We start from the raw sequence: 135,177 nt of genomic DNA, 5'->3' as shown, positions 1-135,177 counted from the left end.
CGGGGTATTCGCCCGCCGCGCACTGCAACATGACACTGCATTGTGATTGGCCAAAGCAATGTACCTGACCGTAGGTCAGGTGCAATGCTTTCGCCAATCACAGTGCATGGTGATGTCACAAGAGGGTGGGGTGTCCCCAGAGGGTGGGGTGACCCCACCCCCTTGTGACATCATCACACTATTTAAAAACTGTCATCGAGGCGCAACTCTCAGAGTCAATTTTTTTTTCTTTTTTCGGGGCGGCGGCGGCCATCGTGATTGACGTCGGATCTACTTCGTGGGACATTTTTTTAAATTTTTTTTTATTTTTAATAAAGGACTTTTTTTTTTTTTTTTGTGAATGGATAGCGGCCCCATGTACACCATATTCATTCACATGGGGGGGGCGGGATCTGGGGGCCCCCTTGTTAAAATCGGTTTCCAGATTCCAATAAGCCCCCCGCCCGCAGACCCCCACAACCACCGGCCAGGGTTTTTCCCCATCCACATGGGGACAAGGTGCTTTTAGTGGGGGGAACCCTCCCTGCCTCAAAGCACCCCCAATGTTGAGGGCATGTAGGCTGGTATGGTTCAGGAGGGGGCGTCCCCCTCTTTCCTGACCTGCTGCATGCCTGGATAAGGGTCTGGTATGGATTTTGTGGGGGACCCCGTACCCCTCAAAATCCATACCAGACCCGAAGCAGAAACATGAATGAACGTCTCACTACTAAAATCCCGCGTGACTTCATCATAGAACTCCCGCCGGATTGTAGTCACTGAGCGGGATCGCACCACACACTCAGATGCTGGAAGATACCGCGCAGTAAACTGTCCGCTCTGTTCGACGTTCGCGGCCGAACTTTTGTTAGGTGCGAATGTTCGACCGCAAAACGAACAGGGGGGGGGGGGGGGTCGGCCCATCAGTACTGTTGACAGATCATACGTCTCATAATCCTGTCAAATGGATCACATCTATTGCCTCGGCTGACCAATACATCGTTCGATCTGCAATCTGCAGCCATCATACAATCGGATCAAACCAACTGCAGAGCACAGCGATCTTATGATCCGATTGCACAGTGTATGGGGGCTCGTCGTATTCAGAGGTGACGTTATATCTGCAGACACGTGTGCCGGGCGCTGCCTGCCGGTGGAATGTGGGTGAGGGGTGATCTGCATGGACTTTTACCCCGTGCTGTGTGACTGACGGGCTGTATCTGCCTCCCGGGGGGTCACTGACCGCACAAGGTCACAGGAGGGTTGTGGCCCCACACAGGACAATATGAGGGACATCAGATCTCCGCATCTCATCGATAAAGCAGAACGAACAGTGAAGTATAATCTGATGTCTGCTTACAATTCTCATTGTAGTGTATGAGCAGGATCCAATCAACGTCTTTCCTCCACCTCTGCCGCATGTCTTCTCTCCACCTCCGCCGCATGTCTTCTCTCCACCTCCACCGCATGTCTTCCCTCCGCCGCATGTCTTTCCTCCACCTCCGCCGCATGTCTTCTCTCCACCTCCGCCGCATGTCTTCCCTCCGCCGCATGTCTTCCCTCCACCGCATGTCTTCCCTCCACCTCCGCCGCATGTCTTCCCTCCACCTCCGCCTCATGTCTTCCGCTCACCTCTGCTGCATGTCTTCTCTCCACCTCCGCCGCATGTCTTCTCTCCACCTCCGCCGCATGTCTTCCCTCCACCGCATGTCTTCCCTCCACCGCATGTCTTCCCTCCACCTCCGCCGCATGTCTTCCCTCCACCTCCGCCGCATGTCTTCGCTCCACCTCCGCCGCATGTCTTCCCTCCACCTCTGCCGCATGTCTTCCCTCCACCTCCGCCGCATGTCTTCCCTCCACCTCATGTCTTCCCTCCACCTCCGCCGCATGTCTTCCCTCCACCTCCGCCGCATGTCTTCCCTCCACCTCTGCCGCATGTCTTCCCTCCACCTCCGCCGCACGTCTTCCCTCCACCTCCGCCACCTGTCTTCCCTCCACCTCCGCCGCATGTCTTCCTTCCACCTCCGCCGCATGTCTTCCCTCCACCTCCGCCGCATGTCTTCCCTCCACCTCCGCCGCATGTCTTCCCTCCACCTCATGTCTTCCCTCCACCTCCGCCACCTGTCTTCCCTCCACCTCCGCCGCATGTCTTCCCTCCACCTCCGCCGCATGTCTTCCCTCCACCTCCGCCGCATGTCTTCCCTCCACCTCCGCCGCATGTCTTCCCTACACCGCATGTCTTCCCTCCACCTCCGCCACATGTCTTCCCTCCGCCTCATGTCTTCCCTCCCCCTCTGCCGCATGTCTTCCCTCCACCTCCGCCGCATGTCTTCCCTCCACCTCCGCCGCATGTCTTCCCTCCACCTCTGCCGCATGTCTTCCTTCCACCGCATGTCTTCCTTCCACCTCTGCCTCCCTTCCACCTCCGCCGCATGTCTTCCTCCCACCGCATGTCTTCCCTCCACCTCCGCCGCATGTCTTCCTTCCACTGCATGTCTTCCCTCCACCTCCGCCTCATGTTTTCCCTCCACCTGCACCGCATGTCTTCCCTCCGCCTCATGTCTTTTCTCCGTCGCATGTCTTCCCTCCACCTCCGCCTCATGTCTTCCCTCCACCTATGCCACATGTTTTCCTTCCACTGCACGTCTTCCCTCCACCTCCGCCGCATGTCTTCCCTCCACCTCATGTCTTCCCTCCACCTCCGCCGCATGTCTTCCCTCCGCCGCATGTCTTCCCTCCACCTTCGCTGCATGTCTTCTCTCCACCTCCGCCGCATGTCTTCCCTCCACCTCTGCCGCATGTCTTCCCTCCACCTCCGCCACATGTCTTCCCTCCACCTCCGCCGCATGTCTTCCCTCCACCTCCGCCGCATGTCTTCCCTCCACCTCATGTCTTCCCTCCTCCTCCTCCGCATGTCTTTCCTCCACCTCCGCTGCACGTCTTCCCTCCACCTCCGTCACGTCTTCCCTTCACCTCCGCCACATGTCTTCCCTCCACCTCCGCCGCATGTCTTCCTTCCACCTCCGCAACCTGTCTTCTCTCAGCTGCATGTCTTCCCTCCATCTCTGCCTCATGTCTTCCCTCCACCTCTGCCACATGTCTGTCTTCCCTCCACCTCCACCGCATGTCTTCCCTCCACCTTTGCCGCATGTCTTTCCTCCACGTCCGCCGCACGTCTTCCCTCCACCTCCGCCGCATGTCTTCCCTCCACCTCCGCTGCACGTCTTCCCTCCACCTCCGCCGCATGTCTTCCCTCCACCTCCGCCGCATGTCTTCCCTCCACCTCCGCCGCATGTCTTCCCTCCACCTTCGCCGCATGTCTTCCCTCCACCTTCGCCGCATGTCTTCCCTCCACCTCATATCTTCACTCCACCTCATGTCTTCCCTCCACCTCCGCCGCACGTCTTCCCTCCACCTCCGCCACCTCCGCCGCATGTCTTCCCTCCACCTCCGCCGCACGTCTTCCCTCCACCTCCGCCACCTCCGCCGCATGTCTTCCCTCCACCTCCGTCGCATGTCTTCCCTCCACCTCCGTCTCATGTCTTCCCTCCACCTCCGCCTCATGTCTTCCCTCCACCTCCGCCGCATGTCTTCCCTCCACCTCCGCCACATGTCTTCCCTCCACCTCCGCCGCATGTCTTCCCTCCACCTCCGCCGCATGTCTTCCCTCCACCTCCGCCGCATGTCTTCCCTCCACCTCCGCTGCATGTCTTCCCTCCGCCTCATGTTTTCCCTCCACCTCCGCCACGTCTTCCCTCCACCTCCGCCGCATGTCTTCCCTCCACCTCCGCAACCTGTCTTCTCTCAGCTGCATGTCTTCCCTCCATCTCTGCCTCATGTCTTCCCTCCACCTCCGCCGCATGTCTTTCCTCCACCTCCGCCGCATGTCTTCCCTCCACCTCTGCCGCATGTCTTCCCTCCACCTCCGCCGCATGTCTTCCCTCCACCTCCGCCGCACGTCTTCCCTCCACCTCCGCCACCTCCGCCGCATGTCTTCCCTCCACCTCCGCCGCATGTCTTCCCTCCACCTTCACCGCATGTCTTCCCTCCACCTCCGCCACATGTCTTCCCTCCACCTTCACCGCATGTCTTCCCTCCACCTCCGCCGCATGTCTTCCCTCCACCTTCGCCGCATGTCTTCCCTCCACCTCATATCTTCACTGCACCTCATGTCTTCCCTCCACCTCCGCCGCACGTCTTCCCTCCACCTCCGCCACCTCCGCCGCATGTCTTCCCTCCACCTCCGCCACCTCCGCCGCATGTCTTCCCTCCACCTCCGCCGCATGTCTTCCCTCCACCTCCGCCGCACGTCTTCCCTCCACCTCCGCCGCATGTCTTCCCTCCACCTCCGTCGCATGTCTTCCCTCCACCTCCGCCTCATGTCTTCCCTCCACCTCCGCCTCATGTCTTCCCTCCACCTATGCCACATGTTTTCCTTCCACTGCATGTCTTCCCTCCACCTCCGCCGCATGTCTTCCCTCCGCCGCATGTCTTCCCTCCACCTCCGCCGCATGTCTTCCCTCCACCTCCGCCACATGTCTTCCCTCCACCTCCGCCGCATGTCTTCCCTCCACCTCCGCCACATGTCTTCCCTCCACCTCCGCCGCATGTCTTCCCTCCACCTCCGCTGCATGTCTTCCCTCCGCCTCATGTTTTCCCTCCACCTCCGCCGCATGTCTTCCCTCCACCTCCGCAACCTGTCTTCTCTCAGCTGCATGTCTTCCCTCCATCTCTGCCTCATGTCTTCCCTCCACCTCCGCCGCACGTCTTCCCTCCACCTCCGCCGCATGTCTTCCCTCCACCTCCGCCGCATGTCTTCCCTCCACCTTCGCCGCATGTCTTCCCTCCACCTTCGCCGCATGTCTTCCCTCCACCTTCGCCGCATGTCTTCCCTCCACCTTCGCCGCATGTCTTCCCTCCACCTTCGCCGCATGTCTTCCCTCCACCTCTGCCGCATGTCTTCATGGTGATCCTGCCAGAAATGCCGTGTCCTTGTCACTTCCTGGGAGCTGAACTGAGAACACAAACAATGTTATCTGCCTTCCAAGATACCTTCTGTACAATACAAATCACCCCATACCAATCCCTCACCCCCATACCGATCCTTCACCCCCATACCGATCCTTCACCCCCATACCGATCCCCCACCCCCATACCGATCCCTCACCCCCATACCAATCCCTCACCCCCATACCGATCCTTCACCTCCATACCGATCCCCCACCCCCATACCGATCCCTCACCCCCATACCGATCCTTCATCCCCATACCGATCCCTCACCCCCATACCGATCCCTCACCCCCATACCGATCCTTCACCCCCATACCGATCCCCCATACTGATCCCTCACCCCCATACCGATCCTTCACCCCCATACCGATCCCCCACCCCATACCGATCCCCCACCCCCATACCGATCCTTCACCCCCATACCGATCCTTCACCCCCATACCAATCCCTCACCCCCATACCGATCCTTCACCCCCATACCAATCCCTCACCCCCATACCGATCCCTCACCCCCATACCGATCCCTCACCCCCATACCGATCCCTCACCCCCATACCGATCCCCCACCCCCATACCGATCCCTCACCCCCATACCGATCCCCCACCCCCATACCGATCCCTCACCCCCATACCGATCCCCCACCCCCATACCGATCCCTCACCCCCATACCGATCCCCCACCCTTATACCGATCCCCCACCCCCATACTGATCTCCTACCCCCATACTGATCTCCCACCCCCATACCGATCCCTCACCCTTATACCGATACCCCCACCCCCATACTGATCCCTCACCCCCACACCAATCCCCCCACCCCATACTGATCCCTCACCCCCACACCAATCCCCGCACCCCCATACCGATCCCCCACCCCCATACTGATCCCTCACCCCCACACCGATCCCCGCACCCTCATACCGATCCCTCACCCCCATACCGATCCCCCACCCCCATACTGTTTCCTCACCCCCATACCGATCCCTCACCCCCATACCGATCCCCCACCCCCATACTGATCCCTCACCCCCCACCAATCCCCGCAACCTCATACCGATCCCTCACCCCCATACCGATCCCTCACCCTTATACCGATCCCCCCACCCCCATACTGATCCCTCACCCCCACACCAATCCCCCCACCCCCATACCGATCCCTCACCCTTATACCGATCCCCCCACCCCCACACCAATCCCCCCACCCCCATACCGATCCCTCACCCCCATACCGATCCCCCACCCCCATACCGATCCCTCACTCTCATACCGATCCCCCACCCCCATTCCAATCCACCACCCCGATACTGATCCCCTAATCCCATACCAATCCCCCACCTACATACAAATCCCCCTACCCCCATACTGATCTCCCACCTACATACAAATACCCCCACCCCCCTACAGATACCTCATACATATCCCCACCCCCATATCAATCCACCACCTATATACAAATACCCCCACTCCCATACCGATCTCCCACCTACATACAAATACCCCCACCCCCATACAAATCCCCATACCCCATACAGATCTTCCACCCCCATACTAATCACCCTACTCCCATACCGATCCCCCACCTACATACAAATCCCTGCACCCCATACTGATCCCTCCACCCCCATACAATTCCCCCACCCTCATAAAGATACCCCATACATATCCCCCACTCCCATACCCATCCCCCACTCCTATATAGATCCCAGACCCCCATACCAATCATCTTACTCCAATACAAATCCTGCACCCCCATAAAGATCCACCACCCCTCATACCAATCATCTCACCCCCATACAAATCTCCCCTACCCATACTGGACCCCCACCCCCATATAGATCCCCCACCTACATACAAATCCCCACACCCCATACTGATCCCCCATACAGATCTATAACCCCCATACAGATCCCTCACTCACATACCGATCCCGCACCTACATACAAATCCCTGCACCCCATACAGATCCCCCCATACAGATCCCCCACCCCTATACCAATCCCACACTCCTATATAGATCCCCCACCCTCATACCAATCATCCCACCCCCATACAGATCCCCCACCCTCATACAAATCTCCCACCCTTATACAAATGCCCCACCCCCATACAGATCCCCCCACCCCCATACAAATCCCATTGCTCCCCTACAGATATCCCCAACCCTACAGTCCCCCCCCATACCCCTACAAATCCTCCATACCAATCGTCCTGACCCCCTAAAAATTATTCTGAACCATACAAATCCCTCTGTCCCTCCACAAATCTTCCCAACCCCCCCATACAAGTCCCCCACCTCCCATACAAATCCTCCTGCTACCATACAAATCTCCCCACCCTCCATAAAAATCCTCTGTCCCCATACAAATCTTTTCACCTGCTACCCCCCTCCCCTAGAACAACTCTTTCTGCCACCCCCCTACAAATCCCCTCACCCCCATACAAATCCTCCTGCCCCTTACAAATCACCCATCCCCCTGCATCCAATACAAATCCCCCCACCCCCATACAAATCCTCCTGCCCCTAACAAATCACCAATCCCCCTGCATCCCATATGAATCCCCCCACTCCCATACAAATCCTCCTGCCCCTTACAAATCACCAATCCCCCTGCATCCCATATGAATCCCCCCACCCCCATACAAATCCTCCTGCCCCTTACAAACCACCAATCCCCCTGCATCCCATATGAATCCCCCCACTCCCATACAAATCCTCCTGCCCCTTACAAATCACCAATCCCCCTGCATCCCATATGAATCCCCCCACCCCCATACAAATCCTCCTGCTCCTTACAAATCCTCCTGCCCCTTACAAATCACCAATCCCCCTGCATCCCATATGAATCCCCCCACCCCCATACAAATCCTCCTGCCCCTTACAAATCACCAATCCCCCTGTATCCCATACAAATCCCCCCACCCCCATACAAATCCTCCTGCCCCTTACAAATCACCAATCCCCCTGCATCCCATATGAATCCCCCCACCCCCATACAAATCCTCCTGCCCATAACAAATCCTCCTGCCCCTTACAAATCACCAATCCCCCTGCATCCCATATGAATCCCCCCACTCCCATACAAATCCTCCTGACCCTTACAAATCACCAATCCCCCTGCATCCCATATGAATCCCCCCACCCCCATACAAATCCTCCTGCCCATAACAAATCCTCCTGCCCCTTACAAACCACCAATCCCCCTGCATCCCATATGAATCCCCCCACTCCCATACAAATCCTCCTGCCCCTTACAAATCACCAATCCCCCTGTATCCCATACAAATCCCCCCACCCCCATACAAATCCTCCTGCTAAATTCCCTGTCCCCATACAAATCCTTTCGTCTGTCACCCCTCCCCCCCAGAACAACTCCTTCTGCCACCCCCATAGAAATCTTCCTGCTCCTTACAAATCACCTATCCCCCTGCATCCCATACAAATTCCCCCACCCCCATACAAATCTCCCCACCCTCCACATAAATTCCCTGTCCCCATACAAATCCTTTCGCCTGCCACCCCCCCTCCCCCAGAACAACTCCTTCCACCCCCTACAAATCCCCCAAACCCCATACCAATTATCCTGCCTCTTACAAATCACCCATCCCCCTGTATCCCATACAAATCTCCCACCCCCATACAAATACTCCTGCCTCCATACAAATCCCATTGCTCCCCTACAAATCTCACGCATACTAATGCCCCCCCCCATACAGATCCCCTTCCCCTACCCAATACATATCCTCCTGCCCCTAAAATTCCCCTGCCCCCAATAGAAATCTCAATGCTCCCCTACAAATGTATAATACTCCTTACCCCATGTACAAATCCCCCCATCCTCCTGCCCCTCCCAAAGAGGGAAAAGGTATAAGGGGTGTAGGAGGAGGGGTATGGAGCAGTATGAGGGGTGTAGGAGGAGGGGTATGGAGCAGTATGAGGGGTGTAGGAGTAGGGGTATGAAAGTGTATGAAGGGTGTAGGAGGAGGGGTATGAGGGGTGTAGGAGGAGGGGTAAGAAGGGGTATGAAGGGTGTAGGAGGAGGGGTATGAGGGGTGTAGGAGGAGGAGTACGAAGGGGTATGAGGGGTGTAGGAGGAGGAGTATGAGGGGTGTAGGAGTAGGGGTATGAAGGGGTATGAGGGGTGTAGGAGGAGGGGAATGAAGAGTGGAGGAGGAGGGGTATGAAGGGGTATATGAGGAAGGGTGTGAAGGGGTATGAGGGGTGTAGGAGGAGGAGTATAAAGGGGTATGAGGGGTGTGAAGGGGTTTGAGGGGTGTAGGAGGAGGGCTATGAGGGGTGTAGGAGGAGGGGTGTGAAGGGGTGTAGGAGGAGGGGTAAGAAGGGGTTTGAGCGGTGTAGGAGGGGAGCTATGAGGGGTGTAGGAGGAGGGGTATTAAGGGGTATAAGGGGTGTAGGAGGAGGGGTATTAAGAGGTATGAGGGGTGTAGAAAGAGCGGTATGAGGGGTGTAGGAGGAGGGGTATGAAGGGGTATGAGGGGTGTAGGAGGAGGGGTATGAAGGGGTATGAGTGGTGTAGGAGGAGGGGTATGAGGGGTGTAGGAGGAGGGGTATGAGGGATGTAGGAGGAGGGGTATGAGGGGTGTAGGAGGAGGGGTATGAAGGGGTATGGGGTGTGTAGGAGGAGGGGTATGAAGGGGTATAAGGGGTGTAGGAGGAGGGGTATGAGGGGTGTAGGAGGAGGGGTATGAGGGCTGTGGGAGGAGGGGTATGAGGGGTGTAGGAGGAGGGGTATGAAGGGTGTAGGAGGAGGAGTACGAAGGGGTATGAGGGGTGTAGGAGGAGGGGTATGAGGGGTGTAGGAGGAGGAGTACGAAGGGGTATGAGGGGTGTAGGAGGAGGGGTATGAGGGGTGCAGGAGAAGGAGTACGAAGGGGTATGAGGGGTGTAGGAGGAGGGGTATGAGGGGTGTAGAAGGAGGGGTATGAAGGGGTATGAGGGGTGTAGGAGGAGGGGTATGAGGGGTGTAGAAGGAGGGGTATGAAGGGGTATGAGGGGTGTAGGAGGAGGGGTATGAGGGGTGTAGGAGGAGGGGTATGAAGGGGTATGAGGGGTGTAGGAGGAGGGGTATGAAGGGGTATAAGGGGTGTAGGAGGAGGGGTATGAGGGGTGTAGGAGGAGGGGTATGAAGGGGTATGAGGGCTGTGGGAGGAGGGGTATGAGGGGTGTAGGAGGAGGGGTATGAAGGGTGTAGGAGGAGGGGTATGAAGGGATATGAGGGGTGTAGGAGGAGGGGTATGAGGGGTGTAGGAGGAGGGGTATGAGGGGTGTAGGAGGAGGAGTACGAAGGGGTATGAGGGGTGTAGGAGGAGGGGTATGAGGGGTGCAGGAGAAGGAGTACGAAGGGGTATGAGGGCTGTAGGAGGAGGGGTATGAGGGATGTAGGAGGAGGGGTATGAGGGGTGTAGGAGGAGGGGTATGAAGGGGTATGAGGGGTGTAGGAGGAGGGGTATGAGGGATGTAGGAGGAGGGGTATGAGGGGTGTAGGAGGAGGGGTATGAAGGGGTATGAGGGTGTAGGAGGAGGGGTATGAGGGGTATGAAGGTGTATGAGGGGTGTAGGAGGAGGGGTATGAGGGGTGTAGAAGGAGGGGTTTGAGGGGTGTAGGAGGAGGGGTATGAAGGGGTATGAGGGGTGTAGGAGGAGGGGTATGAGGGGTGTAGGAGGAGGGGTATGAAGGGGTATGAGGGGTGTAGGAGGAGGGGTATTTAGGGGTATGAGGGGTGTAAGAGGAGGGGTATGAGTGGTGTAGAACGGGGGGTATGAGGGTGTAGGAGGAGGGGTATGAAGGGGTATGAGGGTGTAGGAGGAGGGGTATGAGGGGTAAGAGGGGTGTAGGAGGGGGAGTATGAGGGGTGTAGGAGGAGAGGTATGAAGGTGTATGAGGAGGGGTATGAAGGTGTATGAGGGGTGTAGGAGGAGGGGTATGAAGGGGTATGAGGGGTGTAGGAGGAGGGGTATGAAGGGGTATGAGGGGTGTAGGAGGAGGGGTATGAAGGGGTGTAGGAGGAGGGGTATGAAGGTGTATGAGGGGTGTAGGAGGAGGGGTATGAGGGGTGTAGGAGGAGGGGTATGAAGGGGTATGAGGGGTGTAGGAGGTGGGGTATGAAGGGATATGAGGGGTGTAGGAGGAGGGGTATGAGGGGTTTAGGAAGAGGGGTATGAGGGGTGTAGGAGGAGGGGTATGAAGGGGTATGAGGGGTGTAGGAGGAGGGGTATGAGGGGTGTAGGAGGAGGGGTATGAAGGGGTATGAGGGGTGTAGGAGGAGGGGTATGAGGGGTGTAGGAGGAGGGGTATGAGGGGTGTAGGAGGAGGGGCATGAGGGGTGTAGGAGGAGGGGTATGAGGGGTGTAGGAGGAGGGGTATGAGGGGTTTAGGAGGAGGGGTATGAGGGGTGTAGGAGGAGGGGTATGAGGGGTGTAGGAGGAGGGGTATGAAGGTGTATGAGGGGTGTAGGAGGAGGGGTATGAGGGGTGTAGGAGGAGGGGTATGAAGGGGTATGAGGGGTGTAGGAGGTGGGGTATGAAGGGATATGAGGGGTGTAGGAGGAGGAGTATGAGGGGTGTAGGAGGAGGGGTATGAGGGGTTTAGGAGGAGGGGTATGAAGGGGTATGAGGGGTGTAGGAGGAGGGGTATGAGGGGTGTAGGAGGAGGGGTATGAAGGGGTATGAGGGGTGTAGGAGGAGGGGTATGAGGGGTGTAGGAGGAGGGGTATGAAGGGGTGTAGGAGGAGGGGTATGAGGGGTGTAGGAGGAGGGGTATGAGGGGTGTAGGAGGAGGGGTATGAAGGGGTATGAGGGGTGTAGGAGGAGGGGTATGAGGGGTGTAGGAGGAGGGGTATGAGGGGTGTAGGAGGAGGGGTATGAAGGGGTATGAGGGGTGTAGGAGGAGGAGTATGAGGGGTGTAGGAGGAGGGGTATGAGGGGTTTAGGAGGAGGGGTAAGAGGGGTGTAGGAGGGGGAGTATGAATGGGGTATAAGGGGTGTTGGAGGAAGAGTATGAGGGGTGTAGGAGGAGAGGTATGAAGGTGTATGAGGGGTGTAGGAGGAGGGGTATGAAGGGGTATGAGGGGTGTAGGAGGAGGGGTATGAAGGGGTGTAGGAGGAGGGGTATGAAGGTGTATGAGGGGTGTAGGAGGAGGGGTATGAAGGTGTATGAGGAGGGGTATGAAGGTGTATGAGGGGTGTAGGAGGAGGGGTATGAAGGTGTATGAGGAGGGGTATGAAGGTGTATGAGGGGTGTAGGAGGAGGGGTATGAAGGTGTATGAGGGGTGTAGGAGGAGGGGTATGAAGGGGTATGAGGGGTGTAGGAGGAGGGGTATGAAGGTGTATGAGGAGGGGTATGAAGGTGTATGAGGGGTGTAGGAGGAGGGGTATGAAGGGGTATGAGGGGTGTAGGAGGAGGGGTATGAAGGGGTGTAGGAGGAGGGGTATGAAGGTGTATGAGGGGTGTAGGAGGAGGGGTATGAGGGGTGTAGGAGGAGGGGTATGAAGGGGTATGAGGGGTGTAGGAGGTGGGGTATGAAGGGATATGAGGGGTGTAGGAGGAGGAGTATGAGGGGTGTAGGAGGGGTATGAAGGGGTATGAGGGGTGTAGGAGGAGGGGTATGAGGGGTTTAGGAGGAGGGGTATGAAGGGGTATGAGGGGTGTAGGAGGAGGGGTATGAGGGGTGTAGGAGGAGGGGTATGAAGGGGTATGAGGGGTGTAGGAGGAGGGGTATGAGGGGTGTAGGAGGAGGGGTATGAGGGGTGTAGGAGGAGGGGCATGAGGGGTGTAGGAGGAGGGGTATGAGGGGTGTAGGAGGAGGGGTATGAGGGGTTTAGGAGGAGGGGTATGAGGGGTGTAGGAGGAGGGGTATGAAGGGGTATGAGGGGTGTAGGAGGAGGGGTATGAGGGGTTTAGGAGGAGGGGTATGAGGGGTGTAGGAGGAGGGGTATGAAGGGGTATGAGGGGTGTAGGAGGAGGGGTATGAAGGGATATGAGGGGTGTAGGAGGAGGGGTATGAGGGGTGTAGGAGGAGGGGTATGAAGGGGTATGAGGGGTGTAGGAGGTGGGGTATGAAGGGATATGAGGGGTGTAGGAGGAGGAGTATGAGGGGTGTAGGAGGAGGGGTATGAGGGGTTTAGGAGGAGGGGTATGAGGGGTGTAGGAGGAGGGGTATGAAGGGGTATGAGGGGTGTAGGAGGAGGGGTATGAGGGGTTTAGGAGGAGGGGTATGAGGGGTGTAGGAGGAGGGGTATGAAGGGGTGTAGGAGGAGGGGTATGAAGGTGTATGAGGGGTGTAGGAGGAGGGGTATGAGGGATGTAGGAGGAGGGGTATGAGGGGTGTAGGAGGAGGGGTATGAAGGGGTATGAGGGGTGTAGGAGGAGGAGTATGAGGGGTGTAGGAGGAGGGGTATGAGGGGTTTAGGAGGAGGGGTATGAGGGGTGTAGGAGGAGTGGTATGAAGGGGTATGAGGGGTGTAGGAGGAGGGGTATGAGGGGTGTAGGAGGAGGGGTATGAGGGGTTTAGGAGGAGGGGTATGAGGGGTGTAGGAGGAGGGGTATGAAGGGGTATGAGGGGTGTAGGAGTAGGGGTATGAGGGGTGTAGGAGGAGGGGCATGAGGGGTGTAGGAGGAGGGGTATGAGGGGTGTAGGAGGAGGGGTATGAGGGGTGTAGAAGGAGGGGTATGAAGGGGTATGAGGGGTGTAGGAGGAGGGGTATGAGGGGTGTAGGTGTAGGGGTATGAGGGGTGTAGGAGGAGGGGCATGAGGGGTGTAGGAGGAGGGGTATGAGGGGTGTAGGTGTAGGGGTATGAGGGGTGTAGGAGGAGGGGCATGAGGGGTGTAGGAGGAGGGGTATGAGGGGTGTAGGAGGAGGGGTATGAAGGGGTATGAGGGGTGTAGGAGGAGGGGTATGAAGGGGTATGAGGGGTGTAGGAGGAGGGGTATGAGGGGTGTAGGAGGAGGGGTATGAGGGGTGTAGGAGGAGGGGTATGAAGGGGTATGAGGGGTGTAGGAGGAGGGGTATGAGGGGTGTAGGAGGAGGGGTATGAGGGGTTTAGGAGGAGGGGTATGAGGGGTGTAGGGGGAGGGGTATGAAGGGGTATGAGGGGTGTAGGAGGAGGGGTATGAGGGGTGTAGGAGGAGGGGTATGAGGGGTGTAGGAGGGGTATGAGGGGTTTAGGAGGAGGGGTATGAGGGGTGTAGGAGGAGGAGTACGAAGGGGTATGAGGGGTGTAGGAGGAGGGGTATGAGGGGTGTAGGAGGAGGGGTATGAAGGGGTATGAGGGGTGTAGGAGGAGGGGTATGAGGGGTGTAGGGGGAGGGGTATGAAGGGGTATGAGGGGTGTAGGAGGAGGGGTATGAAGGGGTGTAGGAGGAGGGGTATGAGGGGTGTAGGGGGAGGGGTATGAAGGGGTATGAGGGGGATGTATTGGGGAGAGTAGGGGGGTTGGGGAAGTGGAGATCAGGGGGATGATAGATGTGATGGGGGAGGGGGTGCACCGACGAGGGATATGAAGGGCGGAGTTGATCCTCCCCCTGGGGGGGCAATTAGGAAGAAGGGTGTGTGTAGGGTGGGGTGGCTCCTCCCCCTTTGGGGCCGGTGAAAGTATATATACCTAGGCCCCACCCCCGAGGATTCAGTCTCTATTTTCTATGTACACTGTTATGGGGGCCCTCAGCCCTGGACATCTATTCTGGGGTTTCGGGAAATGTGGCCCTCGAAGTGGAGTTACCCTTTAAGGTGGGACAATTAGAGCGACACGTTAGGTGGGGCTGAGCGTGACTCCTCCCCCTCACACGGGGCCAGGTAGGTGGGATCAGCCTCTGTCAGTGTTTGTCCGCCCTGACTCGTTATGAATAAAGTTTTTTTAGATGGGGCTGTACGGTCTTTGAAGTAGCAAGATGGTCGGCGCGCCACTTCCGGTGACCTCACAGCCATTGGCAGCGAATAGAGACGTGGGAGTGGCAAGATGGCCGGCTTCCGGTGGCGCTCCCGGCGCGTCCCCGGCGCCCTTTCTGCTCTGCTCGTGCCCGCGCCCGCGCGCCCGCCGGAAGGAAGGAGCCGCCATTACAGGAGGAGACTCCCGAGTCACCCGGATACACCCGGAAACCGCGGCCCAGGGCTCCCCGACACCCGAGTCACCCAGATTCAGGCCCAGGCCGGTGACCCGACCACACCCGGGTGAGATATGGCGAAGGGAGGGGCGGCACACCCGATCTGCGGGCTCACATGTTAGGGCGGTGGGGGGGCATTGTATGTGTATAGAGGGGGGAGACCGGCGTGTGGGGGATGGGTGCACCCCAAACCTTCCCATCCCCCAATAGGGACTGTTCACCCCTCCCCCACAACAAAAGTATTCTCCCCACAATGTGTGTTCCCCACATATCCCCTCCCCCATCCTATATACTGTGTACCCCCAAATATCCCCTCCCCCATCCTATATACTGTGTGTACCCCCACATATCCCCTCCCCCATCCTATATACTGTGTGTACCCCCAAATATCCCCTCCCCCATCCTATATACTGTGTGTACCCCCACATATCCCCTCCCCCATCCTAAATACTGTGTGTACCCCCAAATATTCCCTCCCCCATCCTATATACTGTGAGTACCCCCAAATATCCCCTCCCCCCATCCTATATATTGTGTACCCTCAAATATCCCCTCCCCATCCTATATACGGTGTGTACCCCCAAATATCCCCTCTCTCATCCTATATACTGTGAACCCCCAAACCTCTTCTCCCCCCATCCTATATACTGCGTACCCCCAAATATTCCCTCCTCCATCCTATATACTGTGTGAACCCCCAAATATCTCCTACCCCTTCCTATATATCGTGTGTGCCCCCAAATATCTCCTCCCCCTTCCTATATATCGTGTGTGCCCCCAAAACCTCCCCTCTCCCATCCTATATACTTTGTGTACCCCAAAACCTCTCCTCCATCCTATATACTGTGTACCCCAAAACCTCTCCTCCATTCTATATACTGTGCACCCGTAAAATATCCCCTCCCCCAACTTATATACTGTGTACCCCCAAACCTCCCCCATCCTGTATACGGTGTACCCCAAAACCTCTCCATCCTATATACTGTGTACCCCAAAACCTCCCCTCCCCCATCCTATATACTGTGTACCTCCTAATATCCCCTCCTATATACTCTGTACCCCAATACCTCCCCTCCCAAAGTCCTGTATACTGTGTACCACAAAACCTCCCCCATCCTATATACTGTGTGTACCCCCAAAATATCCCCTCCCCCAATCCTATATACTGTGTGTACCCCCAAAATATCCCCTCCCCCATCCTATATACTGTGTGTACCCCCAAAATATCCCCTCCCCCATCCTATATTCTGTGTGTACCCCCAAATATCCCCTCCCCCATCCTATATACTGTGTGTACCTCCAAATATCCCCTCCCCCATCCTATATACTGTGTGTACCCCCAAAATATCCCCTCCCCCATCCTATATTCTGTGTTTATTCCCAACTATCCCCTCCCCCATCCTATATACTGTGTACCCCAATCTCTTCATACCCCTTCTATGTACCCCAAAATATTTACCCCCACAAGGTACTCACTCCCTATATACCGTGTGTACCCAAAAATATCTCCTCTAGTCTCCTCCGGCCCCCTTCCTGTGGGCTCCTGCGGCCCCCTTCCTGTGGGCTCCTGCGGCCCCCTTCCTGTGGGCTCCTGCGGCCCCCTTCCTGTGGGCTCCTGCGGCCCCCTTCCTGTGGGCTCCTGCGGCCCCCTTCCTGTGGGCGCCTGCGGCCCCCTTCCTGTGGGCGCCTGAGGCCCCCTTCCTGTGGGCTCCTGCGGCCCCCTTCCTGTACGCACCGCGTGTTGTCTGTACAAAGGTGAGGTGTACGCTCTCTGCACTCTCCCCGGCTGATTGTACAGAATACACTCCTCACAGTCACATGGTGTATATACACGCCCTCCCCGACTCTGTACACCGCCACGGCGTACTGCACCGCTCACAGTCACACGGTGTATATACACGCCCTCCCCGACTCTGTACACCGCCACGGCGTACTGCACCGCTCACAGTCACACGGTGTATATACACGCCCTCCCCGACTCTGTACACCGCCACGGCGCACTGCACCGCTCACAGTCACACGGTGTATATACACGTCCTCCCCGACTCTGTACACCGCCACGGCGTACTGCACCGCTCACAGTCATCACATGGTGTATATACACGCCCTCCCCGACTCTGTACACCACCACGGCGTACTGCACCGCTCACAGTCACATGGTGTATATACACGCCCTCCCCGACTCTGTACACCGCCACGGCGTACTGCACCGCTCAGTCATCACACGGTGTATATACACGCCCTCCCCGACTCTGTACACCGCCACGGCGTACTGCACCGCTCACAGTCACATGGTGTATATACACGCCCTCCCCGACTCTGTACACCGCCACGGCGTACTGCACCGCTCACAGTCACATGGTGTATATACACGCCCTCCCCGACTCTGTACACCGCCACGGCGTACTGCACCGCTCGCTCTGTCACCAGGTGGATCTTCGATTGATTCTGTTCTCAGATTCCCCCATAGATCACTATAGAAGGTTCTGATCCGGGAAAGACATTCCCTGAGCACGGGGACTTCCTGTCAGGGTGACAACACCGAGCCGACTCCGTATCACCTGGAAACACAACGAGGGGATTTCAATGGACGAGTTGTGTCCGGTCCACCCTGCCCTCTGGTTGGTTGCAGATCCAGGCCCCGCCCCTCCTATTTTTTTGAAGGTCTCCTTATAAGACACATAACACATAGGGGATTGCTGTGTCAGCCAATCAGATTGCAGTGAGGTTCTGACAATGGGCTGTGATTGGTGGAGATGGATTGGCAGATCTGATGTAGAATGTTGGTAATTCATTTTTCGGGCGCTTTATAGCTCCGCCCTGGTCAGGCTCGGCACTTATCGCCCCTCGGGTGGGAGGAGCCCAGTTGGGGTGCGGAGATGTTCCCAGGATCGATCTCCGGATTTAGTCCTTCGTCCCGGAGAAGGACGCGTCCTCCAAGTGGAGACTTTCTGGGGTTTTCACATCTTTTGCTCCGTCCAACTCTCACCGTTTTCTGTTATTTCACCTTTTAGTGTCACAACTTTCTCTGCCGAGCTTTTATAGATCGAACTAAAGCAGGCGGTAGAGGGGGGCGATGGCGTCACCCATCTGTATGGACAGGCCGGAGGGGTGATGCTATATGAAGGTGACGAGATTTAGGTGCCGTGTCCCCACACCAGGGATTGTGGCTAGTGGTGGGTGTGGGGAGGCTGGCTGGAGCTGGTGGGTGTTGTGGGTGCAGGTGTCCGGCCCCGGGGATGGTCACTGGAAATGGTGAGTGTCAGGGAGACTGGCTGGAGGTGGTGGGTATCAGTGGAATGGGTAGGTGGTGACTGGTGTTGGGAAGGATGGCAGGAGGTGGTGGGGAGGATGGATGGAGGTTGTGGTTCATGGGGTGGTGGGTGATGGGGGGGTTGGCTGGAGGTGGTGGGTTTGGGGGAAGGCTTGCTGGAGGTGGTGGGTGGCGGAGAGGCTGGATGGAGGTTGTGGTTGCAGGGGTGGTGGGTGATGGGGAAGCTGGCTGGAGATGGTGGTGGTTCCTGGAGAGGCTGGCTGAAGGAGGTGGTGGTTCCTGGGGAGGCTGGCTGAAGGAGGTGGTGGTTCCTGGGGAGGCTGGCTGAAGGAGGTGGTGGTTCCTGGGGAGGCTGGCTGAAGGAGGTGGTGGTTCCTGGGGAGGCTGGCTGAAGGAGGTGGTGGTTCCTGGGGAGGCTGGCTGAAGGAGGTGGTGGTTCCTGGGGAGGCTGGCTGAAGGAGGTGGTGGTTCCTGGGGAGGCTGGCTGAAGGAGGTGGTGGTTCCTGGGGAGGCTGGCTGAAGGAGGTGGTGGTTCCTGGGGAGGCTGGCTGAAGGAGGTGGTGGTTCCTGGGGAGGCTGGCTGAAGGAGGTGGTGGTTCCTGGGGAGGCTGGCTGAAGGAGGTGGTGGTTCCTGGGAAGGCTGGCTGAAGGAGGTGGTGGTTCCTGGGGAGGCTGGCTGAAGGAGGTGGTGGTTCCTGGGGAGGCTGGCTGAAGGAGGTGGTGGTTCCTGGGGAGGCTGGCTGGAGGTGGTGCGTGGTGGGGAAGCTGGCTGAAGGAGGTGGTGGTTCCTGGGGAGGCTGGCTGAAGGAGGTGGTGGTTCCTGGGGAGGCTGGCTGAAGGAGGTGGTGGTTCCTGGGGAGGCTGGCTGAAGGAGGTGGTGGTTCCTGGGGAGGCTGGCTGAAGGAGGTGGTGGTTCCTGGGGAGGCTGGCTGAAGGAGGTGGTGGTTCCTGGGGAGGCTGGCTGAAGGAGGTGGTGGTTCCTGGGGAGGCTGGCTGAAGGAGGTGGTGGTTCCTGGGGAGGCTGGCTGGAGGTGGTGAATGGTGGGGAAGCTGGCTGAAGGAGGTGGTTCCTGGGGAGGCTGGCCGGAGGTGGTGGTTCCTGGGGAAGCTGGCTGAAGGAGGTGGTTCCTGGGGAAGCTGGCTGAAGGAGGTGGTTCCTGGGGAAGCTGGCTGAAGGAGGTGGTTCCTGGGGAAGCTGGCTGAAGGAGGTGGTTCCTGGGGAAGCTGGCTGAAGGAGGTGGTTCCTGGGGAGGCTGGCTGAAGGAGGAGGTGGTTCCTGGGGAGGCTGGCTGAAGGAGGTGGTGGTTCCTGGGGAGGCTGGCTGAAGGAGGTGGTGGTTCCTGGGGAGGCTGGCTGGAGGTGGTGGTTCCTGGGGAGGCTGGCCGGAGGTGGTGCGTGGTGGGGAAGCCTGGTTTCACATTGTTGGGACCTGGTTGGCCGTCTCCCATAGAGTACCAGGAAGCCGTGCCGTAGATTTGACCTTTGGGGTGTGTTGCTGTGGCAGGTTGGATGAGTGTGAAGTCGCAGGAACAGGTATGTGACCATTGCTCAGGTCCGGTCCCCTGGGGGCCCATTCAGGATCAGGTTGGTTTCTGCTCAGGGCCGCTGTTTGCAGTCAGTGTAGTACTCCTTGTGGCCGCTCAGGGATGTCCGGTGCCCCCAGGGCAGCAGCGTCTCGGCCTGTTACATGGTGACGGTCAGGGTTGGTTGTGGGTGTGGTGATGGGTGCCAGGCTGCTGGGTGTGGTTGCTGGAGGTGGGGCTTAGGTTGAGGTTCTGGGCCTCATGTCTGTATGAAATGGGTGGACGTCCTGAACATGGCGTCAGCCGCAGGAATTCTCCATCCACCACCCCTCACTCATCGCTGACACCACGCAGGAGATGTGGCTTCATGTTTGGTAGATGTTCTCCTGGTTTTTCTGACCCAGAAGTCATTGCTGGTGGCTCCTCCCGTATTGGTCTGTGTGTATGTCGGGTCATTCTGTGGTTGGACAGTTCTCAGGCTCCAATCACAGAGCCGCCATATTGGCGTTGTATGGAGGAACTGTCTCGTTTCTTGAGGTGGACCTCATGTGCACATCACTAGAAGTGACACCTGCTATCACCTGAGACTCCGCCTGCCTGTCTGCGGTGACCCCACCTACTGGTCTGAGACTCCGCCCTTCCGAAATATGGGCCGCCATTCGATTCCTTTTCAAAATGCCGCAAGTATAGAAGAATCCCTGGTGACCCGCCAGAAATCCGGTGAGCCCCTAACTTCCTCTATTCACCTAACAAGGCTGCCTCTGCTGCACTGAAAGCCAAAGCAGTATTGTCAGCTCCGCCTGCTAGACTACAGAACACCTCCCTCATTGTTAAAATGGGGAGGTGCTGAGAATGTATAGAGGGGGAGGTGGTGAGAATATAAACAAGGCGGAGTTGTATAGAGGGGGAGGTGGTGAGAATGTAATCAAGGAGGAGATATGGAGAGAGGGGGTGGGGCTACACATCTAAACAAGGAGGGGCTGTAGAGAGGGGGAGGTGTTGAGAATATAAACAAGCAGGAGATATGGAGAGGGGGTGGGGCTACACATCTAAACAAGGAGGGGCTGTGGAGAGGGGGAGGTGCTGAGAATGTTAAAGAGGAGATATGGAGAGAGGGGGTGGTGCTACACATCTAAACAAGGAGGGGCTGTGGAGAGGGGGAGGTGCTGAGAATGTAAAAGAGGAGATCTGGAGAGAGGGGGTGGTGTTACACATCTTAACAAGGAGGGGCTGTAGAGAGGGGGAGGTGCTGAGAATGTAAAAGAGGAGATATGGAGAGAGGGGGTGGTGTTACACATCTTAACAAGGAGGGGCTGTAGAGAGGGGGAGGTGCTGAGAATGTAATCAAGGAGGAGATCTGGAGAGAGGGGGTGGTGTTACACATCTAAACAAGGAGGGGCTGTGGAGAGGGGGAGGTGCTGAGAATGTAAAAGAGGAGATCTGGAGAGAGGGGGTGGTGTTACACATCTAAACAAGGAGGGGCTGTAGAGAGGGGGAGGTGCTGAGAATGTAATCAAGGAGGAGATATGGAAAGAGGGGGTGGTGCTACATATCTAAAGGAGGGGCTGTAGAGAGGGGGAGGTGCTGAGAATGTAAACAAGAAGTCCTTGAAAGAGGTGCTCAGAATGAATACCGGAAGGGGTTACAGAAAGTGGGAATGTGCTCAAAATGCAAACAGGGAGGAGTTATGGAGAGGGGGAGGTGCTGAGCATGTAAACAAGGGATGGTTATGAGGGCAGGAGGTCAACATCTAAAGTAGGAGTTAAGAGGGCGGAGCTACTGAAAATGTAAACAGAGGGTGTTATGGAGAGAGGAAGGTGCTAAAAAAGGTTTAAAAAGAGGAGGCGGTTCTGATATAAACAAGGAGGAGTAGTGAGGAGGGGAGGTGCTGAAAATCAAAACGAGGGTATAGAAAGGGGAGGTGCCAAGAATGTAAACCAGAAGCATTATGGGGGGGGCTGGAGTTCTAAAGGAGTTAAAAAAAAAATACAGATACTGAGAGTGTAAACAGGGAGGAGTTATGGAAAGGGGAAAATGATAGATATCTAGAGGAGGAGGAGTCATATAGAGGGGGTGTTGGTGAGAATGTAAACAAGGTGGAGTCATATAGAGGGGGTGTTGGTGAGAATGTAAACAACACGGAGTTATATAGAGGGGGTGATGGTGAGAATGTAAACAAGGCGGAGTTATATAGAGGGGGTGATGGTGAGAATGTAAACAAGGCGGAGTTATATAGAGGCGGTGGTAGTGAGAATGTAAACAAGGCGGAGTTATATAGAGGGGTGGTAGTGAGAATGTAAACAAGGCGGAGTTATATAGAGGTGTGGGTGAGAATGTAAACAAGGCGGAGTTATATAGAGGGGTGTTGGTGAGAATGTAAACAAGGTGGAGTCATATAGAGGGGGTGATGGTGAGAATGTAAACAACACGGAGTTATATAGAGGGGGTGATGGTGAGAATGTAAACAAGGCGGAGTTATATAGAGGGGGTGGTGAGAATAGAAACAAGGCGGAGTTATATAGAGGCAGTGGTAGTGAGAATGTAAACAAGGCGGAGTTATATAGAGGGGTGGTGGTGAGAATGTAAACAAGGCGGAGTTATATAGAGGGGGTGGTGGTGAGAATGTAAACAAGGCGGAGTTATATAGAGGGGGTGGTGGTGAGAATGTAAACAAGGCGGAGTTATATAGAGGGGGTGGTGGTGAGAATGTAAACAAGGCGGAGTTATATAGAGGAGGTGTGGGTGAGAATGTAAACAAGGCGGAGTTATATAGAGGAGGTGTGGGTGAGAATGTAAACAAGGCGGAGTTATATAGAGGGGGGTGGTGAGAATATAAACAAGGCGGAGTTATATAGAGGGGGTGGTGGTGAGAATATAAACAAGGCGGAGTTATGTAGAAGGCATGGTGGTAAGACTGTAAACAAGGCGGAGTTATATATAGGGGGTGGTGGTGAGAATGTAAACAAGGCGGAGTTATATATAGGGGTGGTGGTGAGAATGTAAACAAGGCGGAGTTATATAGAGGGGGTGTGGGTGAGAATGTAAACAAGGCGGAGTTATATAGAGGGGTTGTGAGAATATAAACAAGGCGGAGTTATATAGAGGGGGTGGTGGTGAGAATATAAACAAGGCGGAGTTATGTAGAAGGCATGGTGGTAAGACTGTAAACAAGGCGGAGTTATATATAGGGGGTGGTGGTGAGAATGTAAACAAGGCGGAGTTATATAGAGGGGGTGGTGGTGAGAATGTAAACAAGGCGGAGTTATATAGAGGGGGTGGTTGATGAGAATGTAAACAAGGCGGAGTTATATAGAGGGGGTGGTTGATGAGAATGTAAACAAGGCGGAGTTATATAGAGGGGGTGTTGATGAGAATGTAAGCAAGACGAAGTTATGAAGGTGGGGGTTGTGGAGAAGTTATGAAGGGGGGTTATGGAGGAGAGTTATGAATGGGGGGGTTGTGGAGGAGGAGTTATGAATGGGGGGGTTGTGGAGGAGGAGTTATGAATGGGGGGGTTGTGGAGGAGGAGTTATGAATGGGGGTTGTTGTGGAGGAGGAGTTATTAAGGTGTGTGTGTGTGTAGCCCGGTGTAGATTGGAGGAGATGTTATGAGGGGGAGGGGGTGTGGAGGAGGTGTTCTGTAGGCCGTGGAGGAGGTGTTCTGTAGGCCTGTGGAGGAGGTGTTCTGTAGCCCTGTGGAAGAGGTGTTCTGTAGCCCTGTGGAGGGAGGTGTTCTGTAGCCCTGTGGAGGAGGTGTTCTGTAGGCCGGTTGAGGAGGTGTTCTGTAGCCCTGTGGAGGAGGTGTTCTGTAGCCCGGTGTAGAGTTGGACATTTTTGCCCGGTTGGTCTTTAGTAGGAGAATAGATTGTCAGCTCTGTGGATCACAGCTGATGGCGTCCTCTTTCACCTGCCGCGTGTTGCGAATTCCTCGGCGGTGAATGCTGAGAATCTGCTGCATCACCTGCTGTGGATGGACATGGCTGGACATGTCTGGGGCCCCGGGGGGGGAGCCGTGTCAGTCGGGGTATGTGCCGGGACGGCTCCCGGTATGTCAGTGGCCCTCAGCTCCCTCTGTATTGATCTCTTGGTGAGACGTTGATGACACCTCCAACCTTTGTCCCTGTCGCCGGGGAGTGACCACGTTGCTGATTTTGTGTCGGGAAATGTGGCCCCACAAATCCCGGGGTCCCCTATGTACAGGGCCAACCTATAATCCAGGCCGACCGTTCTCATAGGCGGGTGTTATAGATGGGCAGATGTAAAGGGGGCGCTGTGATGTGCACTGGATATAAAAAGTCTTCACACCCCCCGGGTAAAATGTCAGGTTCCTGTGATGTAATAAAATGAGACAAATCAATCATTTCAGAACTTTCCCACCTTTACCATCTCCTGTCCGGCCCAGGTTTATAAACGGCCTCCCCGCCCCCTGCTTGTGCGCCCCGCAGCACCGTGATCCGGTGCCGCTGTGTCCTCCGGACCCAGTGCAACACCGATCGTCAGATGGGACCTCTGTGCGAGGTCCCGATCATGTGATCACTGGTTGGCCAATCAGTGATCACATGCAGAGTAGTAAGCAAGATGTCCCTTCTGACATCATTGCTTACTACGTGTGAAATCTGTGAATGATCACAGAGATCACATGGTACAGGGCCATTCACAACAGCCTTGTACCATGTGACAAGCTGTGACCAATCACAGCTCACACAGTATTTCTCAATGGCTGCAGGAATGCAGCCAGAGAGCAGAAATGATTCCTCTTACAGCCTTTATGGGTGTAAAAGCAATCAGTGTAAAAAAAAAAATTTTCATCACCCCCCCCCCCCCCCCCAAGTAGTGTCACCATGGAGACACTGTACTGCTGGGGTGACAGTATGGGAAAAAAAACAAATATAAAAAAATAAATAAAAATGTAAATTTTTTTTTAATTTTATAATTTTTGGTTATAAACTAATTTGAGTTATTTTTTTTTTTTTTTTACTAAAAATATAACGGAATAAATTTTGGCCGAGATTTATGATGAAATATTATTTATTTTCAAATTTTATAAGAAAAACACTTTTTTTCAACATTTTTGTACTTTTTCATTTATATAGCAAAAAAAATAAAAATCCCAGCGGTGAATAAATACCACCAAAATAAAGCTTTATCTGCCTCAAAAAAATGCTAAAAAACTCATATGGGTCCAGTGTTTGCATGACCGCGCAATTGTCATTCAAAGTGTGATAGCGCTGAAAGCTGAAAATTGGCGGGGGGGGGGGGAAGGGGTTAATGTGACCTATAAACTGTACAACAAACTGAAATCTTTTAGGTGGAGGGAGGTAAAAATAAAAAACTAAATAATCTGGTTGCATAAGTGTTCACACCCTTACACTGATCCTTTGGTGAAGCCCCTTTTGATGTGATTCCGGCACTCAGTCTTTGTGGGGAGGAGTCTATCCGCACGGCACATCCTGACTCGGCAATATTCGCCCGCCCTTCCAAATCGGTCGGATGGGGAGGGCGTCTCCTGCGCACAGCCCTCTTCAGAACCCCCCCCAGACTGTCCATCGGGTTCAGGTCTGGACTCCACAACTTCCCTCTTCTGGTGAAGCCGTTCCTTTGTGGATTTGGATGGATGCTTTGGGTGGTTGCCATGCTGGAAGGTGAAGTTCCTCTTCATGAAGCCTGAAGGTTTGGTGCCGATATTGACCGGTATTTGGGACTGTTCATCATTCCCTCTACCTGGACGAAGACCCCAGTTCCAGCTGAAGAAAACGGCCCCAAAGCATGATGCTGCCACCACCATGCTTCACGGTGGGTATGGTGTTCTTTTGGTGATGGGCGGTGTTGGTTTTGCGCCAAACATATCTTTTGGAATTATGGCCAAAAAAGTCCACCCTTGGGGTCATCAGACCAGAACACATTTCCCTCATGCTTCTGGGAGACTTCAGATGGGTTTTTGTAAATTTTTAGCCGGGCTTGGATGTTTTTCTTGGTAAGGAAAGTCTTCCATCTTACCCCTCTACCCCATCGCCCAACATATGAAGAACACGGGAGATTGGTGTCACATGGACCTCACAGCCAGGACTTGCCAGATATTCCAGCAGCTCCTTTCATGTTGCTGAAGGCCTCTTTGCCGCCTCCCAGACCAGTTTTCTTTTTGTCTTTTCATTTCGAAAGGGACGTCCAGTTCTTGGTGATGCCCCTGTGGGTGATGTCATGGTTGGTGATGCCCCTGTCGGTGATGTCATGGTTGGTGATGCCCCTGTCGGTGATGTCATGGTTGGTGATGCCCCCGTTGGTGATGCCCCTGTCGGTGATGTCATCGTTGGTGGTGCTCATGGTTGGTGATGCCCCTGTCGGTGATGTCATCATTGGTGATGCCCCTGTCGCTGATGCCCCTGTCGCTGATGTCATGGTTAGTGATGCTCCTGTGGGTGATGCCCCTGTTGGGGATGTTATGGTTGGTGTTGCCCCTGTCGCTGATGTCATGGTTAGTGATGCTCCTGTGGGTGATGTTATGGTTGGTGTTGCCCCTGTCGGTGATGTCATGGTTGGTGTTGCCCCTGTCGGTGATGTCATGGTTGGTGACGCCCCTGTGGGTGATGCCCCTGTGGGTGACGTCATGGTTGGTGACGTCAATGTGGGTGATGCCCCTGTGGGTGATGCCCCTGTGGGTGATGCCCCTGTTGAAGTCATGGTTGGTGACGCCCCAGTCGGTAATACCCCTGTCAGTGATGTCATGGTTGGTGTTGCCCCTGTCGGAGATGCCCTTGTTGGTGATGCCCCGGTTGGTGACGCCCCTGTCGGTGATGTCATGGTTGGTGTTGCCCCTGTCGGAGATGCCCTTGTTGGTGATGCCCCGGTTGGTGACGCCCCTGTCGGTGATGTCATGGTTGGTGACGCCCCTGTCGGTGATGTCATGGTTGGTAATGCCCTTGTCGGTGACGTCATGGTTGGTGACGCCCCTGTCGGTGATGCCCCTATCAGTGACGTCATGGTTGGTGTTGCCCCTGTCGGTGATGTCATGGTTGGTGGCGCCCCTGTGGGTGATGTCATGGTCGGTGACTCCCCGGTCGGTGATGTCACTGTTGCGCCATATTCTCTCCACTTGATGATGACGGCCTTCACTGTGTTCCGTGGGATATCTAATACAGGGGTGTCAAACTGGCGGCCCTCCAGCTATAGCGAAACTACAAGTCCCATCATGCCTCTGCCTTCGGGAGTCATGCTTGTAACTGTCCGTCTTGCAAGGCCTCATGGGACTTGTAGTTTTGCAGCAGCTGGAGGGCCGGCAGTTTGACCCCCCTGTGATCTAATGCCTTGGAAATTCTTTGTCCCCTTCTGATACCTTATAACAGCGAGATCCTTCTGATGCGTTGGACCTCTCTGCGGACCGTGGCTTTTGCTGTAGGATGCGACTAATGCAGGCCATACACGGGTTGAATTCCGAACGATTTTTCAAAAACGTTCGCTCGGTAATCCGAAGGCGCCATCAATGATTTCGAAAATCGGCCGACCGAGTCATAAAGTTCCCCCCATATAACAGGCGAGACTTCTGCTCCTTCCAGGTCGCGGCTCGTGGCGCGTATTCTTCTCGGAAAAACGATCGTACGATTGGACCATCATTGAGTCGAAAATCGGTTGTTTTTCACGAATTTTCCAACATGCCCGATCACCGAAAAGGGGAGGAGCCATGAAAATCGTCCGGTGCCATTCACCCCACTAACAGAGCGAAAATCGGCAGATTATTCTTAGGTCCAATTTTTGGACAAAAAAAAATCCTATGAATGTGATCCCTTCATTCTGAACACAGCGACAGCCCCAGTTATAGGAGGGTGTGAACACTTATGCAACCACATTGGTTTAGTTTTTTATGTTTACTTCCCCCCTAAAGATTGCAGTTTGTTCGGCTTTGTGCAGTTAATCGGTCACATTAGAGGTGGGAGAAGTTCTGAAATGATTGATCTTTGTCGCATGTCTTTACATCACAGAAACCTGACGTTTTACCCGGGGGGGGGGGGGTGAAGACTTTATATATTCACTGTATTGGGGGGGGTGCGATGGACTGTAATGTAAAGGGAGGGGTGCTGTGATGTAAAAGGAGGGCACTGGGTTGTAAAGGGGGCTGTGATGCGACAAGGGAGAGGGGGTTCTGATATGAAGGGGGGCACTGGGTTGTAAAGGGGGGTTGCTTTTAAAAGGGGTGGGGGGGCTGAGATGTGACGGGGCGACTGTGATGGACTGCAATGTAAAGGGGGCGCTGTGATTTAAAGGGGGGGGGGGCTGCGATGGACTGTAAAGAGAGGGCACTGGGTTGTAAGGGGGGCTGCTTTGTAAAGGGGGACTGTGATGAACTGTAATGTAAAGGGGGTGGGGGCACTGGGTCATGGGGGCGGGGCTGTGATGTGGAGGGGGGGGGAATGTGATATAAAGGGGGGCTGCTTTGTAAAAGGGGGGGGGCTGTGATGAACTGTAATGTGAAGGGGGTGGGGGCACTGGGTCGTGGGGGTGGGGCTGTGATGTGGAGGGGGGACTGTGATAAACTGTAATGTAAAGGGGGTGTGGGCACTGGGTCATGGGGGCGGGGCTGTGATGCGACCTGGGGGGGGGACTGATGGACTGTAATAAAGGGGGTGGGGGCACTGGGTCATGGGGGCGGGGCTGTGATGCGACCGGGGGGGGGGGGACTGTGATGGACTGTAATAAAGGGGGTGGGGGCACTGGGTCTTCAGATTACCCCAATTCCTGCACCTCCTCCATGCCTGCTCCGCCCCCCCATCCCGTGTGCCTCCTCTGCCCCCCTGTGTGCCGCCTCCGCCCCCCCTTGTACCTCCTCCCTCCCCGTGTAACCCCTCCCTGCCTCCTCCCCCCCCTGTACCCCCTCCGTGCCTTCTCCGCCCCCCCCCTGTACCCCCTCCGTGCCTCCTCCGCCCCCCCTGTACCCCCTCCGTGCCTCCTCCGCCCCCCCTGTACCCCCTCCGTGCCTCCTCCGCCCCCCTGTACCCCCTCCGTGCCTCCTCCGCCCCCCCTGTACCCCCTCCGTGCCTCCTCCGCCCCCCCGTACCCCCTCCGTGCCTCCTCCGCCCCCCCTGTACCCCCTCCGTGCCTCCTCCCCCCCCCGTACCCCCTCCGTGCCTCCTCCGCCCCCCCCCGTACCCCCTCCGTGCCTCCTCCGCCCCCCCCTGTACCCCCTCCCTGCCTCCTCCGCCCCCCCTGTACCCCCTCCCTGCCTCCTCCGCCACCTTGTACCCCTTCTCTGCCTCCTCTGCCTCCCGTGTACCTCCTCCCTTCCTCCTCTGCCCCCCGTGTACCTCCTCCCTTCCTCCTCTGCCCCCCGTGTACCTCCTCCCTTCCTCCTCTGCCCCCCGTGTACCTCCTCCCTTCCTCCTCTGCCCCCCCGTGTACCTCCTCCCTTCCTCCTCCGCCCCCCGTGTACCTCCTCCCTTCCTCCTCCGCCCCCCACTGTTCCCCCTCCCTTCCTCCGCCCCCCCCGTACCCCCTACCTGGCTCCGCCCGCCCCCCCCCGTACCCCCTACCTGCCTCCGCCCCCCACTGTTCCCCGCCCCCCACTGTTCCCCCCGTGCCTCCGCCCCCCCCACCCCCTCCCTGCCTCCGCCCCCCCCCCCCTGTACCCCCTCCCTGCCTCCGCCCTCCCTGTACCCCCGCCCTGCCTCAGCCCCCCCCTGTACCCACTCTCTGCCTCCTTTGCCCCCCCTGTACCCCCTCCCTGCCTCCTCCGCCCCCCTGTACCCCCTCCCTGCCTCCTCCGCCCTCCGTGTACCCCCTCCTTGCCTCCTTCGCCCTCCGTGTACCCCTCCCTGCCTCCTCCGCCCTCCGTGTACCCCCTCCCTGCCTCCTCCGCCCTCCGTGTACCCCCTCCCTGCCTCCTCCGCCCTCCGTGTACCCCCTCCCTGCCTCCTCCGCCCTCCGTGTACCCCTTCCCTGCCTCCTCCGCCCTCCGTGTACCCCCTCCCTGCCTCCTCCGCCCTCCCCGTGTACCTCCCTCGGTCCGGGGGTGTCCTCGCCACCGCTCACTTACCCTTCCCTCGGTCCGGCGGTGTCCTCACCACGGCTGGTTTCGCCAGCCGTCTTCTCTCCCTGGTGCCGCCATCTTTAGTGTGGGCACCCGGCTGTGACAGTTTGCAGCTTGTGGGTGCCCACTGCACATGTGCGAGAAGCACCGTACTTTGTGAATGGCCCCTGTAGTCTTCATGTGTCCCAGAAGACTACGGGGAGGGAGGGGGGAGGACAGCTTTCGCTTCCGATCGCCTAGTGGGTACCCCCCAAGGTGCCAATCCCTAATGGGGAGCTTGGGACAAAGGCTTCATGAGGAACGTCCCCTGTTGGGTGGAGCTCCGCTTTGTGTGTTTTTATTTAACCTTTGCGGTAATATCGTGAGACATAAACTGGGACCTCCACTATTCTCCCGGGGTCTCGGCTTTCAGAAAGGATCTCGTGTTTGGGGGGGTTTTATGTCCTCTTCAGGCCGAAAATGTTTTTTTTAAACAGAAAGGGCCCTTGCAGCCAACAGGCACAAAGACAAGCCGGACACTCCCCTTTCCTGACGAGCAGCCAATCGGTGGTCGTTACACTGCAAGGTCTCTTCCCTCCCTGCTAGTCCTCGGGGGCGGACTGGAGACATTCCTAAAAGCCCCTCAGATTTTATTACGGTTTTGGTTAAAATTTTATTTTTTTCATCATGATATAGTCCCGGGACAGGTAGACTGGGACCCCGATATAGTCCCGGGACAGGTAGACTGGGACCCGATATAGTCCCGGGACAGGTAGACTGGGACCCCGATATAGTCCCGGGACAGGTAGACTGGGACCCCGATATAGTCCCGGGACAGGTAGACTGGGACCCCGATATAGTCCCGGGACAGGTAGACTGGGACCCCGATATAGTCCCGGGACAGGTAGACTGGGACCCCGATATAGTCCCGGGACAGGTAGACTGGGACCCCGATATAGTCCCGGGACAGGTAGACTGGGACCCCGATATAGTCCGGGACAGGTAGACTGGGACCCCGATATAGTCCCGGGACAGGTAGACTGGGACCCCGATATAGTCCCGGGACAGGTAGACTGGGACCCCGATATAGTCCCGGGACAGGTAGACTGGGACCCCGATATAGTCCCGGGACAGGTAGACTGGGACCCCGATATAGTCCCGGGACAGGTAGACTGGGACCCCGATATAGTCCCGGGACAGGTAGACTGGGACCCCGATATAGTCCCGGGACAGGTAGACTGGGACCCCGATATAGTCCCGGGACAGGTAGACTGGGACCCCGATATAGTCCCGGGACAGGTAGACTGGGACCCCGATATAGTCCCGGGACAGGTAGACTGGGACCCCGATATAGTCCCGGGACAGGTAGACTGGGACCCCGATATAGTCCCGGGACAGGTAGACTGGGACCCCGATATAGTCCCGGGACAGGTAGACTGGGACCCCGATATAGTCCCGGGACAGGTAGACTGGGACCCCGATATAGTCCCGGGACAGGTAGACTGGGACCCCGATATAGTCCCGGGACAGGTAGACTGGGACCCCGATATAGTCCCGGGACAGGTAGACTGGGACCCCGATATAGTCCCGGGACAGGTAGACTGGGACCCCGATATAGTCCCGGGACAGGTAGACTGGGACCCCGATATAGTCCCGGGACAGGTAGACTGGGGACCCCGATATAGTCCCGGGACAGGTAGACTGGGACCCCGATATAGTCCCGGGACAGGTAGGACTGGGACCCCGATATAGTCCCGGGACAGGTAGACTGGGACCCCGATATAGTCCCGGGACAGGTAGACTGGGACCCCGATATAGTCCCGGGACAGGTAGACTGGGACCCCGATATAGTCCCGGGACAGGTAGACTGGGACCCCGATATAGTCCCGGGACAGGTAGACTGGGACCCCGATATAGTCCCGGGACAGGTAGACTGGGACCCCGATATAGTCCCGGGACAGGTAGACTGGGACCCCGATATAGTCCCGGGACAGGTAGACTGGGACCCCGATATAGTCCCGGGACAGGTAGACTGGGACCCCGATATAGTCCCGGGACAGGTAGACTGGGACCCCGATATAGTCCCGGGACAGGTAGACTGGGACCCCGATATAGTCCCGGGACAGGTAGACTGGGACCCCGATATAGTCCCGGGACAGGTAGACTGGGACCCCGATATAGTCCCGGGACAGGTAGACTGGGACCCCCGATATAGTCCCGGGACAGGTAGACTGGGACCCCGATATAGTCCCGGGACAGGTAGACTGGGACCCCGATATAGTCCCGGGACAGGTAGACTGGGACCCCGATATAGTCCCGGGACAGGTAGACTGGGACCCCGATATAGTCCCGGGACAGGTAGACTGGGACCCCGATATAGTCCCGGGACAGGTAGACTGGGACCCCGATATGGTCCCGGGACAGGTAGACTGGGACCCCGATTTGGTCCCGGGACAGGTAGACTGGGACCCCGATATAGTCCCGGGACAGGTAGACTGGGACCCCGATATAGTCCCGGGACAGGTAGACTGGGACCCCGATATAGTCCCGGGACAGGTAGACTGGGACCCCGATATAGTCCCGGGACAGGTAGACTGGGACCCCGATTTGGTCCCGGGACAGGTAGACTGGGACCCCGATTTGGTCCCGGGACAGGTAGACTGGGACCCCGATTTGGTCCCGGGACAGGTAGACTGGGACCCCGATTTAGTCCCGGGACAGGTAGACTGGGACCCCGATTTAGTCCCGGGACAAGTAGACTGAAACCCCGATATAGTCCCGGGACAAGTAGACTGAAACCCCGATATAGTCCCGGGACAAGTAGACTGAAACCCCGATTTAGTCCCGGGACAAGTAGACTGAAACCCCGATTTAGTCCCGGGACAAGTAGACTGGAACCCCGATTTAGTCCCGGGACAAGTAGACTGGAACCCCGATTTAGTCCCGGGACAAGTAGACTGGAACCCCGATTTAGTCCCGGGACAAGTAGACTGGGACCCCGATTTAGTCCCGGGACAAGTAGACTGGGACCCCGATTTAGTCCCTACTAGTCTCGGGACTAAATCGGGGTCCCAGTCTACTAGACTGGGGCCCCGATTTAGCACCTAGAGAAGGAGTTTTTTTAAAAAAATTTCCACACCCCCTGTTGCTACCCTGAAAGAGGAAATAGATGCAGCCGCCACATCTAAGGACTGTTGGGTGGTTGGTGGGGTTCCATCTTTCTTCTCGGGTTTGGATATACTTTGTTTATTGATTTGTGACGTATTCTCTCCCACGTTGGTCCTAATGCCATCTTTTCTTTCCCTCCGTAGATTGTCCCCGAGAACCATGCCCGCGGTGTATGGCCTGCGCCCAGAGAACAGCGAATCAAGGAGCCCAAGTCCCTTCTGGTAACCTGCAGCGCCCGCCCCCCTGAGTGACGTCTGTGCATGGGGAAGATTCCGACCCTGGCTGTCAGGTCCCGGCCCGTCTTGCCCTCTCGAGGAGTCTGTGCATGGGGCGGCATTGCCAAGCCTCACCTCAGCAGCTGTTGATGTGGGCAGGATGAGTGCTGCGCCATGATGATGGCACGGAAACAAGATGTGCGCGTGCCCACCTACAGCATCAGCGTGGTGGGCCTCTCCGGCACAGAAAAGGAGAAAGGCCAGTGTGGCATCGGGAAGTCCTGCTTGTGCAACCGCTTTGTGCGCCCCAGCGCAGACGACTTCCATTTGGACCACACCTCCGTCCTGAGCACTAGTGACTTTGGGGGCCGCGTCGTGAACAATGACCACTTCCTGTACTGGGGGGAGGTCACCCGTCAGCTGGAGGACTGTGTGGACTGCAAGGTGCACGTGGTGGAACAGACAGAGTTCATAGACGATCAGACATTCCAACCTCATCGCAGCACGGCCCTGCAGCCTTACATCAAACGGGCCGCCTCCACCAAACTGGCCTCGGCCGAGAAGCTGATGTACTTCTGCACGGACCAGCTGGGCCTGGAGCAGGACTTTGAGCAGAAACAAATGCCCGAGGGCAAGCTGCAGATAGATGGCTTCCTTCTGTGCGTAGATGTGAGCCGCGGGATGAACAGGAACTTCGACGACCAGCTAAAGTTTGTCTCCAACTTGTACACCCAGCTGGCCAAGACCAAGAAGCCCATTGTGCTGGTCCTCACGAAGTGCGACGAAGGCGTGGAACGCTACATCCGCGACGCTCACGCCTTTGCACTCAATAAAAAGAACTTGCAGGTGGTGGAGACTTCCGCCCGATCAAACGTCAACGTGGACTTGGCTTACACGGCTCTCATCCAGCTCATTGACAAAAGCCGCGGCAAGTCCAAGATCATTCCGTACTTCGAGGCTTTAAAGCAGCAGAGCCAGCAGATCGCCGCGGCAAAGGACAAATACGAATGGCTTGTGGGCCGGGTGGTGAAATCTCACAACGAGACTTGGCTCAGTGTTAGTCGGCGCATGCAGAGCAGCAACGAATATCAGGATTATGTGTACCTGGAGGGCACGGATAAAGCCAAGAAACTGTTCCAGCAGCACATCCAACGGCTCCGGCAGGACCACATCGAGCGCCGTCGCAAGGTCTACTTATCTGTTCTACCACGTGCTTTAGATACCCTCGTGCCTGACCTGGACGAAATAGACCACCTTAGCTGGCCCAAAGTAGCCAGCTTGCTGGAGACAAAGCCTGCCTTCTCCCAGTGGTTTGTGGTCCTTGAGGACATCCCTTGGGACCTTACAAGCCACATAGATAACATGGAAGATGACCGTATACCTTATGATATGTTGGAGACTCCGCCTGCCGCAGAGGTGTATTACACACACCTGGAGAAACTGAGGAACGCTAGAAAGAAGGAAGAAATGAAAAAAGCCTTCAAAGAAAACTTGTGTTTATCTCCGTTTATCACGCCAGGCAAACCCTGGGAGGAGGCCCGAAGCTTCATTATGAGCGAGGAGTTCTATCAGTGGCTGGAGGAGCCGGTATACATGGACATTTATAGCAAGCACCAGAAGGAGATCATCGACAAAGCCAAGGAAGAGTTCCAGGAATTATTGCTAGAATATTCCGAGTTGTTTTACGAATTAGAGTTAGATGCCAAACCAAGCAAAGAGAAAATGGGGGTGATCCAGGACGTGCTAGGAGAAGAACAGAGGTTCAAAGCCCTGCAAAAACTGCAAGCCGAAAGAGATGCCCTCATCCTCAAACACATTCACTTTGTCTATCACCCCACCAAGGACACTTGTCCCAGCAACCCCTTTTGTGTAGACACTAAAATCGAGCAGCTCCTCAGCTACAGGTGCACTTACCCCTACGACCGCCTTTTTAAAGATCCCAACGTGGATCGAATCAATTTGGTCATCCTCGGTAAAGATGGACTGGCGAGGGAACTGGCCAACGAGATCCGTGCCCTGTGCACAAACGACGACAAATACGTGGTCGACGGGAAGATGTACGAGTTGTCTTTGCGTCCCATCGAAGGCAACGTGCGACTCCCCGTCAACTCCTTCCAGACCTCAACCTTCATGCCCCACGGATGCCTCTGCCTTTACAACTCCAAAGAGTCCCTCTCCTACGTGGTAGAAAGTATCGAGAAGAGCCGGGAGTCCAGTTTAGGAAGAAAGGACAACCACCTAGTTAACTTATATCTAACGTTAATCCTAGTCAACCGGAGAGGAGACATGAGCGGAGAGACCGCGCAGAGCCTCATTCAGCAGGGCAAAGAGATTGCCGCCAGGCTGCAGTGTGAACTCCTAGACGCAGCGTCCACCGGGTTGGGCTACGGCCGCAACATCAACGAGAAACAGATTACCAAGATCCTTCGTGATCTTCTGGAATCCAAACGGAATCAGAACCTGGTGACCACCACGCCAAGCATCAAGGATCTTGTGGATTGCGATCTGCGGATCGTAATATGTCTCATGTGCGGAGATCTCTTTACCATGGAGGATGTGCTGAACGCCCTCAAGCCTCACACTTACCGCCCTTCGCAGTTCGGCGTCGGGCTCTCAGCGTTGCTCGACTTGCACATAGGTAGTCAGAAGCGCCGCCTGGAGTTGCTCATCTTGTCCTATCACGCCTCCTTCAACATCCGCAAGACACGACTGGTACACGGCTACATGGTTTTCTATGCAGCCAAGCGCCGTGCCTCACTGGCCATGTTGCGTGCCTTTCTGTGTGAAGTGCAGGACATTGTCCCCGTCCAGCTGGTGGCTTTGACCGAGGGCTCGCTAACGGTCCTGGACAACGTAACCAGAGACCAGCTGGTGGAAGGAGAGGAGATCGCACAGGACATCGAGGGCAAATTCCTGATGTTACCCTGCGGCCCGGGGCAAGCCAAGATGGACATGTTCTACCCTTTCTTCAAGGATGTGATGGAGAAGAAGGTGATCATTGAAGCTTCACACATGTATGACAACACAGCAGAAGCATGTAGCACTACAGAAGAGGTCTTTAGCTCACCTCGTGCAGGGTCTCCTCTCTGCAATTCCCACTTGCCTGATTCTGAGGATGACTTGGACCCGTCTCCTCAGCACATTCTACCTAGGGAGGACCTGAGCATTGCTGCACCTACTAGAGACCATTCTAAACTGGCCAGAGAACTGGAGGACAGCGAGAGCCTTCCCTTTGTCTCTGTCGTGAGCACCTTAGAGAGTAGACTCAACAACAAGGTACCTCCACCCCTCAAACCAAAGCCCCCCATCCCGTTCGATATCGCCAAGCCAGACCTGTCCTACCTAGATCCGGGCTCCCGCGACGGTCACAGGAGGTCCTTAACATCCATCACCTGGCCCCCGTCAGAAGCCTTCGATCCTTCGGATTATGCCGAGCCCATGGATTCTGTGGTGAAGCCAAGGAACCAGGAGGAAAACATCTATTCTGTGCCTCACGACAGCACGCAAGGTAAAATCATCACCATCCGTAACACCAACAAGCCGCAGTCCAACGGCAGCGGCAACGGTTCTGACAGTGACATGGACACAAACTCTTTGGAGAGAGCGCGGAAAGCATCCATAGTGACCAAACCAGTCCTCTACCGGACCAAGTGTGCCAAACTCGGCAAGTTCTCCAGCTATCGCAGCAGCCTGAGCGTGGGCAGCGATGATGAGCTCGGGCCAATCAGGAGGAAGGAGGACGAGACTGGAACCCAAGGGCCAAAGGACAACACTACTAATTCCTATGAGGCTGATGGCGAGGATCCACGGAAGAGGAACATCCTGCGCAGCCTTCGGAGGACCACTAAGGTAGGACTTTTGACCGCTAAGGTAGGACTTTTTTTTTTACTAATATACAGTATATATTTTTGGTGTGAGAGATTTAATTTTATGCTTTGGGGTGACGCCTAAAACTGTTGTAGCTTCACCTCGGTGGTGATCCTCAGACTTGTGTGGGAGCTCCAACTGTCACAAAGTGTACTTCAGGTCTTTTACGTCGTCGTTATTCACAGTTGATGATGAGGTTGTAAAGGCTGAAGGTAAAGCTCCCCTTCCCCCCGCACCTAATACTTACCTGAGACCCCTCTCTCTCAGTCCAGCACTGTGTACAGGAGCCTCAGCTGTCCCGGTTCTGTCTTCTCATTGGCTGCCATGGCAGCAGGAGCCATTGGCTCCCACTGCTATCAATCACAGTGCATGGGGCGGGCCGAACCACGGCTCTATGTGCCTTATGGACTCGGGAGCGAGCACGCACCAGTGGCCCCATAGCAAGCGGCTTGCTATTGGGGGGGAACTGGTCAAGGGGGAGGAGCCAGGAGCGCCAGCGGGGGACCTGGGAAGAGGTTTCGGGCTGCTCTGTGCAAAACCATTACACAGCAGGTAAGTAAAAAAAAATTGAACCCTTAATATCACTTTAACCTGTTGCCTACCTGCCGCAGTGTATATACTGCGTCAGGGCGGCACCGCTGTGCTAGAGCACGTAATAAAACGGCGTGTAGCAAAACAGGTAGGGGGCGCGCCCGCCCGCCATATCTGCGCCGCCGATCGCGGCAGCGGGTGTCCATCCAGGCGGGTCACTGACAGAGAGCACTGCTGCACCTCAGCTCCCTGTCAGCTCCTAACACACTGTCAGGGGGAGCAGAGATTAGCTTTCCGGGACAGTGTGTTCCTGTGAAGTACACCCCTCCCCCCCCAACTAGTAAAACACTCCCCTCACACAGTTAACCCTTTCATTGAATAAAAAAAAGTTAACCCCTCCCTCCCCAGTGCCATTAGTACAGTGTCAGTGTTTTTTTTTTCACTGATCATTGTATTGGTGTCACTGGGGATGTCAGTGACCCCAAGTCAGTCCCCCCCCCCCCCCCGTGTCAAAATGTCCACCCCAGTCCCGCCGTAAGTCGCTAATCACGGTCATAAATCGCTGATCACCGCCATAAGTCGCTGATTGCCGCAATTATTATTATTAAAAAAAAACAAAAACCCGGTATTTGTAAACGCTGTAACTTTCACATAAACCAATTCATTTACACGTATCGGGATTTTTTTTTAGCGAAGACACGGAGCAGAATACATTTCGGCTGAAATTTATGACAAAATTTGATTTTTAAATTTTTTTACTGGACATGTTTTATAGCAAAAAGTCCAAAATATTGTTTTTTTTTCTCAAAATTGTCAGCCTTTTTTTTTTTATAGCGCAAAAAATAAAAAACGCACAGGCGATCAAATACCACCGAAAGAAAGCTCAATTTGTGGGAAAAAAAAGGATGTAAATTTAATTTTGGTGCAGTGTTGCATGATCGCGCAATTGTCAAAGTAACGCAGTGACGTAACACAAACCTCTTCTGTAACCGCTTCCTGACTGCCCTACAGCAGAAATACTTCTACAGGGCGGCATGGGTACACAAAATCATATATATATACATGTGATTCGCGCTCCCGTGGTTTTCACGCCCCTCCCAGATAGCGTCAGATTGCCCGTCAGTACACCAGTCATCACATTTAACCCCTTGATTGCCAGGAGCACGCTCATGTACAATAAACCTCCATTGCTAGTATAGTGTCTGAACGGTTCAATATCTTTGATCAGATCAGCACTATACCAGCGTTCACCTTAGTATAGCGTCCCCAAAAACGCAGCGTTAGCGGGATCAGCCCCGGCACCTGCCAACACCTGCGTTTAGCCCCTACGCTTACCCCCCCCCCTTCTCCCCCAGCAAGTGCAGTGTCAGTAGGTCACTGTCACATTGCACACAAAACCGCAGTGTTGGCAGAATGAGGACTGATCTCTGCTAGCACTTGCAGGTAAATTTTGATGACTCTCATATGCAGCAGAGTGCCAGTACTAGTGCCACGCTACCTTTTGGTGAACTGGCAAGCACCAGCGGTCTAATACATCCTGGTCTTTCACATACCTCCTTGATTTTTGGAGCTGTTTTTCACGGAATATCTGTATGCGTTGATTGTGGATCAAAGCAGTTTATATGCTCAACAATTTATCGCCGCCAACCCAAATTCAAACCTTGCCAGACCATTCGCATAGAAACTCATTACGGTTTCCGAATTTACATTTTTTGGGGCCTAACCCTCAACATGGGCATTACTAAAAGAAATGAATTGGGGTTGTATTGGTCCGCAGACCCCATTCATCATATGCCGTGTTCTCTGCTGCCATGGCCAGGCATAGATATGAGAGGATAATGTGTTTTATGCATTTCAATGACAATACACTCTGTCATCCTTGGGGTGACCCTGAACTTCAGTGACAATACACTCTGTCATCCTTGGGGTGACCCTGAAGTTCAGTGACAATACACTCTGTCATCCTTGGGGTGACCCTGAACTTCAGTGACAATACACTCTGTCATCCTCGGGGTGACCCTGAACTTCAGTGACAATACACTCTGTCATCCTCGGGGTGACCCTGAATTTGACGGCTCCACAAAATTCAGCCCCTCGCAAATCACCTTAACCTAAAATTTGCAGATGTCTATATGTCTATACTCCCCAGCAAAACATCTGCGTTGATGAGTCCCTCATTCATTTTTCTGGCCGCCTTGCATTCACACAATTTCTCCCCAGCAAGCGTGCCAGATATGGGGTCAAGATGTAGAAGACCTGTGAGAGGGCAACAGGCTATACTTATAAGTTTCAGATTTATGAGGGAAAAGATAGTCACGTGGAGCCCCCTGGATGCCCATACTACATGGGGAGCAGTGACATGATAGTCAGGTGGAGCCCCCCGGATGCCCAGACTACATGGGGAGCAGTGACATGATAGTCACGTGGAGCCCCCTGGATGCCCATACTACATGGGGAGCAGTGACATGATAGTCAGGTGGAGGCCCCTGGATGCCCAGACTACATGGGGAGCAGTGACATGATAGTCAGGTGGAGCCCCCTGGATGCCCAGACTACATGGGGAGCAGTGACATGATAGTCACGTGGAGCCCCCTGGATGCCCAGACTACATGGGGAGCAGTGACATGATAGTCACGTGGAGCCCCCTGGATGCCCAGACTACATGGGGAGCAGTGACATGATAGTCAGGTGGTGCCCCTCGGATGCCCAGACTACATGGGGAGCAGTGACATGATAGTCAGGTGGTGCCCCTCGGATGCCCAGACTACATGGGGAGCAGTGACATGATAGTCAGGTGGAGCCCCCCGTATGCCCAGACTACATGGGGAGCAGTGACATGATAGTCAGGTGGAGCCCCCTGGATGCCCAGACTACATGGGGAGCAGTGACATGATAGTCACGTGGAGCCCCCTGGATGCCCAGACTACATGGGGAGCAGTGACATGATAGTCACGTGGAGCCCCCTGGATGCCCAGACTACATGGGGAGCAGTGACATGATAGTCAGGTGGTGCCCCTCGGATGCCCAGACTACATGGGGAGCAGTGACATGATAGTCAGGTGGTGCCCCTCGGATGCCCAGACTACATGGGGAGCAGTGACAAGATAGTCAGGTGGAGCCCCTCAGATGCCCAGACTACATGGGGAGCAGTGACATGATAGTCACATGGAGCCCCCTGGATGCCCAGACTACATGGGGAGCATTGACATGATAGTCACGTGGTGCCCCTCGGATGCCCAGACTACATGGGGAGCAGTGACATGATAGTCACGTGGAGCCCCCTGGATGCCCAGACTACATGGGGAGCAGTGACATGATAGTCACGTGGAGCCCCCTGGATGCCCAGACTACATGGGGAGCAGTGACATGATAGTCACGTGGAGCCCCCTGGATGCCCAGACTACATGGGGAGCAGTGACATGATAGTCACGTGGAGCCCCCTGGATGCCCAGACTACATGGGGAGCAGTGACATGATAGTCACGTGGAGCCCCCTGGATGCCCAGACTACATGGGGAGCAGTGACATGATAGTCACGTGGAGCCCCCTGGATGCCCAGACTACATGGGGAGCAGTGACATGATAGTCACGTGGAGCCCCCTGGATGCCCAGACTACATGGGGAGCAGTGACATGATAGTCACGTGGAGCCCCCTGGATGCCCAGACTACATGGGGAGCAGTGACATGATAGTCACGTGGAGCCCCCTGGATGCCCAGACTACATGGGGAGCAGTGACATGATAGTCACGTGGAGCCCCCTGGATGCCCAGACTACATGGGGAGCAGTGACATGATAGTCACGTGGAGCCCCCTGGATGCCCAGACTACATGGGGAGCAGTGACATGATAGTCACGTGGAGCCCCCTGGATGCCCAGACTACATGGGGAGCAGTGACAAGATAGTTTGGGACTTGGTGTCATCATTTCTCCATATGGGGTACCACTTATACGTGGACAAGTTTTATTCAAGCGTGCCACTATTTAGACATTTGTACAATCTTGGAATTGGCTCATGTGGCACCGCGCGACCTAATGTGTGCCCACCATTAGAAGTGGGTGGATGCAGGCGGTATATTCTAATGGTGGGCATACCACACACACTTTCTGGCAGAGATTTCTTCTCATTTTTGTCATTCAGTCCACAGGCTGCATACAAAAAAAAAAGAACATAACATATATACCCAACAAGGACCAACGATGTACTGGGACATCACTGGGCTTGAATGGTTATACCAGGATGATGCTACAGCTGCAGGCATCATCCTGGTGTCGTCTTTTTTAGCCGGTGATCGGCTTTCATGTAAAAGCAATCCTAGTGGCTAATTAGCTGCAGGATATGATAATTCCCCCCCCCCCCCCCCCCCGCCCCGCCTTCCACAGCCTTCTCGGGCAGTCTCGTGCCATCAGGGGAACCTGAGAATGCAGCCGGTGTTTCTGCCAGCTGACCATAGAGCTGATGGGAGGCCAGAATGGTGCCGATCATCTCTATAGTCTAAGAATTCGGAAGCTACGAGCATTTCATCACTTCATTTTCGCAGGATATAAACAGCGCCATTTGTAAATTGGGAAAGCATCTGATCACCGATCTTGGTGAGATGAGATAATATAAGGGCAGAGGAGAGATCCAGAGTCTGATAGACCCCAGATCTCTCAAAAAAGAATCTATGACAATGCCCATTGGAGTTATCGGGGATATTTGCATTCCCTGTGATAGCATTAAAAGTAATCAATAAAAAAAAAATAAAAAATAAAAGGTACAATGTAAAAATAATTAAAAAAATCAAAATAACTTGAAAAAAGAAAAAAGTACCCTCGCCCCCTGCGCATGCGCGCACCTGCTTTCATGAGCATTGACCCTGTGCCAGAATGTAAACAGCGGTTGCACCATGCAAGTGAGGTATCACCACGAACGTCAGATGAAGGGCAGTAATTCTAACACCCGACCCCCTCTGTAGATCTAAAATGTTGGCTTGTAAAGGCTTTTAAACATTGCCTATGGATATTAAAAACGTGTGTCGCCATTGCACGGGGCATGCGCAGTTTTAAAGCATGTCATGTTTGGTATCTATTTACTCGGCAGACCATCATTTTTTATATTTTACCAAATAATTGGCCAATATATTGTGTTTTTGTGCATTAAAAGTAAAAAATTGTATTTGAAAAATCGCTGCGCGAGTACTATGTGAGATAAAAAATTGCAGCACCCACCCTTTTATTCACTAGGGCGTCTGCTTTAAAAAAATATATAATGTTTGGGGGTTTAAATTTAATTTCCCAGCAAAAAATACTGATTTTTTTTCATGCGAACAAAAAGTGTCAGAAAAGGCGTGGCCTTCAGGTGGTTAGAAGAGTGAGTGATGTGCGGCATAAACTTCTAATGCTGGGCATAAAACGCCCCCACCCCCCAAAATGACCCCTTTTTGGAAAGTAGACACCCCAAACTATTTGCTGAGGGGCACGTTGAATCAATAGAAGAATTTTTTTTTTTTACCACAAGTTTTTGGAAAATGACACAAAAAATTTTTTTTTTTTTTTTACACAAAATTGTCACTTAAATGATTTATTGCTCACACAAGCCATGGATATATGTGGAATGACACCCCAAAATACATTCTGCTACTTCTCCCGAGTACGGGGGTACCACGTGTGAGACACGTTTTGGCAGTCTAGCCAAGTACAGGACCCCAAAATCCAATAAGCACCTTCAGGCTTTTAACCACTTGAGCACCTGAGGATTTACCCCCCTTAATGACCACGCCTTTTTTTGCGGTTTGGCGCTGCACTAATTCAAATGATAATTGCGCGGTCATGCAACGCTGCACCCAAACAAAATTTACGTCCTTTTTTTGAGCTGCTGCATTTTTGGAAACGGTCGGGGACTTTTTTTTTTTTTTTTTTTGGAGACGCAAAACATTGCATTTTTGGTTCAACAGACTTCAATGGAGACGCTGTAGGAGAGCATGTGGTGCGCTTTTGACGCATTTTAATCTGTCCGCCAAGAAGATGGGAAAATGAATGAATTAAAATAAATAAATCATTTTAACCCCTCACCCCCCCCCCCTGAGGATTTACCCCCCTTAATGACCACGCCTCTTTTAGCTACTCGGCGCTGCACTAATTCAACTGACAATTGCGCGGTCATGCAACGCTGCACCCAAACAAAATTTACGTCCTTTTTTTCACACAAATAGAGCTTTCTTTTGGTGGTATTTTATCACTTGTGCGCTTTTTATTTTTTGCGCTATAAACAAAAAAAAAACACAAAAATTTTGAAAAAAAACAATATTATCTACTTTCAGCTATAAAAAATATATCGTAAACTCAAAGTTAGTCATAAATTTAAGCCAAAATGTATTCTGCTCCATGTTTTTGGTAAAAAAAATCCTGTGCATTAGCGGGCAAACTGGCGCTATCTAGGAGGGGCGCTAACACTATCGGAAGTCACCAGCGACACTGATACAGTGATCAGTAAAAATCTGTTCACTGTAATCAATGACACTGGTGACAGGGCAGTGAAGGGGTTAACTGGGGGGGGCGATCAAGGGGTTAAATGGGATTTCTGGTGCACTAGCGGGCAAACTGGCGCTATCTGGGAGGGGCGCTAACACTATCGGAAGTCGCCAGTGACACTGATACAGTGATCAGTAAAAATCGGTTCACTGATCAATGACACTGGTGACAGGGCAGTGAAGGGGTCAACTCAGGGGGGGGGGGGAGGGGGGCGATCAGGGGGTTAGACGGGATTATTGGTGTATTAGCGGGCAATCTGGCGCTATCTGGGAGGGGCGCTAACACTATCGGAAGTCCCCGGCGACACTGATACAGTGATCAGTAAAAATCGCTTCACTGATCAGTGACACTGGTGACAGGGCAGTGAAGGGGTTAACTGGGGGGGGGAGGGGGGGGGGGCGATCAGGGGGTTAAATGTGTCCTCTAGAGTGTTCTAACTGTGGGTATGTGCTGTTTTACTCACTGTTTGTATGTCTTCTTCTCTGTCTGGAACGGAATGTGTCCAGGCAGAGAAGAATGACATCATATCCTGTCCTGTGTAAATGTCAACACAGGACAGGGACCGATCATCTGATTTCAGCCAGACATCACTGGCTGAAATCTAATGATTGATTCCTCCTGGATCGAATCGTGTCACCCACGGGTCGGCGGGAGCGCGCGCGCCCGCCCCCTACCCGCGAAAGTGTCGGGAGCGCGGAGCCCGTTTTAAAACGTGCTTTTGCGCTCCACTGCCGCCCTGCACACGTATATACACAGTGGCAGGGCGGCAAGTGGTTAAAGGGCTTTATTTCTTCATTACACTTCCTGACTACCTATCACAGTTTCCGAGACCCTGACATGCCAGGATAGCACCAACCCCCCCAAATGACCCCTTTTTAGAAAGTAGACACCCCAAGGAATTTGATAAGAGGCATGGTAAGTATTTTGCAGATCTCGTTTGTTGCCACAAGTTTTTGGCAAATGAAAAAAAACCCAAAAAAGATATTTTTTCTATTCTTTTTTTATATTTCAAAACCTTGTGAGAAAAAATGAAATCTGCAAAACACTCACCATGTCTCTTTTTAAATTCCTTGGGGTGTCTACTTTCCAGAAAGGGGTCATTTTGGGGGGGTTTGGTGCTATCCTGGCATGTCAGGGCCTTCAAAACTGTGATAGGTATTGAGGAAGTGAAATGAGGAAGTTACGCACCTTCAGGCTTTCAAAGTGCTCATTGGATTTCAGGCTCCTGTATGTGGCTAGGCTCCCAAAAAGTCTCACACGTGGTACCCCCATACTCAGGAGAAGTAGCAGAATGTATTTTGGGTGTAATTCCACATATACCCATGGCTTGTGCCAGAAATATATAATTTAAATGACAACTTTGTGTAAAAAAAAAAAACTGTGTTTGTCATTTTCCAGAAACTTGTGGAAAGAAAATAAATCTTCCATGGACTCAATATGCCTTTCAGCAGATAGCTTAGGGTGTCTACTTTCCGAAAAAAGATCATTTGAGGGTGTTTGTACTGTCCTGGTATTTGGGGGTGTTTGTACTGTCCTGGTATTTGGGGGTGTTTGTACTGTCCTGGTATTTGGGGGTGTTTATACTGTCCTGGTATTTTAGCCCCCCAGAAATGTGATGGGCAGTCAGAAAGTAAAAGTAAATTCCATGATCTCTCCCATAGTTTGTAGACGCTATAACTTTCACACAAAGCAATCAATATACACTTATTGGGATTTTTTTAACCAAAAACATGGAGCAGAATACATTTTGGCCTAAATTTATGATGAAATTTTTGGTTTTTTTGGATATTTTTTATGACCGAAATGAGAAAATATTTTTTTTTTCAAAACTTTTTCTGGTTATAGCGCCAAAAATAAAACGCGCACAAGTGATCAAATACCACCAAAATAAAGCTCTATTTGTGAGAAAAAAAATGATAATTTCATATGGGTACAGTGTTGCATGACCGCGTAATTGTCAATCAAAGTGCGACAGCGCTGAAAGCTGGAAATTGGCCTGGGCAGGAAGGGGGTAGAAGTGCCCGGTGGGCAGGAAGGGGGTAGCAGTGCCCGGTAGGCAGGAAGGGGGTAGAAGTGCCCGGTGGGCAGGAAGGGGGTAGAAGTGCCCGGCGGGCAGGAAGGGGGTAGAAGTGTCCGGCAGGCAGGAAGGGGGTAGAAGTGTCCGGTGGGCAGGAAGGGGGTAGAAGTGTCCGGTGGGCAGGAAGGGGGTAGAAGTGTCCGGTGGGCAGGAAGGGGGTAGAAGTGCCCGGTGGGCAGGAAGGGGGTAGAAGTGCCCGGTGGGCAGGAAGGGGGTAGAAGTGCCCGGTAGGCAGGAAAGGGGTAGAAGTGTCCGGCGGGCGAGGGGCAGGAAGGGGGTAGAAGTGTCCGGCGGGCGAGGGGCAGGAAGGGGGTAGAAGTGCCCGGTGGGCAGGAAGGGGGTAGAAGTGCCCGGTGGGCAGGAAGGGGGTAGAAGTGCCCGGTGGGCAGGAAGGGGGTAGAAGTGCCCGGTGGGCAGGAAGGGGGTAGAAGTGCCCGGTGGGCAGGAAGGGGGTGACAGTGCCCGGTGGGCAGGGGAGGGGCAGGAAGGGGGTGACAGTGCCCGCCAGGGGAGGGGCAGGAAGGCGGGACAGTGCCCGCCAGGGGAGGGGCAGGAAGGCGGGACAGTGCCCGCCAGGGGAGGGGCAGGAAGGCGGGACAGTGCCCGCCAGGGGAGGGGCAGGGAGGGGGGACAGTGCCCGGCAGGGGAGGGGCAGGGAGGGGGGACAGTGCCCGGCAGGCGAGGGGCAGGAAGGGGGTGACAGTGCCCGGCAGGCGATGGGCAGGAAGGGGGGGACAGTGCCCGGCAGGCGAGGGGCAGGAAGGGGGTGACAGTGCCCGGCAGGCGAGGGGCAGGAAGGGGGTGACAGTGCCCGGCAGGCGAGGGGCAGGAAGGGGGTGACAGTGCCCGGCAGGCGAGGGGCAGGAATGGGGGGACAGTGCCCGGCAAGCGAGGGGCAGGAATGGGGGGACAGTGCCCGGCAGGCGAGGGGCAGGGAGGGGGGACAGTGCCCGGCAGGCGAGGGGCAGGGAGGGGGTGACAGTGCACGGCAGGCGAGGGGCAGGAAGGGAGTGACAGTGCCCGGCAGGCGAGGGGCAGGAAGGGGGTGACAGTGCCCGGCAGGCGAGGGGCAGGAAGGGGGTGACAGTGCCCGGCAGGCGAGGGGCAGGAAGGGGGTGACAGTGCCCGGCAGGCGAGGGGCAGGAAGGGGGTGACAGTGCCCGGCAGGCGAGGGGCAGGAAGGGGGTGACAGTGCCCGGCAGGCGAGGGGCAGGAAGGGGGTGACAGTGCCCGGCAGGCGAGGGGCAGGAAGGGGGTGACAGTGCCCGGCAGGCGAGGGGCAGGAAGGGGGTGACAGTGCCCGGCAGGCGAGGGGCAGGAAGGGGGGGACAGTGCCCGGCAGGCGAGGGGCAGGAAGGGGGGGACAGTGCCCGGCAGGCGAGGGGCAGGAAGGGGGGGACAGTGCCCGGCAGGCGAGGGGCAGGAAGGGGGGACAGTGCCCGGCAGGCGAGGGGCAGGAAGGTGGGGACAGTGCCCGGCAGGCGAGGGTTACATGAGGGTTTCTGTTACATGAAAAACGCAACGTTTTGCGTTTAAAAAAATAAAAGTGCCCGCCCCTCTCCTAAAGCGGCTCAAAAAGCATGTTTATTTTTTCCTTGGCCAACTTGTTGCTGGGCAGATTAAAAATGCAAAATGCATTCAGAAACGCAACACGTGATGATGCGTTTCCAATGCCTTTCAGGCCCGGTTCACACCAGTGCAGTTTGCAATTTGTCCATTTTGCATTTTTTTGCATTCGCATTTTTGTCGAGATTTTTTTATGCGTTTGGCCATAAACAAAAAAAAAATTAAAAAAACACTAAACACATAAAAAAATCTCGACAAAAATGCGAATGCAAAAAAATGCAAAATGGACAAATTGCAAACTGCACTGGTGTGAACCGGGCCTGAAAGGCATTGGAAACGCATCATCACGTCGCGTTTTTGAAAGCAACTTTTTTTTTTTCCAATCTGCCCAGCAACAAGTTGGCAAAAAAAAAAAAAAAACATGCTTTTTCGAGGCGCTGCGCTTTAGGAAAGGGTCGGGCACTTTTTTTTTTTTTTTTAAACGCAAAACGTTGCGTTTTTCGTGTAACAGACTTTGAGACGCTGCAGAAAATGCATGTAGTGCTGCGTTTATGATGTATTTTCACGCGTTTGCTGTGTTTTTGATGCATTTTTTCATTTTTTAATCCTGCCAGCAACAAGTTGGCCATAAACAAAAAAAATTCAAAAAACAACACAAAAAAAATCTCGCCAAAAACACGCAAAATGGACAAAATGCAAACTGCACTGTTGTGAACCGGGCCTGAAACGCACTGGAAACGCATCAACACGTGTTGCGTTTTTTAATGCGTTTTGCATTTTTAATCTGCCCAGCAACAAGTTGACCAAGAAAAAAAAAAAACCTACTTTTTCGAGGCGCTGTGCCTTAGGAGAGGGTCGGGCACTTTTTTTTTTTTTTTTAACGCAAATCGTTGCGTTTTTGATATAATAGATTTTTATTGAGATGCTGTAGAAAATGCATGTGGTGCGTTTTTGACGTGTTTTCACACATTTGCTGTGTTTTTGATGCGTTTTCAATCCAAGCTGGCCATAACCAACAAAAAAAATTCAAATACCAGCTTGGCTTGAAAACGCACAACGCATCAAAAACACAGCAAATGTGTGAAAACACGTCAAAAACGCACCACATGCATTTTCTACAGCATCTCAAAAAAAAATCTATTATATCAAAAACGCAATGTTTTGCGTTAAAAATAAAAAAAAAAAGTGCCCGACCCTCTCCAAAAACGGCTCAAAAAAGCATTTTTTTTTTTTTTTTTTGAAGCCAACTTGTTGCTGGGCAGATTAAAAATGCAAAACGCATTCAGAAACGCAACACGTGTGTTTACCGGGCCGGAATGGGAGGTGCGTTTTTCTTTTCTCACTAAATATACAAGAAGACACACATTGAATTTAAAGGGATGCCTTTTTCTTGCGCTTTTTTTCTTTTTTAAAACGCAAAAGCCGCTCAGTGTGAAAGCATCCGATTGGCCGAAAAGTTGCTGAAAATAAATTCATATTTGTTTACATTCATAATATTCCTTAAAAAGTCGAATATAATACAATTTATATTAAAAACGTTTTTTTTCCCGTTTTCGGCGCACCGCTGCTTTCAATATCGCCTTCATGGCTTCCGGCTGCCATGTGCAGCTCCGCTCTGTCTTGGTGACCCGGGAACCCTGGCCTGTAGAGCGGGGAGGTATTCCCGGACACGCCCCCTGCAGGCTCTCATGTAAAGGATGCCACCCAGTGATTGGATACACAGTTGCGGAGGAAGCTCCCATATGATTGGTGGTAGAGGAAGTAGGTGGAGCTGAGATGGAAGAAGCAGACCCTCCCCCAGCACACATGTGGATTCTGGCTGCAGCAGATCCGACTTTATCGCAGCTGCGGCGTTTGCTGGAGAATATTCCCCGATTGTTGTCACTTCCCGCCTCTGCCGTGTTTGTCTTTTCTTTTCAGTTGTGGGGGGAGGGGGGAGACCCCCTGTCAGGTTTTTATTGCTGTGTCCCCCCTCAATAGGGAGACCCCCTCCCTCTCTGTTTGTCCTGATTACCATCATCACTGAGAATGAAAGAAAATCCAAATTTTTGGTTGTAACCAGAACAGGAAGAGAGGAGAAATCTTCCATTGGGGACACTAGTTCAGGGATTGCCTCACTTGGGAAGGATTTCCTCTCACTTCCTGTTGTGTCTGTGGGACAGGAAGTGAAGGGAAATCTCCCCCAATGTGGACACTAGTTCAGGTATTGCCGCACTTGGGAAGGATTTCCTCTCACTTCCTGTTGTGTCTGTGGGACAGGAAGTGAAGGGAAATCTCCCCCAATGGGGACACTAGTTCAGGGATTGCCTCACTTGGGAAGGATTTCCTCTCACTTCCTGTTGTGTCTGTGGGACAGGAAATGAAGAGAAATCTCCCCCAATGGGGTCACTAGTTCTGGGATTGCCCCACTTGGGGATGGATTTCCTCTCACTTCCTGTTGTGGCTATGGGACAGGAAGTGAAGGGAAATCTCCCCCAACGGGAACACAGATGGGAGAAAAAAAGGACAGGGGCTATAACCCACCATTACTCCATCCAAAATGGAAAAAAAAAGTTTTTTTGGAGAGGGATGAGAGCCCCTGTCAGGTTTTTATTGCTGTCTGTGTCCCCGATAGGAAGATTCCCCCTCTCTCTGTGTCCTGGAGGCTGTTATCTCCAAAACGGAAAGAAAATCCCAAATGTTGGGTTGTCACCGGAGCAGGAGATGAGTGGAAATCCTCCAATGGGGACACTAGTTCTGGGATTTCCTCACCTTAGGATTTCCTCTCACTTCCTGTTGTGGATATGGGGCAGGAAGTGAAGGGAAATCTCCCCAATGGGGGACACCATTGGGATACAGGGGAGGACATTACATGGAGATAACATACATGGATGGGAAACGGGGGAGGACATTACATGGAGATAACATACATGGATGGGACACTGGGGAGGACATTACATGGAGATAACATACATGGATGGGATACGGGGGAGGACATTACATGGAGATAACATACATGGATGGGACACGGGAGGACATTACTTGGGATAACATACATGGATGGGATACGGGGGAGGACATTACATGGAGATAACATACATGGATGGGATACAGGGGAGGACATTACATGGAGATAACATACATGGATGGGACACGGGGGAGGACATTACATGGAGATAACATACATGGATGGGACATGGGGGAGGACATTACATGGAGATAACATACATGGATGGGATACAGGGGAGGACATTACATGGAGATAACATACATGGATGGGACACGGGGGAGGACATTACTTGGGATAACATACATGGATGGGATACAGGGGAGGACATTACATGGAGATAACATACATGGATGGGACACGGGGGAGGACATTACATGGAGATAACATACATGGATGGGATACAGGGGAGGACATTACTTGGGATAACATACATGGATGGGATACAGAGGAGGACATTACATGGAGATAACATACATGGATGGGATACAGGGGAGGACATTACATGCAGGGAACATACATGGAGTTAACATACATGACATCTACATGTCATCTTCTGGAAAGATTGCTGGTGAAATGAACGGTCTGATGACAGGGTCTCTTTACAAATGGAAATGTTGAGGGAGGGGCTTGGAAAGTGGGGCGTGTCTGACTTCTGGGCCGTGGAGAATGGGGGGGGTATATATTGGGGTATATGGAGATGTATATGGCGGGGGTGGGGGGTGGTAATTGTTTTTGCCTTGTGGAGGGTAATTGTGGGAACATTGACTGTACAATGCCGTGTGTGGGGGGGGAGGAGCCTGTGGGGGGGGGGGAGCCTGTGTATTGACACTCTGGGGGGGGGGGTGTCACGGCCGTTTCTGATAATTTTCCCTTTTTTTTTTCCTCCCGTAGAAAAGAGCCCCCAAACTTCGACCTTCTCTGACCAAGCAGACGTGGGAGAGCAACTATTTCGGGGTGCCGCTGGTCAGTGTGGTGACCCCCGAGAGACCCATCCCCGTGTTCATTGAGAAGTGCGTGGAGTACATTGAGACCACGGGTGAGTGCGTGCGTGTACAGTCACAACGGGTTGTCATGTAGTCAGTGACCAGCCCTGGGGTGGGGGGGGGCCTGGCTCCGCCCTCCTTGTGTCATGTGACCATATGGCAGGGCCCTTGTAGTCACAGTCTGGATCCCATGTCCGGGGCGGGTCCCCTATACACAGCACACCGTGCTTGCCTGCTTGTGCCCTGGAGGTGCTGAGCTGGGCTCTCCATACACTCGCTGGGGGGCTTCACTACTCAGGCTGATCCATTAAATAGCTGAAAATTGGAATTTGTACGAAAAGTAAACTTCTCATCCCTGATTGTTGGTGTGAAAGACCCCCGACAGGCAGAGGTGACAACCACCTCGAGGACCTAATGTTACCAGATCTTCAATGTGGCGGCTGCATTCGTTTTCTTTTTTCCCCCTTTATGATCGTTTGCTGATCCAGCCAGTAACACACTTCCTGTCCCAGGGTGACAACACTCACTGCACCGTACAGACAGGTCCATAAATATTGGGACATGGACACAATTCTAACATTTTTGGCTCTATACACCACAATGGATTTGAAATGAAACGAACAAGATGTGCTTTAACTGCAGACTGACAGCTTTAATTTGAGGGTATTTACATCCAAATCAGGTGAACGGTGTAGGAATGACAACAGTTTGTATATGTGCCTCCCACTTGTTAAGGGACCAAAAGTAATGGGACGATTGGCTTCTCAGCTGTTCCATGGCCAGGTGTGTGTTATTCCCTCATTATCCCAATTACAATGAGCAGATAAAAGGTCCAGAGTTCATTTCAAGTGTGTTATTTACATTTGGAATCTGTTGCTGTCAACTCTCAAGATGAGACCCAAAGAGCTGTCACTATCAGTGAAGCCATCATTAGGCTGAAACAACAAAACAAACCCATCAGAGAGATAGCAAAAACATTAGGCGTGGCCAAAACAACTGTTTGGAACATTCTTAAAAAGAAGGAACGCTCCGGTGAGCTCAGCAACACCAAAAGACCCGGAAGACCACGGAAAACAACTGTGGTGGATGAGCGAAGAATTCTTTCCCTGGTGAAGAAAACACCCTTCACAACAGTTGGCCAGATCAAGAACACCCTCCAGGAGGTAGGTGTATGTGTGTCAAAGTCACCAATCAGGAGAAGACTTCACCAGAGTGAATACAGAGGGTTCACCACAAGATGGAAACCATTGGTGAGCCTCAAACACAGGAAGGCCAGATTAGAGTTTGCCAAACGACATGTAAAAAAGCCTTCACAGTTCTGGAACAACATCCTATGGACAGATGAGACCCGACATCAACTTGTACCAGAGTGATGGGAAGAGAAGAGTATGGAGAAGGAACTGCTCATGGTCCTCAGCATACCACCTCATCAGTGATCATGGTGGTGGTAGTGTCATGGCGTGGGCAAGTATGGCTGCCAATGGAACTGCTTCTCTTGTATTTATTGATGATGTGACGGCTGACAGAAGCAGCCGGATGAATTGTGAAGTGTTTCGGGAATATTATCGGCTCATATTCAGCCAAATGCTTCACAACTCATTGGACGCTTCACAGTGCAGATGGACAATGACCCAAAGCAGACTGCAAAAGACACCAAAGAAGTGGAATGTTCTGCAATGGCCAATCACCTGACCTGAATCCGATTGAGCATTTCACTTGCTGAAGACAAAACTGAAGGGAAAATGCCCCAAGAACAAGCAGGAACTGAAGACAGTTGCAGTAGAGGCCTGGCAGAGCATCACCAGGGATGACACCCAGCGTCTGGGGATGTCTATGCGTTCCACACTTCAGGCTGTCATTGACTGCAAAGGATCTGCAACCAAGTATTAAAAAGTGAAAGTTTGATTTATGATTATTATTCTGTCCCATTACTTTTGGTCCCTTAACAAGTGGGAGGCACATATGCAAACTGTTGTCATTCCTACACCGTTCACCTAATTTGTATGTAAATACCCTCAAATAAAAGCTGACAGTCTGCAGTTAAAGCACATCTTGTTTGTTTCATTTCAAATCCATTGTGGTGTATAGAGCCAAAAATGTTAGAATTGTGTCGATGTCCCAATATTTATGGACCTGACTGTATATATATATATACAGGCAGCACAGTGGCTAAATGGTTAGCACTTCTGCCTGGCAGTACTAGGGTCATTGGTTCAAAATCCCAACCACGGCGCCACCTGCCTGGAGTTTGCATGTTTTCCCTGTGCCTGTGTGGGTTTCCTCCGGGTACACCAGTTTCCTTCCACACTCCAAAGACATGCTGGTAGGTTAATTGTCTCCTGTCTAAATTGTCCCTAGTATGTGTATGTATGAATGTGAGTTAGGGACCTTAGATCGTACTCGGGGGCGGGGCCTTATGTGAACGTACAATATATATATGAACCACTAAGTAAATTGACGGCACTATATAGATACCTGTAATAAATAAATAAAATGTACCGTATATACTCGAGTATAAGCCGACCCGAATATAAGCCGAGGTACCTAATTTTACCACAAAAAATTGGGAAAAACTATTGACTCGAGTATAAGCCGAGGGTGGGAACACCAGTGGGAAGAATCGTGCCTCATCATTAGTAACAGTGGGGGGAATAGCACCCCATTATTGGTGTCAGTGGAATAGTGCCCCATCTTTGGTGTCAGTGGGAGGAATAGTGCCCCATCATTGGTGTCAGTGGGAGGAATAGTGCCCCATCGTTGGTGTCAGTGGAAGGAATAGTGCCCCATCATTGGTGTCAGTGGGAGGAATAGTGCCTCATCGTTGGTGTCAGTGGGAGGAATAGTGCCCCATCATTGGTGTCAGTGGGAGGAATAGTGCCCCATCATTGGTGTCAGTGGGAGGAATAGTGCCCCATCATTGGTATCAGGGGGAGGAATAGTGCCCCATCATTGGTGTCAGTGGGAGGAATAGTGCCCCATCATTAGTGTCAGTGGGAGGAATAGTGCCCCATCATTGGTGTCAGCGGGAGGAATAGTGCCCCATCATTGGTGTCAGTGGGAGGAATAGTGCACCATGATTGGCATCAGTGGGAGGAATAGTGCCCCATCATTAGTAACAGTGGGGGGAATAGCACCCCATTATTGGTGTCAGTGGAATAGTGCCCCATCTTTGGTGTCAGTGGGAGGAATAGTGTCCCATCATTGGTGTCAGTGGGAGGAATAGTGTCCCATCATTGGTGTCAGTGGGAGGAATAGTGTCCCAACATTGGTGTCAGTGGGAGGAATAGTGCCTCATCATTGGTGTCAGTGGGAGGAATAGTGCCCCATCATTGGTATCAGGGGGAGGAATAGTGCCCCATCATTGGTATCAGTGGGAGGAATAGTGCCCCATCATTGGTGTCAGTGGGAGGAATAGTGCCCCATCATTGGTATCAGTGGGAGGAATAGTGTCCTATCATTGGTGTCAGTGGGAGGAATAGTGCCCCATCATTGGTATCAGTGGGAGGAATAGTGCACCATGATTGGTGTCAGTGGGAGGAATAGTGCCCCATCATTAGTAACAGTGGGGGGAATAGCACCCCATTATTGGTGTCAGTGGAATAGTGTCCCATCATTGGTGTCAGTGGGAGGAATAGTGTCCCATCATTGGTGTCAGTGGGAGGAATAGTGTCCCAACATTGGTGTCAGTGGGAGGAATAGTGCCCCATCGTTGGTGTCAGTGGGGGGGTGGAGGAATAGTGCCCCATCGTTGGTGTCAGTGGGAGGAATAATGCCCCATCATTGATATCAGTGACACCAATGATGGGGCACTATTCCTCCCACTGACACTTGCTGACCCCTGTTCCAGTATGGTGCTGCTGCAGCCAGCATATGTGGTTGCAGCAGCACCTAAGCACGGCACACTTACCTGCATCTCCTTCACTCGATTTTCGCGGGGCCGCTCAGCTCCGCCTCCTCGCCGGTGATTGGCCGCCTGTGTGCCTTTCCTGAGCTACAGTTCTGGCGGCCAATTACCGGTGAGAAGGCGGAGCCGAGCAGCCGCGCGAACATCCAGTGGATGAACCGAATGAAGGAGCAGCCGCGCTTCCTGGACCGGATCGTCGTGGGACCGGAGCCAGGTAAGAGACAGCAGCCCCCTGCCCACCCCTGTACTTACCGTAGTTTCCCTTCTGTTGGAAGGGGGGGGGAGCCATCTGCAGACGTTGACTCGAGTATAAGCCGAGGGGGCCGTTTTTCAGCACAAAAAATGTGCTGAAAAACTCGGCTTATACTCGAGTATATACGGTATATATATGTGATTTTGCGCAGCCGTGCCGCCCTGTAGCAGCATTTTTGTAATAGGGCGGTGCGGAAGCAGTTAATAAGATCCCTGTCTGTATTTATTATAATCTGCAAAATAGACAAAAATGTTTAAAAATGTAATCTTTGAAACTCGTAATTCTTTATATTAACCACATCTGGACCGCCCGCCAGCAGTGTACTGCGTGCAGACGGGTGGCCCGTGCAGGCAGAGCGACGTACTAGTACATCACCGCCTGCTTCCCGGTTTAGGGTGCGCACATACATGTATTTTGCCCCCCCCCCCCCAAAAAAAAGTGATCAAATACAACCAAAAAGGCTGTATTTGTGTGGAAACAATGATATTACGTTTGTTTGGGCACAGTGTTGCATGACCGCACAATTACCAGTTAAATTAGCACAGTGCCTTTTGTAGCAAAATATAGCCTGGCCATGAAGGGGGGGGGGGGTATGTGGTTAATAACCTTTTTTGTTATATACTGTATATGGCACAATGAGAGCTCAACCAGCTGATTTGTTTGCTTTACAAACCCGTGTGATCCTTATGATTGGCTGTCATACTAATCATATGATTTGCAACCAATCAGAACATTTCCTGATAGTTTGACACCAGATCCGTCCACCACAGTGAAGTCTGGGAACTGGGGGCCCGCATTGCTGCAAAATCCGCTGGAGGCTGAAATATTAACTATTAACTCTCCGACTCGTCTGTCTGTTTGCAGGTTCATTGGCTGTGGGATCCGGCCATGCTTTGCTGAGAACCTCATGGTTCTGGAGGGTTCCATCCCGTATTTCCTGCAGGTTGGCAGTGCGGCTCTGGCCTGTATATTCATTTGTATGACTGTCAACCACTGGGGGCGCCGTGCGGTTCTCCTGCTCTGCACCATACTGACCGGGTTCTGCTCTCTGCTGCTCTTGGCACTCACACAGTGTAAGTATCACTCTCTTGTCCTGATTGGCTGTTACGTGTCTTCACGTAAATGTAATGGACAAAGGAGTGAGAAGCCGCGCCCCCAGCTAAGTGTAGTAGTTGATTAGCTCTCATAGAAACAAAGATAATATGTGCCCACAGTATGCCATCCAAAAAGCAGCGTGTTATGCGATTCCACTTGATGGCACCTTTTCCCCAGCCCAGGCACTTCTTCATGCAGAAAGCCTCTTGCCAGGAGTCAGAATGGCCGATGTGGATCACATGGAGATCGTCAGGGTGGAAGCAGGGCACGAGAATGGTGTGATGACATCAGAGATGGTGTGCAACATGTTTCATGGTGTTCCTGCCCCTTTCTCAGTCCAAAAGGGGCCTCTTGCCAGGAACCAGAATGGCTGCTGTGGACCACATGGATATTGTCAGGGCAGAAGCAGGACACCAGAATGGTGGGATGACATCAGAGATGGCGTGGTAACATGTTTCAGGGTGTTCCTGTCCCTTTCTCAGGCCTTAAGGGGCCTCAAGGGGCTTGGGAAAGGGGCCTCTTGCCAGGAACCAGAATGGCTGCTGCGGATCACATGGAGATCGTCAGGGCGGAAGCAGGGCACCAGAATGGTGTGATGACATCAGAGATGGCGTGGCAACATGTTTCAGGGTGTTCCTACCCCTTTCTGAGGCCTTGGGGGGCCTCTTGCCAGGAATCAGAATGGCCGCTTTGGACCACATGGAGATTGTCAGGGCAGAAGCAGGACACCAGAATGGTGTGATGACATCAGAGATGGCGTGGTAACATGTTTCAGGGTGTTCCTGTCCCTTTCTCAGGCCTCAAGGGTCTTGAGAAAGGGGCCTCTTGACAGGAGCCAGATTGGCCGCTGTGGGCCACATGGAGATAGCCAGGACCAGAGCAGGGAACCAGAATGGAGTGATGAAATGGCAACATGTTTCTGGGCATTCCTGCCCCTTTTTCAAGCCTCAAGGGGCTTGAGAAAGGGGAAGGAATGCCCCAAAACATGTTGGCACGCCATTTTGTTGCCCTGCTTCTGCCCTGATGATCTCCATGCGATGAAGCGGCCATTCTGGTTCCTGGCAAGAGAATCTCCGCATGAAGTGCCTGGGCTGGAGAAAGGCTGCCATGAAATTGAACATTTGGATCACACACAGTGCTGATTATCTTTATGAGATCTAATAAAGTACTACACTTAGCCGGTGGCGCTGTTTCTCCTTTCTTTGTCTTTTACATATATGTGAGTCTGCAGGTCGCCCCAATCCTGCCGTATGGAAAGAATCTGCTGACGGTGTTCATGCTTTCCATTCATGGAGGAATATAGACATTTGGTGGACTTGTATGATGTCACACTTCTCATTTCCTGTATCCGAGGTCACATCTGCACACACTTTGGTTGAGTTTTGAGCCTTTTGTTCATATTTGCGTTGGGTAGTTGTGCGTTTTATGCATTTACACGTAACATACATACATACATACATACATACATACATACACGCATCTATTGTCTTCACATAACCTCTTACTCGGTAACACTTTTCTGTTTCTCCCATGCAGATCTCTTCTCTGGAGCCTCTATAGCCATCTCTGTCCTCGGCTCCCTCTGTGCCCACGCCGTGGTGATGCTGAGTGTCTTCTATGCCAGCGAGGTGCTGCCAACGGTCATCCGGTGAGCAGGACTGCCCTCCATATGTGCTATTATGGGTGCACACAGACCTACCCCATAGCACGCAGACCTACGCCATAGCACGCAGACCTACCCCATAGCACGCAGACCTACCCCATAGCAAGCAGACCTACCCCATAGCACGCAGGCCTACGCCATAGCACGCAGACCTACCCCATAGCACACAGACCTACCCCATAGCACACAGACCTACCCCATAGCACACAGACCTACCCCATAGCACGCAGACCTACCCCATAGCACGCAGACCTACCCCATAGCACGCAGACCTACCCCATAGCACCAAGGCCTACCCCATAGCACGCAGACCTACCCCATAGCACGCAGACCTACCCCATAGCACGCAGACCTACCCCATAGCACCAAGGCCTACCCCATAGCACCAAGGCCTACCCCATAGCACCAAGGCCTACCCCATAGCACCAAGGCCTACCCCATTGCACGCATACCTACCACTCATTATCAACTATTTCTTGTGGGATTCATATTCAGTAACTGGAGGTGATACCAGAATGGCCCAATCAGAAAACGCAACATGGCGACAAGTAAACCAATGAAATGCCCCCTGTTCAAAATTCTGCACCCCCTTAGTTCCTAATCCATTATGAAAAGGGTCCTGTGCGAGTTTGTAGCGGTGCGTTGCAGACTCGCAAGTGATAGAGTGGCATGCAGAGATAAGTGTTCACATAGGATTGTTATTGAAAGGAGTTTTCCCATCGAAGTCTGTGGGAGGCGGTTTCCCTCGGACGACTATGCGAGCCGGTCTCCCTCGGACGTCGATGGGAGGCGGTTTCCCTCGGACGTCGATGGGAGGCGGTTTCCCTCGGACGTCGATGGGAGGCGGTTTCCCTCGGACGTCGATGGGAGGCGGTCTCCCTCGGACGTCGATGGGAGGCGGTCTCCCTCGGACGTCGATGGGAGGCGGTCTCCCTCGGACGTCGATGGGAGGCGGTCTCCCTCGGACGTCGATGGGAGGCGGTCTCCCTCGGACGTCGATGGGAGGCGGTCTCCCTCGGACGTCGATGGGAGGCGGTCTCCCACGGACGACGATGGGAGGCGGTCTCCCATTGAGGCGTATTCCCATTGAAGTCTTTGGGGCACGATATCCTATTGACGTCTATGATGGGCAGTGTGTGAACCCAGGCACCAGGAGGCAATTTCTAGTCGCCATGGCGACCTGGCGCCTGGGATTTGTCAAGCCCTGTCTTAGCATTGCGATGTCAAGGTTGTGTCGTTTGGTGTTTTGGGTCTCTGAACATTAGACCTTTGACATTTGCTCTTCTTTTACTGTGTTTTGTAGACCATGACTTGATTTTTCCTTGTCACCATTCAGGGGTTCCGGCCTGGGTGTGATCCTGGGAATCAGCATGTTGGGTCGAGCCGCCCTCCCCATCATCATCCTCCAGCAGAAGTCCGGCTTCTTCTTGTTCCATGTAGTCCTCTCGTCCTTCTGTATCCTGTCCGTCCTCAGCCTCCTCCTACTACCTGAGACCAAAAGGAAGAGCCTCCCTGACACCCTGAGACAAGGAGACAGCCTGCGCCGCCCGCCTCTGCTCCTCCAAACCACCCAGGATGCCGTACCTCTACTGTCCCCGAACAAACCCCGCGTGGACTACAATCCTGAGAGCTACGCCCGCCTCGCCAGCTCCACCAAAAAAATGATTCGGACTGGATCCAGAGGCGGAGAGGATAACAAAGCGCTCACCGGCGAATGATTGGTTCAGGCTATGGATACGACGCGGGCAGCGTGCAATAAAGAGCAACGCCTGTTTATGGGAGGCGATATTGTGCCGCAATGATCATTTTTATTTCATGCACAAAATGTGGAAATAGCGTGTGTGAACCGCCAGCCTCTTCCGTGTGCTTGTAACGTTCCCAGAATCCTCTGCTTCTCCCGTCCCCAAGCCTATAAAACACCCAACCGCCATTTCCTGCTCTACAAGGAGACCAATCCTAAATTCTGCAGCTGGAAAAAAAAAATCACGTTCCCTTTTCTGTATTAAATCCCTCCCCCTCCAGAGGATTTATCCCCCCCCTTCCTGACCAGGTAATTTTTTGTGATACGGCGCTGCGTTACGTTGACAATTGCGCGGTCATGCAATGTTGCACCCAATCCTTTTGTGTCCTTTTTTTCCCCCACAAATAGAGCTTTCTTTCGCTGGTATTTGATCCCCTCTGCGGTTTTCTACTTTTTTGCACTATAAACAAAAAAAAAGACTGACAATTTAGGGGAAAAAAAAACAAGATTTTTGACTTTTTGCTATTAAACACCTCCAGTAAAAATATTTAAAAAATTACATTTCGTCATAAATTTAGGCCAAAATGTCTCCCGCTCCGTGTCTTTGCCAAAAAAATCCCAATATGTGTAAATTATTTTTTTACGTGAAAGTTACAGCGTCTATAAATGGCGGTATTGATACTGGGATTTTTTTTTATACTAGTAATGACGGCGATCAGCGATTTATAGCGGGACTGCGGCGGGCGTTCCGACACTAACTGCCACTGACATCCCCAGTGACACCAATACGGTGATCAGCGCTAATAAAAAGCCCTGACACTGAAGGGGTTAACATCTGGGGCGATCAAAGGGTTAACTGTGTGCTGTTTTACTATGTGCGCTGTGTGTGTTTTACTTGGGAAACATGCTGCTGTCTATTTCTCTGCTGTGCAGAGAGATACACAGCAGCATGTTACTGCTGGCAGGAGAGAGACCTGTGTTGTTTATACACAGGTTTCTCCTTTGTCAGTGTTACTCGGTGATTGTCGGGTGTCGGGAGGGAATCTCCAATCTCCATCATCCCCAGTGACACCAATACAGTGATCAGTGCTAATAAAAAGCACTGACAGTGTACTAATGGCACTGGGCAGGAAGGAGTTAACATCTGGGGCCATCAAAGGGTTACCTGTGTGCTGGGAGTGTTTCACTGTACACATGCTGCTATGCAGAGCCATACAAAGCAGCATGCTGGAGCTGATGGGGGAGAGACCTGTGTGGTTTACATGCAGACCCCTCCCCTGTCAGTGTTCCTCGGCGGTCACCAGGTGCCGGTGGGGAATCTCTGGCCAGGACCTGGTGATTGACAGCTGTACCTGCCAATGGTAGCGCGGGTAGGGTGGCACGCACACACGCCCCCTACCTGTAAATGCAAAATCACGTATATATTTCATGATTTTGCGCAGCCCTGCCGCCCTGTAGCGGTACTTCTGCTATAGGGAGGTCGGGAAGCCATTAAAGGAAAATAAAACACCTCATTACCTTACAGATGCATCATGGGATATTGATGGCGTCAGGCTTCCTCTCCTGATCTGTCCTGTTTTTCTGCACGACTCAAATCCCTTCCTAGCCCAGCGATACGATGAATGAGGGCGTCAGGATTGTGAGCAGAGCAGCAGAGGGGGCTTTTTCTCGGGAGATGGTAGTTTTTGGGGTGCAGTTCTGCGGATGCCGGGTGCAGGTAGTGTCCTTCACTCCTGACTGTTACAATGTTTCTAAAACATTCAACTGCCTTACACTGAACCCCCCAACACTCGGCCCCCCAGGAGCTTTTGGCCATAATGTGTAAGTTTGCACTTTAGAATGGCTTAGCCAAGCAGTCTTTTTTAACTATTACTATTTTTAAGTTTTCTGTTTTGTTTTTTGTGAAAAATATGAACTTTGCATTCCTCAGAAGGTGGAGTCTTAAAGTGGAGTTCTGGCCCCCCTCCCAAAAAAAATAAAAGTCAGCAGCTACAAATACTGTGGCTGCTGACTTTTATTATTAGGGTGATTACCTGTCTAGGGATCCAGCGGTGTCCTCACCCGAGACGATTCTTCAGTCAGCTGTTGGGTGCTGGCGCCGCCATCTTGACTAAGGGAAACAGGCAGTGAAGCCTTGCGGTTTCACAGTCGGTTTCCTACAGCGTGCTGCACTTTGTGAAGGGGCAGCAGTCCTCTGGGGCCTGTTAAGTGTCCCAGAGGGCTGTGGGGGAGCAAAACTTCCAGTTCAGTAATCTGAGCCAGAAATTAGAGCGGGTACCTGTCAAAACCAGGTACCCGCTTCCCCCTCGCCTCCAAAAGGTGGTAACTATGGTAGCGGGGGGGGGGGGGGGGGTTAAGAGACAGAAAAGCAGAATTTCCACTTTTGGGTTGAATTCCGCTTTAAGTACTTTTTATATAGTATCGCCATATCCGTATTTGGAGGCTCGATCATTCCAGCTGCATTTCACTTGTAGACCCAGATGACTCCACAAGCCGTTACTCATCCTGATCTTACAGATGAGTTCAAAGATTCAATCAGACAAAGGGAGCCACATAGCAGGCACCTACATCAGGGCTATCTCTTTACCTGAGAGTGCTCTGGGAATCCTTTGTCACGTAGTCCAGGGGCGGACTGATAACTCAGGGGGCCCCCGGGCAATAGGGGATCATGGGGCCCCTGTGTCCTTGCCCAAACTCAAAGCCTATGAAAAAGGTACCAGGGGCATCTCATGGGGCCCCCTACTGACCCCGGGCCCTCGGGCAGTGCCCGAGTTTCCAAACGGTCAGTCCGCCCCTGCGTACGACATTTTTATTTGTAAAACAAAGATTTTCTGTATTAAAAAGTAAAAAAACTCAAATGAAAAAGTTGTCATGTTACGTTCTGTACAGCCAGGCTTCTCTGTTCTCGTTTCATTTTGTGAGCCGCACTTCACTGACCCTCCCGACCATTGTTCAGAACACAGTCACAGGACAAGGTCAGCAGAGTCAATGAGACGTGACACAGGAAGAAGGCAAAACATCTTTTGTTTCCAAAAAAGTAAATCATAAAGCAGGTCTGCTGGATAAATAGATTTTGGTGAAGGTGAAATTTAAAGGACACATCCAGCAGAGATTCCTTTTTTTTTGTGTAAATAGTCTTTCTTGTATGTAGAATCTGGACAAAGTGAAGGATCTCCGTAGTGTGACTCCAACATACCACCCTCTATCTCCCCGTAGAAGGTGAGTTAGAGGGGGATTTAGGAGGATCCCACCACCTCAGTACTTATGACCATCCAGTTTCATCCAAAACAGTATTTTTCAAAGTCTGTCCCACCACCCTGGCTAACCTCTCTCACTAAGAAAGCCCAGCATGGGGACCAACCATCCTAAAGGATCAGTCCACCAGAAGTGATAGGTAGCTATAAGTGGAGCCTGATGGACTGAGAAACCTCGGCTTCTTGTATGTCTTGAACATTACAAGATCTCCCTCCTGAAATTCCTGACTGCTTTGTCCATCGGCCACTTTTGGATTTTTCCGACCTACCTTTTGCCTGTTCTGGTGCCTCCTGTTTAAGTTACATAGTTAGTCTGCTGAAAAAAGACAAAAGTTCATCCAATTCAACCATTAAAAAAAAAAAGTTATAATCCTACACCCACAGTTGATCCAGAGGAAGGCAAAAAAACCCAGCAAAGCACGATCCAATTTGCTCCTGCAGGGAAAAAAAATTCCTTCCTGATCCCCCGAGAGGCAATCGGATATTCCCGGGATCAACGTTCCCTATAAATGTTATATCCAGTTATATTCTGTGTATCCAAGAAAGGATCCAGGACTTTCCTACAGCAATCCACTGAGCTGGCCACAACCAAGTCTTGAGGGAGTCTATTCCACATTCTCACAGCTCTTACTGTGAAGAAACCTTTCCCTGTTGGAGATTAAAGTTCTTTAAAATAAAGTCCCATAAAATAAATTAAAAATGAAACTGGGAGAGACAGAACCCCTCATAATGGCCACAGCAAGCATGCAGATGGAGCCCCTCATAATGGCCAGAGCAAGCGTGCAGATGGAGCCCCTCATAATGGCCAGAGCAAGCATGCAGATGGAACCCCTCATAATGGCCAGAGCAAGCATGCAGATGGAACCCCTCATAATGGCCAGAGCAAGCATGCAGACTCGTAAACAAAAGCACAGAGATCTCATTAATAGAGTAAAAAAAAAAATATTGTTTTTTATTAACCATTTTGGGTGGACTGGTCCTTTAATAAAGGGTTGTTCGGTGCAGTAGCCCATAGGAACCTATTGACATCTACTCTAGATGGACTTTGGTGGCTGCTATGGGTTGCTGCTGTAGGGAATAGGAACTCTTTATTAAATATAGCTACAAGGATGGACTTCAGACTCCATCTCTGAACAGAACTGCACAGAGTAGAGGGGAAGTAAGGACAGTCTGGATTGGACGGTGCGCCATATGTAGAGGTGGACGGAAACCTACGGCAATAATCATTGAAACAAATGTAGCATTGTGAATAGGATAGAAAGCGGCAGCGACTATAATCGGTCAACCATGGGTGTATAAATCGGTTCGGGGATTTACCGTGTACAATTGTTTTGATTTTGAATCTTTAAATTATTCAATAAAATACTAAATAAATTGTAAAATAAATGGCTTTTTTCTTGGCGCTGAAGCTGTTTTTTTTTTTTTTTTTTAAACCCACACAGTAGACTTCTGAAGGATGTATAAAGACTGGCATCCGGATCATTTTAATAAAATACATGGAAGTTGTCACCAATCCCCGCACGGTGAAAGTGTTGTCAGAGGTTGGGTGTGATGACGGCTACCTACCATGAACCATGATATTGTGTCTAAATACATTTATTAATCTACATTTTGAATGTTAGGTGACACGGTGGGGGGGGGGGGGTATTGTGATAGAGCGTCAACTGGAAGCACAATGGACTTATTCCAGTTTTTGGTGAGTCCTAAGAATGAGACCAATGTGATTTTTAAGGTGATTAGGGACATTACACATATTTCCATAGTTAGTCTGGCTGAAAAAAGACAAAAAGTCCATCCAGTTCAACCATTTAAAAAAAAAAAAAAAAGTTATAATCCTACACCCACGGTTGATCCAGAGGAAGGCAAAAAAAAAAACCCAGCAATGTATGGTCCAATTTGCTCCTGCAGGGGAAAAAATTCCTTCCTGATCCCCCGAGAGGCAATCGGATATTCCCGGGATCAACGTTCCCTATAAATGTTATATCCAGTTATATTCTGTGTATCCAAGAAAGAATCCAGGACTTTCCTACAGCAATCCACAACCAACTCTTGAGGGAGTCTATTCCACATTCTCACAGCTCTCACTGTGAAGAAACCTTTCCGTGTCTGGAGATTACATTTATTTTCCTCCAGACACCCACTTTAGAAGCAGACCTAAGCCAGCAACTTTGGAAGTCTCTCAAATGGTTAAGCAGCAACAGTCTCTAGGATCTCTCGGACCTCAACTCACTGTGTCCTTGTGTAAATGGAGGCCTCCTTAGCAGCTTTAGAAGTAGGACCTTCAGCTCTCCCTGAGCTGGGATCTCCTTGAAACTGCAGCCCTCAGCTTATCTGCCCAGAAGGGCAGCCACCCTTCAGGCTAGGTCCTCCACCAGGACAAGGGCCCTGCTGGTCCAGGCCCCAGACTATTTATACACACCTCAGCCCGCTGCTGGTCATCCGCTTATTCAGGGATTGTCTGGAGCTGTAGAATTATAACTTTTTTTTTTTTTTTTAATAGTTGACCTGGATGCACTCCAACCAAGTTTTACCAGCATTAAACTTTGAACACAATAACCAGGCAATGAGCATGTTTTTAGAGACTTGGAAACTGCTGCTTGTGCCTATCTGGGAACAGAAATTGGGACAAACATGGGACCCATCATGCGTCTGACGCGCTACACCAGGGAGAACAACAAAGCACTTCCTCATAAGAAACAAGAACGGAGATAAAGAGAAGACAAGGCACTACCATTACTGATGAGGGCAAAGAGAAGACATGAGACAAAGAATGACACAAAATGATTCTTTATTCTAATACAAAACCTGGAGCTATCGAGTTCCCGCTGTGAGAACCACTGAGCTACCTACATGGAGCATTACACTGCACTTTACAGTCCCAGAATCCTCTGCTCACCCTGAACCAAATCTGATCCTCCATCTCCATGTTTTACCCCATGCTGCAGAACTACTTCTACATTATTCTTCCTCTTCCTTACTTTTTGTGTTTTTTCCATCTGTAATCACAACCGAAACTTCCGGATCCATCTGCTATGAGCTGGAGATTCTGGTCATCACCCAGCCTCACCTTCCTACCCAACAAATCCACCAAGTCTGTGTGGCCACTGATAGACGCGCATATATGGAAGGCCAAAAGACAAAGCCGTCCAAATGTCATTGATTGATATTGTATTAAAGTGTTACTAACCCCCAGCAGTGACATCAGTCTGTAGATGCCGTAAAGGATGCTTGTTATACTCACTGTGGAACCCAAGGGGTTAATCCTCTGCATTGTGTAAAAAAGGCTGTTTGATCCTGCCTTCTCTGATCCTCCCCTTCTTCCACTGTCCTCAATCCATCTCCTGATAGTACAGAGTCCTAGGAGTCACTCTGCACATGCTCAGTTTAGTGTAAATAGCTAGAGAGTTTTTTTGTTCTTGGGAAGGTGCATGTGATCAGCACAGGGCCAACCAGCACTGTCCAGACAGAGGTCAGGGGTTCTGCATCCTCCTAGAGCAGAATGAAAACTCCTACAAGCTATAACCAATGCTAGTCCAAGAATGTAAGCTCGAAAGAGCAGGGCCCTTGAATCCCTCGTGTTTTGTTTTGTTACTGTATTGTCTCATGTTCTGTCCCTCACTATATGTACTGCGCTGAGCAAACCTTTTGGCGCTATATAAATACTGTATAATAATAGGCTGGACACTGATAGAAGTCACATGACTGCTCTATACTGCTGATGAGAAAAGGAATTTGGCAGTTTATATTTACTAAAATAATTGCATTACCATGTTCTGTGTACTGTGGGAGAGCGGATACAGTGAATGCGGGGTCCGGGGAGAGCGGATACAGTGAATGCAAGGTCCGGGGAGAGCGGATACAGTGAATGCGGGGTCCGGGGAGAGCGGATATAGTGAATGCGGGGTCCGGGGAGAGCGGATATAGTGAATGCGGGGTCCGGGGAGAGCGGATACAGTGAATGCGGGGTCCGGGGAGAGCGGACACAGCGAACGCGGGGTCCGGGGAGAGCGGACACAGCGAACGCGGGGTCCGGGAAAGGCGGACACAGCGAACGCGGGGTCCGGGGAGAGCGGACACAGCGAACGCGGGGTCCGGGGAGAGCGGACACAGCGAACGCGGGGTCCGGGGAGAGCGGACACAGCGAACGCGGGGTCCGGGGAGAGCGGACACAGCGAACGCGGGGTCCGGGGAGAGCGGATATAGTGAATGCCGGGTCCTGGGTTTAATAACACTTTAAAAGACAGCCAATGCGTTTTTGGGGTCCAAGGAACTCCATCTTTATCAGGGCTACAACAAAACATTATGCTCTGATGAAGGGGAGTGATTTGGACCCTCGAAATGCGTTGAATGTCTTTTAACACAATATCACAGCGGACACAGTGAACGCGGGGCCCGGGGTGAGCGGACACAGCGAACGCGGGGTCCGGGGTGAGCGGACACAGCGAACGCGGGGTCCGGGGAGAGCGGACACAGCGAACGCGGGGTCCGGGGAGAGCGGACACAGCGAACGCGGGGTCCGGGGAGAGCGGACACAGCGAACGCGGGGTCCGGGGAGAGCGGACACAGCGAACGCGGGGTCCGGGGAGAACGGACACAGCGAACGCGGGGTCCGGGGAGAGCGGACACAGCGAACGCGGGGTCCGGGAAAGGCGGACACAGCGAACGCGGGGTCCGGGGAGAGCGGACACAGCGAACGCGGGGTCCGGGGAGAGCGGACACAGCGAACGCGGGGTCCGGGGAGAGCGGATATAGTGAATGCCGGGTCCTGGGTTTAAGAACACTTTAAAAGACAGCCAATGCGTTTTTGGGGTCCAAGGAACTCCACCTTTATCAGGGCTACAACAAAACATTATGCTCTGATGAAGGGGAGTGATTTGGACCCTCGAAATGCGTTGAATGTCTTTTAACACAATATCAATGAATACATTTGGACTCTTATCTTTTGGTCTGGCGCCCCTTCCATATATGCTCGTCTTTTTCTGGTAACCTGCTGGAGTACCTACCTGAGGGTAACCTTGCCTGGTGTGACCCGAGGCAATGTTTTTTACCCTCTCACTACCTTGTTTAAGTGCATATCAAACTCCCAGCGCCTCTTGGATGCCCTTTTTCTTCCCCATTGAGTCCACTGATAGAGACAAGGTCAGTCCAGCTAGAACACAGTGCAAATCCGACTGCAACTTACGGACTGGATCTGAAATATCTAATGGGAAGTTTTAAAAGAAAAAAGTGCAGATAGGCAATTTGTTTCAGCAGATCACAATCCGCTTCTGGTCTGCACTGTACCGTCCTTTACAAAATTTCCATCCAAGTTGAGACCCCGTGACATGGTCCAAAAATCTCACTCGTGAGACCCCAGCCACATGATAGGCTGGGTGCTGCCATTTGGCGCACAAGAACAGCAACCAACTCTTAATGTGGCCAAAACGTAACACTCCCACCATAAAACAAACATTGGGCGCCAATGGCCAACATCACCTAACATTTTCGATTGTCTTGTGGTCACAAGATGGTCCCCGTTCTCACTTTTATTTTCTGGTCTTATTAACTTATACAAAAGAAAACCCATAAAATACTGTAAACATTTTTTTTTAACAAACCAATTAGTCAAAGAGGCTTAGCGCAGTCATTTCTTTCTCATCGCGAAGGACGCCTCGGCTGTACAAAAATAGGTCAATACTGTCCCGTCATAAATATATACACGTCACATTCCTTCAGTAAAGTCTCCTGCAAAGCCTGTGAATGGATGTTCCCTGATAGACAAACTTCAGCTTCCAGCTATAAAGTTAGATGCAGAATTAAAGTCTTGAGTCAGTGGCGGGGTTTGGGCGCAGTCACTCGTGTCCATACAGGTCGGCCAGGCGCCGAAAACGTGGACCCCAATCCTCTAAATGGTCGTAATCCTGATCGGTGTCGCTCTCACTGGATAGGATGGAACTCAAAGTGCCAGCCACAGAACCCTCCCCCTCGTAATCGTAAATCAAGGCCGTGTCGTATGGCGGGACGCTGGGATCGGAGTCCGCTGTTCGCAAACCCTGGAAGAAGATGAAGGAAATGTGGTTATTGTACAGCAGTGTTTCTCAACCTCTTTTCAGTCAAGGCACCCTTTAAAATTATGGACAGTCTTAGGCACCCTCTAAAATTATGGACAGTCTTGAAGCACCCTTCATAATTTTAGAAGATGCCTCAAGACTGTCCATAATTTTAGAAGGGTGCCTCAGGACTGTCCATAATTTTAGAAGGTGCCTCAAGACTGTCCATAATTTTAGAGGGTGCCTCAGGACTGTCCATAATTTTAGACAGTCCTGAGGCACCCTTCTAAAATTATGGACCGTCCTGAGGCACCCTTTAAAATTATGGACAGTCCCGAGACACCCTTTAAAATTATGGACAGTCCCGAGACACCCTTTAAAATTATGGACAGTCCCGAGACACCCTTTAAAATTATGGACAGTCCCGAGGCACCCTTTATAATTATGGACAGTCTTGAAGCACCTTCTAAAATTATGGACAGCCCTGAGGCACCCTTCTAAAATGGGGTGCCTCAAGACTGTCCAAAATTTTAAAAGGGTACCCCATTCTAAATTGTGAAAAATTATTCTAATATATGTAATGCAGCAACATCCAGACATGGAGGACACCCAATGTTGGAGGTGATTTCTTCTTCCAAAGCAAATACACTTTTGCACCCTGGTACTGACTAGTATTCCAGTTTTTCTCTTCTCTCTCAGTTTTTCTCCATCACTGACCCCAGCACTGATGGAGAGGGGCGGGGAAGGGTCAAACTAGGATGCTGTGTAGGCAACTGACATGCACCTTATCAACTGATGATGCCATTGGTTGTCAGGATGCCAGCAGCTAGAAAGTCGAAATGGTGCCCAATGAAAACCCATGGCTTCGTGTAACTTAAAGGTGGGCTTGTTCCACCCGCTGGCTTGTATACAAGTTTTGGGCAATTTTTAGACATTTTGCCAAGGCACCTCTGAAGAAGCCAAGGCACCTCTGAAGAAGCCAAGGCACCCTGGTTGAAAAAGGCTGTCGTTGAGTATCAAACCAGCTAGTAAGGTACAAAAAAAAATTACAAATATTTTGAGTTGGTTAATTAATACACAATGCACCACATCCCTAGTAGTATGAAGATGGTGCTTTCAGAGGTGGAGAAACTTCCCCAAAGACATCGCAATTTATATATAAAAACAACATTTATTATGTACATTTAAACCATTTTTGGCGCATATCATATAAATCCGCAAAGCGTTCAACATCAACATCTTTCTACACCTCGTGAGGCAGGAGACTCCAAGCTACACTTCTGAAAAGAAGGTATACATTTTGTGTAGGATGATCCCATCAGCAGGATTCTATTATTCTTGTGCAGCATGATGGAACGTTTATGAACAGTTTGTACCGTTGGTAAACTGGTGAGGGGGAGCACTGGGCACCTTGGCTGCCATTGTGCTATGTGTCCAGTGCACTCCTGTGCCTTTAATGAGGGGTGGGCTCCCTCCAGGCATACCTGCCCTCAATCTATCCATTATGATGCATGTGCTTCTACTATGGAGGCTATAATACCGGGGGGCCGTAAAGTGGTTCTGCAGCTTACATATATATTTGCAAACTAAACCCCTTGTTTTTAATGTGAACTGGACAGGTTTGTTGTAGGCTGGCTGGTAAATTGAGCTTTCTTTGTTGCTGTTTGACATGAGCCGCCCTTCCATGCGCTCCTTGCTGCGAAAGCCAGTTATAGGCTAGGGTGGTTGCCATTTGTAACTTTTAGGAACTGACCTACCCTAATAACCTAGTTGTCCCCCTCCTCACCCTACAACCTGACAGCACATTTCACCAATCCATCCTTAAACTGTTACATTGTGTTATGCAACCATTTTTCCCAGATGCCCCAAGAAGATCGTGGTGGGACGCTTCTCCTGCTGTATACTCACCTCATACTGGGGAATTTTCCTTCACTGTCAATATACACCATAATGCCCAAAGTATTGGGCCGCCGGCCTTTCCTCACACATGACCTTTAATGGCCCCCCAGTCTTAATCCGTAGGGTTCAATATTGAGTTGGCCCCGCCCTTTCCATGCACATGACCTGTAATGGCCCCCCAGTCTTAGTCCGTAGGGTTCAATATTGAGTTGGCCCCGCCCTTTCCATACACATGACCTTTAATGGCCCCCCAGTCTTAGTCCGTAGGGTTCAATATTGAGTTGGCCCCGCCCTTTGCAGCTATAACAGCTTCAACTCTTCTGGGAAGGCCGTCCACAAGGTTTAGGAGGGTGTCTATGGGAAGGTTGGACCATTCTTCCAGAAGCACATTTGTCAGGTCAGGCACTGATGTCGGGGGAGGAGGCCTGGCTCGCAGTCTCCGCTCTAATTCATCCCAAAGGTGTTCTATGGGGTTGAGGTCAGGACTCTGTGCAGGACAGTCAAGTTCCTCCACCCCAAACTGGCTCCTCCATGTCTTTATGGACCTTGCTTTGTGCACTGGTGGGCAGTCATGTTGGAACAAGAAGGGGCCATCCCCAAACTCTTCCCACAAAGATGATAGCATGAAATTGTCCAAAATGTCACCTTAAGACTTCCCTTCACTGGAACTAGGTGGCCAAGTCTAACCCCTGGAAAACAGCCCCCCACCATAACCCCCTCCACCAAACTTTACACTTGGTACAATGCAGTCAGGCAAGTACCGTTCTCCTGGCCACCGCCAAACCCAGACACATCCATAGGATTGCCAGACAGAGAAGAGTGATTGATCACTACAGAGAACACGTCTCCACTGCTCTAGAGTCCAGTGGCAGCATGCTTTACACCACGGCATCCGACGCTTTGCATTGCACTTGGTGATGGAAGGCTTGAATGCAGCTGCTCAGCCATCTAAACCCATTCCATGAAGCTCTCTACGCACTGTTGTTGGGCTCATCTGAAGGCCACACCAAGTTTGGAGGTCTTTAGCTGTTGACTCTGCAGACAGTTGGCGACTTCTGCGCACTGTGCGCTTCAGCATGAAGCTGACCCCGCCCTGTCATGTGACGTGGCCTACCACTTGGTGGCTGAGTTGCTGTTGTTCCCAGTCGCTTCCACTTTATTATAATCCCACTAACAGTTGAGCGTGGAATATTTAGTAGCCAGGAAATGTCACGGATGGACTTATTGCCCAGGTGGCCACCTATCACGGGACCACGCTTGGAGTCACTGAGCTCCTGAGAGCGACCCATTCTTTCACCAATGTTTGTAGAAGCAGTCTGCATGCCTAGGGGCTTGATTGTATACACCTGTGTCCATGGAGGGGATTGGAGCACCTGAATCACATGATACGGAGGGGATTGGAGCACCTGAATCACATGATATGGAGGGGATTGGAACACCTGAATCACATGATATGGAGGGGATTAGAACACCTGAATCACATGATATGGAGGGGATTGGAACACCTGAGTCACATGATATGGAGGGGATTGGAGCACCTGAATCACATGATTTGGAGGGGATTGGAACACCTGAGTCACATGATATGGAGGGGATGGGAACACCTGAATCACATGATATGGAGGGGATGGGAACACCTGAATCACATGATATAGAGGTCAGGCTCAATACTATTGCCAATATAGGGCATGTTAATATATGATACATGAGTACAACGTGTAGTTTGTCATGTATGAGGTTGAATGGCATGCTTAGGGGCGGTTATTATAAGTATTGCACGCTTCAGTGTTGAATGCTTTTTTGGTTTTTATATGATATGCACCAAAAAGGTCTTAAATGTACATATTTTAAATGTTGTTGTTAGATATAAAATATGTTGTTTTTGGGAAGTTTCTGCACCTCTGAAAGTCCCGTCTTCTGCCTATTTTTTGGATAATAATAAGGTGAAAAACATGATATTCGAAAAACTCACATCATGTATGAAGTCTGCGATGTCAGAAGGGCGGTCAGATGGTCTCCGTGGGTAGCGAGGCAATGTCTGGCTGTAGGGTGCATCTCTGCGGATGGGGGGTTTCAGACGGGGCGATGGCGGCACTGGCATGGACGGGTTCCGGAGCCGATTCATATCATAGGCATCCTGTTGAAGCAGAACAGACTGTTATTGCTGATGAGGTTCGGATAGTTACTGAATCAGACAAGGAAAGCCCCATCACCGAGTGCAGCCTTGCCTCAGGTAGAGCGGGCCTTGCCTCGGGTAGAGCGGGCCTTGCCTCGGGTAGAGCGGGCCTTGCCCCGGGTAGAGCGGGCCTTGCCCCGGGTAGAGCGGGCCTTGCCCCGGGTAGAGCGGGCCTTGCCCCGGGTAGAGCGGGCCTTACCGTAGTCACTTGTTTTCTGGAACAATCATTTTTATTGGAATACAATGCAAGCAAAGAACACAAAGACTTGGTTCCCACGCAGGGGAGAGGTGCAAATACAACTACAATAGTAACATTTATGTTTTCAATAACACAGCACTCTGACCAGCCTGACTAACTGGGCCAGGCCTAAATGGGGGATCTAAAAGGTCCAGGCCAAAAACTCTGGGGGGGGCGATTAATGTCGGGGGAGATGAGACTAAAATGGAATGATTTGGCCTCAACACTAAACGATATGTCTGGCGGAGATCCAATCCATCCAAATCCCACCATTCCTACATTAAAGCATGGAGGTGGTAATATCCTGTTATGGGGGGTGGAGGAATATAGCACTTGTCGGGATGGAAGTAAAAATGGACAATGGGGCAAAATCCCACCACATTCTGGAGGAAAATCTGCTGCCCTCGGCCAGAAAGTCGTCAATGGGAAGAAGGTTTGCCTTCCAACATGACAATCAGCCAAACCAAACAGTACCCCCCCCCCCCTCCAGTGGTTGGAGGAGAATGTCCTTGCATGGCCTAGTCCAGGGGTGGGCAATGTGCGGCTCTCCAGCTGTTGCAGAACTACAAGCTCCATCATGCCTCTGCAAGTCATAGCTGTAACTGTCAGTTTTGCAATGCCTCATGGGAAATGTAGTTCCACAACAGCTGGGGAGCCGCACATTGCCCACCCCTGGCATAGTCAGAGCCCAGACTTCAACCCCATTGAAAATCTGTGGAATGACTGGAAGACTGCCGTCCACAAACCGTCCCCATCCAATGGAACTGAACTTGAGCCGTTCTGCAGAGAAGAGCGGGAAAATATCGCAAAGTCTAGATGTGCAAAGTTAGGCTGGCCATACATTATACCATTTTCTTGAGGTTTTTTGGTTTAGATTGACCAAAAACCATATAATATGAGGTCAAAACTAACAACACTTTCAATTGTATCCAATTCGGCCGGCCCTAGCACTACATAGTTGAAGGTAAATCTAAAGGAAATTGGGCAGAAATTGGACAGAAAATTGTATAGTGTATGGCCAGCCTCAGTAGAGACAAATCTACTAAAGGCTGTAATTACAGCAAAAGGGGGTTCAACAAAATACTGACACAAGGGGGGGGGGGGGATCCTTTTTCCAACTCAGTGATTCTGTTTTTGAAATGTTTTTTTCTAACATGTTGGTGTTCTATCTTTCACTTGGATGTTATAAGTCGCACTGAGTAAATACAGCTGGATAAAACAAAAACTGTGTCTGTCTTCATTTCAGTCTGCAGAGAAAAAAAATGTGATTATTTTAAAAAGGGGGAGGGGAGGGGATTCTTTTCTATACCCGCTGTATGAATATAAATCCTACATAGAAATAATCCAGGGAATGAACTAAACTCCTTGCTCCGCCATTATACTGTCAGGAGTGCCATGCACCACATCTATTTACAGCAGTAATACAGCATTTGTCCATAGAGAAAACTGCCGCAGGTGGTTCCCGCTGGGTGAGGCCTGCTGTACACAATGTGGGCTCACATCACTCTCTCTGCCCGTGCAGTGATTACACTACACAAGCAGAGCCTGCAGGGTTAACACCCCTCCTCCCTCCCGTTCTGAGCTGAGTGGGGGGACAGAGATAACAAAGAGATCGGAGTATGCAGCTCCAGCTCTCCTTTCTTTGTGCTGCCCGTCACATACATGGCAGAACAGAGAACTGACCACTCCTAATTACCAAAGGGGCTCGTGCCCCTTTGTTGTGTACAGGGGCGGACTGACAACTCATGGGGCCCCCGGGCAATAGGGGATCATGGGGCCCCTTTGTCCTTGCCCAAACTCAAAAAAGCCTATGAAAAAAGGTACCAGGGGCATCTCATGGGGCCCCCTACTGACCCCGGGCCCTCGGGCAGTGCCCAAGTTTTCAAATGGTCAGTCCACCCCTGGTTGTGTAGCAACGGCATCTATTCCATATTTTATGTTTAGAAGAGTGGTGCAAGCTTGTGCTTGCACAACGCTTTGTTAATTGCCCCCCAAGGGATACCCCTGATCCCCTGTGTCAGTGAGCAGCAGCTGCAGGGGAGAGGAGGGAGCACCAACAACAGCTGGGACATGGGAGCCTATGGATGATGTCACTGCTCCTGGAATTCCCAACTGTTGTTGAGTACAGTCCTCTGCTCACTGCCGCAGGGGATCATGTGACCAGACTGAAGCAGTCTAAAATAGGTAAGTGTGCACATCTTTTTTCCACAGGGTAGGCGTGATGGTACGTAGCAGAAGGGGGTAGGGTTCAGCATAGTTAGACTTGGGCTGGAGTTCTGTTTGAATGTACTCTATATTAGTATTACAGTAAAGGGTATACAATGGCTGTAGGTGATTGGTGGAAGCGTACCTGGTCCTCTTCTCCTCCTCCCTGTTCGTTGTAGTTGAACACATTGTCCCGCACGTCATCCTCAGATTCGGACAGCAGACCCTTGTTGGCTGCATTTCTGGAGTTGCAACGAAACATGAGAAGCAGCAGGATCAACACTGCCAATACATGGAAGAGAACATCAGAGGTGAGCAAACGCCAGTTTTGGGAAATCTGTAACATCAGATATCTCTATTCCCCAAAATGGCTTTTTTCTTCCAGGTGAAGTGGGAGGAGGGTTCAACCCCCTGCAAGGCCCTGTTTAGGACCTTTGAACAGAACATGGAGATACGTGTCTTCATGTATGGGCCCAGCCAAGTCCAGCTCCTTGACCAACCTAGGCTGAGTGTTCTCCATCAGCAGCAAAGCACAGAACGATCATTCACTCTCTGCTGGACACTCCATTGGAATCTATAGGGAATGCTCAGATCGTGACACTGCTAGCTTAGCTGAAAAGCTGAACTTTGCCGGTCACGGTGATGGTGGGTGGAAAGCACAGTGAGGATCCTACGGGGGACCGACCAGGGCTGCTGTTAGAAACCATGGAGGCCCCATACAGCCAACCTGAACCCCCCCACCCCAATAAAGAAAACAAAGCAAAAAACATAGTTATGAATGAACACAGTTAGCGATCGGTACTGATGACATTGTTTTCATTCAGGAAAGGAAGGGGCTGGTAAATGTAACATATTTACCAGACCCTTTCCCACTTTCCATCCTGAGGGATCCTATTGTGTGCTTGCAGTTGCTGGTGGGAAGGTGGCAGCACTGTGGTGGTGGGGGGCACACAGGGGATCCTGGGAAGTAGGGGAAATGTATGGGGCACAGGGAGGGTAATGGGTGCAGCAGGAGGGGAAATTACTGGGACCGATCCCCTGTATTGTTCTCTCTGCTTCAGCTGAAAGTCAGTGAGAGGAAGAGAAGGAGAAGCCATCTTTCAGCTGCTGCAGAGAGAGCTATTCAGGGGATCGGTTCCAGTAATTGTCCCCCCCCCCCCAGCCATGCCGATCACCCTCCCTGCCCACATCCAATTTACCCATCTGCCTAGGCTCCCTGTTGGCCTGGGTCCCGTACAGGAGGACTGGTGGTACCCACTTTTCCACGGCCCTGGAGCAGACCATGCCCCACTCCATAATTGGATAAATCTATTTCTAGTTCTGTCCTTTAATGGACCAAAACCAAAAATATATATATACATATGTGTGGCGTGTGTGCATTAAAGCCCACCCTCTTTGCCACCACACATATGTGTTACACGGGTGGCAAGGGGTTAAAGTGTATGTACACCCCAACATTAAATTTGCTGGCTTCTGGTCTGTTAAACACACAGCCGGGGGTGCAGGGGTCCGAGGGTTTGAAATTCCCGCTCTTCTTTCTGCAGAGCTTCCAAGACGGATTCTGATTGGTCAAAGTGGTCACACGCCAATCAAAATTGCTCTGAAAGAAGATTGGGTAGAAGAGCGGGCTATCAAATCCCCAGACCGCTGCACCGGCTGCATGGGCTGTGACAGCTGATCACCCATGAAGCTAAGTGCGGTGGGGACGGAGATGGGGGTTGTTTGGGGTTGTAGGGCGTTGGTTCACGTTGTCATTTTCTGTGAAAAGGTGAACTTACACTTTAAAAGGACAAGCTTGCCAGGAAAGTTCTTACAAGGTACTCTCTCGCTGGTACATGACCCCGGTGTTCCCTCTGCTTCTCTCTTTTGTTTTCGGGGGTTATAGGGAACCTGGCACCCTCCTCCAAATCTGCTGTTTTCAGATTTTGGACCCAGGTCTGCTCTCTCATTGGATTGGTTCTGTCTGTTACCTCATCACGTAACCCCTGGGAAGCCTTGCTGCAGGAGTCCATCCTGTCCTTGACCAAAGCACAGAGGAAACGGGTGGACTTGGTCTCCCTGGCAGCAAGCGGACCATAGCTAAGGCTTGCCACCAACCGTTCCTCCATGTTGCTGAGGTTAAACAGCTCTTCCCTGGCACTACGGTACACAGGAAGCTCACGTCCATTCTCATGGACACCCAACTCCAAGTTCCTGAAGGTTTGGGACCCTTGGATAAATTTCAACGACCATTTAGGTCTGGACCACTCCCTGCTATTGAGATGACTATTAGAGCGACCCTAGAAGTCTATGGGGCGCGACTTCCCCTAGAAGTCTATGGGGCACGACTCCCTATAGAAGTCTATGGGGGGCGCGACTTCCCCTAGAGGTCTATGGGGGGCGCGACTTCCCCTAGAGGTCTATGGGGGGCGCGACTTCCCCTAGAGGTCTATGGGGGGCGCGACTTCCCCTAGAGGTCTATGGGGGGCGCGACTTCCCCTAGAGGTCTATGGGGGGCGCGACTTCCCCTAGAGGTCTATGGGAGGCGCGACTTCCCCTAGAGGTCTATGGGAGGCGCGACTTCCCCTAGAGGTCTATGGGAGGCGCGACTTCCCCTAGAGGTCTATGGGGGGCGCGACTTCCCCTAGAGGTCTATGGGGGGCGCGACTTCCCCTAGAGGTCTATGGGGGGCGCGACTTCCCCTAGAGGTCTATGGGGGGCGCGACTTCCCCTAGAGGTCTATGGGAGGCGCCACTTCCCCTAGAGGTCTATGGGAGGCGCCACTTCCCCTAGAGGTCTATGGGGGGCGCCACTTCCCCTAGAGGTCTATGGGAGGCGCCACTTCCCCTAGAGGTCTATGGGGGGCGCCACTTCCCCTAGAGGTCTATGGGAGGCGCCACTTCCCCTAGAGGTCTATGGGAGGCGCCACTTCCCCTAGAGGTCTATGGGAGGCGCCACTTCCCCTAGAGGTCTATGGGGGGCGCCACTTCCCCTAGAGCTCTGTGGGAGGCGCGACTTCCCCTAGAGGTCTATGGGAGGCGCCACTTCCCCTAGAGGTCTATGGGAGGTGTTTTCCCCTAGAAGTCTATGTGGCGCGACTTCCCGTAGAAATCTATGGCAGACAGTGTGTGTGAACCCTGGTGCCAGGATGCAAGTTCTAGTCGCCATTGCGATCTGGTGCCTGTAATTTGTCAAGCCCTGCTTTAGCGGACACGGACCAGCCATCCGCCTGCTCAGCGGGAATCAGGGGTCTCCTGGAGTCCGTTCCGCGTTGAAGGGGCCTGAAGGACAAGCTTAGGTTTTGATAAAACATCCCCAGCCCCCACTCCCTGACCCCCCTAACATACTCCGATCCCCCCCACCCTTAATGACGATGGAAATATGGCTCAGGACAGACAAGTCTGAGCTCAGCACCGCGGTGGACTTGATGCATCAACAATCCCACCAGACCAGCTGAGGCTTCCATGACCTGGGCAGTCAGCACACGGAGGTGACATGACCCCTGGGCCGATCATAGGTGTCACTCACCCAGTAAGAGGGCCACGCTGCTCATGATGATGATGAGGGCCGTTAGACTGATGCCGGCTCCTGAGCTGAAGAGAGTCGCTGCGCTGCCACTACAGATGCCCACCGAGTCACACTGGCACGCGGTCACATTCAGCACATGTAGCTGTGCCAGGGGTGGATCTCCAGAGTCCGACACCAACAAGGGCAGCGGGTAGAGGCCGGGCTCCACCTCGCTCAGCAGTTCCAGCATGGCGTGGGTACCTGGAGAGGAGAGATCAGCATCATCAATACGAGCGACCATCTGTCAGGAGGGCCAACCTCATCTTCTCATTTATGAGGGCCACAACATCGATCATGTTTTTGTGGTTCTTTATGTCTTCCTGTGCTGGTGACACCACAACCCTCTCATTTCTAGCACTGTTGTCACCGATACAGGAAGTGAGGGGAAATCTTCCCAGTGAGAACACAGACAGCAAACACGGTAAAAGCGCATCAAAAACACAAAACGAAGTGCGAAAAGCACACAGAGGGGGAATCTCCCTAACAGGGAGATAGATGGGGAATCTCCCTAATGGGGACACACAGGGAGAATCTCCACAACAGGGGCACACAGGGAGAATCTCCATAATGGGGACACACAAGGGGAATCTCCCCAACAGGGGCACACAGGGGGAATCTCCCTAAAGGGGGGCACACAGGGGAAACGTCCATAAAAGGGACACAGAGGGGGAATCTCCCTAACATGGACACAGAAGGGGAATCTCCCTAACATGGACACAGAGGAGAAATCTCTCTAACATGGACACAGAGGAGAAATCTCCCTAACGGAGGCACAGAGGGGGAATCTCCCTAACGGAGGCACAGAGGGGGAATGCACAGAGGAGAAATCTCCCTAACGGGCACACAGAGGGGGAATCTCCCTAACGGGAACACAGAGGGGGAATCTCCCTAACGGGGACACAGAGGGGGAATCTCCCTAACAGGGACACAGAGGGGGAATCTCCCCAATGGGGACACAGGGGAATCTACCTAACGGGGACACAGGGGGGGAATCTCCGTAATGGGGACACAGGGGGGAATCTCCCTAATGGGGACACAGAGGGGGAATCTCCCTAACAGGGACACACAGGGGGAATCTCCCTAACGGGGACACAGAGGGAGAATCTCCCTAACAGGGACACACAGGGGGAATCTCCCCAATGGGGCACAGAGGGGAAATCTCCCTAACGGGGACACAGGGGGAATCTACCTAACGGGGACACAGGGGGGGAATCTCTGTAATGGGGACACAGGGGGGGAATCTCCCTAATGGGGACACAGAGGAGGAATCTCCCTAATGGGAACACAGAGGGGGAATCTCCCTAACGGGGGCACATAGGGGGGGAATCTCCCTAACAGAGACACAGAGGGGGAATCTCCGTAATGGGGACACAGGGGGAATCTCCCTAATGGGAACACAGAGGGGGAATCTCCCTAACGGGGGCACACAGGGGGAATTTCCCTAACAGAGACACAGAGGGGGAATCTCCCTAACAGAGACACAGAGGGGGAATCTCCGTAATGGGGACACAGGGGGAATCTCCCTAATGGGAACACAGAGGGGGAATCTCCCTAATGGGGGCACACAGGGGGGAATCTCCCTAACAGAGACACAGAGGGGGAATCTCCCTAACAGAGACACAGAGGGGGAATCTCCGTAATGGGAACACAGGGGGAATCTCCCTAATGGGAACACAGAGGGGGAATCTCCCTAACGGGGGCACACAGGGGGAATTTCCCTAACAGAGACACAGAGGGGGAATCTCCCTAACAGAGACACAGAGGGGGAATCTCCGTAACGGGGACACAGAGGGGGAATCTCCGTAATGGGGACACAGGGGGAATCTACCTAACGGGGACACAGGGGGGGAATCTCTGTAATGGGGACACAGGGGGGGAATCTCCCTAATGGGGACACAGAGGAGGAATCTCCCTAATGGGAACACAGAGGGGGAATCTCCCTAACGGGGGCACATAGGGGGGGAATCTCCCTAACAGAGACACAGAGGGGGAATCTCCGTAATGGGGACACAGGGGGAATCTCCCTAATGGGAACACAGAGGGGGAATCTCCCTAACGGGGGCACACAGGGGGAATTTCCCTAACAGAGACACAGAGGGGGAATCTCCCTAACAGAGACACAGAGGGGGAATCTCCGTAATGGGGACACAGGGGGAATCTCCCTAATGGGAACACAGAGGGGGAATCTCCCTAACGGGGGCACACAGGGGGAATTTCCCTAACAGAGACACAGAGGGGGAATCTCCCTAACAGAGACACAGAGGGGGAATCTCCGTAATGGGGACACAGGGGGAATCTCCCTAATGGGAACACAGAGGGGGAATCTCCCTAATGGGGGCACACAGGGGGGAATCTCCCTAACAGAGACACAGAGGGGGAATCTCCCTAACAGAGACACAGAGGGGGAATCTCCGTAATGGGAACACAGGGGGAATCTCCCTAATGGGAACACAGAGGGGGAATCTCCCTAACGGGGGCACACAGGGGGAATTTCCCTAACAGAGACACAGAGGGGGAATCTCCCTAACAGAGACACAGAGGGGGAATCTCCGTAATGGGAACACAGGGGGAATCTCCCTAATGGGAACACAGAGGGGGAATCTCCCTAACGGGGGCACACAGGGGGAATTTCCCTAACAGAGACACAGAGGGGGAATCTCCCTAACAGAGACACAGAGGGGGAATCTCCGTAATGGGGACACAGGGGGAATCTACCTAACGGGGACACAGACAGCAATAAAACCCGACAGGGGGTCTCACCCCTCCCCCTCCATCCAACACTAGAATCAGTTTTGCCTTTAGTTACTTCCTCCATGTTTCGGCTTTCGACAGATAAACCCCACACATTGCTTTGTACATATTGTGACCCGTATTGGAGTCGTTTTCCGTCTCTCTCACCATTGAGGTCGCTGACGCTCCAGTTGAGGGTCCACACCCTGGAGGACTCATCCAGCTGGAAGTGGAAGGGGTGGGCTTGGGGTGGCAGATCTTCATCGGTGGCACTCAGTAGGGCGCCCCGGCCCAGACGCGGGTCACTGCACAGCTCCACGGAAAGCTGCTGTAATAGCGGAGCGTGGTCATTCAGCTCCACCACCTCCACCGAGAGCGTCCCCGTGCCACTCAGCGGGGGAAGGGCTGTGGGAAAGACATAGAACAAAGTGGATTTAAAATCGTCCTTGTTGAGGCGTAAAGTATCTGACAACCCAACATTGAACTTCGATTAGTGGCTCAATTCTGGTCTGTTAAATAGATCACTGAAAGCATTTAGTTAGATCTGTTTAATGAATGTGAAAAAAAATCCTGTTCATGCCAGAAGTCTAGTCTCACTGCTGTCTGTGGACTATAGAACACCTCCCATCTATGTTACAGAGAAGACAAGAAGCAAAGGTGCTCTGTAGTCCTGATCATCCAAGGCAGGGGTCTCCAAACCTTCTAAACAAAGGGCCAGTTTACTGTCCTTCAGACAATAGAAAGGCTGGACTAGGGCTAGTGGGACTAGAAAATGTCCTGGCATCCAGTTGGAGTAAACAGTTGCCTGCCCTTGGAGCCAATGGAAGGAATTCTGCCCCACCGTTGGTGTCAGTGGAAGGAATAGTGCCCCATCATTGGTGTCAGTGGAAGGAATAGTGCCCCATCATTGGTGTCAGTGGAAGGAATAGTCCCCCATCATTGGTGTCAGTGGAAGGAATAGCTCCCCATTATTGGTGTCAGTGGGAGGAATAGTGCCCCATCATTGGTGTCAGTGGGAGGAATAGTGCCCCATCATTGGTGTCACTGGGAGGAATAGTGCCCCATCATTGCTGTCAGTGGGAGGAATAGTGCCCCATCATTGGTGTCACTGGGAGGAATAGTGCCCCATCATTGGTGTCAGTGGGAGGAATAGAGGAATAGTGCCCCATCATTGGTGTCAGTGGAAGGAATAGTCCCCCATCATTGGTGTCAGTGGAAGGAATAGTGCCCCATCGTTGGTGTCAGTGGAAGGAATAGTCCCCCATCATTGGTGTCAGTGGAAGGAATAGCGCCCCATTATTGGTGTCAGTGGGAGGAATAGTGCCCCATCATTGGTGTCAGTGGGAGGAATAGTGCCCCATCATTGGTGTCAGTGGGAGGAATAGTGCCCCATCATTGCTGTCAGTGGGAGGAATAGTGCCCCATCATTGCTGTCAGTGGGAGGAATAGTGCCCCATCATTGGTGTCAGTGGGAGGAATAGTGCCCCATCATTGGTGTCACTGGGAGGAATAGTGCCCCATCATTGCTGTCAGTGGGAGGAATAGTGCCCCATCATTGGTGTCACTGGGAGGAATAGTGCCCCATCATTGGTGTCACTGGGAGGAATAGAGGAATAGTGCCCCATCATTGGTGTCAGTGGAAGGAATAGTCCCCCATCATTGGTGTCAGTGGAAGGAATAGTGCCCCATCGTTGGTGTCAGTGGAAGGAATAGTCCCCCATCATTGGTGTCAGTGGAAGGAATAGCGCCCCATTATTGGTGTCAGTGGGAGGAATAGTGCCCCATCATTGGTGTCAGTGGGAGGAATAGTGCCCCATCATTGGTGTCAGTGGGAGGAATAGTGCCCCATCATTGCTGTCAGTGGGAGGAATAGTGCCCCATCATTGCTGTCAGTGGGAGGAATAGTGCCCCATCATTGGTGTCACTGGGAGGAATAGTGCCCCATCATTGCTGTCAGTGGGAGGAATAGTGCCCCATTATTGGTGTCACTGGGAGGAATAGTGCCCCATCATTGGTGTCACTGGGAGGAATAATGCCCCATCATTGCTGTCAGTGGGAGGAATAGTGCCCCATCATTGGTGTCAGTGGGAGGAATAGTGCCCCATCATTGGTGTCGGTGGGAGGAATAGTGCCCCATCATTGGTGTCAGTGGGAGGAATAGTGCCCCATCATTGGTGTCAGTGGGATTAATAGTGCCCCATCATTGGTGTCAGTGGGAGGAACAGTGCCCTGTCGTCAGTGGAAGGAATAGTCCCCCATCATTGGTGTCAGTAGGAGGAAGAGTGCCCCATTGTTGGTGTCAGTGTGGGGTGGGGGGGGGGGAATAGTGCCCCACCATTGGTGCCAGTGGAAGGAATTCTGCCCGATCGTTGGTGTCAATGGAAGGAATATTGCTCCATCATTGGTGTTGGTGGGAGGAATAGAGGCATAGTGCCCCATCATTGGTGTCAGTGGGAGGAATAGTGCCCCGTCGTTGGTACCAATGGAAGGAATTCTGCCCCATCATTGGTGTCAGTAGAAGGAATAGAGGAATTCTTCCCCATCATTGGTGCGAGTGGGAGGAATAGTGTCTTATTGCTGGCCCCAATGGAAGGAATTATGCCCCATCATTGGTGTCAGTGGGAGGAATAGTGCCCCATCATTGGTGTCAGTGGGAGGAATAGTGCCCCATCATTGGTGTCAGTGGGAGGAATAGTGCCTCATTTTTGGTGTCAGTGGGAGGAATAGTGCCCCAAGAGCCAGATAAAGGCAAGCAAAGGGCTGCATCTGGCTCCTGGGCCGCAGTTTGGAGCTTGCTGTCCTAGGGTGACAATGCTATTCCCAGTCCCAACCTTGGGTAGACACCCAAAAGCCCTGAGATGGACGCTGGGTGCCGCCATCTTGGATGCGCTAACAGGGGCCGCAGCAGACCCAGAGCTGGTATTCAACTGACACTACTGTATTCCCTTTTGCTGGTATGCAGAAAAGTGAGAGGAGCTGGGTCAGCACAGAAAGTAATCAGACACTCCCAAGAAAAGGGCTACGATGTGCAAGGAGGGAGGGGGCGGAGCTAGGGAACTGACTCTTCCTAAAGTAGTCAAATTTGCTTTGAAGTTTAGAGACACTTTGAAGGTCAATAAAAACATATTTTATGGAAAAGAAATAAAAGTAAACATTCCAAACATTTGATCTGCTACCTGGAATCTTTCAATGTGGTGACAGGGTCTCTTTAGGTGTTTCTGATGTGAAATAGGAAAGCTATTCAGCGGGGACAGGCTTGGAGTTCTCACCATTGTCGGTGGCTCTGATCAGTGCCGTGTACCACCCTCCCTGCAGGAACGGGGACTTCGGGTCCATGGTGTAGGTGGTCCATATCTTTCCAGTCTGTGAATCCAAAAGCAGCCAATTTGCCGGGTCAGAGACCAAAGAGTAACTGGAGAAGGAGAACGCGGTGAGTTATTAATGGACACAGAGGCACCTTTGTAACATCAGACATTTACAAGTTCCGGGAATTTGTCTCACATGAAAACCAACCGTGAAAATGTAACAACAGAACAAACTACGCATATCATCCTAGTATAAGTACAGTGGATGTAAAAAGTCTTCACACCCCCCGTTAAAATGTCAGGTTTCTGCGATGTAAAAAAATTAGACAAAGATCAATCATTTCATAACTCTTTCACCTTTAATGTGACCTATAAACTGTACAACTCAAGTAAAAAACAAACTGAAATCTTTTGGGGGGGGAGTAAACATGAAAAACTAAAAGAAACTGGTTGCATAAGTGTGCACACCCTCTTATAACTGGGGATGTAGCTGTGTGCAGAATGAAGCAATCACATTCGCAATCGTATTACATAGGAGTCAGTACACACCCGCCATCATTTAGAGTGCCTCTGCTTAACCCCAAATAAAGTGCAGCCGTTCTAGTAGATCTTTCCTGACATTTTCTTAGTCGCATCCTACAGCAAAAGCCATGGTCCGCAGAGAGCTTCCAAAGCATTACAGCAGGGGTGTCAAACTGGCGGCCCTCCAGCTGTTGTGAAACTACAAGTCCCATCATACCTCTGCGTTTGGGGGTCATACTTGTAACTGTCCATCTTGCAATGCCTCATGGGACTTGTAGTTTGGCAACAGCTGGAGGGCCACCAGTTTGACACCCGTGCATCAGAGGGATCTCATAGTTAAAAGGTATCAGTCAGGAGAAGAGTACAAAAGAATTTCCAAGGCATTAGATATCCCATGGAACACGGTGAAGACAGTCATCATCAAGTGGAGAGAATATGGTTCAACAGTGACACCACCAACAGTGACACCACCAACAGTGACATCACCAACAGTGACATCACCAAACAGTGACATCACCAAACAGTGACATCACCAAGAACTGGACGTCCCTCCAAAATGGATGAAAAGACGAGAAGAAAACTGTCTGGGAGGCGGCCAAGAGGCCTACAGCAACATGAAAGGAGCTGCAGGAATATCTGGCAAGTCCTGGCTGTGTGGCCCATGTGGCACCAATCTCCCGTATTCTTCATATGTCTGGTCTATGGGGTAGAGTGGCAAGATGGAAGTCTTCCCTTACAAAGAAAAACATCCAAGCCCAGCTACATTCGGCAAAAACCCATCTGAAGTCTCCCAAAATCATGTGGGAAAATGTGTTCTGGTCTGATGGAACCAAGGTTGGACTTTTTGGCCATAATTCCAAAAGACATGTTTGGCGCAAAAACAACATTACACATCACCAAAAGAACACCATACCCACCGTGAAGCATGGTGGTGGCAGCATCATGCTTTGGGGCTGTTTTTCTTCCACTGGAACTGGGGCCTTAGTCAAGGTAGAGGGAATTATGAACAGTTCCAAATACCGGTCAATATCGGCACAAAACCTTCAGAGTTCTGCTAGAAAGCTGCATGAAGAGGAACTTCATCTTCCAGCATGGCAACGACCCAAAGCATCCATCCAAATCCACAAAGGGATGGCTCCACCAGAAGAAGAGGAAAGTTTTGGAATGGCCCAGCCAGAGCCCAGACCTGAACCCGATGGAAAATCTGTGGGGGGATCTGAAGAGGGCTGTGCGCAGGAGATGACATGCAATCTGACAGATTTGGAAGAGCGGGCAAATATTGCCGAGTCAGGATGTGCCGTGCTGATAGACTCCTCCCCAAAAAAAGACTGAGCAACAGAATCACATAAAAAATGACCCCTCCAGTGATATAAAGATCTATATAGAGGAATCGGGACCTCCTTCCTCCTGCCGGTGACCCCTCTAGTGATAGGATCTATATAGAGGAATCGGGACCTCCTTCCTCCTGCCGGTGACCCCTCTAGTGATAGATCTATATAGAGGAATCAGGACCTCCTTCCTCCTGCCGGTGACCCCTCTAGTGATATAAGGATCTATATAGAGGAATCAGGACCTCCTTCCTCCTGCCGGTGACCCCTCTAGTGATAGATCTATATAGAGGAATTAGGACCTCCTTCCTCCTGCCGGTGACCCCTCTAGTGATATAAAGATCTATATAGAGGAATCAGGACCTCCTTCCTCCTGCCGGGGACCCCTCTAGTGATAGGATCTATATAGAGGAATCAGGACCTCCTTCCTCCTGCCGGTGACCCCTCTAGTGATATAAAGATCTATATAGAGGAATCAGGACCTCCTTCCTCCTGCCGGTGACTCCTCTAGTGATAGAATCTATATAGAGGAATCAGGACCTCCTTCCTCCTGCCGGTGACCCCTCTAGTGATATAAAGATCTATATAGAGGAATCGGGACCTCCTTCCTCCTGCCGGTGACCCCTCTAGTGATAGGATCTATATAGAGGAATCGGGACCTCCTTCCTCCTGCCGGTGACCCCTCTAGTGATAGGATCTATATAGAGGAATCGGGACCTCCTTCCTCCTGCCGATGACCCCTCTAGTGATAGGATCTATATAGAGGAATCAGGACCTCCTTCCTCCTGCCGGTGACCCCTCTAGTGATATAAAGATCTATATAGAGGAATCGGGACCTCCTTCCTCCTGCCGGTGACCCCTCTAGTGATAGGATCTATATAGAGGAATCAGGACCTCCTTCCTCCTGCCGGTGACCATCTAGTGATAAGATCTATATAGAGGAATCAGGACCTCCTTCCTCCTGCCGGTGACCCCTCTGGTGATAGGATCTATATAGAGGAATCAGGACCTCCTTCCTCCTGCCGGTGACCCCTCTGGTGATAGGATCTATATAGAGGAATCAGGACCTCCTTCCTCCTGCCGGTGACCCCTCTAGTGATATAAAGATCTATATAGAGGAATCAGGACCTCCTTCCTCCTGCCGGTGACCCCTCTAGTGATATAAAGATCTATATAGAGGAATCGGGACCTCCTTCCTCCTGCCGGTGACCCCTCTAGTGATAGGATCTATATAGAGGAATCGGGACCTCCTTCCTCCTGCCGGTGACCCCTCTAGTGATATAAAGATCTATATAGAGGGATCAGGACCTCCTTCCTCCTGCCTGTGACCCCTCTAATGATGGATCTATATAGAGGAATCAGGACCTCCTTCCTCCTGCTGGTGACCCTTCTAGTGATAGATCTATATAGAGGAATTGGGACCTCCTTCCTCCTGCCGGTGACCCCTCTAGTGATATAAAGATCTATATAGAGGAATCAGGACCTCCTTCCTCCTGCCGGTGACCCCTCTAGTGGTATAAAGATCTATATAGAGGAATCAGGACCTACTTCCTCCTGCTGGTGACCCTTCTAGTGATAGGATCTATATAGAGGAATTGGGACCTCCTTCCTCCTGCCGGTGACCCCTCTAGTGATATAAAGATCTATATAGAGGAATCAGGACCTCCTTCCTCCTGCCGGTGACCCCTCTAGTGATATAAAGATCTATATAGAGGAATCAGGACCTCCTTCCTCCTGCCGGTGACCCCTCTAGTGGTATAAAGATCTATATAGAGGAATCAGGACCTCCTTCCTCCTGCTGGTGACCCTTCTAGTGATAGGATCTATATAGAGGAATTGGGACCTCCTTCCTCCTGCCGGTGACCCCTCTAGTGATAGGATCTATATAGAGGAATCAGGACCTCCTTCCTCCTGCCGGTGACCCCTCTATATAGAGGAATCAGGACCTCCTTCCTCCTGCCGGTGACCCCTCTAGTGATATAAAGATCTATATAGAGGAATCAGGACCTCCTTCCTCCTGCCGGTGACCCCTCTAGTGGTATAAAGATCTATATAGAGGAATCAGGACCTCCTTCCTCCTGCTGGTGACCCTTCTAGTGATAGGATCTATATAGAGGAATTGGGACCTCCTTCCTCCTGCCGGTGACCCCTCTAGTGATAGGATCTATATAGAGGAATCAGGACCTCCTTCCTCCTGCCGGTGACCCCTCTAGTGATAGGATCTATATAGAGGAATCAGGACCTCCTTCCTCCTGCCGGTGACCCCTCTAGTGATATAAAGATCTATATAGAGGAATCAGGACCTCCTTCCAGTGAGGGCTCATTTAAATTCTTCACGATCCCACCCAAGCAAGCACCCTCCCAAACCACTGCGCTGTGTGTCCATTGTGTCCATTCATACAGAGCCTTGGCTTGGCCCCACCCTCTTTATTGGCTCACTGGCTGTGATTGACAGCAGTGGGAGCCATAGGTTCAGCCAATGAGGAGGAAGAGTCCCCGGAGAGCTGAGGCTCTTGTGCACATCCCTGGATCATGATGAGGCTCAGGTAAGTATTGAGGGGGGAGCTGCAGTACACAGAAAGTTTTTTACCTTCATACACAGAATGCAGAACCTTCAGCCTTTAGCCGTGTTGTCAGCCAGCAATGCATGCTCCTTCAGGTGGCCCTTTGGCTGCCTATCGGTGCTATGAGATAGAGAGCTTCAAAAACGCTGATCTCCTGGGATTTTCCTGCACAACCATCTCTAGGGTTTACAGAGAATGGTCTGAAAAGGAGAAAATATCCAGTGAGGGGCAGTTGTGTGGAGAAAAATGCCTTGTTGGTGTCAGAGGTCAGAGGAGAATGGGCAGACTGGTTGGAGATGATAGAAAGGCAACAGTAACTCTAATAACCCCTCATTACACCCAAGGTATGCAGAATACCATCACTGAATGCACAACACGTCCAACCTTAAAGCAGATGGGCTACAGCAGCAGAAGACCACACCGGGTGCCACTCTTGTCAGAACGGGAAATGGAGGCTAAAATTCGCACAGGATCATCAAAATGGGACAACAGAGAATTGGAAAATGTTGCCTTGTCTGAGGAGTCTGGATTTCAGCTGAAACATTCAGATGGTAGGGTCAGAATTTGGGGTAAACAACATGAAAACATGGATCCATCCTGCCTTGTATCAACGGTTCAGGCTGGTGGTGTCATGGTGTGGTGGATCCATCCTGCCTTGTATCAACGGTTCAGGCTGGTGGTGTCATGGTGTGGTGGATCCATCCTGCCTTGTATCAACGGTTCAGGCTGGTGGTGGTGGTGTCATGGTGTGGTGGATCCATCCTGCCTTGTATCAACGGTTCAGGCTGGTGGTGTCATGGTGTGGTGGATCCATCCTGCCTTGTATCAACGGTTCAGGCTTTTGGTGGTGGTGTCATGGTGTGGTGGAACCATCCTGCCTTGTATCAACGGTTCAGGCTGGTGGTGTCATGGTGTGGTGGAACCATCCTGCCTTGTATCAATGGTTCAGGCTGGTGGTGGTGGTGTCATGGTGTGGGGGATCCATCCTGCCTTGTATCCACAGTTCAGGCTGGTGGTGGTGGTGTCATGATGTGGTGGATCCATCCTGCCTTGTATCCACGGTTCAGGCTGGTGGTGATGGTGTAAGGGTATGGGGGAGATTTTCTTGGCACACTTTGGGCCCCTTAGTACCAATTGAGCATCGTTTTATCCCCACGGCCTACCTGAGTATTGTTGCTGACCATGTCCACCCCTCTATGACTCCAGTGTCCCCATCTTCTGATGGCTCCTTCCAGCAGGATAATGCTCCATGTCACAAAGCTCAAATCATCTCCAACTGGTTTCTTAAACATGATAATGAGGTCACTGGACTCCAATGGCCTCCACAGTCACCAGATCTCCATCCAATAGAGCCCCTTTGGGATGTGGAGGAACGGGAGATTCCCATCATGGATGTACAGCCAACAAATCTGCAGCAACTGCGTGATACTATCATATCAATATGGAGCAAAATCTCTGAGGAACGTTTCCAGCACCTTGTTGGATCTATGCCACAAAGAATGAAGGCAAAAGGGGGTCCAACCCGGGACTAGCAAGGTGGACCTCATAAAGTGGCCGGTGAGTGTAAACAATGAAGTTATAGAGCTAACATCACAGCATACGGGACAATGTCTCACCGGATGTCCTGGGCCAGACCGCTGTCTGGATCTATCGCCATGTACACCGCGACGTCACTCCCCGGGGGGCTCCCCTCTTTCACTCTTGCCACCATGGGATTTTCCAGGAAGACGGGGGGCTCATTTAAATTCTTCACTATCACAGTGACTCGCGCTTTCGAGCGGGGAGTGCGGGGAACCGAAGGGAGGAGCGGCTTGTCGTTCTGGACGGACAGGGTCAGGTTATACATGGCTGTCACCTCGTGATCTAGAGGCTGGAGAACACAAGAGAGAAGAACGTTACTGAGCTGCAATATATTAGAATGCAATGTGAGAACATCTGGAGAACATGGAGCTCCTGCTGCAATACTCACCCCCTATCCAGGGCTGTACCCCACAGACTCACCGCTCAGTGCCCACCACGGGTCCTCTTCTAGGTTGGATGACATCTAGTGCCATTCCACTCACGTCTCCGGGCATTGCACTCCCAGTACAAGGAAGCAGAGAATGGCGCTGACGTCAATATGTCCTAGGTCTGGGGTCTCCAAACTTTCTAAACATAGGGCCACTTTACTGTCCATCAGACTTTTAGGGGGGGCTGGAATGTGGCCATTGGGAGTAGAAATTTTCCTAGCACCAGTGGGAGTAAACAACGCATCTTTGGTATTAAAGGGAGGAATAGTGCTCAGTAGTGTCATTGGGAGCAATAGTGCCCCATCGTTGGTGTCACTGGGAGGAAATAGTGCCCCTTCATTGGTGAAAGTGAGAGGAATAGTGCCCCATCGTTGGTGTCAGTTTGAGGAATAGTGTCCTATTGTTGGTGTCACTGGGGGGAAATAGTGCCCCATCATTGGTGTCGGTGGCAGGAATAGTGCCCCATCGTTGGTGTCACTGGGAGGAAATAGTGCCCCATCGTTGGTGTCACTGGGAGGAAATAGTGCCCCTTCATTGGTGAAAGTGAGAGGAATAGTGCCCCATCGTTGGTGTCAGTTTGAGGAATAGTGTCCTATTGTTGGTGTCACTGGGGGGAAATAGTGCCCCATCATTGGTGTCGGTGGCAGGAATAGTGCCCCATCATTGGTGTCGGTAGCAGGAATAGTGCACCAGGATTGCTGTCAATGGAAGGAATAGTGTCCTATTTTTGGTATCAGTGGGAGGAATAGTGCCCCATCATTGGTGTCAGTGGGAGGAACAGTGCCCCATCTTTGGTGTCAGTGGGAGGAATAGTGCCCCATCATTGGTGTCAGTGGGAGGAATAGTGCCCCATCATTGGTGTCAGTGGGAGGAATAGTGCCCCATCACTGGTGTCAGTGGGAGGAATAGTGCCCCATCATTGGTGTCAGTGGGAGGAATAGTGTCTTGTATTAGTGGGAGGAAACGTGTCCCCAGGACCAGATAAAGGCAAGCAAAGGGTCACATCCGGCCCCCGGCCACAGTTTGGAGACCACTGCCCTAGGTTTCACTTTACAGGAGGTAGTGTCAGTGGCTCTGAGCGGACTGCCCCACCCCCTAAACGCAAACCAACCCCCTCCCCCCCTGCAGCAGCTGTCACTTTTGAAATCACCATGGCTGGGCGGGGCACTGCAGCTCGTTGGCACTTCCTCCAGCTCTCCAACTGAAAGCCCCGACCTCAACGCAGACATGACCCTGCAGGAGCCTGGCATTGCACCCCCGATCCAATGACCACATGTACAATGCTTTGCAGGTGCCTATGCAAAAAAAATATTAAAATGTCAATATTTTTCCTGCAACAATATCTGCATTTATTAGTTTTTTTGGGCGGAGTTAGCCTTTAATAATGTCATTTTTATGCTGCATAATGAAACCACAACCTGTATAGACGCAGCAAAGTGGCGCCCTCTACTGTTTATTTTTAAGTACTGCATTAAATTTTAGATTGCTCGTGGAGTCCAGAATTCAGCCGCCTCTACATGTCTCCATGGATGTTACGTGTGAGGAGGATGTCTGTACGGGTATAACATTTTGAATCTGTGTAAAGGGGGGGGGGGGGGTCATGCTGAATGGCAACCCCACACATGTAAAAATCCAGCGCGTTTGTGGGTGCAGGAACTGCGGGAAAATCGCATAGTCTAAATGACCATGCAACTTCCCTGGGGGCTGACACAGAGGTCTATGCAAATCGCAACAAAAGTAGCGCATGTACTATTTAGAAATGGGCGTGGCGCCGGCCAAGTCCACCGATAGGACCGCTGTTATTGCAGACAATAGGGTGCGACTTGGCATGTGATTTGCAAGTCGCATGGCATGCAAATCGCATGCCAAGTCGCACCCAGTGTGACCGGGGATTTACGCTTTGGCAATAAAACCTGGAAGCTGATTGGCTTCTAGGCAGAGCTGCTCCAGATTTTGCACCCTCCAGTTTTAGTACATAACCCCCCCCATAGTGACAACGGAAACTGACCCCCATTTACGGCCCAGTGTCAGTTTGGAAACTGCCATTACCTTGACCACAGACAGGATCCCCTCGTTGGTCTGGGGGTCTGTAAGAATCGAGAAGGCACCCTGGGGGTCCCCGGCAGTGATTGAGTACTGCACCAGCCAGTTGGGGGAGCCGCGGAGGTCTCGGTCTGTTACGCTCACTCTGCCGATATCCACACCGCTGGTCTGTTCCGGAACCTCCAGGAGAAACTGCAAGAACAAAGGAGATCCAAAGGAATGGAGAGACAAGAAAACTGCCAATATACAGAGACTTCCCTGCTGTACATATGTCTCTGCCATGACCGTCTATACTGACCAGGAAGAAGTATACAGACTGGGAAGTCTTGATTTGCACCCCCTGCTCCAGTCAGTGCCTTACAAACTACTGAAGCCACTGGATCAGCATGACAGCCAAGCACGTAGCATTTTCTAAAGCAGAGATCATGAATGGCAACCTCCAGGAAAGGCAGGCCTGCTGCACTTTAAAGTGTTAATAAACCCCGGACCTAGCATTCACTGTATCCGCTCTCCCCGGACCCCGCATTCACCGTATCCGCTCTCCCAGGACCCCGCATTCACCGTATCCGCTCTCCCCGGACTCCACATTCACCGTATCCGCTCTCCCCGGCCATTCACTATATCCGCTCTCCCCGGACCCCGCGTTCACCGTATCCTCTCTCCTCGAACACCGCGTTCACCGTATCCGCTCTCCCCGGACCCCGCATTCACTATATCCGCTCTCCCCGGACCCCGCATTCACCGTATCCACTCTCCACGGACCCCGCATTCCCTATATCCACTCTCCCCGGACCCCGCATTCCCTATATCCGCTCTCCCCGGACCCCGCATTCACTATATCCGCTCTCCCCGGACCCCGCATTCACTATATCCGCTCTCCCCGGACCCCGCATTCACTATATCCGCTCTCCCCGGACCCCGCATTCACTATATCCGCTCTCCCCGGACCCCGCACTCACTATATCCGCTCTCCCCGGACCCCGCATTCACTATATCCGCTCTCCCCGGACCCCGCATTTACTATATCCCCTCTCCCCGGACCCCGCATTCACTATATCCGCTCTCCCCGGACCCCGCATTCACTATATCCGCGCTCCCCGGACCCATATGTGATGAGCCCGAGGAGCCGCCCACCTTACCTCACTATGCGTGAACTCCGGAGCGTTGTCGTTGAGGTCTCCTATAGAAATGACGACTCTGGCGGTGTTGGCGAGCCCTTCCCCCATCATATCGGCCACTTGGACAGTAAGGTTGTATGACCCCACCGACTGGAGAGACAAAGAGAGGAATTCACTTCTATAGCGCCAACATATTCCATAGAGAGTACGGAGCAATGTGCATCAACCCAACATATTCCATAGAGAGTACGGAGCAAAGTGCATCAACCCAACATATTCCATAGAGAGTACGGAGCAATGTGCATCAACCCAACATATTCCATAGAGAGTACGGAGCAAAGTGCATCAACCCAACATATTCCATAGAGAGTAGGGAGCAAAGTGCATCAACCCAACATATTCCATAGAGAGTAGGGAGCAAAGTGCATCAACCCAACATATTCCATAGAGAGTACGGAGCAATGTGCATCAAGCCAACATATTCCATAGAGAGTAGGGAGCAAAGTGCATCAACCCAACATATTCCATAGAGAGTACGGAGCAATGTGCATCAAGCCAACATATTCCATAGAGAGTAGGGAGCAAAGTGCATCAACCCAACATATTCCATAGAGAGTACGGAGCAATGTGCATCAACCCAACATATTCCATAGAGAGTACGGAGCAAAGTGCATCAACCCAACATATTCCATAAAGAGTACGGAGCAATGTGCATCAACCCAACGTATTCCATAGAGAGTACGAAGCAAAGTGCATCAACCCAACATATTCCATAGAGAGTACGGAGCAATGTGCATCAACCCAACATATTCCATAAAGAGTACGGAGCAATGTGCATCAACCCAACATATTCCATAAAGAGTACGGAGCAATGTGCATCAACCCAACATATTCCATAGAGAGTACGGAGCAATGTGCATCAACCCAACATATTCCATAAAGAGTACGGAGCAATGTGCATCAACCCAACATATTCCATAAAGAGTACGGAGCAATGTGCATCAACCCAACATATTCCATAAAGAGTACGGAGCAATGTGCATCAACCCAACATATTCCATAAAGAGTACGGAGCAATGTGCATCAACCCAACATATTCCATAGAGAGTACGGGGCAATGTGCATCAACCCACCATATTCCATAAAGAGTACGGAGCAAAGTGCATCAACCCAACATATTCCATAGAGAGTACGGAGCAATGTGCATCAACCCAACGTATTCCATAGAGAGTACGGATCAATGTGCATCAACCCAACATATTCCATAGAGAGTATGGAGCAATATGCATCAACCCAACATATTCCATAGAGAGTACGAAGCACTGTGCATCAACCCAACATATTCCATAGAGAGTACGGAGCAAAGTGCATCAACCCAACATATTCCATAAAGAGTACAGAGCAATGTGCATCAACCCAACATATTCCATAGAGAGTACGGAGCAATGTGCATCAACCCAACATATTCCATAGAGAGTACGGAGCAAAGTGCATCAACCCAACATATTCCATAGAGAGTACGGAGCAAAGTGCATCAACCCAACATATTCCATAGAGAGTACAGAGCAATGTGCATCAACCCACCCTATTCCATAAAGAGTACGCAGCACTGTGCATCAACCCAACGCATTCCATAGAGAGTACGGAGCAAAGTGCATCAACCCAACATATTCCATAGAGAGTACGGAGCAAAGTGCATCAACCTGATGTTCCTACAGCTAGAAACGCTCTAAAGCGACATAATCGCTTCCCCGACCTGGATGGGCCTAAAGGAGGATCCCGCTTTTTGTTTCTCCGCTTTTTTGTGTCACCAATACAAAGGAAATAAACACGATAATGCCAAAACATTTGTAATTGCAGCAGTTTTCTGAGCGAAGTGGTGTGTTATCCAACAGAAATGGGGGGCGAAGATTTTTGGCCACGACTGTAATATATATATATTTTTTTTTTTTTTTTTTTACCTCTCGGTCCAGTCCCACTTGAACGGTCCTGATCTCGCCGGTATCCTGGTGGATGCTGAACATTTCGGGACTCTCCTGCTGAATGATGGAGTACTTGAGGTGCGCGTTGTCTGTCTGTGGGTCATCGGCGTCAGTGGCTATTACCTTCATCACCAGGGTGCCTGAAGAACACGGAGAGCAAAATGGTCAGGGGTGGTTATCTGTGACAGGAGGAGACTCTGTCACGGTGAAATTGGTCATCAAAAGGACACGGGGTTTGCACCTTTGCTGAGTGCAGGACTAGGGAGCAGAGGTTCTAAATGGAGAAAACTGATTTTGCAGCTTTCTACAGGTTTCGGAAGTCATGGATGGGGCTCTCTAGTTTGGAGATTCCATAGTGCCTTGGGTGGGACAGAATCTCCAACCCAATGTCCGGGCTTTGTGGAGGAACAGCAGGGTGTGTGGCCCAGGTGCACCCAGCCCTTATAATGGAGGTTTAGGAATACCTCACAGCTCCACCCAAGAGAGACAGAAGGCCTCCTATGGGAGTCAGAGAGGCTGCAGGGTGTAGCCGGAGTATGAATGTCTGTAAGAGAGTTAATGTCCAGAGGAGCTGCGTGTGTCCGAGGTAATGGCCAGAGGAGCTGCGTGTGTCCGAGGTAATGGCCAGAGGAGCTGCGTGTGTCCCAGGTAATGGCCAGAGGAGCTGTGTGTGTCCCAGGTAATGGCCAGAGGAGCTGTGTGTGTCCCAGGTAATGGCCAGAGGAGCTGTGTGTGTCCCAGGTAATGGCCAGAGGAGCTGCGTGTGTCGGAGGTAATGGCCAGAGGAGCTGCGTGTGTCGGAGGTAATGGCCAGAGGAGCTGCGTGTGTCCCAGGTAATGGCCAGAGGAGCTGCGTGTGTCCCAGGTAATGGCCAGAGGAGCTGCGTGTGTCCCAGGTAATGGCCAGAGGAGCTGTGTGTGTGTCCGAGGTAATGGCCAGAGGAGCTGTGTGTGTGTCCGAGGTAATGGCCAGAGGAGCTGTGTGTGTGTCCGAGGTAATGGCCAGAGGAGCTGTGTGTGTCTGAGGTAATGGTCAGAGGAGCTGCGTGTGTGTCCCAGGTAATGGCCAGAGGAGCTGCGTGTGTCTGAGGTAATGGCCAGAGGAGCTGCGTGTGTGTCCCAGGTAATGGCCAGAGGAGCTGCGTGTGTCTGAGGTAATGGCCAGAGGAGCTGCGTGTGTCCGAGGTAATGGCCAGAGGAGCTGCGTGTGTCCGAGGCAATGGCCAGAGGAGCTGCGTGTGTCGGAGGCAATGGCCAGAGGAGCTGCGTGTGTCGGAGGTAATGGCCAGAGGAGCTGTGTGTGTCGGAGGCAATGGCCAGAGGAGCTGCGTGTGTCGGAGGCAATGGCCAGAGGAGCTGCGTGTGTCCCAGGTAATGGCCAGAGGAGCTGCGTGTGTCGGAGGTAATGGTCAGAGGAGCTGCGTGTGTCGGAGGTAATGGCCAGAGGAGCTGTGTGTGTCCCAGATAATGGCCAGAGGAGCTGCGTGTCCCCGAGGTAATGGCCAGAGGAGCTGCGTGTCCCCGAGGTAATGGCCAGAGGAGCTGCGTGTCCCCGAGGTAATGGCCAGAGGAGCTGCGTGTCCCCGAGGTAATGGCCAGAGGAGCTGCGAGTCCCGGAGGTAATGGCCAGAGGAGCTGCGAGTCCCCAAGGTAATGGCCAGAGGAGCTGCGAGTCCCCGAGGTAATGGCCAGAGGAGCTGCGTGTGTCGGAGGTAATGGCCAGAGGAGCTGCGTGTGTCCCAGGTAATGGCCAGAGGAGCTGCGTGTGTCCCAGGTAATGGCCAGAGGAGCTGCGTGTGTCCCTGAGGTAATGGCCAGAGGAGCTGCTCGTGTCCCTGAGGTAATGGCCAGAGGAGCTGCGCGTGTCCCTGAGGTAATGGCCAGAGGAGCTGCGCGTGTCCCTGAGGTAATGGCCAGAGGAGCTGCGCGTGTCCCTGAGGTAATGGCCAGAGGAGCTGCGCGTGTCCCCGAGGTAATGGCCAGAGGAGCTGCGCGTGTCCCCGAGGTAATGGCCAGAGGAGCTGCACGTGTCCCCGAGGTAATGGCCAGAGGAGCTGCGTGTCCCCGAGGTAATGGCCAGAGGAGCTGCGAGTCCCCGAGGTAATGGGCAGAGGAGCTGCGAGTCCCCAAGGTAATGGCCAGAGGAGCTGCGAGTGTCCCTGAGGTAATGGCCAGAGGAGCTGCGCGTGTCCCTGAGGTAATGGCCAGAGGAGCTGCGCGTGTCCCTGAGGTAATGGCCAGAGGAGCTGCGTGTCCCCGAGGTAATGGCCAGAGGAGCTGCGCGTGTCCCAGGTAATGGCCAGAGGAGCTGCGTGCATCTGAGAAGCTCTAAGCTGTGTGCCTGGAAGATCTGGTGGTCAGGAGGACCAGTATCTATAGCAGCAGTTCTGCTGGAGAGTAGCCAGGTGGGTTAGTATTTTCATTTGGATTGTATATATGTTACCGGAGAGGAACCCCTGCGTGGGAAACCTTATGTTGGACGTTTGTTTTTGCCTTTCCTTTTAATAAAAGTGGACCAAGCCCTGAAATCTAGTTCCTGACTAGCGTGAACTCTCTTGAAAACGCATCTACCACGGAGCTGAACACCCCCCACGTCACATCCTAAAGGAACACTCCGGCACAAAGTGAAATATATTTTGAATGGAGCGCATTGAGAAGGATCCATTCCACAAAGACGGCTTACCAGGGTTCCAGCATGATTCTAATTGGTCTATATTACATATACACTGAAGTGGGTGAATGTGACCGCTAGATGGAGACATTCACCAGAGAATCTTTTGGTCAGTAGCCATGGTCCCATCCTATGGCACGCTGGCTTTCCATGGTCCTGGCATTGTGAATCCTTGTCACTGACTGGTCAGAGAGTGATAGTTACATTCATACTGAGCAGCGATAACGCCACTTTTAAGGGCGTTTAATTATTTTACTGCTTCTAAACACCCCTCCGTGTTGGCCTATGCGTCCTTCTACACATATCCAGGGCTACTAACAGGGCCGCCCCCCCCAACACAAATCAAATATTTTTGCTAAAATGCCTCGGACGCAATGCGATGCTTCACAACCTTGGCAGAAATGATACCCTCATCGAACAAGACCCATTCAAGTGAATGGCACCGTTCTGCAAGCACCCCGCCACCGCGAGCAACACATGTGGTCGCAGCGCATTACTGCGGGGTAAAGCGGTTCAAAAGCCTTAAGGGTTTCCATCTTAATGCATTCTATGCATTAAGGTGAAAAACCTTCAGGGCTGCAGCCCCCCCCCAGTCCCCCTATTTCTTACCTGAGCCCGATCCAGCGAGAGTAGTGGTTCCAGCCCCCCTATTTCTTACATGAGCCCGATCCAGCGAGAGTAGTGGTTCCAGCCCCCCTATATCTTACATGAGCCCGATCCAATCCAGTGAGAGTAGTGGTTCCAGCCCCCCTATTTCTTACCTGAGCCCGATCCAATCCAGTGAGAGTAGTGGTTCCAGCCCCCCTATTTCTTAAATGAGCCCGATCCAATCCAGTGAGAGTAGTGGTTCCAGCCCCCCTAATTCTTACCTGAGCCCGATCCAATCCAGTGAGAGTAGTGGTTCCAGCCCCCCTATTTCTTACATGAGCCCGATCCAGCGAGAGTAGTGGTTCCAGCCCCCCTATTTCTTACCTGAGCCCGATCCGATCCAGTGAGAGTAGTGGTTCCAGCCCCCCTATTTCTTACCTGAGCCCGATCCGATCCAGCAAGAGTAGTGGTTCCAGCCCCCCTATTTCTTACCTGAGCCCGATCCGATCCAGTGAGAGTAGTGGTTCCAGCCCCCCTATTTCTTACATGAGCCCGATCCGATCCAGTGAGAGTAGTGGTTCCAGCCCCCCTATTCCTTACATGAGCCCGATCCGATCCAGTGAGAGTAGTGGTTCCAGCCCCCCTATTTCTTACATGAGCCCGATCCGATCCAGTGAGAGTAGTGGTTCCAGCCCCCCTATTCCTTACATGAGCCCGATCTGATCCAACGATGTGCACGAGAGCAGTGATTCCAGCTACTGTCTCCCTCCTCATTGGGCAGACTAATAGCAGCGGGAGATACCATTGGCTCCCACTGCTGTCAATCAAATCCTGTGACTCAGGATCAGGGGGCACCCCATTTGCTTTGTGTCAATGGAAGCGGACGGTGCGGCTCAGGAGCGAGCCCGCACAGGTGCCCCCATGGAAAGCGGCTTTACGTGGGAGTACCCACCAAAGAGGAGGGGCCCGGAGTGCCGGCAGGGACGGACATGGAAGTACAACAAAAAAGCGAAGGTTTAATATCACTTTAAAGCAGGCAGTGAAGCGGCAATATGTCTGCTCACAACCTGTCAAATGCTCTCTGAAGAGCGATCCAAATACTGTCTGCCCTTCAGAGAGAAAAATACAATTGCACCCCTATGAGTTCCTAATGTTTTTTAAATAATTTGTTTTTTTATCCAAACTGGTCATGTGACTAAGTCTGCCGCCAGGGCTGGGAGGGTTAAAGAGACAAAACTTGCAGGTAAATGCGCACGCATTGCATTTTTTAAATAATTCTGTCCAGCCATGCGCTCTAATCCTAACTTACCAGGAATTGCATTCTCCAGGATGAATCCTTTGAATATCACCTGAGAAAAGACCGGACGGTTGTCGTTTTGGTCCAGGACAACAATCTCTAAATCTGTAGGGTCTTCGAGGGGAGCGCCATCGCTGTCCAACGCAAACGCACGAAGCTGGGGAGGAAAGACAGGAAGATTTACAAATCGGGGGTAATAATGTCTGTATGGTCTGAATGGATTATCTTTGCAGGAGACCTCTGGATTCCGGAGACTGGCCAATGAGCAATGAGAGGACGAATGACAACTGGCCATTCAGCTGCAACGGAATAGAATAGAATAGAGTAGAATCAGCCACCTAGAAACCAATCTGTCATCAGCTTCCATTGCTGTACTAGAAAACTGACAACTGAAAAGTATTTGGCTGCTAAGGATAACTGCTTTCCTTCAGCCTTTGTACTGTACAAGCAATAACTGACACACTGCAATAACTGACACATTGTAAGAACTGACACACTGCAAGAACTGACACATTGTAAGAACTGACACACTGCAATAACTGACACACTGCAATAACTGACACACTGCAATAACTGACACATTGTAAGAACTGACACATTGTAATAACTGACGTACTGCAATAACTGACACACTGCAAGAACTGACACATTGTAATAACTGACGCACTGCAATAACCGACATACTGCAATGACTGACACACTGCAAGAACTGACACATTGTAAGAACTGACACACTGCAAGAACTGACACACTGCAAGAACTGATACACTGCAAGAACTGACACATTGTAAGAACTGACACACTGCAAGAACTGACACATTGTAAGAACTGACACACTGCAAGAACTGACACACTGCAAGAACTGACACACTGCAAGAACTGATACACTGCAAGAACTGACACATTGTAAGAACTGACACACTGCAAAGACTGACACACTGCAAGAACTGACACACTGTAAGAACTGACACACTGCAAAGACTGACACACTGCAATAACCAACATACTGCAAGAACTGACGCACTGCAAGAACTGACACACTGGAAATATATTTCGTACCTTGAAGCGCTCTATCTTCTCACGGTCCAGCACTGCATTCAGATACACAATTCCAGTCGTTTTATTGATATTAAAGATTCCTTTGGGCTCCTCATCCACTCCCGGCCCCTTGATGCTGTAGATGACACTTCCTAAATATTGCTTGTCTGACTTTATCTGAAAAAAGAAGGAAGAAGACAATCATATTGTATCATTTATACCTAAAGAAGAAATTTTTATTCCCAGCCTGTGATTGGACAACAGAGGAGCAGCAACAGACTGAGGAGTTTTCATTTCTGTTCAGCCAGCCTTGTGACTGGTAGATAATCAATGACACCAATGATCTTTATAACTGTAACCAGGGCACCCTCCCACTGACCCCCAACCTAACCAATGAGAGGGGCATTATTCCCACTGACCCCCAACCTAACCAATGAGAGGGGCATTATTCCCACTGACCCCCAACCTAACCAATGAGAGGGGTATTCTTCCCACTGACCCCCAACCTAACCAATGAGAGGGGCATTATTCCCACTGACCTCCAACCTAACCAATGAGAGGGGCATTCTTCCCACTGACCCACAACCTAACCGATCAAAGGGGCATTCTTCCCACTGAGCCCCAACCTAACCACTGAAAGGGGCATTCTTCCCACTGACCCCCAACCTAACCAATGAGAGGGGCATTCTTCTCACTGACCCCAAACCTAACCATTGAAAGGGGCAATCTTCCCACTGACCCCCAACCCAACCATTGAAAGGGGCATTCTTCTCACTGAGCCCCAACCTAACCACTGAAAGGAGCATTCTTCCCACTGACCCCCAACCTAACCACTGAAAGGGGCATTCCTCCCACTGAGCCCCAACCTAACCAATGAAAGGAGCATTCTTCCCACTGACCCCCAACCTCAACAATGAGAGGGGCATTCTTCCCACTGAGCCCAAACCTAACCACTGAAAGGAGCATTCTTCCCACTGACCCCCAACCTAACCACTGAAAGGGGCATTCTTCCCACTGACCCCCAACCTAACCAATGAGAGGGGCATTCTTCCCAATGACCCCCAACCTAACCAATGAGAGGGGCATTCTTCCCACTGACCCCCAACCTAACCAATGAAAGGAGCATTCTTCCCACTGACTCCCAACCTCACCGATGAGAGAGGCATTCTTCCCACTGAGCCCCAACCTAACCAATGAGAGGGGCATTCTTCCCACTGACCCCCAACCTAACCAATGAAAGGGGCATTCTTCCCACTGACCCCCAACCTAACCAATGTAAGGAGCATTCTTCCCACTGACTCCCAACCTCACCGATGAGAGGGGCATTCTTCCCAATGACCCCCAACCTAACCAATGAGAGGGGCATTCTTCCCACTGACCCCCAACCTAACCAATGAAAGGAGCATTCTTCCCACTGACTCCCAACCTCACCGATGAGAGGGGCATTCTTCCCACTGAACCCCAACCTAACCAATGAGAGGGGCATTATTCCCACTGACCCCCAACCTAACCAATGAGAGGAGTATTCTTCCCACTGACCCCCAACCTAACCAATGAGAGGGGCATTATTCCCACTGACCCCCAACCTAACCAATGAGAGGGGCATTATTCCCACTGACCTCCAACCTAACCAATGAGAGGGGCATTCTTCCCACTGAGCCCCAACCTAACCACTGAAAGGGGCATTCTTCCCACTGACCCACAACCTAACCGATCAAAGGGGCATTCTTCCCACTGAGCCCCAACCTAACCACTGAAAGGGGCATTCTTCCCACTGACCCCCAACCTAACCAATGAGAGGGGCATTCTTCTCACTGACCCCAAACCTAACCATTGAAAGGGGCAATCTTCCCACTGACCCCCAACCCAACCATTGAAAGGGGCATTCTTCCCACTGAGCCCCAACCTAACCACTGAAAGGAGCATTCTTCCCACTGACCCCCAACCTAACCACTGAAAGGGGCATTCTTCCCACTGAGCCCCAACCTAACCAATGAGAGGGGCATTCTTCCCAATGACCCCCAACCTAACCAATGAGAGGGGCATTCTTCCCACTGACCCCCAACCTAACCAATTAAAGGAGCATTCTTCCCACTGACTCCCAACCTCACCGATGAGAGAGGCATTCTTCCCACTGAGCCCCAACCTAACCAATGAGAGGGGCATTCTTCCCACTGACCCCCAACCTAACCAATGAAAGGGGCATTCTTCCCACTGACCCCCAACCTAACCAATGTAAGGAGCATTCTTCCCACTGACTCCCAACCTCACCGATGAGAGGGGCATTCTTCCCACTGACTCCCAACCTCACCGATGAGAGGGGCATTCTTCCCACTGAACCCCAACCTAACCAATGAGAGGGGCATTCTTCCCACTGAACCCCAACCTAACCAATGAGAGGGGCATTCTTCCCACTGACCCCCAAGCTAACCAATGTAAGGGGCATTCTTCCCACTGACCTCCAATCTAACCAGTTAGAGGGGCATTATTCACACTGACCCCCAAATTAACCAATGAAAGGGACATTCTTCCCACTGACCCCTAACCTAACCAATGTAAGGGGCATTCTTTCTACTGACCTCCAATCTAACCAATGACAGGGGCATTCTTCCCACTGACTCCCAAACTAACAAATGAGAGGAGCATTCTTCCTACTGATCCCCAACCTAACCAATGAAAGGGGCATTCTTCCCACTGACCCCCAACTTAACCGATGAAAGTGGCATTCTTTCTACTGATCCTCAATATAGGGGACATTCTTCCCACTGACTCCCAATGTAATCAACGTAAGGGATATTCTTCCCATTAACTCCCAATGTAACCAATGTAAAAGGGCATTCTTCCCACTGACTCCCAATGTAACCAATGTAAAGGGCATTCTTCCCACTGACTCCCAATGTAATAAAGGAAGGGGCATTCTTCCCACTGACTCCCAATGTAACCAATGTAAAGGGCATTCTTCCCACTGACTCCCAATGTAATAAAGGAAGGGGCATTTTCCCACTGACTACCAATGCAGTCAATGTAAGGCCATTCTTCCACTGACTGTAGGTAAGAAGGTTGAGAAAGTCTAGTCTTTAGTGTAGCACCAGACCCCAGTTAATACGGTTCCTCCCGAACAGCTCACCTATACACTTCGTACCTGTACCACCTGTGATGGGATATTCTTTGCATTCTCTGACACCGAGATAGTAGGGATCACCCAGGCTCTCTTAAACCTCTGCATCCCAGCCATGTGATGTCTCCATGGATAAAGCAGGGGCACATCTTGTGTGAGGTCTTCCTGTGACGTTGTACTGATCACCTACGAGAGGAAACAAATGTAGAAGAGGGGGTTCAGTCCCATACATCGAGCTTTCATCTAGTCTGCTTTGTGTAAATGGCACTTGGGATCTGACCGGTTGCTGTGCACGATGTGTTTGATTTGGACCCCTGCATTGCCTATAGCACACAGTCAGATGATCTATTACTAGAACACAAGGAACATGGGATTGTGGGACACCTATGAAATGTCAGGAGTGCTTTGTTCATTAAACTTGCTGAGGAACAATCATATATAATTACCCAAGGCATGGATATCCTGAGCAGCGAGGACCTGTCTACTTCCTATAGAAGCTTAGTGTCCCAGGGAGTAGCTGGGGTAATCTTCAGCTTTTATAAAAATATTACTTGTTATTCTGCCATTAAGGTCCTTGTTCAGGCACTTCCTGTTATAGGGTGACAACGCTCTGTAGCTGTTTCCCAGTTGTTTATTGTCACCCTATCACATAGCATTCAATCAAGCGTGGTCCCGTGATAGGTGGCCACCTGGGCAATAAGTCCATCCGTGACATTTCCTGGCTACTAAATATTCCACGCTCAACTGTTAGTGGGATTATAACAAAGTGGAAGCAACTGGGAACAACAGCCACTCAGCCACCAAGTGGTAGACCACGTCACATGACAGGGCGGGGTCAGCGCATGCTGAAGCGCACAGTGCGCAGAAGTCACCAACTGACTGCAGAGTCAATAGCTAAAGACCTCCAAACTTGGTGTGGCCTTCAGATGAGCCCAACAACAGTGTGTAGAGAGCTTCATGGAATGGGTTTCCATGGCTGAGCAGCTGCATCCAAGCCTTCCATCACCAAGTGCAATGCAAAGCGTCAGATGCCGTGGTGTAAAGCACGCTGCCACTGGACTCTAGAGCAGTGGAGACGTGTTCTCTGGAGTGACCAATCATGCTTCTCTGTCTGGCAATCCGATGGACGTGTCTGGGTTTGGCGGTTGCCAGGAGAACGGTACTTACCTGACTGCATTGTGCCAAGTGTGAAGTTTGGTGGAGGGGAGATTATGGTGTGTGATTGTCTTTCAGGGGTTGGGCTTGGCCTCCTAGTTCCAGTGAGGGGAACTCTTAAGGCGACATGTTGGACAATTTCATGCTCCCAACTTTGTGGGAGGAGTTTGGGGATGGCCCCTTCCTGTTCCAACATGACTGCCCACCAGTGCACAAAGCAAGGTCCATAAAGACATGGAGGAGCCAGTTTGGGGTGGAGGAACTTGACTGTCCTGCACAGAGTCCTGACCTCAACCCCATAGAACACCTTTGGGATGAATTAGAGCGGAGACTGCGAGCCAGGCCTCCTCCCCCGACATCAGTGCCTGACCTGACAAATGTGCTTCTGGAAGAATGGTCCAACCTTCCCATAGACACCCTCCTAAACCTTGTGGACGGCCTTCCCAGAAGAGTTGAAGCTGTTATAGCTGCAAAGGGCGGGGCCAACTCAAAATTGAACCCTACGGACTAAGACTGGGGGGCCATTAAAGGTCATGTGTGTGGAAAGGGCGGGGCCAACTCAATATTGAACCCTACGGACTAAGACTGGGGGCCATTAAAGGTCATGTGTGTGGAAAGGGCGGGGCCAACTCAATATTTAACCCTACGGACTAAGACTGGGGGCTATTAAAGTTCATGTACATGGAAAGGGCGGGGCCAACTCAATATTTAACCCTACGGACTAAGACTGGGGGCTATTAAAGTTCATGTACATGGAAAGGCCGGCTGCCCAATACTTTGGGCAATATAGTGTATATTGCAGATACAGAGTCCCATAACCAGCGACTGCCCTGCGTATAGCCAGTTGGTAAATTTTCTTTTTATGACTGGCGCTGTCACGTAGTATCTGATGAGACATGGTGAACTCAGGTTAGCTGGGTGTCCTAATGGCAGCAGAATATAGGACACGGGACACCATATGCTCAGGGAACAGTTGCTGGAGCCACCAGGTGTCACAACACTGGTACCCGGGGGGGACCACATGAACCCCTTAGACTGAGTGTAGCCAGGTGCTCCCAGACTCCCTCCATACCATGTGCAGAGCTGGAGCCGAATCTGATCTTACAGCGACAACTGGAACAGGTGCAAGGGGAAGAATTCGTCTTACTAGATCTTCTGGTGGCACACTGACCCTTAGGCTGACCATACATTGCCTTCGTTGAGTCAACATTTCAATTTCATTTGAAAACTTTAAAATTTCATGCAGATCTGCTATTTGAATGGAATCCCAGACGATTATTACAATTACAATATGGATGATTTTTTTGTAAATTTTTTTCCGGACAAAACCACATTCAGTTAGATCTCCAAAAGGCAGACAAAGTTGGACTTTAAAGGTACATCATGAGGCTAACAGGACTGGTATAAAAACAAATGATTTATTATTTCTTGTTAAAACAATGTTTTGGATCTATAAGCACAATACAAAAATACACACACAAAAAAAATAAAAAAAGATAAATACAAAACTTCACCGAAAATCAGGACACGGATACCTGCAAGCCTCGATAATCACATAACTATAGGCTTTTCAGCAACGTCTATAACAGGGGTCTGCAAACTGCAGCCCGAGGGCTGGATGTGGCCCTTTGCTACCCTTTATCAGGCCCTTGACACACTAGTCTTCCCACTGAGACCAACAATGGGGTAGTACTTCTTCCCACGAAACCAGTAATGGTGTACTATTCTTCCCACTAATACCAATGGTGGGGTACTACTCCTCCTCCTACTGACCATCAACCCTGAGGCCATGTTTATTCTCACAGGACCTCCTACTTTCTAGCTCCCTGGTCTCCTCCTCCCACGCCCGTCTGCAGGACTTCTCCAGGACTTCCCCCATCCTCTGGAACTCATTACCCCAATCCATCAGACTGTCACCTACCCTCCTCACCTTTAGGTGCACCCTGAAAACCCACCTCTTCAGGGAAGCCTACCCCACCCTCACCTAACAGCTGATCTCCTCCACTCTTCCTACCACTCCATCCCCCACAGCCACTTCCTCCTGTACCACTATCCCCTCCCTCCTAGATTGTAAGCTCCAAAGAGCAGGGCCCTCGAACCCCTCGTGTATTGTTCTGTTACTGTATTGTCTCATGTTCTGTCCCCCACTATAATGTATAGCGCTGAGCAAACCTTTTGGCGCTATATAAATACTGTATAATAATAATTCTCACTGAAGCTGGGGCCGGGATATTTTCTATCCTCACTGGCCTCAATCTGGCCCTCCTAAAGTCTGAAGGACAGTATACTGGCCCTTTATTTGAAAAGTTTGGAGACCGCTGGTCTATAACAATGTGTGGCAAGGCGTCCTTCCTGCGCTCGGCATCAGCGAATTTCAAAGCAACACCGCTTCTTCAAGATGGAATGGGACAGAATTCAGTTAGAATTTTGTTTGTTCAGGAAAAATTTTCCATCCTGCTCCTTAAATTTTTTTAATCACTATGTTTGTGATTTTTTTTTAATCACTATGTACAGCGCTGAGCAAACCCTTTGGCGCTATATAAACACGATAAATAAATAAATAAATAAATAAAATAAATGTTTGAAAGTATACGATGATTTGACCCCCACTAACCATTAGAAGATCAATAGAATTTTCCAAAAACTAAAATTTTTATACAAAATTCTACTGTTGTATGGCCAGCTTGGTTTCTTCGTGCCCCGTCCATGCCACAATGCTGGTGCGATGTGTGGTGCAGCTCAGTGCAGAAAAATGCAGTGTGAAAATGTAGTTTTGGCTGGATGCTGGTCTATACGGTCTCTTTGAGGTTTTTTTTTAATCCCTCAGAGACTTCTCTGTACAATCAAAGGTAGGAAAAAAACCCAAGTGCCGAACACCAGCAAGACCTGAATGTACCATGAATGAAGGTAGCTTCAGCCTCTCTGTCCAGGCCACCCCTTCCAATGTGTTTCGCCCCTTGGGATGAAACTTGTCAGTGGGTGTGGGTTGGATGGAGCCGGGCTGAAGCCACCTTTATTCATAGTAGATTTGGGTCTTGTTCGCGTGTAGCAATTGGGTCTTTTTCCTTCCTTTGGTTGTATGTATCGAGCCGTGAGAGGCTCTTTCCACACCAACAACCCCTCTTTTGTTTGAGTCACTGCAGCTGGAGATGAGAAGCTTGAGCAGCATCTGAAGTTTTCCGAGTTTATGGTCACAGAGATCTCTATGTAGTTTAATTTTTTGTCACTTGGCACAAGAAGATCATAATATAAATGTTCATTGTTTGTTGGGGAACCCATTAGAGGAGACTTCAGGCATAGACATGGTATAGAGAAGAAGCAGGACTCAGGTCTGGCCCCCATGGGCTAGGTGAGGGCTTTCTACCAGACATATAGCCTGCCAAGTACTTGCCATTCCCAAGCTGGGGAATGCTTTGGGATCCCGGTTCCTTTAGTTGGCCCTAGGAGTAAGAACAGGATGAAGGTCTGCCCATTACAGAAATGGTGACAGCTGCCTTCAAAGTTTTCACGTAGGTGAGTGTACTGTCATTACAGCAAGTAAAGTATTGAAGAGCAGGTGGGTCTCATTTCTTTTGATAGCTTTTTCAAAAACTGGTTCCTGGCTCAGCCACTGTACGTGGGGCGATACGTCCAGGGGCGGACTGACCATTTGGAAACTCGGGCACTGACCGAGGGCCCAGGGTCAGTAGGGGGCCCCATGAGATGCCCTTGGTACCTTTTTCATAGGCTTTTTTGAGTTTGGCCAAGGACACAGGGGCCCCATGATACCCTATTGCCCGGGGGCCCCATGAGTTGTCAGTCCACCCCTGGATACGTCGCATCAAGTCTTCATGCATTTTACAGTGGAAACTGTCAACTTTACTGCTCCCTCAGTGAGCAGAGCCCATGCTTATTAGAATTTAGTCCGGAGGCCTGTTGGCGGTACCTTAGGGATGCAACGATTGTGTAACATTTTCTTGGCCATGCCTACAAACATTCTGCAGCTTGGGCATTACCCATAGCTGCAAGTATACACACCCAGAGCTGTAGCTTGAAGCTTGTGAGACCAATGCAAAAGTTGACCTGGGGTCCCCCTCCCTGCCATCCACTACATCCACCATGCACCAAGAAAGCAGTGGGCTTGTAAGTAAAAGAGGAATCTTAGAGGGCCAAGCTTGGACCCTGCGTCTTCCCTTCTGACTTTTGATTCACATACAAGTCCACTGCTTTCACGCGGCAGCTCAGAGTGTGGCCTGCCTGCTCCCACCTTGTGTGCACATGCACAGTTGGGCGAGGTTGAGCAGGGTGTTGAGGGGCTGTACGGGGCTGGGCGGACGGGGTTGAGCAAAAAGTGCACTGCTGGGGGGAAAAGGACTTGCCCCATCACCCTGTGTAGGTGCAACTGGAAACTCGGAGTGTCCAGGCAGGCCCCTCTCCGACTGTCCCCGATGCTCTGAGTTTACTGAATTACCTACGCAGGGTGATGTGGCAGGTGCTACAGTGTAAAACCTAATGTGACAGGGAGGTCACATGGGCCCCATGGAGCACCATTGCCTCAAGCTCCACCCATGTACACGTCCCTTGTATATGTGTGGCTATGGAGCGGTGAATGCCCCAGCTGCAGATGACTGGTTTGTACAGGTGACAGCTTGCTGGTAGGCTCACCCACATGGGTTTGGATCCTAGTCTGAACATGCCCAAGCTTATCACTAACTGGGAGGTGTAAGGAGTGGGGGGAAATCTTGACTTTTACAGAGGAAGTCATGATTTGCATATATCTTCTTCAGTCCTATCGTCAGATTTACTGGTGGTTTCATATATCTTCAGATCTACTGAGGGTTTCACCATATATCCATATATCTTCAGATCTACTGATGGCTTCTTCATATATCTTCAGAGCTACTGAGGGTTCCATCAAATATCTTCAGATCTAATGAAGATTTCACCATATAGCTTCAGATCTGCTGATGGTTTCATCATATATCTTCAGAGTTACTGAGGGTTCCATCAAATATCTTCAGATCTAATGAAGATTTCACCATATAGCTTCAGATCTACTGATGGTTTCATCATATATCTTCAGAGTTACTGAGGGTTCCATCATACATCTTCAGATCTACTAAGTGTTCTATCGTATATCTTCAGATCTACTAAGTGTTCTATCGTATATCTTCAGATATACTGAGGGTTCTATCATTTATCTTCAGATCTAATGAAGGTTTCACCATATATCTTCACATCTACCGATGGTTTCATCATATATCTTCAAATCTACTGAGGGTTTCACCATATATCTTCAGATCTACTGATGGCTTCTTCATATATCTTCAGAGCTACTGATGGTTCCATCATACATCTTCAGATCTAATGAAGGTTTTACCATATATCTTCAGATCTACTGAGGGTTTCAATATATGACATCAGATCTACTGATGGTTTCATCATATATCTTCAGATCTACTGAGGGTTCCATCATATATCTTCAGATCTACTGAGGATTCCATCATATATCTTCAGATCTACTGAGGGTTCCATCCTATATCTCCAGATTTACTGAGGGTTTCACTATATATCTTCAGATCTACTGAGGGTTCCATCCTATATCTCCAGATTTACTGAGGGTTTCACTATATATCTTCAGATCTACTGAGGGTTCCATCCTATATCTCCAGATTTACTGAGGGTTTCACTATATGTCTTCAGATCTACTGATGGTTTCATTGCATATCTTCAGATCTACTGATGGTTTCATTGCATATCTTCAGAACTACTGATGGTTTCATTGCATATCTTCAGATCTACTGAGGGTTCCATCATGTGGTTTTATAGACATGAACTTTTGCTTATCGATTTTTAACTCCATTGCCCAGGATTACTCTAAAGTCATTTTACTTCTCCATCACACAATGGTGGAGGGCTCCCCTGGAGAAAACCCCAAAACTGCTCTAATAATGATAGCTTGCTCCTGGCTCTGGCATTGTAAGGCGCAGCAGCTGTTGTTGAGTTACGAGTCCCAGACGGGACTACAAGGCACATTATGGGCTTCCCAAGTGCTGCATAAAGTTTTATAGTCAGACTGGAGACCTCCCTTAATGCAGCCCAGGTGGACGTAGTAACCAAAGAAGTGAACTGAACAGAAGAAGCACCGAAGTCCGAGATGTCCAGAGATCTGATATATCAGAAACAACCTCAACAGCTGAAACCGTACATTACAAATCCAATATGCCCACACACTCGGCTTTACATGAACGACACAATGGTGGGGGTCACCCTGATCAACGTTGTCCTTATAGGTGAAATGAAAACCAATCAGATTGTATCAATTAGGTTCCCCTTCCAGTTTCCCATGAACAGAAACAGAAAAATTTGATTGGTTGGTTTGGGTAATGCAGACATCCAATGACAGAATTCCTGGCTGCCCTTCATACATTGCTGATAATGTTAACCCAAATACTGTCCTCATGACTCCGTCACGGGGCAGCAAATGAGCACCAAGGAACCGCGCGAGGCCCCCCTACAGAAAATGCCAGTTGCCTGGCTATCTGAACAGTGACACCTTCTGAGTAACAGACTTGAAGCAATGACCCAGAAAGCTCTGAAGCCATTGGACACCCATGACTATGGGATGACTAGCACTAGATAAGAGCATTGGGAGTCTGTCTGTAGGGAGTATATAGGGAGTGTCTGTAGGGAGTATATAGGGAGTGTCTGTGGGGAGTATATAGGGAGTGTCTGTGGGGAGTATATAGGGAGTGTCTGTGGGGAGTATAAAGGGAGTGTCTGTAGGGAGTATATAGGGAGTGTCTGTGGGGAGTATATAGGGAGTGTCTGTGGGGAGTATATAGGGAGTGTCTGTGGGGAGTATATAGGGAGTGTCTGTGGGGAGTATATAGGGATTGTCTGTAGGAAGTATATAGGGAGTATATAGGGAGTGTCTGTGGGGAGTATATAGGGAGTGTCTGTGGGGAGTATATAGGGAGTGTCTGTAGGGAGTATATAGGGAGTGTCTGTGGGGAGTATATAGGGAGTGTCTGTGGGGAGTATATAGGGAGTGTCTGTGGGGAGTATATAGGGAGAGTCTGTAGGGAGTATATAGGGAGTGTGGGAGTGTCTGTGGGGAGTATATAGGGAGTGTCTGTGGGGAGTATATAGGGAGTGTCTGTGGGGAGTATATAGGGAGTGTCTGTGGGGAGTATACAGGGAGTGTCTGTAGGGAGTACATAGGGAGTGTCTGTAGGGAGTGTCTGTGGGGAGTATATAGGGAGTGTATATAGGGAGTGTCTGTAGGGAGTATATAGGGAGTATCTGTGGGGAGTATATAGGGAGTGTCTGTGGGGAGAATATAGGGAGTGTATATAGGGAGTGTCTGTGGGGAGTATATAGGGAGTGTCTGTGGGGAGTATATAGGGAGTGTCTGTAGGGAGTATACAGGGAGTATCTGTGGGGAGTATATAGGGAGTGTCTGTAGGGAGTATATAGGGAGTGTCTGTGGGGAGTATATAGGGAGCATCTGTAGGGAGTATATAGGGAGTGTCTGTAGGGAGTATATAGGGAGTGTCTGTAGGGAGAATATAGGGAGTGTATGTAGGGAGTCTGTAGGGAGTATAAAGGGAGTGTCTGTAGGGAGAATATAGGGAGTGTATGTAGGGAGTCTGTAGGGAGTATATAGGGAGTGTCTGTGGGGAGTATATAGGGAGTGTCTGTAGGGAGTATATAGGGAGTATATAGGGAGTGTCTGTAGGGAGTATATAGGGAGTGTCTGTGGGGAGTATATAGGGAGTGTCTGTAGGGAGTATATAGGGAGTGTCTGTAGGGAGTATATAGGGAGTGTCTGTAGGGAGTATATAGGGAGTGTCTGTAGGGAGTATATAGGGAGTGTCTGTAGGGAGTATATAGGGAGTGTCTGTAGGGAGTATATAGGGAGCATCTGTAGGGAGTATATAGGGAGCGTCTGTAGGGAGTATATAGGGAGTGTCTGTAGGGAGAATATAGGGAGTGTATGTAGGGAGTCTGTAGGGAGTATAAAAGGAGTGTCTGTAGGGAGAATATAGGGAGTGTATGTAGGGAGTCTGTAGGGAGTATATAGGGAGTGTCTGTGGGGAGTATATAGGGAGTGTCTGTAGGGAGTATATAGGGAGTATATAGGGAGTGTCTGCAGGGAGAATATAGGGAGTGTCTGTAGGGAGTATATAGGATGTGTCTGTAGGGAGTATATAGGGAGTGTCTGTAGGGAGTATATAGGGAGTGTCTGCAGGGAGAATATAGGGAGTGTCTGTGGGGAGTATATAGGGAGTGTCTGTAGGGAGTATATAGGGAGTATATAGGGAGTGTCTGCTGGGAGAATATAGGGAGTGTCTGTAGGGAGTATATAGGGAGTGTCTGTGGGGAGTATATAGGGAGTGTCTGTAGGGAGTATATAGGGAGTGTCTGTAGGGAGTATATAGGGAGTGTCTGCAGGGAGAATATAATTAGTGTCTGTAGGGAGTATATAGGGAGTTTCTGTAGGGAGTATATAGGGAGTGTCTGTAGGGAGTATATAGGGAGTGTCTGCAGGGAGAATATAATTAGTGTCTGTAGGGAGTATATAGGGAGTGTCTGTAGGGAGTATATAGGGAGTGTCTGCAGGGAGAATATAATTAGTGTCTGTAGGGAGTATATAGGATGTGTCTGTGGGGAGTATATAGGGAGTGTCTGCAGGGAGTATATAGGGAGTGTCTGCAGGGAGAATATAGAGAGTGTCTGTAGGGAGTATATAGGGAGTGTCTGTGGGGAGTATATAGGGAGTGTCTGTAGGGAGTATATAGGGAGTGTCTGTGGGGAGTATATAGGGAGTGTCTGTAGGGAGTATATAGGGAGTGTCTGTGGGGAGTATATAGGGAGTGTCTGTGGGGAGTATATAGGGAGTGTCTGTAGGGAGTATATAGGGAGTGTCTGTAGGGAGTATATAGGGAGTGTCTGTGGGGAGTATATAGGGAGTGTCTGTAGGGAGTATATAGGGAGTGTCTGTGGGGAGTATATAGGGAGTGTCTGTAGGGAGTATATAGGGAGTGTCTGTGGGGAGTATATAGGATGGGTCTGTGGGGAGTATATAGGGAGTGTCTGTAGGGAGTATATAGGGAGTGTCTGTGGGGAGTATATAGGGAGTGTCTGTGGGGAGTATATAGGGAGTGTCTGTGGGGAGTATATAGGGAGTGTCTGTGGGGAGTATATAGGATGGGTCTGTAGGTAGTATATAGGGAGTGTCTGTAGGGAGTATATAGGGAGTGTCTGTAGGGAGTATATAGGAAGTGTCTGTAGGGAGTATATAGGGAGTGTCTGTAGGTAGTATATAGGGAGTGTCTGTGGGGAGTATATAGGGAGTGTCTGTAGGGAGTATATAGGGAGTGTCTGTGGGGAGTATATAGGAAGTGTCTGTAGGAAGTATATAGGATGTGTCTGTAGGGAGTATATAGGGAGTGTCTGTGGGGAGTATATAGGGAGTGTCTGTAGGGAGTATATAGGGAGTGTCTGTAGGTAGTATATAGGGAGTGTCTGTGGGGAGTATATAGGGAGTATATAGGGAGTGTCTGTAGGGAGTATATAGGGAGTGTCTGTAGGGAGTATATAGGGAGTGTCTGTAGGTAGTATATAGGGAGTGTCTGTGGGGAGTATATAGGGAGTATATAGGGAGTGTCTGTGGGGAGTATATAGGGAGTGTCTGTGGGGAGTATATAGGGAGTGTCTGTGGGGAGTATATAGGGAGTGTCTGTGGGGAGTATATAGGATGGGTCTGTAGGTAGTATATAGGGAGTGTCTGTAGGGAGTATATAGGATGTGTCTGTAGGGAGTATATAGGGAGTGTCTGTGGAGAGTATATAGGGAGTGTCTGTAGGGAGTATATAGGGAGTGTCTGTAGGAAGTATATAGGGAGTGTCTGTGGGGAGTATATAGGGAGTGTCTGTAGGGAGTATATAGGGAGTGTCTGTAGGGAGTATATAGGAAGTGTCTGTAGGAAGTATATAGGATGTGTCTGTAGGGAGTATATAGGGAGTGTCTGTGGGGAGTATATAGGGAGTGTCTGTAGGGAGTATATAGGGAGTGTCTGCAGGGAGAATATAGGAAGTGTCTGTAGGGAGTATATACACGTCCAGTAAAAAAATGTTAAAAATCAAATTTCTTCAGAAATTTCGGCCAAAATCTATTCTGCTCCGATTTTATGCTAAAAAAATATTCACAATCTGTGTAAATTAATTGGTTTACATGAAAGTTTCAGCGTCTACAAATGGCGGTATAGAGACTGGGATTTTTTTTTTTTTACTAGTAATGGCGACGATCAGTGACTTATAGCGGGAATTCTGACACTGGGGGACTGATTTGGTGTCACTGACATCCCCAGTGACACCAATACAGTGATCAGTCCTAATAAGCAGCACTGACACTGGACTAATGGCACTGGGCAGGAAGGGGTTAACGTGAGGGGCAATCAAGGGGTTAATATGTATCTAACTTTGGTGTGGGTGCAAATGTGCTGCTTGTACTCACCTGTGGTGGGTCTTCCTTCTCTCCTTGGGACGAAGAGGTTCCAGGGAGAGAAGATCCAGCTAGATCCTGTGCGCATGCGCGCTCCAAAACCTGGGAAAACACTGCGACGTACGGATATGTCGCTAATCCTGCAGCTGCCGCCTGTCCACAGTGCGATCAAAGGGTTACCTGTGTGCTGTGTGTCGGGAGACATGCTGTGCAGAACAATACAAAGCAGCATGTCCTTGCTGACAGGAGTGAGACCCGTGTCCTTTACCTCTCCCCTGTCATCTTTCCCCGATGATCGCCAAGTGCCAGATGGGACCCGGTGATTGACATCCCTAGCCGCCAATAGCGGGGGATTAGCGCCAATATATACGCGATTTTGCTCAGCCCAGCCGCCCTGTAGCAGTACATCTACTATAGGATGGAGGGAAAGAGGTTAAAATCCCAGCAATGTCCATCGATCACCCAGAGGGGGAGGGGTTTATTTTACAACAAAAGTGGAGTTACTCTTTAAGTATCATGGAACTCTGAAATGAAGGATGGTAAAAACATACTGAATGCAACCCGCCGCGTCCTGTCCCTGTAGCTGGGTGTCACCCATACATTCTGCTGTCAGCCAAGGAAGCCAAATGGTCAGAGAGGTCAGGAATGCAGGAAGGTCCATCTGTTGTATCTGATCCCCCAACCTGTCATCAGGCAGTAATTCCCACCACCAAACCCTCCTGATGGAAATCACAGAGTGGAAGTGAACATCGACCTCCCAACATTTCCTCCAAAGTCGTCCTTAACGGAGCTTCACATTCTTGGCTGTCGCATTTCACCAGATTTGCTGCATTTTATTTCATATACAGAATAATAAATGTCCCTTCCAGTCATCTGCCCATCAGGGAATACGGACAGCCAGGGGCGGACTGACAACTCATGGGGCCCCCAGGCAATTGGGGATCATGGGGCCCCTGTGTCCTTGCCTACACTCAAAACACACCCAAAAAAGCCTATAAAAGGTACCAGGAGCATTTTATGGGGCCTCCTAATGACCCCGGGCCCTCGGGCTGTGCCCAAGAGCTCGAATGGTCAGTCTGCCCCTGCGGACAGCACTGCCACTTAAAGGATCACTCCATCCACAACTGATATTGTAATTATAGGTGGGGTCTGGAGGGTTGAGTCAGCCACTGAAGTCCAGGATGTTGGTCAACTGTCTTGATATGGGGGGGGCCTAAAGCCGGGCCCCCGACATCACCAAAGGACCAAACATAAAATTCTTTATCAGAGACAGGATTTAAGAGATGGTCAGAGACTGCAGACATGATACAGGAGACAGTCAGAGACTGCAGACATAGTACAGGAGATGGTCAGAGACCGCAGACGTGATACAGGAGATGGTCAGAGACTGCAGACATGATACAAGAGATGGCCAGAGACTGCAGACACGATACAGGAGACAGTCAGAGACTACAGACATAGTACAGGAGACAGTCAGAGACTGCAGACATGATACAGGAGATGGTCAGAGACTGCAGACATGGTACAAGAGATGGTCAGAGACTGCAGACATGATACAAGAGATAGTCAGAGACCGCAGACATGATACAGGAGATGGTCAGAGACTGCAGAAATGATACAGGAGATGGTCAGAGACTGCAGACATGGTACAAGAGATGGTCAGAGACTGCAGACATGATACAAGAGATGGTCAGAGACTACAGACATGATACAGGAGATTGTCAGAGACCGCAGACATAATACAGGAGATGGTCAGAGACTGCAGGCATAGTACAGGAGATGGTCAGAGACCGCAGACATGATACAGGAGATGGTCAGAGACTGCAGGCATAGTACAGGAGATGGTCAGAGACCGCAGACATGATACAGGAGATGGTCAGAGACTGCAGAAATGATACAGGAGATGGTCAGAGACTGCAGAAATGATACAGGAGATGGTCAGAGACTGCAGACATGGTACAAGAGATGGTCAGAGACTGCAGACATGATACAAGAGATGGTCAGAGACTACAGACATGATACAGGAGATTGTCAGAGACTGCAGACATGATACAGGAGATGGTCAGAGACTGCAGGCATAGTACAGGAGATGGTCAGAGACCGCAGACATGATACAGGAGATGGTCAGAGACTGCAGGCATAGTACAGGAGATGCGTGTTGTATGATGATGACATTGCAGACGTGTTCATATTTCTGCACATGTACTGTGAGTGAAATTCTCCTGACAAACTCGACCAAACAGCAGGAAAACAGGAACTAAAGTGGATTTATGGCCTCGCAGGGTTAACCCTTGATGGCGTGGCGGGCAGGTGTGAATGCTTTAATGCCCCCCCCCACCTTCCCCCGCTAAATGCGGTAACTGATTATCCAGCTGTCCAGAAAGGGAGGGGAACAAGTGTGGGGATTAAGTTGACTTTACCAGTCCCCAGTGACCCAGCAAGTACCAGCTGCTGCCCCTGCGCCCCCCTGCGTGGTTGGGGTACGATCGAATTACAGGCGTCCCGGGAACCCACCTCATTCCTAAACAAGACAAAGGCGGAGGTATGTACTGTAGGACCCGACACGTATTTATACCGGCTGATAACCCGCCATGTCAGAGCCGGTGAAATAAAATGGAGTAAAGTCCCTGCGCACACCGCGCACCGCGTGCAGCGTGCGTTCCCGCTCGTATTTTACCAGATTTGGAGCATTTTGTTTCATATACAGAATTGTAAATGTTCCTTCCAGTCATCTTCCTATCAGGGAATACAGACAGCACTCCCACTTAAAGGACAACTCCATCCACAACTGATATCTTAGTTATAGGTGGAGTCTGGAGGGACAGGATAAAAGCAGCATCAAAAACGCGCCTAACGCCATGTTTCTCAAACTCGTTTAGAATTTAGATGCGTTCGAGTGCAACAAGTGTTTTGGCGTTTGTTTATTTCATTGGCCAGAATATTCATTTATTCTGTCCACAGAAATGATAAGACGCTCAGGCGCTGAACGCACCCAGTGTTTAGGCGCATTTTGGTGCGTTGGGCATTTTTTCGGCCAAAAATGGTTCCACTCCTGAATTCCTTTTTTGTGTATTTCCTTTTTTTTGTGTATTTATTTGTCTTATTTTTTTGTTTATTTCCTTTTTTATGTATTTATTTGTTTTTAGTGTGTATTTTCTTTTTTGTGTATTTATTTGTGTTATGTTTTTGAGTATTTATTTCCTTTTTTTTATGTATTTATTTGATTTTTTTTTTTCTGTATTCATACTGTCCCCTATATGTCTTAGTTTACTTTTTTGTCTCATTTTCCTTTCCATGAAAAAAAAAACATACAACAAAACTAATCGGGGCTGTTTTTTTTTTTGGAACAAGGATGAGTCCAGGATAGTTGAAAGGAGCTTCTGACACCCTCAGGAGTCATTTAAAGCGCAATGTATCCTTACAAACCACCAAAACCCCCTTTATTCTATATTCATAGTTATATAGTTATTCCAGTTGAAAAAAAGGCTCCCTTCCATCTACTGTAGTTCAACCATTAAACCTTCTCCCCATTGACTCAATTTCACCAAAATTTTGGGGTAACAATCTCCATTTTGCTCATCCCTAAATGCCTATTGGGCGAAAATCCTGGAGTGATTATCCAATGTGGCAAATGTTCCCACAGAACAAAACAATTCAGGATGTTAGAAAACCTGATCCTGACTACCAATTGTAACAATGTAACAAGATTCCCGATGGATCATTGCTATGATGCTTCAGGCCAGACTTTCCCAAACTGTTTCCCCACAGAAACAGTGGGGATCAGTGGGAAGAATGTCCCTTACATTGGGGGTCAGTGGGAAGAATGTCCCTTACATTGGAGGTCAGTGGGAAGAATGTCCCTTACATTGGGGATCAGTGGGAAGAATGTCCCTTACATTGGGGGTCAGTGGGAGGAATGTACCTTACATTGGTGGTCAGTGGGAAGAATGTCCCTTACATTGGGGGTCAGTGGGAAGAATGTCCCTTACATTGGGGGTCAGTGGGAAGAATGTCCCTTACATTGGTGGTCAGTGGGAAGAATGTCCCTTACATTGGTGATCAGTGGGAAGAATGTCCCTTACATTGGGGGTCAGTGGGAAGAATGTCCCTTACATTGGGGGATCAGTGGGAAGAATGTCCCTTACATTGGGGGATCAGTGGGAAGAATGTCCCTTACATTGGAGGTCAGTGGGAAGAATGCCCCTTACATTGGTGATCAGTGGGAAGAATGTCCCTTACATTGGTGATCAGTGGGAAGGATGTCCCTTACATTGGTGGTCAGTGGGAAGAATGTCCCTTACATTGGTGATCAGTGGGAAGAATGTCCCTTACATTGGGGGTCAGTGGGAAGAATGTCCCTTACATTGGAGGTCAGTGGGAAGAATGTCCCTTACATTGGGGATCAGTGGGAAGAATGTCCCTTACATTGGGGGTCAGTGGGAGGAATGTACCTTACATTGGTGGTCAGTGGGAAGAATGTCCCTTACATTGGGGGTCAGTGGGAAGAATGTCCCTTACATTGGGGGTCAGTGGGAAGAATGTCCCTTACATTGGTGGTCAGTGGGAAGAATGTCCCTTACATTGGTGATCAGTGGGAAGAATGTCCCTTACATTGGGGGTCAGTGGGAAGAATGTCCCTTACATTGGGGGATCAGTGGGAAGAATGTCCCTTACATTGGGGGATCAGTGGGAAGAATGTCCCTTACATTGGAGGTCAGTGGGAAGAATGCCCCTTACATTGGTGATCAGTGGGAAGAATGTCCCTTACATTGGTGATCAGTGGGAAGGATGTCCCTTACATTGGTGGTCAGTGGGAAGAATGTCCCTTACATTGGTGATCAGTGGGAAGAATGTCCCTTACATTGGGGGTCAGTGGGAAGAATGTCCCTTACATTGGGGGTCAGTGGGAAGAATGTCCCTTACACTGGGGGTCAGTGGGAAGAATGTCCCTTACACTGGGGGTCAGTGGGAAGAATGTCCCTTACGTTGGGGGTCAGTGGGAAGAATGTCCCTTACATTGGGGGTCAGTGGGAAGAATGTCCCTTACGTTGGTGATCAGTGGGAAGAATGTCCCTTACACTGGGGGTCAGTGGGAAGAATGTCCCTTACGTTGGGGGTCAGTGGGAAGAATGTCCCTTACATTGGGGGTCAGTGGGAAGAATGTCCCTTACGTTGGTGATCAGTGGGAAGAACGTCCCTTACATTGGGGGTCCGTGGGAAGAATGTCCCTTACATTGGGGGTCAGTGGGAAGAATGTCCCTTACATTGGTGGTCAGTGGGAAGAATGTCCCTTACATTGGGGGTCAGTGGGAAGAATGTCCCTTACATTGGGGGTCAGTGGGAAGAATGTCCCTTACATTGGGGGTCAGTGGGAAGAATGTCCCTTACATTGGGGGTCAGTGGGAAGAATGTCCCTTACATTGGTGGTCAGTGGGAAGAATGTCCCTTACATTGGTGATCAGTGGGAAGAATGTCCCTTACATTGGTGGTCAGTGGGAAGAATGTCCCTTACATTGGGGGTCAGTGGGAAGAATGTCCCTTACATTGGGGGTCAGTGGGAAGAATGTCCCTTACATTGGGGGTCAGTGGGAAGAATGTCCCTTACACTGGGGGTCAGTGGGAAGAATGTCCCTTACACTGGGGGTCAGTGGGAAGAATGTCCCTTACATTGGGGGTCAGTGGGAAGAATGTCCCTTACATTGGGGGTCAGTGGGAAGAATGTCCCTTACGTTGGTGATCAGTGGGAAGAACGTCCCTTACATTGGGGGTCAGTGGGAAGAATGTCCCTTACATTGGGGGTCAGTGGGAAGAACGTCCCTTACATTGGGGGTCAGTGGAAAGAATGTCCCTTACATTGGGGGTCGGTGGGAAGAATGTCCATTACATTGGGGGTCGGTGGGAAGAATGTCCCTTACATTGGTGGTCAGTGGGAAGAATGTCCCTTACATTGGGGGGGTAAGTGGGAAGAATGTCCCTTACATTGGGGGGGGTAAGTGGGAAGAATGTCCCTTACATTGGGGGGGTAAGTGGGAAGAATGTCCCTTACATTGGGGGGGTAAGTGGGAAGAATGTTCCTTACATTGGGGGGTCAGTGGGAAGAATGTCCCTTACATTGGGGGTCAGTGGGAAGAATGTCCCTTACATTGGTGGTCAGTGGGAAGAATGTCCCTTACATTGGGGGTCAGTGGGAAGAATGTCCATTACATTGGGGGTCGGTGGGAAGAATGTCCCTTATATTGGTGGTCAGTGGGAAGAATGTCCCTTACATTGGGGGGGTAAGTGGGAAGAATGTCCCTTACATTGGGGGGGGTAAGTGGGAAGAATGTCCCTTACATTGGGGGGGTAAGTGGGAAGAATGTCCCTTACATTGGGGGGGGGTAAGTGGGAAGAATGTCCCTCACATTGGGGGGGTAAGTGGGAAGAATGTCCCTTACATTGGGGGGGTAAGTGGGAAGAATGTCCCTTACATTGGGGGGGGGGGGTAAGTGGGAAGAATGTCCTTTACATTGGGGGTCAGTGGGAAGAATGTCCCTTACATTGGGGATCAGTGGGAAGAATGTCCCTTACATTGGTGGTCAGTGGGAAGAATGTCCCTTACATTGGGGGGGTAAGTGGGAAGAATGTCCCTTACATTGGGGGGGTAAGTGGGAAGAATGTCCCTTACATTGGGGGGGTAAGTGGGAAGAATGTCCCTTACATTGGTGGTCAGTGGGAAGAATGTCCCTTACATTGGGGGGGTAAGTGGGATGAATGTCCCTCACATTGGGGGGGTAAGTGGGAAGAATGTCCCTTACATTGGGGGGGTAAGTGGGAAGAATGACCCTTACATTGGGGGTCAGTGGGAAGAATGTCCCTTACATTGGTGATCAGTGGGAAGAATGTCCCTTACATTGGTGGTCAGTGGGAAGAATGTCCCTTACATTGGGGTCAGTGGGAAGAATTCCCCCTTACAGAAGGATTGGTGTCATGCCAGTGGACCTGCCAGGTGACGTTGGCCCAGATGGGAGGTCAATCAGCCACAGGTCATGGAACCCCTAGGAACCTCTGGAGGAACCCTGGGTAAGAACGGCTTTTTTACACAAATATTCTCCATCTGTTTTGCACAACTTGAAAACCAATAAATATATCTCAGCCAACCTTACTCAACCATTCCTGCCTTCCCTGATTCCGGGACCATCTTAGTATAGCGCCCCCCTCTGCCCTCCATTGCCCTTCAGAGGAGCTTTCCCATGAGTCAGATTTAAGAAAAGTATACAGAAGGCAAAAATAATCTCCGATGTTTCCAAATAGTTTCTATAAATCCGTTCCAGAAATACACAATTTGGAAACTTTCCTTTGCTTTAAGGCCAACCATCCTGCCCAGCTTGTCATGCTGGACCAGAACCAGAATAGATCTCAGCTCCCGGGATGTAATGAGGGCTTCTCCTGATCTCCTCCATCTCTTACAGTTACATTCAGGGGTGGACTGACAATTCATGGGGCCCCCGGGCAATAGGGGATCATGGGGCCCCTGTGTCCTTGCCCAAACTCAAAAAAGCCTATGAAAAAGGTGCCAGGGGCAACTCATGGGGCCCCCTACTGACCCCGGGCCCTCGTGCAGTGCCCAAGTTTCCAAATGGTCAGTCCGCCCCTGGTTACATTTGTCCAGCTTGGTCCGGTATAAGTATGTATGCGCCGTCACTGAGGGGTGCCCCTGGAATCTGGGACTCCAATCATCTCCACCATCTTCCAGGTCCTGTGCTGAGGAGCTGCCGGCTGCATTGTGAACACAGGAGGTTGCTTGCTCAGCACGGGGACCATTCAAGGAACACTTCGCATTTTCCCAATAAATGCACAGCATTGGACAGGGGCGGACTGACAACTCATGGGGCCCCCGGGCAATAGGGGATCATGGGGCCCCTGTGTCTTTGCCCAAACTCAAAAAAGCCTATGAAAAAGGTACCAGGGGCATCTCATGGGGCCCCCTACTGACCCTGGACCCAAATGGTCAGTCCACCCCTGGCATTGGATGAGATGGGGGGGAGGGGCGGGGCGATGACATCATCATATTTTATACATTATATATTGATATTATAATAGTAGCCCTGTGTGAGCTCTAATATGATGTGCGAGGAGATGCTCCGTCCAATCAGCAGGCTGGGAGCAGGACAGCGATCAAACTGTATTAGAAAAGTGCGGTCTGTGATCTGACCAGGGGTGGACTGACCATTTGGAAACCCGGGCACTGCCCGAGGGCCCGGGGTCAGTAGGGGGCCCCATGAGATGCCCCTGGTACCTCTTTCATAGGCTTTTTTGAGTTTGGGCAAGGACACAGGGGCCCCATAATCCCCTATTGCCTGGGGGCCCCATGAGTTGTTAGTCCACCCCTGGATCTGACTATACTGTCCAGCAGGGGTGCCTGGCTCACAAGAGCGGCTGAACAGAGTTTCAGCTGGTAGGACAGATATTTTTGACTTTTTTGTTGCTTGCGGTCCGGCATGATGAAGGTGAAAATGTTCTACAAAACTTCTGCTACACCCAATACACTGCAAAGAGGCAATATAACAGGCGGGGCTGCGCTTCGGTTCTGCGGTATTAATGCGCCCGGCACGGAACAGACATGGCGCAGCCCCGCGACACATCCTGGGAAACAAAAACCTCCACTAAATATAGCGCAATTTCCAAACATGGAATCCATTAGATTTGATCTTTTTTTTTTTCTGCGATGGCAATTCCCCAAAATACACAGTCTGACTGCGAGAGAATGCAGACATGGCAACGGTACACACCATGTGAGTCAAAGGCAGACGGGAGGAAAACGCTACAATTCCAGCAGTAAAAAAAAAAAAATTATATATATAATTTTTTTTTTTTATTTACAACACTGGGAATGTGCACCCGGAATCATCTCATTCCAAAATTGTGGGTTTTATTGGGCCGGGTTCACACTGATGCGGTGCGGAATTTGCATCGTATTCTGCACCACATCAGAATCGCACCCAATTCATGCGAACCGCTGCGGTGTGAATGTTAACAACACCCCGAAATCGGTCCGCAAAATGCGGTGCCATGTTCAGAATCGGATCCATAGGTGTGAATACCCTGCGATCCGATTCCAGTGCGGACCAAAAAAAGGGACCTGCGTGTTTTTGGTGCGAATAGAACCATACAAAATGTACGACTCCCATCACACCGCACACAAATCACATGTGATCTGCAGGGAATGCGGTGCGGTTCCAGTGTGAATCACGTGATCTGCAGGGAATGCGGTGCGGTTCCTGTGTGAATCACATGTGACCTGCAGGGAATGCGGTGCGGTTCCAGTGTGAATCACGTGATCTGCAGGGAATGCGGTGCGGTTCCAGTGTGAATCACGTGATCTGCAGGGAATGCGGGGCGGTTCCAGTGTGAATCACATGTGATCTGCAGGGAATGCGGGGCGGTTCCAGTGTGAATCACATGTGATCTGCAGGGAATGCGGGACGGTTCCAGTGTGAATCACGTGATCTGCAGGGAATGCGGTGCGGTTCCTGTGTGAATCACGTGATCTACAGGGAATGCGGGGCGGTTCCAGTGTGAATCACGTGATCTGCAGGGAATGCGGTGCGCTTCCTGTGTGAATCACGTGATCTGCAGGGAATGCGGTGCGCTTCCTGTGTGAATCACACGTGATCTGCAGGGAATGCGGTGCGCTTCCTGTGTGAATCACACGTGATCTGCAGGGAATGCGGTGCGGTTCCTGTGTGAATCACGTGATCTACAGGGAATGCGGGGCGGTTCCAGTGTGAATCGCGTGATCTGCAGGGAATGCGGTGCGCTTCCTGTGTGAATCACACGTGATCTGCAGGGAATGCGGTGCGGTTCCTGTGTGAATCATGTGATCTGCAGGGAATGCGGTGCGGTTCCAGTGTGAATCACGTGATCTGCAGGGAATGCGGTGCGGTTCCTGTGTGAATCACGTGATCTACAGGGAATGCGGGGCGGTTCCAGTGTGAATCGCGTGATCTGCAGGGAATGCGGTGCGCTTCCTGTGTGAATCACACGTGATCTGCAGGGAATGCGGTGCAGTTCCTGTGTGAATCATGTGATCTGCAGGGAATGCGGTGCGGTTCCAGTGTGAATCACGTGATCTGCAGGGAATGCGGGGCGGTTCCAGTGTGAATCACGTGATCTGCAGGGAATGCGGTGCGCTTCCTGTGTGAATCACACGTGATCTGCAGGGAATGCGGTGCGGTTCCAGTGTGAATCACGTGATCTGCAGGGAATGCGGGGCGGTTCCTGTGTGAATCACACGTGATCTGCAGGGAATGCGGTGCAGTTCCAGTGTGAATCACGTGATCTGCAGGGAATGCGGTGCGGTTCCAGTGTGAATCACACGTGATCTGCAGGGAATGCGGTGCGATTCCAGTGTGAATCACACGTGATCTGCAGGGAATGCGGTGCGGTTCCTGTGTGAATCACGTGATCTGCAGGGAATGCGGTGCCGTTCCTGTGTGAATCACGTGATCTGCAGGGAATGCGGTGCCGTTCCTGTGTGAATCACGTGATCTGCAGGGAATGCGGTGCCGTTCCAGTGTGAATCACATGTGATCTGCAGGGAATGCGGTGCGGTTCCAGTGTGAATCACACGTGATCTGCAGGGAATACGGTGCGGTTCCTGTGTGAATCACATGTGATCTGCAGGGAATGCGGTGCGGTTCCTGTGTGAATCACATGTGATCTGCAGGGAATGCGGTGCGGTTCCTGTGTGAATCACATGTGATCTGCAGGGAATGCGGTGCGGTTCCTGTGTGAATCACATGTGATCTGCAGGGAATGCGGTGCGGTTCCTGTGTGAAGCACATGATCTGCAGGGAATGCGGTGCGGTTCCAGTGTGAATCACGTGATCTGCAGGGAATGCGGTGCGGTTCCAGTGTGAATCACACGTGATCTGCAGGTAATGCGGTGCGGTTCCAGTGTGAATCACACGTGATCTGCAGGGAATGCAGTGCGGTTCCTGTGTGAATCACGTGATCTGCAGGGAATGCGGTGCGGTTCCTGTGTGAATCACATGTGATCTGCAGGGAAAGCGGTGCGGTTCCTGTGTGAATCACATGCGTTTTGCCGCACTGCATGTATGTGATCACGGGCTCAGTTCACTACAGGACACTGAATGCCGTATTTGGGTCACGTGACAAATTTTATTCCAAATATCGCCTCCGGTCACTTCATGATCCCTGTATGCGATCTTCACCTCAAAAAGCAAAAACGCAGCGTAAATCCAGCGTGATCCGGCATTAAAGTCAATTTACTCAAGAAAATAAATACATAAATAAACGCATGCGCTAAATAAGCCGCGGTCCCGGCACACAAAATGTAAGGAAAGTATGAAATGTTAGCTGTTGTCAGGGCCGGTTCACACTCCATGCGTTTCAGTCGCTTTTTTCCTGCATCCAAAACGCACAGAAAGTGGGTGATATAGTTGTCAGTGTCATCGTTCACATCAGCGCTGGCAGTTCCGGTGTAGGTCCGTCGGAGGATGTGAGTCCCAGATCCCCCCCCCTCCCCCCCTCGGGGCATTCCAAGTATGTCCAGCTGTCAGTCCTCGGATGTGCGGAGCGTTTGTCAGATGGACGGCAGAGAATTCGAGCGATGGGTGCGCTGTATTGGGGGGAACTGCGATAATCCCAGCGACACGGAACTCTACCGACCTGTTGGGGGTCCATGAGGACTGGAGTTGAGAAACACTGCCCCAACCGGAACCTCGCAGCGTCTGGAACCGCTATTGCCCCTCGAGGAACTACAAGTCCCAGCACTGCCAATGAACCTCTCACACTGAGGCCTCATACACACCGAACATTTCCGCTAAACGCCGTTTCTCCTGGCTAGAAAAAAAAATTAAAAATCCGCGTTTTACAAATGCGTTTATGCGCGTTCTCGCCTTTTTCTTCTGCCCAAACACTCCTCCCGGAACTCCTCCCGGAACTCCTCCCGGAACACACAGGATTTCCAATTCAGTCATCAATGATATTTCCTGAGGTCTTTCATGTCCACCTCATGCTGTATACGGCTCACTAGAGATAGGAGGACATTTCTGGAAATTTTGAAACCAAGAAAATAACGGTTTTTTTTGGGGGGGGGTTTTCTGGAAAAAATGGAAAAAAATTTGGAAAAAAAAAATATCTGTTTTTTGGGGGTTTTGTATTTCAAAATTGTCGGTCTTTTTTTATAGCGCAAAAAATAAAAACTGCAGAGGGGATCAAATACCACCAAAAGAAATCTCCATCTGTGGGAAGACAATGACATAAATGGCATTTGGGTGCAGTGTTGCATGACCGCGCAATTGCGTATGTATGTATGTGTGTATGTATGTGTGTATGTGTGTATGTATGTACAGTTGCAAGAAAAAGTATGTGAACCCCTTGGGATTACGTGGAGTTTTGCATGAACTGGGCATAAAATGTGCTCTGAACGTCATCTAAGTCACAACAATAGAAGAACACAGTCTGCTGAACATAATACTACACAAACATTAGATGTTGCCATGGTTTAATTGCACATAACATGTAAACATTCACAGTGCAGGGAGGAAAAAGTATGTGAGGCCCTAGCTTAATGACTTCTCCCAGAGCTAATTGGAGCCAGGAGTGAGCCAACCTTGACTCCAATCAGTGTGATGATATTGGATGTGTTGCTGACACCTGTTTTGGGTTTACTGGTTTCAAGAAGCACTGTCTGATGTGAACCATGCCTCGCAGAAAAGAGCTCTCAGTAGACCTATGATCAAGAATTGTTGACTTGCATGAAGCTGGAAAGGGTTACAAAAGTATCTCCTTGAGCCTTGATGTTCATGTGTCCACGGTAAGACAGACTGTCTACAAATGGAGAAAGTTTAGCACTGTTGCTACTCTCCCTAGGCGTGGTCGTCCTGTAAAAATGACTGCAAGAGCACAGCGCAGAATGCTGCATGAGGTAAAGAAGAATCCCAGAGTGTCAGCTAAAGACCTACAGAAATCTCTGGCACAAGCTAACATTTTTGTTGACATATCTACAATCAGGAAAACATGAAACAAGAATGGAGTACATGGGAGGACACCACGGAGGAAGCCATTGCTGGCCAAAAAGAATATTGCAGCACCTTTGAAGTTTGCAAAAGAGCACCTGGATGTTCCACAGCACTACTGGCAGAATATACTGAGGACAGATGACACCAAGATTGAGTTGTTTGGGAAGAACACACAACACTATGTGTGGAGAAAAAAAGGCCCAGCACACCAACATCAAAACCTCATCCCCACTGTGAAACATGGCGGAGGGAGCATCATGGTTTGGGGCTACTTTGCTGCCTCAGGGCTGGACGGATTGTTGTCATTGATGGGAAAAGGAATTCCAGAGTTTATGAAGACATTTTGCAGGAAAACGTACGACCATCTGTCCACCAACTGAAGCTCCGCAGAGGATGGGTGATGCAACAGGACAATGATGACCCAAAGCATACAAGTCATTCAACAAAACAATGGCTGCAACAGCACAGAATACGCCTTCTGGAGTGGCCCAGTCAGAGTCCTGACCTCAACCCCATTGAAATGCTGTGGCATGACCTTAAGAGAGCGATTCACACCAGACATCCCAAGAATATTGCTACACTGAAACAGTTTTGTGAAGAGGAGTGGTCCAAAATGACTCCAGATCGTTGTGCAGGTCTGATCTGCAACTACAGAAAACGTTTGGTTGAGGTTATTGCTGCCAAAGGAGGGTCAACCAGTTATTAAGTCCAAAGGTTCACATACTTTTTCCTCCCTGCACTGTGAATGTTTACATGTTATGTGCAATTAAACCATGGCAACATCTAATGTTTGTGTAGTATTATGTTCAGCAGACTGTGTTCTTCTATTGTTGTGACTTAGATGACGTTCAGAGCACATTTTATGCCCAATTCATGCAAAACTCCACGTAATCCCAAGGGGTTCACATACTTTTTCTTGCAACTGTATGTATGTGTATATATATATATAATTTTATTTTTTTTTACAACACTGGAATGTGCGCCCGTACCAGAAACATCTCATTCCAAAATTGTGGGATTTATTGGGCCGGGTTGACACTGAAAGCGGAGCCCCGTGTGAACGAACTCTTAACATACGGGAGCCGAACTCCGGCCGACACTTTAGAATCCGATACAGTTGCAGTTTTTGTTTCTTTCGGGATGAAGATTTTCCATCGATAAATAAAAGCCGATCGTTGTCAGCACCCCTGTCAGTGCTAAATGGTTTGTCTCATCTCTGTAACTGATACATTCTACAGGAGAGCTTGTTCTGTTGAAAACCAACAGACATCCTGGCCGGATCAATGGGTGAGAATAAAGGAGAGAAAGCCTAAAAAAGAAAAGTAATGCAGCCGCCACATCTAGGGATCGGTAAGCTGCGATACGATGGTTGTTTGTTGCTGCTGATTGTACATGTATGGTATAAGAATGATGAACGATGCAAACGTTTCCGAATAATTTATGCAAAATTGTTTGTTTTTACAGCAGATGCTACTCTCGGTATATAGAGGTATACAGAGTATATATACTGTGTGCACAAAGGGGACCCCTGAAGATGTCGGATTGCTGATACTAGTAATGACCAGTCTGGATTCCAGGCATTTGTGTCCCATCACTCTGACCTCTCCCACCACACGCGGGTTCCTGCCATTCTCACATGTGTGCAGCATCCTCACCATGGATAGAGACATTTGGTCCTCAGTGTCACCGACACCGAACATTCCTGACATTTCATGGCTGTCCGGCATTCCTGGGTGTCACGTCTGTGTGCCTCTCATAGATTGTGTGTCTGGTGAGGAATGGGTGACATAGACAGCTTCTAGGACCCGCATGGTGTCAGACAATCCCATTGTTACCAGTCAGGTGGGCAGTTGGAGTGTCGGGGGAAATACCCGAATTGTATGCATTACCTCCCCCCATGTCCTCTCCCCCCGAGTTCTTGGTCCAGATCCAATAGCACCATTATCCACCCCCCCCCCCCCATGCCAGGGTGCGAGGGGTAACCCCGGATTCTGAACTATCCTTCCAGGCCCACATCCAATCCCTGTCCAGATCATGGCGCCCCAACTTCCAACATCTCTAGAATATGCCCCTTCCTGACCAATGACACCACAACGCGTCTAACTCCCTCCCTGGTCATCTCTCGCCTCGACTACTGCAACTCCCTCCTCATTGGATGACCTTCACATAGGCCACACCCCCTCCAGTCTATCCCTCTCTGCCAATCCCTCTACTGGCCTCCACTCAGTGTCCTCCACCCCTCTCTGCCAATCCCTCCAGTGGCCTCCATTCAGTGTCCTCCACCCCTCTCTGCCAATCCCACCACTGGCCTCCATTCAGTGTCCTCCACCCCTCTCTTCCAATCCCTCCACTGGCCTCCAATCAGTGTCCTCCACCCCTCTCTGCCAATCCCACCACTGGCCTCCATTCAGTGTCCTCCACCCCTCTCTGCCGATCCCTCCACTGGCCCCCACTCAGTGTCCTCCACCCCTCATTGCCAATCCCTCCACTGGCCTCCATTCAGTGTCCTCCACCCCTCTCTGCCAGTCCCTCCACTGGCCTCAAGTCAGTGTCCTCCACCCCTCTGCCAATCCCTCCACTGGCCTCCACTCAGTGTCCTCCACCCCTCTCTGCCAATCCCTCCACTCAGTGTCCTCCGCCCCTCTCTGCCAATCCCTCCACTGGCGCCCATTCAGTGTCTTCCACCCATCTCTGCCAATCCCTCCACTGGCCTCCAGTCAGTGTCCTCCACCCTTCTCTGCCAATCCCTCCACTGGCCTCGACTCAGTGTCCTCCACCCCTCTCTGCCAATCCCTCCACTGGCTTCCAATCAGTGTCCTCCACCCCTCATTGCCAATCCCTCCACTGACCTCTAATCAGTGTCCTCCACCCCTCTCTGCCAAACCCTCCACTGGCCTCCAATCAGTGTCCTCCACCCCTCTCTGCCAATCCCTCTACTGGCCTCCATTCAGTGTCCTCCACCCCCCTCTGCCATTCCCTCCACTGGCCTCCACTCAGTTTCCTCCACCCCCCTCTGCCAATCCCTCCACTCAGTGTCCTCCGCCCCTCTCTGCCAATCCCTCCACTGGCGCCCATTCAGTGTCTTCCACCCCTCTCTGCCAATCCCTCCACTGGCCTCCATTCAGTGTCCTCCACCCACCTCTGTCATTCCCTCCACTGGCCTCCAGTCAGTGTCCTCCACCCCTCTCTGCCAATCCCTCCACTGGCTTCCAATCAGTGTCCTCCACCCCTCATTGCCAATCCCTCCACTGACCTCTAATCAGTGTCCTCCACCCCTCTCTGCCAATCCCTCCACTGGCCTCCACTCAGTGTCCTCCACCCCCCTCTGCCAATCCCTCCACTGACCTCTAATCAGTGTCCTCCACCCCTCTCTGCCAATCCCTCCACTGGCCTCCACTCAGTGTCCTCCACCCCCCTCTGCCAATCCCTCCACTGACCTCTAATCAGTGTCCTCCACCCCTCTCTGCCAATCCCTCCACTGGCCTCCACTCAGTGTCCTCCACCCCTCTCTGCCAATCCCTCCACTGGCCTCCAATCAGTGTCCTCCACCCCTCTCTGCCGATCCCTCCACTGGCCTCCAATCAGTGTCCTCCAACCCTCTCTGACAATCCAGGATTTCTGCACTTTAAAATGATTAAAGTTTCACAGAAGATGCCACAATCACATGGAACATCTTGAATTTTAATACAACTACAGTGCAGCAATGGTGGATATTTTCTATACTCAGTATATATACTGTATACTTTTTCTTAATAAGCATTTAACACCTGACAGGGGCGGGCTGACCATTCGAGCACTCGGCACTGCCCGAGGGCCCGGGGTCAGTAGGGGGCCCCATGAGATGCCCCTGGTACCTTTTTTTTATAGGCTTTTTTGAGTTTGGGCAAAGACACAGGGGCCCCATGATCCCCTATTGCACGGGGGCCCCATGAGTTGTCAGTCCGCCCCTGACACCTGATGATTAAAAAGGGAATTTTTTTCATTTTTTTTTTTTAAAACTGTTCTGCAGACCCAAACCAAGAAAGACCAGAAATGAAGAACACAAAGCTCTTCTACATTCCTTTGTAGGAAGCGGTGGGGTGGTTCCAGCCTTGGGCACAGGGGGCGCAGGGAGCGCAGGGGGCGCAGAGGACGCAGAGCCTTCAAGCCCATCTACATGGACAGGATGTTCTCAGACTGTTCGGTGATCAGGCACACACCCAGAACACTGGAGGATGATGACAGATTGGCCACGGTCCTGGATTATATTCGCTGTGATCAGTGAGGACGAATGTCTGACTCACGTTATGGGATCAGGTATGAAACGTAGACTGTTATGATGCCTCCTAAGACCCCTCTAATACGGCGACATCTGGTGTGGTGGCAATGATGCTCTGCAGTTGTGGGAATG

The 135,177-nt window shown here is 51.2% G+C and overlaps 3 protein-coding genes across 3 annotated transcripts; 2 read left to right on the top strand and 1 right to left on the bottom strand.

The window, feature by feature from the left end:
- The first annotated feature begins 15,009 nt into the window (after positions 1 to 15,009).
- ARHGAP35 (Rho GTPase activating protein 35) lies at positions 15,010 to 51,897 on the top strand. Its single transcript, XM_089668104.1, has 3 exons — positions 15,010 to 15,173; positions 33,209 to 37,129; positions 51,712 to 51,897. Exons 2-3 carry the CDS (start codon positions 33,455 to 33,457, stop codon positions 51,895 to 51,897), a joined length of 3,861 nt encoding a protein of 1,286 aa, XP_089524230.1. The 5' UTR covers positions 15,010 to 15,173; positions 33,209 to 33,454.
- A 4,769-nt stretch (positions 51,898 to 56,666) lies between these two features.
- On the top strand, positions 56,667 to 65,115 carry LOC149427346 (putative solute carrier family 22 member 31; the record flags this gene model as incomplete). Its single annotated transcript, XM_089668105.1, has 3 exons — positions 56,667 to 57,033; positions 58,592 to 58,703; positions 60,055 to 65,115. Coding segments are annotated over 3 exons (861 nt in total), but the record flags the coding sequence as incomplete, so codon positions are not given.
- A 1,369-nt stretch (positions 65,116 to 66,484) lies between these two features.
- Positions 66,485 to 106,322, bottom strand: LOC149427345 (cadherin-15-like). Its single transcript, XM_089668103.1, has 13 exons — positions 106,144 to 106,322; positions 103,023 to 103,178; positions 101,976 to 102,120; positions 97,387 to 97,547; positions 95,447 to 95,575; positions 94,314 to 94,499; positions 91,872 to 92,125; positions 85,806 to 85,948; positions 82,705 to 82,941; positions 79,768 to 80,007; positions 76,406 to 76,542; positions 73,614 to 73,778; positions 66,485 to 69,745 (listed from the first exon to the last, which is right to left on the bottom strand). Exons 1-13 carry the CDS (start codon positions 106,234 to 106,236, stop codon positions 69,545 to 69,547), a joined length of 2,247 nt encoding a protein of 748 aa, XP_089524229.1. The 5' UTR covers positions 106,237 to 106,322; the 3' UTR covers positions 66,485 to 69,544.
- Positions 106,323 to 135,177: the final 28,855 nt, after the last annotated feature.

Source organism: Staurois parvus, unplaced genomic scaffold, assembly GCF_062004578.1.
Source record: "Staurois parvus isolate SC_StPar_1 unplaced genomic scaffold, SC_StPar_1.0 ptg003851l, whole genome shotgun sequence".
Taxonomy (NCBI): Eukaryota; Metazoa; Chordata; class Amphibia; order Anura; family Ranidae; genus Staurois; species Staurois parvus.
Note: the sequence above shows the minus strand (reverse complement) of the source record. Positions and strands in the feature narration are given on the sequence as shown.

What these genes read in the sequence shown, in the direction of transcription:
- ARHGAP35 (XM_089668104.1), top strand. Translation starts at nt 33,455, where the DNA reads ATGATGATGGCACGGAAACAAGATGTGCGCGTGCCCACCTACAGCATC. An exon ending in GCCTTCGGAGGACCACTAAG is followed by an intron (nt 37,130 to 51,711) that starts GTAGGACTTTTG and finishes TTCCTCCCGTAG; the next exon opens with AAAAGAGCCCCCAAACTTCG.
- LOC149427345 (XM_089668103.1), bottom strand. Translation starts at nt 106,236, where the DNA reads ATGGCTGGGATGCAGAGGTTTAAGAGAGCCTGGGTGATCCCTACTATC. An exon ending in AAGTGGGACTGGACCGAGAG is followed by an intron (nt 95,576 to 97,386) that starts GTAAAAAAAAAA and finishes TTGTCTCTCCAG; the next exon opens with TCGGTGGGGTCATACAACCT. An exon ending in GAGCGTCAGCGACCTCAATG is followed by an intron (nt 80,008 to 82,704) that starts GTGAGAGAGACG and finishes TCTCCTCTCCAG; the next exon opens with GTACCCACGCCATGCTGGAA.